Raw genomic sequence first — 144,179 nt, 5'->3', positions numbered from 1 at the left:
GCGTTGTTTTGCAGTACTGCTGAGGTTATTGAAAATTAAACACAGAATAAATGCAAGACGTCGCCTATTGGTTTCCTTTCCAGCTTCATTTATTTATGAATTTCAGAATTTGTAATACTCTCCCCCCACCCCTCGCTCTCGCTGTCTGATAAATAATTTTGATTCTGATGACATACAGAAGACCTTGTCACATCTTTTGTACCCAAAGATGTTGACCCTCTCTCGAGTGACACAATTTTCATTTGTTCATAACATATCATGTATTATAATATTAGATTATATTATATTATATTAGGTCCTCTATGTCTAAAAGTAAAACTGAACAAAAAATTAAAAATAAAATAAGAAAGCATAGCTCTACTATTTCCATTTTACTTCTTTCCGTCAAAATTGATCCTGTTTCAATTAGGTCCTTTTCAAGTCTAAAACTCAACAATTAAGTGCACAATGTAGAAAAAAAAAAAAAAAAAAAAAAAAAAAGGAAGTTGGAGGGGGAGACTAATTATGGCTATTTTACTTCGGTGTAACCATAATAGCACAAACCCATGGAAGACTACTCAAGAAAGATGTAGACGGCGGAACCGTAAGCGCACCCTCAGGACTAGCCGAGTCATAGCTTAACCGCCCGCCCCACCAGGGCATCAATGTGACTCAAGGGGGATAATACAAATAGGAATGAGGATTCCCATATTCGGGAGTCAAACCCATGCCCTTGCATTATCCAAATCCAGTGGGAATGCCCGTGAGACTATTGAACCACCACCTCTGGCAGGGTGGGCAACATGTTTTTTCATGATATTATATTATTAATCTCGTCGTGGGTTTGGTCCTGGTAGGTAGGTCAATTTTTATTTTAATGACCTTAATTTAAAAATAAAAAATAAAAAATAAAAAATTGAAATTAAGGATAAATTTAAAATTTTATAAAAGTTTGAAGGGTATAAAGGTCATTTCATCATTTTTTATCATTTGTTTTAATGTCAAACCCTAATGGAGGGAGGATATTGCATCAAATTATAAGTTCGAGAGTTGCAATTGAGAGTTTTAAACTTCAGGGAGTCATGTTAAAACGCATGAAAGTTCAAGGAATTTTGTGAAGCTTTCCCTAAACTTTAATTAAAATAATGTCTTGACCAAGTCCCGACCTAGTACCAGTGGTGTCCCAATGGTAGCTCGGCCGGGTCCCAAACGTATTCCAGCAGGTCTTGGACATCCTGGGTGGGTCTATTAATTTTAGGATGAAAAGCTCAAACTCATAAAATGATTTATAGTTTTTAAAAATTTGAAATTATTTTACGAAAATTAAAAAAGAATTTTTGGTCAAATCGAAAATATGTTTCATTGACTATTATTTTCGGTTGCACCTAAGCACCAAAAAATACAGAAAATGCTTTCTAAAAATTATTTTACACCGAAACAAACAGAGCTTAAGTTATTTGATCAAAATACTATATATAAAATATGATATTTTTTAACTAAAAAAATATAAACCGCCGTTGATTGAATTCCAATAAAAGAAATATATATATAATGTGTATTAAAAAAATCCTTGAATCATTTCAGTCAACAAAGTAAAATTTAAGATACTAAATAAAAATTAAAGAAGAAGAATGAAAACCTCCACTCTTATTGTAAATTATTTCCAAATGAAGCAAAACAAAACAAAACAAAAAAAGGTATAACTTATATATATACATTTACAATTTGATGGCACAAATTTAAATAAACGTAATTCTGAAATCATATTTATTAGACAGTGATATCACATGCTATATATCCATAAGGACAGAACTCAATTTCTGTTCATTGGCCATGTCTCCAAATTTGATCTGGGCAAGGTCCCGAGATATATTATTTGAATACATGAATTTGCACTTCTTTTTTAAATGGAGATGAACAAAAATGTTTGTTGAAATAATGAAGATCCGAAAGTAATAACGGAAGCAATATAGAAAATAAACATAGGGTAGTTTGGTGTTAGACACCTACGTCTACCACTCGGAATACCTCTAAGAGCCATATTATGCTCAGTAACTTTTTTTTTCCTACAATACAAAGGTTCATATTTATATAGCAATGTCTAAATACAAGTATAATAATCAAATCCCCTTGATATGATTACAATCCCAATATTCAATTACAACCAACCTATAAATAAAAAATATTTAATATCAGCATTATTATGAAATATACGAAAAATATATTCTAACAATGTTTCCATATATCCTAACAATGTTCAGCCTAAACAAAGCAAATAGAGAGAAGAGAAACAATTGAGTTTATGAATAGGTAAAAGGTGATGGGATGATGGCCTGAAATTTCTATACGACATGGAAAAAATAAATAAATAAGTAAATAAAAAGAAGTACTAGTTTTTATTTTTCACAAAAGTAACTGATGGGATTGAAAAATGTGGTTGTCAAATCCTATGCAATAGAGAGAAGTGGCCTAGATTATAAATAAAAATAAAAAATAAAATAAAAAATTGTATGTTAAATTTATAAATAAATTTTACAAAAAAAAATATTTACAAATTGATGTGATACAACATGATTGAAAATTAAATAAATTTAAAATTTAAGAAATTCAATCATATTGTGCAACATCAATTTGTAAAAATTTATTTATAAGCCTAACATTTTTTTATTAAAAAGCAATCTTGGCAATTTCGGGGGACCTTGATCCTTGTATACATAACACCAAACATTGGTGAGTCAGAGATCCTCGCTCCTACTTTGAACGACCATGCCCGGTACGCGTAGATAGAGGAACTTGATGAGTCAGAGATCCTCGCTCCTACTTTGGCCATATACCATCATGCCCATTACGCGTAGATAGAGGAACTTGATGAGTACACCCTGAGGAAGTAATTGGCCATATACCATCATGCCCATTACGCGTAGATAGAGGAACATGATTAGTACACCCTGAGGAAGTAATTGGCCATATACATGCCCATTACGCGTAGATAGAGGAACTTGATGAGTACACCCTCAGGAAGTAATTTGACATATACCATCCTCAAATTAATATTTAATTGACAATGTTTCTCTAAAATTTTAATTGCGACAATATTTTTCATAAATTACAAAATAATTGACAATAATTGGCCATATATCATAAATTTTTCAATAAGACGAAAATACTCAATAAATTTAAAAACAAAAAAAGTTAATTAATTTTCAATTAAAAAAATAATAATAAATTCTTCTTGTTCTTGCTTTTGTTTTTTGTTTTACTAAGGGTATTTTCGTTATTAGAAAAATATTATCAATTTTTTATAGTTTGAAAAGACATTGTGACAATTAAAAATTTAAAAAAGACATTGTCAAAGGTAGCTTGAGAGGATTTTATGGATTTTACCCTAATTTCAAACATTCCCGATTTGGAGCAACGAAATATCTTGTACGGATATATTACATCACACTTTATTTTATTTTTATGTTGTTAGGTTTATGCTACAGGTAGATTCAGGTGGAACGTTAAAAACTGGCCCACGTTCACTGTTCACCCATATGCATGAGTTACGAATGAATTTTCAAAGAGTCGTCTACCCACCCAACAAGCAATGGATTGAGTTGGGCTTTATAAAGTTGTTGCGCGAACTTTTAGCCCATAATCTTGGACGTACAGATACTATATCCGCTATTCGTACATATGCAAGTGGATAGTAAAATCTGGGTAGGTAGAGAAAAGTAATTAATACATTTTGTGATTAGGTGAATATCCGCCTCCATCTACCAATATGTATATATAAAAAAGAAAAAATAGTTGTCTTATAAAACAACGTTGTTTTGAGATTTGTACTAATTTGTGCATTTTGTGGTGTTACTTGTGATTATGTAGACCGTAATATTTGATGAATTTCTCATATTGTGAATTTGTAATGTTTTGTAAACTCTAAACAATGTAATAGGTAATGGATTATAGGGTGTGTTGCATTCATTTTGAGCACGGAATATTAGGACTTTTATTTCTATTTGCTTCATGCATTTAGTATTGGTTAATTTAGCTTGGTGGCTTGAAATGTTACTAAAAATGCTAAATTGACATTGTGCGTCCACTATCCAGCTATTAACATTATTTTGAGGTAATTAAAGACAATTAATTTCTATTATTTTTAATAAAATATAATTTAATTCAATTATATTTTGTAATTTTTCTTCAATTTATTTGTATTGGCTAAAGTTTTTATAAATATATGTATTTTTTCATATTAGAATTCAGTTCACAACTACTAGTATTGCCCAATGATTACCATTCAACTTTGTTAGTGCCAAAAAGAGTGGCCAAATAACATTGGCCTCAAGCCTAATCACCAAAAAGGCCCTACACAGTATATAGGAAGCCATCTTCGGTGAGCCCGCTATGATGCCCTAATTAGTGAATTGTAAGGGAGAGGATGAAGGGTAATTGCCTGGGAGCTACAGTGGTCGTATCTCGGGCCTTGGAGTCGGGCCAGTTGTCTTGAGGAGGGAGAGGCCAATTAAAGTGACCATATCCCAAGCCTTCGGGTTGGGCTGATTATCTTGAGGAGGGAGAGGCCAGCTATAGTGATTGTAATACCCCGATAAAACAATCATCTTTACTAGAAGGTTTTCCACAAAGAGCGATTAAAAGATTTTATATAGAACAAGGTTTTATAACAACAAGACCTAAGCCTATACACATAACCAAGATTGCTAGAAGTTTTGAGGCAAAACCCAAGCTCACCTCTTTCTGACCGTACGTACACCCTGTAGTACAGTACATACGCTCTTGTCTCTAGTACTGAACGTACGTCAGGAACCACTGTATGTACGCCTCTAACTTATAATGAGGACGTATGATGGGGGACCACCGAACGTACGCTACTTTTGGGTTGACCACTAGTTAATGGCTGTATGTACGATGCACCATTTGGACCGTTGAATAAATAGTACCGAACGTACGCCTCAATAGTACCGGATGTCCGCTACCTTTTAGAATAGTTGGTAGTGCCCTCAACTTTTCTGGCCTATAAATACTAATCCCTCCACCGTCTCTTGAACCTATTCTTCCACCCCCAGCCCCTCTGTAACCACCAAAGTGAGTGCTCTTTGAGAGTTTTGTGATTTAAGAAGAAAGCTTGTGTTCTTGCTATTTCCTAAGGTAACCTCATGCCTCTTTTTATACTTTGGATGTTGTTCTTGTTACTTCTCTACTATTATAAGCTTTAAAGGCACTGTTGGGTCATGGATTAGTTCTAAAAGGCCCAACGAGCTTTCTGCTTTAAGCTCAATATAATACTGGGTTGTTGAGCTCTCGGTCGACTTAGCCTAAGGAGGTCTCAGGCTCCTAGCTTGAGGCATTACTCATGGGCCAAGATAGTCAAAGACCGAAGAGTGCATTGGTGATTCCATCATAGAGACATGACTGGTCCTCCACTATTCAGGTTATCCATGTCGATCAAGATACGTCAATTAGCTCCCAAGCTAATGTAGATGACTGAGTCCAACTTGAACATTCTGACTTAGTATCGCGCAAAGGCTATAATACTTATCCCCTGATCTTAGGCTACTAAGCTCACGGAACAGCTAACAAACACTATCCCACTTTTCAAATGTTTGCACAGCAGATATTAAGGGATAAGATCCCTAAACATATGGGAAATCAAACTCCTCTCATGCCTATAAATACAAGTCATTTATCAATACTAAGGTAATCACAACTTTTGCTATCTAAGCTCTGTGTTGTTTACATTTTTCTTCTCTAATTACTGATTTAGGCATCGGAGTATCTCCTTCGGGAAACCATCGGGGACTCTAATCCTATTGTTTGCACTTGTTTATCAGACTGACCCGTCCTCAAACACCGCAGTGCAACGACAGACCTGTCCTCGGACACCGCTGTGCAGCCCAGAAATTGTACCACGTCATCCATCGAAAAACTGTGTTCTAACAGTTTGGCGCTGTCTGTTGGAACGCCGATAGATTTTCATCAGTTCCTGACAACAATCCGAAATGGTAACTACTCGTGCGTCACAACAGCAGCAGGAAGGCCGAGCCGGGGTGCCCGGCATGACTACTACTCCTCCAGACCTCGCCGAGTTCATGAAGCAGATGACTACTTCCATGGACGCTCTGCAGAAGCAAAACGAGGAGCTTGCTACCAAACTCATCGTTGTTGAGGGCCGCAATGGCCGAAGAGAGCGTGAACGAGAAGAAAGGCGAGAAAAGGAGTGTGAAGATAGGCGGGAGAAGGAGCAACGAGCACTAATCCGCCAAGGCAAGCAGATTGAAAGGAGTGCAAGTTCGATTCATGGCAGCCGTCATACTATGGTCCAGAACGAAAGTAATCATGAAAAGTCCAATGCTGAGGACGAAAACAGTCACGAGGAGTCTAGTACTGATAGGTCCGAAAGACCTCACCGTAGCAGATCCCATCGGGAGAGACGCCACGAAAGATCCCATGAAGACCGATCTCATCGCGAGAGATCTCGTCGTGATAGATCTCATCACGAGAGATCTCATCGTAGTCGTTCCCATCGCGAGAGGCCTTATACTCGCCACAATGAAACCAATGTAAGTGCAGAATTGGGAGACTTGAAGAGGAAGTATGCCGAGATAGCTGATAAGATAGCAAACGGGGAGAACGGGGAGATGGCAGAGGAACTCATGAATAACACCAACCTACCCTTCACAGATAGGGTAATGAGCTTTCCCCTGCCCAACAAGTTCAAAATGCCTCATATAGATAAGTATGACGGCAACGGAGACCCTGGTGAGCACATGGAAGGCCTCCGAGCACACTTCATTCTTCATGGCCCCCCAAATAAGATCATATGCCGGGCGTTTCCGCTAACTCTAACAGGAGCAGCTCTGGAATGGTTCGCAAGGCTTCTAGCTAAATCTGTAGATAACTTCAAATCCCTGGCCTGCCTCTTCCTTAGTCAGTTCCTGGCTACTCAGAAAAGGAAGAAAAGCTCATTTTACCTCCTCACTTTCGTTCAAAGGAAGGATGAATCCCTGAAAGACTTCATGCTCAGATTCAATAAAGAGAAGTTGACAGTAGAGAATCCGAATGAGCAGACGGTACTCGATGCACTGATGCATGGGGTAAGAGCCGAAGGGCCATTGATGGCCGAATTATCAAAGAAAGCAACAATGATAACTCTTCGTCACTTTATAAATAAAGCCAAGGAGTATATCAATCAAGAAGAAGCTATGGCGGCTCTGATGAAGTCCTAAGAGAAGGCTACTCGACAAGAGGAGACCAAGTGAAAAGAGACTCATCGAGAGAAGAATGACGCAAGAGTGCCACCAGTAAAGTCCGGGAAGAAGTAGGAGAAAGCATCAAAGTGGCCGGATAGCTTAGCTCCCAAGCCAAGGAATGACTCACAGCGGAAGCTTAGCAAATTTACTCCATTGAACGCCAGTATGACTGAGGTGTTAATGGAGATTAGAAGGGACCCCGACTTCAAATGGCCAACAAGAATGAAGGGTCCCACTTCGAAGTGAGACCGTACTAAGTTTTGCCAGTACCACAATGAAGTTGGACACTTGAAGGAAGAGTGTGTATCTCTTCGCCAAGAGATAGAGTCCTTCATAAAGAATGGCAGATTGGTGAGGTTCCTGGCAGACGAGAGAGATCGAGGAAGAGACTACCAGTAACCCCTACCATTTGAGGGGAATCGAGAAGTTGCCGAAGGCCGAGACTAGAGGCCAAGGTATGATGTTGGTATGAGGAATGAGCGGTATATCGAACCGGCACACAATCGGCAAGCGGAGCCGAGGAATGATAGGGATGCTCGACCCCCACCTCGGAATCATGAGGTGGTTGGAGAAATCTTAACCATTTCGGAAGGAATAGCTGGTGTAGGGGAGTCTAACTCAACAAGAAGAACCCATGCCCGAAAGGTGCAGACCGAGCAGGTTCTCTTCCCTGAAAGGCCGGCCAAGACCTTGAAACGAGAACCCATGGTCTTATCATTCACCGACGAGGATGCAAATGGGGTAATGATGCCTCATGATGATGCATTGGTGGTAACAGTGACCGTGGCCAACCATTTGCTCCACCGAATTTTGGTAGATAATGGAAGCTCGGCTGACATCCTTTATTGGCCAGTTTTCAAACAGATGGGCATTGACCATAGCAGGATTGACCCGTTTAGCTCTCCATTGGTTGGATTTTCGAGAGAGCAAGTCCAACCTATTGGAATTATTTTACTTCTTGTGACAGCAGGAACAGCTCCCAGGTAATCAACTGTTATGGTGGATTTCTTAGTAGTCTACCAAGCGTCAGCCTACAACGCAATAATTGGTCGGCCAACCTTGAATAAGTTCAAAGCGGTAAATTCAACCTACTATTTGAAGATGAAGTTCCCAACAGAGGAAGGAGTCGGAGAAGTTAAGGGAGACCAAATTGCAGCAAGGAAGTGTTATATCACTTCCCTGAAGAAACCGTTGGAAGTTACACCTTTGATGGTGAGTACCGTGAGAAGTGGAAAGGAAGGTGAATCAAAGGGCGAACCTGCAGAGGCATTAGAAGATGTGGTTGTAGCAAACAACAAAGTGGTGAAGATCGGTTCTCAACTCTCCTCGGAGGTCCGAGAAAGCCTCGTCACTTTTCTGAAAACAAATTTGGAGGTGTTTGCATGGACGCAAGAAGACATGCCTGGTATCAACTCCGAAGAAATACTCCACCAGCTCAACGTGGATCCCAGCATAAAACTAGTAAAGCAAAAAAGAAGGAAGTTTGCTCATAAGCAAAACATGGCGATATCCGAGGAGGTGGAGAAGTTGCATAGAGCTTGGTTTATAGAAGAAGTACACTATCCCGATTGGTTAGCCAATGTAGTATTGGTTAAAAAGTCCAACGAAAGTGGAGAATGTGTGTAGACTTCACCGACCTCAACAATGCTTGTCCAAAAGATAGCTTCCCTCTTCCCCGCATTGATGCCCTGATTGATTGAACATCTGGGTACGGCTTACTTAGGTTTATGGATGCTTTTTCTAGTTACAACCAGATCTACATGCACACTGAAGATAGGGAGAAGACTGCATTCATTACCGACCGAGGCTTGTATTGCTATAAGGTCATGGCCTTCGATCTCAAGAATGCAGAGGCGACATACCAGAGATTGGTAAACAAGATGTTCCGAGAGCATATCGGGCGGAACATGGAAGTGTACGTAGATGACATGTTGGTTAAAAGCACGTTGCCACAACACCATACAGCTGACCTACATGAAACGTTCGAAACGTTGAAAAGGTATGAGATGAAGCTGAATCCTGCAAAGTGTGCGTTCAGAGTGTCCTCAGGAAAATTCCTCGGCTATATGGTGTCAAACCGAGGAATTGAAGCTAACCTGGAGAAGATCCAAGCAGTTTTGGATATGCAGTCTCTGAAGAATACAAAATAGCTTCAACAATTGACGGGCAGAATAGCAGCACTGAACCAGTTCATCTCTCAATCCACCGATAAGTGTCTACCATTCTTTAAAATCCTAAGGAAAGCCTTTGAGTGGTCCGATGAGTGCGAGGAAGCTTTTGGGGCACTGAAGAAGTATTTAGTTAGCTCACCTTTGCTTAGCCAAACAGTCCCATGAGAAGTATTGTATTTGTACTTGGCTGTCTCTTCAACAGCAATCAGTGCAACCCTTATACGAGAGGAAGAGGGAGTACAGAAACTTGTATACTTTATCAGCCGAGCTTTGAAAGGGGCCGAGGAGAGATATCCTCAGATGGAGAAGCTGGCTTTCGCTCTAACCATTGCATCGAGGAAACTTCGGTCATATTTTCAAGCTCACACAATAAGGGTTCTTACTGAATACCCTTTCAAGACGGTACTTCGCAAACTGGATTTGTCCGAAAGACTGGCTAACTGGGCAATAGAACTTGGAGAGTTTGATATAGAATTCTTTCCTCGAAACTCAATCAAGGGTCAAGCATTAGCAGACTTTCTGGCAGAATTTACAAACTTACCAGACGCTACACAATGGCCGAGGGATGAAACCTGGGTAGATTATGTGGATGGATCATCCATAAGAAGACACAGCAGAGCTAGGTTAGTACTAATCACCCCAAAAGGAGAAGAGCTGCATTGTTCCATAAGATTGGAATTCAAAACTACCAACAATGAAGCCGAATACAAGGCCGTGATAGCGGGACTAGGCCTAGCTCGAGAAATGGGAGCTGAATTCATTGAGGTACGAAGCGACTCTCAAGTAATTGTTGGGCACATACAAGGGGAATTTGAAGCAAAGGGAGTTAAAATGAAGCTGTACCTGTCAAAGGTACAAGACATTCAAAGCTCTTTCAAAAAGTTCTGCATTGTGAAAATCCCAAAGGAAGAAAATGAGAAAGCAGACCATCTTGCTCGGATTGCATTAGCCGAGGAGTATGCAGGGGAATCCGAAGAAGTAATCTGCTGATTGTATAGAAAGACAAGAAAAATGAACAATTGTCTACATCAAAAATATATACAAGCAGTTGGAAATTACAAGCTAAACCCCCTTTGGGTTGGTTGGCTTAGGGATCTCAACAGCAGCAGGTGCATCAACAGGGACATGGGGCTCCACGGCTTGATCCTAGTTTGAAGGCTGGCTTTCCTCAAGAGTGAAGCCGAATTCGAAAATCCCCTTTGCATCAGGCATTTGCTCCTATCCGAGAGAGATAATCCCTTCCAAGTCTTCATCAGTGAATGGTAGATCATCAGCCTCCACTTTGTTAAGGTCCACGGAGCAAGAAGGATGCTGGGCCCAAGCTCGGAAGGTTTCAAACCCGAAATTAATCCCATTCAGCCAAGCATTGTCGCGAGTCCAGGCGGCGAACTACAATTGCTTCTCAAATTTTTGGGCTCAATCATTGGCTTCCCTCAGCTGGGACTCAAATTTCTTGAACTTATCCTTGAAGAAATTTCTTCTCTCCTCGGCCACAGTCTGAGCCGAGCGAGCCTCCATGGCCAAATTCCTTTGAATATCTCTCTTGGCCTGAGCTTCCCTGACATGCCTCAGAACCTCAACAATTCTCTTCTCGAGCTGATCCTGATCCACCTTCATTTTGGAATTTTCTTCAAAAAGGCGACCATTATCTGCCCGGAGAGCTTCTACCTCGGCAGTTAAAATCGAGAATTTTTTACCTATAGCGGCCCGAGCAATCTCGGCCTCGGCAGCTTCTGTCTAAATCAAAGATTGCTACTGACCGGCAGCCAATAATTCCGCATTCTGTTGAGAGATGACTCCCCTCAACCTTATATTCTCAGCCTCAGACTCCGACAGCTTTTGTTCCATCTCCACGACTTTAGCTTTCAAATTGTCGGATTCCTCGACCGAATTTCGCACAGCTTTCATGAAATCGCAATAGAGTAACATCGACCTCATGAGGCTCTGAAACAAAAAGGGATTAGTATATAGATGAAACACTACAAAACAAAAACAAAAATATGAGGTACTTATTACAAACTGATAGTAGAGGCATGCCTCTACCATCCCTCGAGTTGAGTGATCACGCTGCCCAGAAAATCGGTCGTGGGGTACCAAAGCCACCAGTGCAGAGAAAGGGTTCCACAAGAGATCAGCCCCGAGATTGGTAAGGGGTGGCCTACCGACCAGTCGACGCCGGAGGGTTGTACCCTAGAACAATCCGTGGTAGAATCACCTTTAGCCGCAAACTCCTGAGCACCAGGAGCGGTTACAGCTCTAGAGGTGCTCGGACAAGGTGCCTGCGAGCTGGCATCAGCTTGTACCTCATTTGCCTCAGTAATTGACGGTCTCACCAGCTCGGCCACGGGAATTACAGGATTGGATCTTTCGTTCTCATTCCCAACCGAGGAATCCGAGTACACGTCCATCACAACCTCCTGTAGGATACAATTAATGTTGGGACCAAAATGAACTGGAGTAATCGAATCGACAGGAATTACGGGAGTCGGAGCGTCGTCAGGCCCGGCTAGAGGAGTCACCGAAGGAGGAACAGAGGAAATAGGCCAGCAGTATACGCTGGCTGGACGGATGACCGGTTTAAAACCTTCCTTCCTTCGGGCTACCAAGAGTTGGACAACCTTCTGCTTGCCTGTATCAACAGCATTGGGTGACCTTATCGGCTTGGTCACTTTGACTTTTTTGAGAAACAGCTGCTCCGCCTCAAGATCTTTATGCGCCAAAGCAGGAGTCTTTGAAGGATCATCTCTCGGATGCTTCTTCTGCACAGGCGTCCTCTTCACATGCTTCTTCATCGGCCTTGCGACCAACTCTTCCCCAACAGGACGAGGTCTCGTTGCAACCTCGGGCATCGCACCCTCTATCGCAGGAGTCTGTCTCACAACTCCAGGTGCTCGACCCCCTGAGACAGTTTGTTTCTGTGCAACCTCGAGCATCACTTCCCTCGATTTCTTGGGTTTGTCGAGGATAGACTAGGGAGCATACAGATGATATCTCAACTTGGCCGTAGTTACCAAGTTCTTCAACAAGGTGGCCTCCTCATGTCCAGAGCCTAAGAGATAACTGTGTTCACCCGAACATGCTCCTCCGAAGATAGCTCCGGTTCAAGACTCGCATCATTCGCTGGAAAAGTTGTTTCCCGAGGAACCCTCGGACCTTCCACTTTCTCCAAAGGGGCAAATTCCCACTGTCCCCGAGCAAAGAAAAATTTATTCTTCCATGCTCGGTTACTAGTAAGAGTTTTTTCAAATAATACCAATTTGCCCGTCGGGCCTGAAAGTTATAAAGTACCTCCGTCTTTGGGTTTCTGGTGAACCTATATGCTAACAAAAATTTCCTAATAGTCAGGGAATGCCCGTCCCCTAGGGCCGTTGGCCACAAAATTACGCAGCCAAAAAACATCCTCCAAGCGTTGGGGACGATTTGGTGAGAAGCTACATTCAAATAGCTCAGTAGTTCCCGAACGATTCTCGGGAATGGTAATCTAAGGCCTGTTGTCGTGCCAAATACTACCTAAATTAATAGATAATATTTAGTACGTTTTAACTCGCAAGTGCACAAGATCCAAACAATAGTATAGTGCAGCAAGTACGAGGTCGATCCCACAAGGATTGTGATTTTGTTTCGAATTAATTAAAATGTCAAATTGTCACAGATTTGATCTTGAGAAAAAGAAATAAAAGATATAAAGATAAAGTAAAGGTAAAGGCAAAGGTAAAGGTAGGGCTTTAATATCCACCACTAATCATGCTTAGATAATATAAAAATATGTCAATGATCCAATCATATTATGAATACTTAATGTTTGTCAACCTAAGGACATGAGTGTCTACTCCTTAATCTATTGATTTCCCTAAGCAACGAATTAGGCATGGGTGTCTACTCTAATTTTTTTCTTTCTTAAAGGATTTAGCATGGGTGTCTACTAAGTTATTTTTTAAGAAAGCATAAATCTGTAAAAATCGACAAACACATGAAGCCTAGGGCATAGGTGTCTACTCCCGGTTCCCCATGTTGATTAACCTAAGAATCCAGTGTGAATTACTTTTGTTACTTATGTTAAACCCAGGACTCGGTCATCCAAATTGATTTAACTAACTAGTCCATACCACATGCATATGTTGGCCAAACAGACATATATGAGGAATTCATGAAAACAGGTATTAATCAAGTTAAATAACACAATATGATTATCACAAAGGCGCCAATATTGAAATATTAAATAAACATAATTAGGGCTTCAATCTAGCCCTCCTTAAGAGTTAGTTACACATAATTAAAATAAAAAGAAAAGAGAAGGGAAAGAAAGAACCAAAAACCGCTCCTAGAAGTAGCCGCCAATCCCTCTCCCCAAGTTGTGCCTCTTCCAAGGATCTTTCGATGCTCTAAATTGTGAGGCTTAGGGGTCTATTTATAGAGCTTAGGAGAGTCCTAGAAGCCCTAGTAATCCTAAGAAATTCGGAGTTTTAAGTACAAGTCTAATTAGGATAAAGAAAACCCAAGTCCAAATCGGAGTAGGATTCGCCCAGAATTGTGGTCTTAATTTGTGGCGCGATTTTGGCCTTGCGACGCTCTGAATTAGGGAAATGCTACTTCACAATTAATTGTATCATTTTGAGTTAGATTTCCATTGCCACTTGAATCACCTCAATCGGATATTTGAGCTGAAAATTATGGTCAAAATACCGAGACATGTTCAGAATCCAATTTTACATCCAATCCGATTTGACTTCAATGTGAGAAATTCCGAATTTATCCTTTCCTCTATTTGATTAAGCTTTAACCATGATTGGCTAAGCTCAATCATATCTTCTAGGTTTTCCCAATTTGCCCTTTAAGCTTGTAATTCTTTCAGAAATGCTTTCTTTTCTTCTAAAAGCCTAAAAAACAAAGAAAATACAAAAATGAAGTAAAATTGCCTAATTAACTAAAACCAAAGGATTAAAACATGCAAATTAAGGGCTGAAAATATGAATATTTTAGCACTTATCACCTGCACGGAACATCTTCTCGTACAGGCAGACATCGTGCTCCTTGGCACTCACTATGGCGCCTTGTTGGTCATCGTCAAACCGAAGCGATACCGACTTCGGTATGTAGCAATCCAGTCTAATCCGCCTTTCATCTTTCGATGATAAGGCAACCTTCCACATAGTAGGGTAAGAACCCCCACCATCCAAGCCAGAACCTTCTCCGTCACCCATAAGGAAAAGAAACTCTGGGTATAAAGATCGAGGAATGCAAGGATAAGAGTGGTGTATCAGTAATTAAGTCACCGACAGTCAGAGATGGTCAACTGCAGGTTCAATGAATGGTAATAATAGATCTAAATACCTGACAACTGGACTGTCAGGATGAACAAATGGTTCGCAGGATGGAAGAAAAAGGGTTCGATTGACCGAAACCCTGAAAAACACAACCTGAAGAAAGAAGTATTGAGAAGAAAAATCAGGATGAAAGCAAACCAAATGGGAGGATAAAAAAATTGCAGAACTTCGTATGTGATAATGGTGCTTTGAAAGGCCAGAAGATGAAACATAGAATCAACGCATAGCAACTCTTTTTATAATAAGTCTGAGGCGACGAAGAGTCTGAGGAAATGAAAGGTTCGAGAAACTAAGAATCTGAGAAGACGTAGAGACGTCGGTGCATCGAAACCCTAGAAGACGCCTTGGGATTGCGCGCATTAAAAGTCGCAACAGGCGCGTCTTATCATAACGTGTGGTGACTCGGGAGGTAGCCAATCCAAGGCCGACATGTGGACTTATGATCGCTCATCTGGATCGACAGGTAAGGGAACCAACGAATCTTCAGATAATTCGAGCATCTCAGCAAAAAATAAATAAATAAGCGGGAAAAGTCCTGCCAAAATCCAAAGCCAAAATTAAGGTTCTTTCTCGGAATCTCAGGCATACGATCACCAAGTACCGAACATCAGGGAACCGATCCATCTTTGGAGAACACAAAAATTTCCAGTCATCTAGATCAGGAAATTTGGGGGTAACTGTTGGGTCATTGATCAGTACGAGAAGGCCCAACGAACTTTCTGCCTAAAGCTCTATATAATACTGGGTGATTGAGCTCTCGGTCGACTTAGCCTAAGGAGGTCTTAGGCTCCTAGCTTGAGGCATTACTCATGGGCCAAGATAGTCAAAGACCAAAGGGTGCATTGGTGATTCCATCATAGAGACATGATTGGTCCTCCGCTATTCAGGTTATCTATGTCGATCAAGATACGTCAGTTAGCTTCCAAGCTAATGTAGATGACCGAGTCCAACTCGAACATTCTGACTTAACATCGCACAAAGGCTATAATATTTATCCCCTGATCTTAGGCTACTAAGATCACGGAATAGCTGACAAACACTATCCCACTTTTCAAAAGTTTGCACAGCAGATATTGAGGGATAAGATCCCTAAACATATGGAAAATCAAACTTCACTCATGCCTATAAATACAAGTCATTTATCAATACTAAGGTAATTGCAACTTTTGCTATCTAAGCTCTGTGTTGTTTACATCTTGCTTCTCTGATTACTGACTTAGGCATTGGAGTATCCTCGCCGGGAAACCATTGGGGACTCTAACCCTATTGTTTGCTCTTGTTTATCAGACCGACCCATCCTCAGACACCGTAGTGCAACGACCGACCTGTCCTTAGACACCGTTGTGCAGCCCAGAAATTGTGCCACATCATCCATCGAAAAACTGTGTTCTAACAGGCACCATGTTAAAGTTCTTCAACCTTTTTCTTACAAAATCAAGAAATGCTTCCAAAAGAGTTTTAAAAGTTTCTTTGATTCCTTGTATTGCGTGATGTTGAGTTTTTTTACGATGCATGTGTTTGTTTAATAGCCTAGGAGGAGATATGATAGCCTATATGTTTTATAGAAACCATAAAACATAGTTTGGAGCTTTTACCGAATTGCCTTACTCATTGACCAGACGTACGCTCTTGAGCCCGGACGTACGGTCAAGAAGCCAGGCATTTGTCCTTAAGCATCACTCTCGTGTGTTTTCGAGTCTTGCAATCCTTTTGATAGATAAGGTTTAGTATCTTGCACGTAAGGATCCTCTAAAACTGCGCATAATGACATGTCGTATTTCGTTATAGCAGGATTTAGCAATGTCGGAGGATTCAAGCGAGCGTATGAGGTAAGTAAACCCTTACGAACTCTTTCCTTAAAAACATGAGATATGTCAGTTGACTGACCACGAGTATGATTTGAGCATGTCTACATTTTGTAACTACTTGGTAACTGCTTTATTAATTGGATGTTAAGATGCATTGTATGACATGGTACACCAGTACGTGCGGTATAATGGCCATTGACTTACTATATAGACTTCATTTTATGGTCAATTGCGTGTGTTATTATATGTGCTTTAGATCCAATGGTTGTTTCGTGATTCGGCAACCATCCCCTAATGGTTGATTATTATATGACGTACATCATTAGTGGTGCGGGCCACCCGAAGTCGGACTTGGTCGTGCCACTAATGGGATGGACGGTAGCGTACAATATCCGAGGCACCGATGTTGTATTACAGGTCATTTGGGACAACGCCAACCCTGCTAAGAATGGGTAATATCTCGGGTAGACCATATATGAGAGTTATGACCTATAAAGCATTAGTTTTTCCTGTATCAAAATTCTTAGGCAATTGCCGCTTGTAATACACCACTCTTTTATTAACCAAACAATACTTTTATGGTGTATTAACGAAGAAAACACCCATTTTTAATGTTTACTAAAACTGCACGTTTATTTCTGCTTAAATGGGCTTATGTCACACCTAATTGTAAAGTTTACTTATTAAGTCGTTAGGCTTACGCTATTATTACCTTTCTAGGAAATCTATTGCTAGAACCCAAGGGTCGCACAGCTGCCACTAAAGACTTTGCTTTAAAGGTTACCGGGTTTGTTTAGTATTACTGTTAGTTGCTCCATGTCTTAATTTCGAGAAATATACTTGTCCATTTCATGATTTAATAGTTTTCTCAGATTTATATCATCTTCATATGCATTAACTCTGATAATGCTTAGAGGGGAGATTCCTCATTTAGCCACAAGTTGGTTTAAATGGGCTAATTGCCAGTAACCCAGACAGGTTAGCCAAAGCTAATTTTCGGGGCGTTACAGTGATCATATCCTAGATCTTGGAGCTGGGCCGGTTGTCTTGAGGAGGGAGGGCCAACTACAGTGATCGTGTCCTGGGTCTTGGGGCTGGGCCAACTATCCTGGGAAGGATGGACTAGCTATAGTGGCCGTACCCCGGGCCTTGTGCTTGGGCCGGTGATCCTGGTCCCTCAAAACTTGTATTTTCATATTACAATTTATATGTGTATTTAGTCAAAAAAAAATTTGATTAAGCCCATTTTAAAAAGCTCATGAAAAGCTTTTAAAAAATATCAAGCCCATAAAAATGATTTTTTATTTTTTTAACAAAAAAACAAAAGAAGCCCATATAAATGAAGTATTTCCAAAGCACCATCTCAGCTGTGAGTCTACCTTCATCTCCACCGTTCAACCCACTAATTGAAAGATAATAGAAACCAAGACATTCTAAAACCTTCTACAGCCTTGTGTCGTCTTCCCAATGAAATATCTTCAGCTGTCGTGCCCACACTTCTCAATACCATGGAATTAATGTCGTCGAAGAAGAATGTAGATCATTGAATTAATATGTTGTCGAAGAAGCTTGTAAAGTCAACCCATTCCCTAATGAGTGCTAAATGAAGCTTTAAAGTAGTGCATGTATGTATACATACCATGTAAGCAACTAAAGCAGTTTCAAATATAAAATCTGCAGGAAAACTGCTTCGATTGAAAGGTATGGAATAATTACTCGGTTCTACACTTATAATACACAAGGAGGCCAAGGCCAAGGCTAGGAGGCAAAATAGGTAATTAAGGACCTTGATGAACTTCCATATCTATGTTTGTTGTTGGGAAAATTACACTTTATCCCCTTAAAGTTGGCAGCATTTTTCAATTCGATCTCCAAAATTTCAATTTTTGCAATCCATCCCCCCAAAGTTTCATTTTTGCAATTCGGCAATTCCGGCAGTCAAAGCTGTTTTGATTGACGGAATAGTGATCACATGCGACGCATGTGATCACTGTTGGACTTTTTTTTCCCAAAATGCCCCCATCCCTATTGCTTCTCCCTTTGCCTTCCCTCTTCACCGAGATTCTTCACAAATTGGTACCTGGCATTTTGTTTCCATCAGATCCTTCTAGAACCTCAAGATAATGAACAAAAGAAGGAACCACTATATCAAGCTTGCCATCACAGCAAAATCAAAACACAAACATTGCAGTCATCTCAACCATGGGATTGCAGTAGACAAAAAGTGGTTCTTTTTTTTTTTTTTTTATTCTTTTATTCTTTTTGGGAATTTTCTATTTTATCTGAACTCGTTGAGAGTGATTTTCACGTTTTCAGCAAGGTGATTGGTGGCTCAATTCAAAGGCTTCAGCAAAAGGGTGTTTTTTTTTATCTTCAAACCCATCTATTGCATGGGTTGATTCATTATAATGGGTTTGGTCATCTACTCTATATTAATGGAATTGAAGGAGAGTCTAGTATCTCTGCGGCAGAGAAATCATGGATCTTTGCGATCAAATCTGCATAAATCTCTGGACTAGCAACGAAAATCCCTAAATGATCAAATAGAGAGAGAACATGGATAAATCGAACGAAGAGAGAGAGAGAGAGAGAATAGGGATGGGGGCATTTTGGGAAAAAAAAAAAAAAGGTTCAACAGTAATCACGTGCGTCGTACGTGATCACTGTTTTGCCAATCAAAACGGCTTTGACTGACGGAATGGTCAAATTGCCAAAAATTGAAACTTTGGGGGGCCGGGGGGGAGGGTGGATTGCAAAAATTGAAACTTTATGGATCGAATTGAAAAACGCTGTCAACTTTCGGGGGTAAAGTGTAATTTTCCCTTTGGTGTTTAATGCTTGATAGCTTCAAGCTCTCTTATATAAATAGTTTTGAATGGGTGTTCAATATCCGCTTATTTTAAATTCAATGTTTGGTTGCTGTTTTGAAAACAAGTTTCACACATACGTGACGTGTGAAAGGTATTAAAAAGTTTTAGGAAACATTTGAGGTATTAAAAAGTTTTCACTTGCAATGATTTTTGAATATGTTATAGGCTTTGAGTAAAGAAAATTTTAAGTCAAATTTCATGTCATTTGGAATTAAATTGAAAAAGTTATTATTTTTCTAAGCTTGAAAGGTTAAGTTGTCAAAGAGTATTCAAAATGTCTGGAAAGAGTTATTATTTGCGTGTTCATATGTTTTTCTTTTTTTCAATTTATATTTTCTATGTATGTTTTTCTTTAATAAGAATATAGTGTGTTTTTGTTTGAATTTTATGTTTTGTATTGTTAATATGAATTAACAATACTCATACTTTCTGTCTAAAAATTGTTTAATGTTTTGTGCTACATTGACAAAAAATTGTAATTAGGGTGACCATAGTGGCGAATTTGTCTAGGCATGATAGTTATAGCTACCCATTGGGAAAGGATGAGCCTAAAAGGTGAGTACTGATTAAGCCATAGTTTGACCTAGCCTTATTAAGGCATCGGTGAAACCGAATGTGATTTATACTAATCAAGAGATTTATACTGAAAATGAAATGGAGAAAATCCTGATACTAATACTGAAGGGACAGAGAGTTTATGTGTGTGTTTACATTAGTGATATTGGATTTCATATCAGTCCAAAAAGTGACGTTGACACCGTTTGCTGAGGGAACGGTTTCTGCGTAACCTGCGAAATAATAGTGTACACCAAGAAAATCACTGAACTCTTTTAGCAACTTGGATTGAGCTTCTATGATTTTGGCGGTTGATTCCCCAATATAGATTTTATTCTCTCAGGATAATCACCATATATAACTGGACGAACATACAAATATTGTGAATAATTAGCCGGAAAGATAAAGTAGTTAATATCATTTTTTTAATTATTGAGAAAGTTTTTTTTTTTTTTTTTTCAACAATGAATCTTACAGCCCTCACCATCCAAATAAAAAGTCCATACTTCGAGAGGCAGCCTCACGGCTAGAAGAAGTTTCGCAATTTGGCTCAATCCAAGGGCCAACTATTAAAACCCCAGTTTCCCCCTTTTGATATGACTGCACACGTTCATAATAAATTAATTACAAGAGATCCAATATCTCATACTCATATTTATTCTAATATTCAGCCCCTAAGACTACTATCAATGACGAACCTAGGAGCGCTGGTAGAGGCTGTGACTCTTTCATTTTACGAAAAAAGAAAAAGAAAAAAAAAAAAAGTTGTCACATGGTATCAGAGCCAAAATCGCGGTGGATGTTGGTATCTAACACCGAACTACCAAAAATGTTCTCTTATTTTTCTCCTATTACTTCTCCTATTTATCTATTTATATTTTATTTTTTAAAATTGTCACATCGTATCAGAGTCAAGATCCAGAGTTTAAAACTTGTCTCAATCATTCACCCTCATTTGAATTAAATATTTCATGTGTTAGTCTGCTAAACTTTACTTCTTAAGGGAGAGTTTGAGCCCTCATGTGAGAAAAAATGTTAAGATATCAATTAAATGATTAAATTTATTAATTACTATCTTCTTAAAATTTTGTGGAACGAAATAATTATGAACGAGTACTATCATCATCCTTTTAGTCTGCTTTCTTTTTTAATCTTTTTCTCTACAAACTTAGTAGTTGTCCTTGTATAATTTCACGGCGGTTCTATTAATGAGTGCCAAATATTGCATATTTAAGCCCTTTAATTTACATTTGTAAATCCTTTAACTATGTTATAATCTGATATTTTATGTTAGTTCTTTGTTTTTAGTGCTTTGTAGGTTACTAAGGAAAAATTGTACATTTAAAGTGAAAAATACAAAGTTAGGAAGAAAGCTAGAAAAAGTGTCATCAAAGTAGGATCGAGCGCACCATCCTGCACTCAATCTCGACTGGGTTGTGCTCAAGCGCACCCCACACCCACCAGCAAGCTGCAAGTGCCCAAGTGCTGCGCCGCAGAAGAAGTTACATGCTCGAGTGTGATCGAGCACACTGGCCATGCGCTTGAGCGCACTCGTCTACCAGATATGCCCTAGCCTAGCGCTGTTTCTAGATTTTTAAACCCTAGAAACCCCTATAAAAAGATGACTAAGCCTCAAGAAAATGAGGTTGGGGAGACCAAGTTCGAATTTCTACAATTTTTCTTCATTTTAGTTTTAGTTTTCCTTAGGTTTAGGTTTTATTTATCATAATCAGGTGAAGATAAATTCTCAACTAAGGTTGGGGATGAAGTCTCACCGATGAAGAACAACAACACTCTTTTGTAAGTCAATATTATTATGACTTTATGGGTTTTTAAGGTTTCAATTATTTTACTTTAATTTAGGAGAGTTTCATTCCATTGTTTTGCATGGATCTTTATTTATCAACATAAAATTTGATATTTTTTGTGATTTGTCTTACGGATACAATTGATGATTTGGTTTCTCCGGATATCTTTTGTGATTTGTGTACTAGATGGATATATTAGATGATTTAATTAATTTTTAAAGCATAGTAAGACATACATAAGATTTCATGAGAACTTCAGATAATATTGATGAACATGGAATGTGTTGTTTTGATTTAGTGGGTGTGGATTCCACAACCTTAGTACATTCTTAGTTGATTATTTGTTTATTTTTTGTTGTTTATGTTTTCTTTTATTCAAAATCAAAAATCTTTTGAAACTAGGTTAGGATTTAATTAATTTAGATATATTTAGTTTTTAAAAACACAATTCCCTATGGATTCAACTTCGCACTTGCAAAAGCTATATTGCAAACGACTTGTGCACTTGCGAGTAATATTAAAACTTACAACATCCATGAGCAAGAAGCAAGTTACGGACGACAAAGTAAAGTTCAGTAGCGGAGTTGAGTTACCGGCGACGGTGAAATTCGGGATGTAACTTGAACATCTTCCGGTGGGAAAATTAAAAGTGTTGTACCTAGGGCTGTTAAGTGAGCGAAGCGTCTCGCGAGCAAGCTCGGGCTCGGCTCGCATAAGCTCGGCTCGTGCTCGACTCGAATATTAAATGAAGCACTTCATGAACACAAATCCTGGCTCGAATATTAAACGAAGCAAGCTCGGCTCGACTCGGCTAAGCTCGTGAACAGCTCGTATAAGCTCAAGTGTATATATATATATATATATATATATATATATATATATATATATATATAAACTAAGTAATAAATAATTAATTATAAATCTCATTATTATTAAAACCTTAAAATTGCATTTATATTTAAGTGTTAGAGAATGAAAAATTCTAAACCCTTTGTGATGAAAGAGAGAGAGAGCAATCATTAAAAAGACCTCGATTCAATTAGAGCAGATCCAAACGAAAGGAAGAAGAATAAAGTATAAACTATTGAGGGAGATTGCGAAAGGCATAAACTATTGATGAATCAAACAGACTCAAACACTATCACTACATGTCTGGTGAGTAAGAGTGAGAGAGTGAGAAATGAGAGTTCAGGTGGAAGATCCGTTGTGACTGGTGAGGGGGATTGAGAGAGAGACGTTAAAAAAATATTTTTTTGTAGGGGGCGTTGTCCCAATGCAATCTGAATACAACCTGTTAACTTGTCCCACATTGTTAAGAAAACATCAATCTCCAAGTTTGCTTATCTATAAAAGGATGCATATCCTCTCTCTTTGAAACCAAATGCCTTGCTGTATTGACTCAGGCTCCATACTTGACTAGTCAGGCTAAGCAAATACTCATATGCAAAGTAACTTCTTAAGCTGTTTAAGAATACTTGAAGTTAAAATTTTTTTTTAAAACAAAAACATTAAATATAAGAGCCAGCTCGCGAGCTGGCTCGGCTCGACTTATTATTAGCTCGAGCTCGATTTTTTTGGCTCGCCCTTAAGCTCGACTCGAGCTCGAGCTTGAGTAAAATTTAAACGAGCCAAGCTTGAACAAGGGAAGCTCGCTCAAGCTCGGCTCGTTTACACCCCTAGTTGTACCTACTGACGCTTAATGCAATTGGTTAGTTCATTGTAACCCATAACTTGACTCGATCACCAAAAGTTTTGAAGCCAAAATCCGCATAATCTTGAAAATCATTCCAATATATTCATAAAATAGAACAATCACATTTATTGATATGGTAAAATTATTTTTTTGAATATTGTAGTTTATGTTTTTTTGTTGAAATGTTCCCTTACACAAAGTTGGCACTTAAGGGTCCATCATATTCATCTTCAAGTACTTGAGGAGTATCATAGTGCATGATAAACGTTAACGGCTTGATACCTACCCACAATATGAAATTTCCTAAGGACATGCATAGATGACAAAACTTACTTGACGTGTGAAAGGTATTAAAAAGTTTCAAGAGAAGGTATTAAAAAGTTTTCGGTTGGTATTATTTTTTAATATGTTGTAGGCCTTTGAGTGAAGAAAATTTTAAGTCAAATTTCGTGTCATTTGGAGTTAAATTAAAAGATTTATGATTTTTCTAATCTTGAAATGTTAAGTTGTCAAACAGTTGAAAGGATTCAAAATGCATGGAAAGAGTTATTTTTTGGATGTTCATATGTTTTTTTTTTTTTTTTTTTTTTTTTTGAATTTTATGTCTTATATTGTTTTGTGAATTAGCAATACTGATACTCCATGCCCTAATGAGTGCTAAATGAAGCTTGAAAGTAGTACATGTATCTATACATACCATGTAAAATATAAAATCAGTAGGAAAACTACTACAATTGAAAGGTATCGAATAATTACTCAGTTCTGCACTTACAATACACAAGCAGGCCAAGGGGCTATGAGGCAAAATAGGAAATTAAAGACCATGATGAACTGCCATGTGATTTCAAGGGATGCATTTGTGCCAGTGCGACGTCCACCTCTTCCTCCCCAAAAGGCCGTACCAATTGTGTGTCCATTGCCTCTAACACCCGTCCCTCCAACCCTTCCAAGCATTCCTCCACTCCACTTGTATCTCCTGCCGTGGATAGTTTTTCGTATCTTCCAAGCTCTCCGCTTATCATCCCATATTTCTTTGATATGATTGATCTTTTTTCTATGGCTCTCCCAAGCATGGAAGAAATGTGTATTATGATCCTTATATTGATACCAGTTTTGCTTCGCCCTTTGCTTCCACCTTATATCCTACTGTTCCAGCAATTAATCAATCTCATCTTGAAGCTTACTGATCTTTTCTTGGCTGCATGGATCTTCTCGTAGCTGGAGTGCTTCAAGCTGCTTAGTTTTTTTTCCTAACCTCTTCTTCGGTATTTCAAAATTTCCTCCTGCACTAGCCTTGTAGATTCGTTTGGCATTGCTCTAATTTCTGCCTGACCACGTTCATAGCACCAGCCTCCTATTCAGTTTCCTCCCATGCCTCCATCACCACATTTTGGCATTCTTCATCCAACAAACAACTGGCCTCAAACTTGAAACAATTTCTCTGGTGGTACCGTTCCTCCCCTTGATCCGTTTGCATAGGATATGAGTAATGGATTGCAGTCCAACGTCCGAGTTGCCTGGACATGCACACACACATTGGGGAATAAATCACACCAACGACTCTGTCAAGCCTCTCCTTCATAAAGCCCCAATCTTGACGCTTATTTGACCATGCGAAGCGAGACCCCATATAGCCCAAGTCATTGAGGTGACGATTCTCCAAGGCCTCCCTAAACAACTCCATTTGCCGATCTCTCCATGGCACTGCACCCTCTTTCTTGGACTGAGCAATAACATTGAAATCACCCATGCACATCCATGGGAGTGGAGGGAATTACTTTATGTGATTGAGCAGCTCCCATGACTCCTTTCCTTTCGCACTATCCGGGTGACCATAAAAACCGGTTAATTTCCATGATGAATGTTTAGCATGGCCTTTCACTACAACATCAATATGCCTTCGCGAATAATTTTGAATTTCTACTGAATTAATATGCCTTCGTCATGCAATAAATTATATATGGTTGAAATGCTCAATTTTTATTTTTTACTTTTTATTTTTTATTTATTTTTTTTATTTATTTATGAATACTTTATTGTTTATCATGAAAAAAGTTAAAAGAAATTAAGAATAGCTAAATAATATAGAATAAAGAAAAAATACCATTAAAAACACTACCTCAATAAATAAAAACTATAAAAACACAAAAAAAGCATGGATTCAATTTTCAGCTTCTCTTCCTTTTGGCTATTGTGCTACAGAAAAGTTTAAAAAGAAAACCCTGGCACAACTACACATAAAAGAAAGAAAAAACCGCACAACTCTCATGAAATCTAAAAGTAAAAACAGAAGGGTAGAATTTTTTGCTTCTATTCTTACTGCCCGAGTCCAAAGCATGCATGGGAGGGCCGTAGATCAACAAAATCAAAACTTTCCTTACGAAGTAAACAATTTTAAGCAAGATTGTAGGGGCCACGGCACATGCTCGCCCACTCTTCATATAGAAGATGGCTTGAAGTTCTGGATCCACTGAGGCGGAAGGTGAACATGTCATTATATTAATGGGAATTAATGTAAATTGGTTCTTCAGAGGTACAATAGTTTTGTATGCAAAAAAAAAAAATTAGTAAGGATGTCTTTAAAGTTGGCCGGCTCCTGTTGTAATTTTACTTTTTGAAAAGTTGTTCAAAAAGGTTTTCAATTCATTACAAAAATCTTTGTGTTGATCGATTTTACACTTTCTTGAATTTTGATATTATATAATTGAAAATTGATAATTTGAAGTTTCTTGAATTTTGATACTGTGAGATAAAATTGAAATATTTTCCGAATTGTTAAACGTAAGGTCTAATTCATTAGTGTAAATGTAAATAACTATCAATTCACGGCCTTTTTTCAGGCATTAATATATTAACAACAAGAACAGTGATTTGTCTCTAAGGGATAGTTTAATCAGCTGAGAATTACGCTTTATAAAATGAAAGTTACTAGTTCGAATTTACCCTCTTCTTACGTGGACATGTAAAAAAAAAAAAAAAAAAAAAAAAAACCAATAATGATTCTTCATTAACTTAATTGTAGTCAACAAGTAACAACATTCTACTTTCACAGTCAATAGGAGGTTGATTAAAAGCTTTCACAATCTTCCTTTCAAAAAAATAATTGACTTTCCTGCTCTCTCTCTCTCTCTCTCTCTCTCTCTCTTTCGATATATATATATATATATATATATAATAAGACATTCTCAGAATATTATATTTGATCAAGCCATATACAATTATATGTGTCTTAATAAAATACCACAAAAAAGAAAAAAAGAAAAAATATACATGCATAAAGTCCCCATCAGAACAATTAAATGCAAGACCACGCGCGTGCGAGTGTAGGAGTTCTTTTCTCTGAATTAATTGCAAGACCACGTGGTGCAAGATAATAATTGTAAATTCCCTAATGCAGCCAAAAGACTTGAAACAAAGAGTCACGGAACTCACGTAAGCTAAACGAAATTAATAAACTTCTTAAACTCGAAATTATCGATTTGATGATACACAACAAAGAAGATGAAGGATTTGTTACAAAGTGACATACTTCCTGCAAACAACAATATTACCATTACATTATTATTATAAACCTTTTTTTATTCATTAAAAAAAAAGTACTAAAACAAGTGCATGCAATAATTAACTGAGAAAGAGTAAAACGGATATGTAGTTTCTAGGTGGCACATTTGAATCCTTCCAGCAGAGTCTTGCCACAATCAACGAGGACCTGAAGGAAAATCGGGATGATTATGTTGATATTCGGAAGCTTAGCCTTAATGGTGGTGGAAAGGCAGACTGCTGCGTCCAAGTCCACCAGTCCTTGCAGCACCGGACAACACGTGTAACGGTGTAGGTGGTGGTGGTGGTAGCATTGGTGGTGACGGCGGCGGTTTAGGCACCTTTGGTATTGGAGTATAACACCATGGACATAGTGTTGGTGGTAGTAGCTTTGGTGGCGACGGCGGTCGTTTAAGCACCACTGATACTGGTGTAGTACACCACCAACATGGTGAAGGTGTTGGTGTTGGTGGTGATTTAGGCACCACTAGTGGGTTGGGCACATGAGGTGGTGGGTATACAATGAGAGGCCTCACAATTGGTGGTTTGGGTGGAGAAACATGAGGCGGATGGGGCGGATTGACGGGCGGCCTCGGCGGCTGAACATGCAGTGGTGGGTGGGGTCGCTTGATGGGCGGCTTTGGCGGCGGTTCGGGCACCACTGGTGGAAGTGGCGGAGTAATAACCGGTGGGATGGGCACATAAGATGGTGGGACTAAAAATTCTGGTGGGTATTTAAAAGGTGGAGTATTAACAATTGGTGGGCTGGGCACATGATGTGGTGGGTGTACATCGGGAAGAGGCTTCACAATTGGTGGGTTGGGAACATAAGGCGGTGGGTATACAATCAGAGGTTTAACAATTGGTGGGTTGGGTGGAGAAACATGAGGCGGATGGGGTGGCTTGACAGGCGGTTTCTGTGGATTAACGTGGGGTGGCAAAGGATGAGGGGGAGGGTGTTTGGGTGGGTATTCTGGAGGAGGGCAGTAGGGTAAAGCAAGGGAGGTTGCGAGCAAAGTGACCAAGTTTAGTAGGAATAAGAGGCTCCCCATCTTTATGTTATTTCACCGAGTATGCAGTGAATGAAGTCTCCTATCAAGCTTTACGCTTCTTTTATAGACACAACAATCGGCAATTGCCCGGATGGATACTTTGTAGGTCCTGCATGTAACTATTCTATCTTCTTTTTTTAAAAAAAAAAACTTTATAGCCCCATGCATTTCTACCCATTCTGTGCTTAATTTGTTTGTTTTCTGCACATTTTGAGCTTGTGTTGGTGCAAAATTGTAGTTTGACCTTAAGCATCCATGTTAGTATTGTTTTGATCAGCTTGTGGTGGGAAATGATGTTACTGTGTTTTTCTCTGGTTTTTAATTTTTGTGAATATTGATCATTGTTGGCAGGACGGAGTCAGAAAATTTTATGCGACATGCCATTCAATTTTTTTTTTTTTTTTTTAAAAAAAAAGAATTCAATTCTTTAAAAAAAAAATTATTTTGGTTGTTTTTATGAAATAATTATCGAATAAAAATTAAAAAATATTGCAGTGTACAATTAAATAACTATAGTTATTAAATAATAACTAAATAACTATATTTTCTTATAAAATACCAATAAAAAAAGCAAAACCATGTGCAAACTTTTCAGATTCCCATTTGGCAACACATTTTTTTGCCCCTTTTTTCCTTTCTATCCAAAAAAAAGTCACTCATTTTTTTTCCCATTTACAAATAATTTTCTTAATTTTCTACTCATGAAAAATTCAAAACTCATTTTACTCACATCAACCCACTTTTATGGGCAAATAAATATTGCTAAACTATTTGATGGCACAATGTGATGTGCTGATAAGTGATAGGTGATCAAATGGTGGAAGTATAGTCATTAATCAAACTACTCAAATTTTAGAGTTAACAATAAAAGTAATGGTACATGTGATCCAACGAATCAATTAAAGATATTATTTTTATTAGAAGATAATCTGGTAGTTTTTTAATGGATATGAGGTTCACTTATACTTGGACCACTTGGTGTGCCCATTTCCAAACCTTTAATTACAAAATAAATACATAAATTCCCAAACCTTTCATTCTTTAGTTGTTTTGTCTTTAAACTTAAAAGGTTTGGGAAATGGGGACATATTCCTACCGTCTCTTGCCTTGGCCCGTGAGCTTAAAAGGTTTTTTTTTTTTTTTTTTTTTTTTTTTTTTTTTAGAGGAATTGGGGGAACCGGTCCCCCCTCCTCCGTCTCTGATTGTTGTGATGGGTTTTCTTTGAAGTTGTTCTTTTGGAGTTTATAGATTCGAGCCTCTTGGGTCGTAGTTAAGGAATGTTTTTACACAAAACATTGTCGTACTCATTCCAACTTGATTACCCAAATCCAAAAAAGAATCCGTCTTCGCCCTCTAAAGTCAACAAATAAAGACAAACACCTTAGACCTCCCCCTCCCCCCCAATTATGTTACTTGACGACCACAATTTATTTATTTTTTAAGAAAAAATGAGTACTCTATTTTAAATAATTGCTGAAACCCATTTATTTCTCCCTCTTAATTGAGCTATGAGTTTCATGGGTTTTTTTTTTTTTTTTTTTTGGAGCATTCACAATAGAGCAGTCAAATTTTTATGCAAAATAATTAAATTTACTTTATCTAATTTAACTAATAAATTTTTAAAGATATCTTACATCCAATTAGTTATATATTTATTTATATTATTTAAATATTATTATTTTTTTACTCTTTATTGATTTTATATTTATTTCTTTTCTAAAATGGTATTTAACTTTTTATCTCTTTCATTCCAAACACTAATTAACTACGACCCAAGAGGCTCGAATCTATAAACTCCAAAAGAACAACTTCAAAGAAAACCCATCACAACAATCAGAGACGGAGGAGGGGGGACCGGTTCCCCCAATTCCTCTAAAAAAAAAAAAAAAAAAAAAAAAAAACCTTTTAAGCTCACGGGCCAAGGCAAGAGACGGTAGGAATATGTCCCCATTTCCCAAACCTTTTAAGTTTAAAGACAAAACAACTAAAGAATGAAAGGTTTGGGAATTTATGTATTTATTTTGTAATTAAAGGTTTGGAAATGGGCACACCAAGTGGTCCAAGTATAAGTGAACCTCATATCCATTAAAAAACTACCAGATTATCTTCTAATAAAAATAATATCTTTAATTGATTCGTTGGATCACATGTACCATTACTTTTATTGTTAACTCTAAAATTTGAGTAGTTTGATTAATGACTATACTTCCACCATTTGATCACATATCACTTATCAGCACATCACATTGTGCCATCAAATAGTTTAGCAATATTTATTTGCCCATAAAAGTGGGTTGATGTGAGTAAAATGAGTTTTGAATTTTTTATGAGTAGAAAATTAAGAAAATTATTTGTAAATGGGAAAAAAAATGAGTGACTTTTTTTTGGATAGAAAGGAAAAAAGGGGCAAAAAAATGTGTTGCCAAATGGGAATCTGAAAAGTTTGCACATGGTTTTGCTTTTTTTATTGGTATTTTATAAGAAAATATAGTTATTTAGTTATTATTTAATAACTATAGTTATTTAATTGTACACTGCAATATTTTTTAATTTTTATTCGATAATTATTTCATAAAAACAACCAAAATAATTTTTTTTTAAAGAACTGAATTCTTTTTTTTTTTTTTAAAAAAAAAAAAAAAGAATTGAATGGCATGTCGCATAAAATTTTCTGACTCCGTCCTGCCAACAATGATCAATATTCACAAAAATTAAAAACCAGAGAAAAACACAGTAACATCATTTCCCACCACAAGCTGATCAAAACAATACTAACATGGATGCTTAAGGTCAAACTACAATTTTGCACCAACACAAGGAACGTTTTAACACGTAGCGACTGTAGAGCCCGTGGTTGGGGTCATCACAGGCCACATGTGACGCCCCCATTCATAAGAGGACAAAACTACCCTCACATTTCATCCATCGATTCCAACTTTTCGCTGCTGAGTTGGTCTACTCCCCTCCACGTCACAAGTCAAGATGTCAGCCACTTTTATGGCAACTATTTCATTTTAAACTAATTATGTAAATTTGTTACTAATCTTGTTCTTTTATATATATATATAGGAAAATTTTTACTTGGTGTCTAAATGTTTGTGGCCTCACGGTACGCGAAGGGCCCAGCCAATCAAATCTTCTCTAGCACAGTTTTAGACGTGTATGAGAGGACTATTGATCCTTGGTTACCTCACTACTGGTAGTTAGCCCTGGCACCTAAATGCCCAGTGGTTAGGCCTGGCACCTATATGTGGGCATCTAGGTTCTAGTGTTGAGGGAGGGGGCAGGAGGAGAATATTTGTCCTCGGTAATTATGTCAATTTAACTTATTGAACTTTTAATTTGATTCAATTGACTAATTTTTGTCATATTTTAAACATTAAAAGTAGGAGTGAAGACTCGATCTCGGTTATTGGCCAAAATCAGGAACTGGAACTAGGGTACCCGATTTTTTATTTTGGAAAACCGGAACTAGATACCCCGTTACCCGATTATAAAGTAACTGGCCGGTTCCGATTGGTATCCGGTTATCCGGACCGAGTAACTGGTTTTATTAAAAAAAAAAAAAATTTATTTTGGGCTTATTTTAAGAATTGAGCCTAATTTTTGGGCTTAATTTAACAAATTTTTTGCCCATTTTTTTTTAAAACAATTAGTATTTTTGTCCTAATAAGTTGGGCTCTGTTGTGATTGTTCAAAAAAAGAAAAAAAAACATAAAAATCCTAAAAAATCATTATTTTAGGCTGTTTTGTCCTTAAAATAAAAGAAAAAAAAATCCAATGTTTAAAAATCTCATAAAAATTCATTGTTTAAAAATGCCCTTAAAAACCAATGTTTAAAAATACCATAAAAATTCAATATTTAAAAATACCATATATATACCAAGTTACCCGGTTATAACCGAGTATTTAAAACCCCAAAATCGGCTGGGACCACGCCTAATGAAGCGGAGGTCACTAGTTTGAATCCCCCTCCCCCCTCTTGTGTGGACATGTTAAAAAAAAAAAAAAAAAACCCCCAAAACCGGTAACCAAAACCGGGCACCCCGGTTTCTCCCCCCTTTTTTTTTCTTTTACACTCCTAGTTAAAAGTGATAAAATGACATTTATACCCCTAAATTTTTTATAAAGTTCTAAACTTACCCTTAATTCAAATTAAAAAATAAAAAAAGAATAAAAAAAGAATAATAAAGTTATTAAAAACAAAAATGGAAGGGTAATTTGGTCTTTTTAGGCATTTCCATTAGATATTAACGGCTAAAACTAATGGAGTGGGGTAAATTGATTGAAATTGAAAGTTCAGAAGTGTAAATTGTTTGTTCATATATATTTTTATTGAGTTGGCATGTTTCATTCACAATTAAGAAAAAAAAAATGATGGATGGTAACGAGGATAAAAATCATTTGAGATTAATGAATATTAAATTACCCTAATTTTAGAGATTTAAAATTGATTTGATGATATTGAATCACCTTAAATTGAAATTGTCTCTAACTTTACGATTCTCACAAAATCACCCATTCCCAAACAAAAGCCACCACCCGAGCCTCAAGAAGTGAAGCACCTGGGCCATGAAGAAGCCGAAGGTCATCACCCTCTACGGCTTCATTCCTTTTTTTGCTCATCATGATCATTATTGGCATGACCCACCTCTCCCAGCTCCATAGCCCCAGCCCCCGCCTGCTCTACTTCTGCAATACCCGCATCATAATTCAGGCTATTCTTTCATGGGTCGGGTCCTGTTTATTGAATCTATGTTATTTGAGTTTGGGTTTTTCTCTTCTGTTAATGGGATTTGTGTATGTTTATCTAATGTTTTGAACGCCTAAAAAAAAAAAAAAAAAAAAAAAAAAGAATTGGTTGAAAAACAAATGCCCAAAGAGGCACATGTTTGGCCAATTTAAGGCCCATAGTTGGCCCATTCTAACCATAATAGCGGATGCTGGCCAAAAAGTCACCATGTCCAAGTCCCAATTATAATAATAGATGCTAGCATAATGGCATTGTCGAAGTCCAAATAGCAGCTGTTCTAATTAATTCAGGTCATAGTAGTCATTCTTCAGGTTATAGAGCCATTTGTATTGAAAACTGATAAATGAAAAATGTAGCTAAAAAAGGCTTTAGCATGTAGACCTCAGTCATAGGCCAAACTACTTTAATTTTCTCAATCTTTCATCTATTTCATTTTATCTCTTTCATTTATTACGAGCAACTCACTAGAGATGGATGCCAAAATGCAAAAAAGCATTTCTCATCTTATAATGCTGATTTAAAAAAAAAAAAAAAAAAAAAAAAAAAAAAAAAAAAAAACCAAGAGTAATACTAAAACTATATGTTTATTTCATAATTATTCTTCCTAATCAATACTTAGATTAGTCCTTGTTTAAATCAAATAAATAAATAAATAAAATCCAACGGTTGTTTGAAAGTGCCAAATCAACGTTGTAGGATATGCTTGGGATAAAAATGGGGTATAGGATATTTCTCTTTTAACAATGGCTGATCCTAGGAGTTCGTTGGGAGTGTCATGTCAGTATTGTGAGATAATTATGAAATAAAAATCGAATTTACTCATCATATATTTCTTCTCAGAATATATGGATTCACAACAATTAACTGCCAAATTTATTAGTGATTTGGCTAAAATTTGAACAATTAATTACTAGTAATTTGAACAACTAATTGTTAGAAATTCCTATACCTCACAAAAACCTAAAAATCAAAATCAAAGTGTTACCCAAAGTACAAGTTCCATAAATTGACTTATCAAAGTGTTGATGTATACCCTAATAATGATCAATGACTGGATTGAGAATGCCAAAGTAGAACAAAACAAAAGCTTATTTAGCAACCGGCTTTCTCAATATATTCAAGTTCAACGTATTGAGTAGGCTAACCCTTAAGTATTAGGCGGTCACAGTCTTATTTCTTAGTGTCTTTTTCTTGGCTTCATTAAATATCATAGTGATGGTGGGCTAACCCTTCTTCTACACAAATCCATTTCTTTCCAAGAGTTGAACTAATTAAAATTTTTTCAATAAAAAATCATGAGGTGGGCAAAATCCCTGACGATTGACTTCACTTGAAGAAATAGACAGATCTCAACCTAACAAGGTCAACTCAATTTACTGTTATCCATTTATACTTCTAAAAAGTAGAAGCGATTTTGCCATTATAATTTCAAAATTTAAAAATTTGTAAGGTTCATATTCCATGTTTTAGCTTCTTTTAATTTCACAATTTTTCTTTCTTTCCTTTTTTTTTTCTTTTTTTCTTTCTTTTTTTTTTTTTTTTGTTAAAATGCCCATGGTTTTTTTAATAAAAAAGAAATTAAAATAAATAAATAATTTTTTTTTTTTTAAAAAAAAAAAAAAGCCTTGGACTTACACATAGCCAACTGTGGATTTGGACTGAGGCAGTGATCACTAGAATTTTTATTTCTTTTTAAAAAAAAAAACAACAAAAAACAAAAGCTAGGAAAAATGGAAATAAAAGCCTGGGCAGCTGAACTACCCCTTAACGTGTTCAATTACCACCCCCTCAAAAGGTTAGGGTGTGTGACCAGCTCCATTGGTTATGAGTCTGCCAAGTATAAAAATGCTTTGATTAGGAGATATGATAAGGCCTAGCACCTTCTTCATTCTATTTTCTAGGACTTTCGCAATCAACTCATAATAACGTTGCCCAGGTTGATAGGGCGGTACTCCGTAATTTAAGTGGGGTTTCTGACTTTTTGTACGAGGACAATGTTTGTAGAATTAATGGACTCACCAAAAATAATATCATTAAGGAATTCAAGCACTGCACGACATACCTTGGTTCGCACTGTACCCCACGGTTTTTCGAAGAAGCATGTTGAAAATCCATCAGGACCAAGCGATTTCAAGGGGTGCATTTGTGCCAGTGCGACGCCCACCTCTTCCTCCCCAAGAGGTAGTAACAATTGTGTGTTCATTGCCTCTAACACCCGTCCCTCCAACCCCTCATAGCATTCCTCGACTCCACTTGTATCACCTGCCATGAATAGTTTTTCGTAGAACAAATCAAATGCTATCCCAATTTCTTTTGGATTCTTCCAAGCTCTCCCCTCATCATCCCGTATTTCTTTGATATGATTGACCTTTTTTCTATGGTTTGCCCAAGCATGGAAGAAATGTGTATTACGATCCCCATATTAATACCAGTTTTGCTTCGCCCCTCTGCTTCCACCTTAAATCATATTGTTCCAACAATTAATCAATTTCATCTTGAAGCTTACTAATCTCTTCTTGGCTGCCTGGATCTCACAGCTGGAGTGCTTCAAGCTGCTTAGTTTTTTTCCTAACCTCTTTTTCGGTATTTCGAAATTTCCTCCGCTCCAGCCTCGTAGATCCGTTTGGCATTGCTCTAATTTCTGCCTGACCACGTTCATAGCACCCGCCTCCTGTCCAGTCTCCTTCTATGCCTCAGTGATCACATTTTGGCATTCTTCATTCAACAACCAACTAGCCTCAAACTTGAAACCGTTTCTCCAGTGGTACCATTCATCCCCTCCTTTTGCATAGGATATGAGTAATGGTTTGTGGTCCGACGTCCGAGCTGCTTGGACATGCACACGCGCATTGGGGAATAAGTCACACCAACTCTAGTTTGCAACAGCTCTATTAAGCTTCTCCTTAGTAAAGCCGCCATCTTGACGCTTATTTGACCATGTGAAGTGAGGCCCCATATAGCCCAAGTCATTGAGGTGACAATTCTCCATGGCCTCTCAAAACAACTCCATTTGCCGATCTCTCTGTAGCACCGCACCCTCTTTCTCGGACTGGGCAGTAATTTTATTGAAATCACCCATGCATATCCATGGGGGTGGGGGGAATAACTTTAGGTGTTTGAGCAACTCCATGACTCCTTTCTTTTCGCACTATCCGGGTGACCATAAAAACCGGTTAATTTCCATGATGAATGTTTAGCAGGGCCTTCAATTCACTACAACATTAATATGCCTATGCAAATAACTCTGAATTTTTACTGAATTAATATGCCTTCATTATGCAATAAATTATATATGGTTGAAATGCTCAATTTTTTTCTTTATTTATGATTACTTTATTTATGAATACTTTATTGTTTATCATGAACAAACTTAAAAGAAATTAAGAATAGCTAAATAATATAGAATAAAGAAAAAATACCATAAAAAACACTACCTCAATCAATGAAAACTATAAAAACCCAAAAAAGGCATGGATTCAATTTTCAGCTTCTCTTCCATTTGGCTATTGTGCTAGAGAAAAGTTTAAAAAGAAAACCCTGACACAACTACACATAAAAGAAAGAAAAAACCGCACAACTCTCATGAAATCTAAAAGTAAAAACAAAATTGCTTCTATTCTTACGGCACGAGTCCAAAGCACGGGAGGGCCGTAGATCAACAAAATCAAAACTTTCCTTACGAAGTAAACAATTTTAAGCAAGATTGTAGGGGCCACGGCACATGCTCGCCCACTCTTCATATAGAAGATGCCTTGAAGTTCTGGATCCACAGAAGGCCAGAAGGCTAGAAGTGTATTTTCGAACATAAATTTCTGTTCTATGAAGAATTTCATATGGTGTTGCAGTAATGAAACATGGGTTGGATTTATATTGTTGAATGCCTGTTGATTCTGATTTGTTCAATTTTTTCCAATTTGAATGTAGGATATCCCTTGTTGAGGTCTGTTTTGCATTTTACCTTCATATGTAGGGAATTGAATCTCTATTGGTTAACTCAAATTGTTAGATAAATTAAGTCATCCTGCACTTTTTTTTAGTTTCCCCTTTATGTCAATTGAATAGTACAATTATATTTTATAGACTCTAAAGAATTTTTGTTTATCTGTTGGTTTTGTGGGTAGAACCATAAGTTTAGATTTGTTGTTGCTTTGAAACCACCATTTCAGCAAGATATATAAGAGGTTTATATCGATGATTTCATATCATTTCGTGATTTTAAACTTGAGGTGGTTTTCTTTGCAGGAATGGATTTCCATGAATTACTGGACATCACCCAGAGGGAGACCGCAGAAAGTACCATGATGATGTTACTGTTATGATTATATCACTTGAAGACTTGAAGGACGAATTTGGAAGTCATCTAGCAGTCTCAAATTTCAACTAGAGCTACAGCCTACATGCAAGCGGTCTAAGAAGACTCACAAATGGCCCATTTTAATTTATTGGGTCTCATTAATTTTAATCGTTGCACAGTATAAGAATTAATACAGCTAATAGAGGGAATCCTGGATGATAATGGCAAAAGGCTAATGTTAGATATTCATCAAGGTTTTAGGTAGGAGCCAAGAAAATTTGGTTTAAGGAGAAAAAAGGGTATCCGTAGATGGGATTGTAGGGAAATGATCTGTAGGGGAAAAGGGGATTCTTTTTTTTTTTTTTTTTTTCTACCTTTTAGAGAAATTTTGCATAGGTGGAGGCTTTTCCCATTAATTTGTGCTTTTCTTTTTTTCTTCCTTGCCAGAGCCAAGAAAATTGTGGTTGTAAATTGGTGGGTTACAAATTTACTTACAGAACTTGAGCACTCCCTTGTCAAAAATGAGCAGCTATAGTTCTGAGGTGGATTTTCAGCAAAGCAGGTTACTGAGTTGAAAATTTATTGAAATCCTTGGGTGGCTTATGCTTATGAAAACATTCGTACAATGAAGAATTCACTTTTGAGCACAATTATCACAAGTTGTTGGCTGGGGAGCTTGTCTCAGGGGTGAAATTGCTCCAGAAAACCCCAAAGTGTGCATTTACTTGAATGGCAATGTACATCGAGAAGAAGAATGTGTTTATGTGGATGAAAGTGAAAGGGGTTGTTATCATGAGACTCAAATTTAGCCATCCCTATCCCTTCTTTGCATATTTTGTTTTTTTAAATGAAATCTTTACCTTACAAAAAAAAAAAAAAAACAATTATTAAAGGGGAATTATTTTAGAGCAACTAAAGCCAATGAAACTATCCCGTCTGTTTTGAGATTAAGATACAATGTTCAATGTGTATGAACTCTTCAAATGTGTATGTAAGAACTTATTGTGGTAAAAAGATTATTGTATCTTATTCTCAAAGGTGTACATGATACTTATACACGAAGGAGAGGTTAAATGTCCGCAAGTAATGTGCTGTCAATTACATATTTTACAGACAAAATTCTGCGATGATTTCCTTCTTAGTATTGGATCTTTCTTTACAAGACTGATTTAATTTGGATGTGATTTGATCCTTGGGTGACAGCATCGAATCTTCCAGATCCTTGGATTGCAAATGATAATGCAAAATTATAATAAATTACACCTGAAAATTAATAAGCTCTCCTCATGAAAATTTCATCAAACGTATAGAATGCAAAAAGAATATTAGAATTTAAAAAAGTTGTCACTGGTTGCATCAAGTGACACCCTCAACCTTTTAAGCATCGAAGCTATAAGTTAGGCTAGGGCTGCATCAAGCCAGAATGTGAAGCCACAAGAAAAGGAGATGAAATTAATCAACAACCAATAAAAAATAAAAAAAATAAAAAACAAAACAAAACATAACAAAAAAAAGACATTGAACTCAGACTCGTATACACAGGCACTCTTGAGTATCATATCCAGTCAGTACACGAGGACATACATATCCAAACAATGACACACCCAAAGCATTCAATCCCATATCCAAAACGGCAAAACTCATTCAAACACCAAAAATTTCAAAAGGGCATTCGATATTGTTGATAATGGCTCAAATTGTCAACAAGTGTGAAGATAATTGCTGGAAAATATCAATATTCAAGTGGGTGGGCTCAAGTTCTATTTATCTATAAAAAGATAATGTTAGTTTTAAAATGAGTCCAAGAACAACTTGAAATTTGATTTTTTTGGAGAAAACGTGTGTGGATAAATATGTGGGCTGCAATGCTTATCTTCATCATGGAAAATACTTTGTATTCATGATGGTTTCGTTTTCCCAGCAGCAATTGAATTAAAATTGTTCTCCTATTTTTCGTGATTAAGCCTCTATAAAAGGATATGTAGTCCTTGGTTGAGATTATCCGAAAAATCCAAATTGGTGAGAGCACTTTGTGGCATTTACAATGTGTATAGAATTTTTCTTTACTGAGTATTTGAGAGGGACAGTTGAGTGGGGTGTACAAGGTGTTAAGGGCTTAGGTTTGAGATATTAAACTTGAGCGGTTCAGGCTTGTACCATTGTACTCAATATTTCTCAATAGTAAAAAAGGAGACCGGATCACGTCCCGTGGACGTAGACATATGGCCGAACCACATAAACTCTTTGTGTACGTGTGTGATTGGTGTGTGTTCTCGAGTGTTTTCTTTCCAAACTTGTCTTTCGCATAAAGGGTTGGTGAGAAATTAGTTGCCAATTAATTATCAATTTTTCCAAAAATTTATATCAGAGCTTGGTTGTGGATTTCTACTCGTTAAGAAGAAATGCAGTCCTTGAAGTTTGAGATTGAAAGGTTCGACAGGAGAATGAACTTTGGCTTGTGGCAAATACAAGTCAAGGACATCCTAATCCAATCTGGGCTACCCAAAACGTTGAGAGGTATACCCGCCTCTAGTTCCAGTGATGGTGCCGAAAAATCCAGTACTAGCAACGTACACTGGGAGGATTTGGATCTGAGGGCAGCGAGTTCCATTCAGTTGTGTCTAGCTAAGAAAGTTGTTGCTAATGTGCAAGGGACGTCAACGGCAAAGGAGCTTTGGGAGAAGCTCGAGGAGATGTATAAGACGAAGGGAATCTCTAACCGAGTGTACCTGAAGGAGCAGTTTCATACACTGCGAATGGTTGAGGGTGCGACTATTTCAGACCATTTGAATGTTCTCAATGGAATCGTCTCGAACTCGAAGCTCTGGGAGTTAAAATGGACGATGAAGATAAGGCCTTGGGGCTTATCTTGTCTCTTCCGTCATCCTATGAACATATGAAGCCAATTTTGATTCATGGGAAGGAGAAGATTTTCTTCTTAGAAGTTACTAGCAAACTTCTGTCAGAGGAAAGAAGGCTGAGTGGTGGACAGAATTCTACAACTGAGAACTCGGTGTTGGTAGTTGCAAACTGGAAGAAAAAGAACCCTATGAAGGGAAATCTTGTATGCTGGGGTTGCGGGAAATCTGGACACGTTAAAAGAAATTGCCCAAAAAGAGGAGTAAGTTTGGCAGAGTGCTCCAAAAACACTAATACTGTTTCTCTCGTTACAGAGAGAGATGATGATGTTCTTTGATAAGGGCATGTACATCCTCTAGCATGACCGCTAAAAATATTAGGATAATGGATGTGTTCTATTAGCGGGTCCACATTTGCATACAAGACGTTGGTTTGGTTTTTTGATGTCGGGTATGTGGTGGAAAAGGGTGTCGATAGCTAATGAACTTCTAAGGGAACCAAACATGGAAATTGCACCATATTTTTCAGCAAGATTTTTTCGACATATGCCGAAAATGAAAATTCTTGGAATGGTTTAATTCTAAGTGCATGTGCTATTTATGGTAGAGCATGATAATTCTTGTAGAATTATTACTGTTGGTGTAGACAGTGTTTTGTACGACATCCTAGGGCGTGGGGATGGGCATCGGTCAAGATGCGGACTTGAGGTCTGAGGTGGAGGTTGCCAAATTTTCGCCAAGGTGGAGATTGTTGATAATGGCTCAAATTGTCAAAAAGTGTGAAGATGATTGCTGAAAAATATCAATATTCAAGTTGGTGGGCTCAAGTCCTATTTATTTATAAGAAGATAATGTTAGTTCTAAAAGGAGTTCAAGAACAACTTGAAATTTGATTTTTTTTTTTTTCTTTTTTTTGAGAAAACGTATGTGGATAAACATGTGGGTTGCAATGCTTATCTTCATCATGGAAAAGACTTTGTATTCATGATGGTTTTGTTTTCCCAGCAATTGAATTAAAATTGTTTTCCTATTTTTCGTGATTATATATATAATATGTTAATTTATGAACTAACTAGTTAGTATGTCAACTAATACATACACATGGATATTAAATAATTCATATAACATATATTATTTAATTACTAATATATATAACTATTTTTTTGTAATATATCTTGTATATATACATATACAAGATATATGAACGAGCTAACGAGTCATGCTAACGAGCCGGTTCGAGTCTTAAACGAGTCGAGCTCACGAGTTCCCGTTGAGTTTGATCGAGCAAGTCAAGTATGTATCACAACTAATCGAGCGGGTTTTAACAGTAACAAGCGTGCTTGTACACAGTGGCGGAGCCAGAATTTTCGTCCAGAGGGGTCAAAATTAAAAAATAAAGTTAAGAAAATTGATTAAAAATATTAAAGAACATAAATAATGAAATAAATAAACAATTCAAGAAATTTTAATTATTATTTAAAGCATATAAATGTAACTTATATTTTATTTTTTCACACCTAGCGTTAATTTATTCAAGAGAACCATTATTGTTTTCCATGATCTCCAGAACTATAATTATATATTTCATACAATTAAAATATGTGACAGAAAATATATATTCATCAAGAATTAATTTTAAAAAGTAATCTAGATATAAAAATCTGCATATACGATTTTATTTTTAAATGGTACATTTGTAAATAAATCAGTATAAAAATTTAATTACATATCTCATAATTTTAAAGAAACACAAAAATTGTCAAAAAGATTGACAAAGTGAAAATTTGTTCTAGTTTAAACACTCTTTTCACTTAGTAAATAAAAAAGCTAGTTACTTGATTTGTCGATTGACTGAATTTTTAAGCAAATTTAAAGATATAATTACTGTTTGGCAATTTTCTAGGGTAAAAAATAGCATTGAAATTGACAATAGTTTCAAAATTGACACAGACTCATAGAGTCATAGTGATGCGATAAAAAAAAAGAAACAAAAAAAAAAAAAGCAACTGCACAAGCCTTTTAAAACGGTGCATTGACAGCTTGCGAGTCTCATGCTTAGGTAAAAACGGGAACTTAACAACCAAAATGAAACGGTGTGTTTAGTAAAGTAGTAAAATATATCTCACATCGTCTTCTCCCTCTTGTCTAACCAAAAACCTGAAACCCTGTAAGAATAAAAAAAATCAAGATGTCGCCGCCTCACACTTGAGTCATTTGCCCTAATATCTGATGACTGATGAGTGGCTCAGGGCAATTTATTCCCTGTTGAGTGTTGAGGGTGGGCAAAAAGGCATTCAGGAAGATTCACGGAAAGTGGGGGAAATTTTTGGGTGTGAGGGGGGGCATTTGACCCCTCTCGACCCCCCTTCCCTCCGCCCTACAGTGTCGAGCTCGAGTTCGGGTCAAAGCTTAACCGAACAGGTATTGAGCGAGCTATCGAGTTGTATTAGCTCGTTTACACCCCTACCTGCACTTTACCATTTACAAGCTTTCTACCCTCACCCGTGATGTACTCTGCAAACCACCCGTGACAATTTCTCTTTACACCGACACAGTCTGAGTCTGGTCCACTGATAGATGAGATTGAATTATTGGGCATCATGGTGTCACAATGCAAGGATTCAATTTTCCTTTTCTAGCTGAACAAGTAATGAGGAAAGGATGAGAGAGGAATGAGATTTCCTCCATTATTTTTCTCCATTACGCTCGTGGGCTTTTATTCGGTAAGGCCAGATGTTTATGCAATGGGTTCCATCTGTCATCGTGCACGTTCATTATCAATCGTAATCTACATATGTGATCATGACCATTAGATTCAATGTACAAAAGTGGGCTCAATGGTATTTAAAACACCATATAATTGTCACTTAAATTGGTGCAAGACAGCTATATTCTATTTACCACGATGGACGGCTGAGATTCACTTCATCAAAAATCCAACGGTTTAGATTAGTTACCAGATGCGTGTATAGAGAACCATGAAACGCTGGACTGTCAGGAAGGAAAATAATTTTAATGTGGGCGTATTTTGTTGAAATAAGGCAAACGTGTCATCCATTCTGTTTATTGTATATTATCACCATTTTGATTTAACCAGAGGTGTTTGATCATTTATATGAAAGCGAGTTTTCCTTTGATTGATGCACGGGAGCCTTACTGGATCGCATTTGTCCATGATGAACGACTCAGATTACTTAACAAAAATCCAACGGCTGAAATGAAAACTCAACGGCGCAATTTATGCCTCGGTAAGCGGGAAGGTCAGCAACTCAAATAATTTCAAACATATCTCCTTGGGCGATTTTGTGCTCTTTTGGATCAAACATGTCTCTCATTACAGCCGTTGGATCAATATTTATGTCAAATGCATTTAATTCAGAAGATAAGGAATAAACGGCTAGGATTACGCTAGAGAAATCGAACAGCCGAGAATCTACAGCCTTTTGAATTTTACAACTTCAAATTAATTAATATATTTTTTTTTTTTATCAAAGGATTAGATTTCAATCTAACCGTCTGATCTAACAAAAAAAAATGTAATTAAGATCTGACCGTCCATTCTAAAAAAAAAAAAAAAAAAAAATCAGATGATCAGATTGAAATCTTTAAAATAAATAAATTATATCTTAGGATCAAAATCTGACCGTTTGATCATTAAAAAAAAAAAAAATCAGATATGACCATCTGATCTTTAAAAAAATAGATGAGCTGATAGATTTCGTTTTTAAAAGAATAAATAAATTTGTCATGATCATATGTTTATGTTAGATCATATTCTTTAATTAAGGCATTCTAATCATAGTAAAAAAGTGGTGTTAGGGTCACTATATTTTCATTAGTAATACTTAAGAACACTTAAAAACGTCCTCAAGAGGTAGCTCAATCAGTTGGGACTACGCATAATAAAGTAGAGGTTACTAGTTCGAATCTCTCTCCCCCTCTTGTGTAGACATATCAAAAAAAAAAAAAAAAAACACTTAAAAACTTTTTCTTCTTACTAAAAAAAAAATAAAAAAAGAGAAAAATATAAAAGAGGCACCTCAAACTATCAGCCATTTGTGATTTAGCCCCCTCCCCCCCCCCCCCCAAAAAAAATTGTTCAAAGAGTGATAAAGTAGCCCCCAAACTACCAATAAGTTGTAATTTGGCCACTTCGTTAGTCAACACCATCAAATTGGATGAAAAATTAAATACGACGTCGTTTTGGCAAGGTTAAATTACTAAAGTACCCTTTTAGGATAAAAATTAATTTAAAAAATGCCTTTAAAACGACGTCATTTTGAGAAAAAAATTAATTAAAAAACTCTAGTTTAGGAGTGGCTCGTCGGCCACCCCTATGGGATCCACCAGGGACGTTAGACGGTCTTCTTCGGTGGATCCCAACAGTGACGACAACACTGTTGGACATTCTTCTCCAGCGACCCAATTCGCCGGAACGTGACAAATCAAGAAAAATCAATGCCAATTCGCTATGGTATGTTTCTCCTCCTCCTCTCTCTCAATTTCTATGGATTTATTTTTCTTGTTTGTTTAATGCTTTGTGGATTTTCTTCGAATTAGGGCATTTGATGCTCGAATTGGGTCTTTTGGACCATGCTTATTGTAAAGAAAGTGTTCGACGATTTGATTGCTCGGTCCGGCGACATGCTCCATTCATGCCTCCTCGGCTTCTTTGTCGCTGTGCTTTTGAAACACCTCTGTGGCGTCAATCCGGTTCATATTCCACCCATTTTTATTTCTCAGCCAGAGAATTTTCCCCAGTTGGCGGCATGCTAATTTGCATGTGTTTTCCTTCATCTGAGTTATTGCTTCATGGCGTAACCTTAAACGGCGATGTTTGTCTAGATATGGTTCGGTTCGGAGATATTGGTCGAATTCTAGAGCTAGGGGCACTAAACCACCGTTTTTTTAATTATTTTTTTCCCAAAACGACGTTGTTTTGGGAGGCATTTTTCTATTGATTTTTATCCCAAAATGGCATTTTAGTAACTTAACCTTACCAAAACAACGTCATATTAAATTTTTCATCCTATTTGACGGTAACCACTAACGGAGTAGCCAAATTGTAACTCGTTAGTAGTTTGAGGGGCTACTTTATTACTTTTTGAACATTAGGGGGTTAAATCGCAAACGGCTGGTAGTTTGGGCAGCTAAATTATATTTTTCCCAAAAAAAAAAAAAACTTTTTCTTCACAGGTAGAGACAAAAACCCTAGCCCCCTTCCATTGCCATCTAAAAGGGAGAAAAAATCGTTCTTCCCTTTCCATTTTTGTTTTAGATTTTGCTTAGACTCCAGCAGTAGCGCCCAGTCTTCTCCACTGCTTTGGCTGTCTACTCCACCTCACAGTTCATTTTCCTCCCCCATCTTTTTGCTTTCTTGGTTTTTGCAAGGGTTCTTAGATTGGCTTTTTGTGAAGCAGATTTACGTTTTCACTGCTGGGCCAAGTCCTATACGTGTCATTATGCCTTCTTTCCCGGCGCCAATAAGTCCCGTAGACAACAGACGTTTTCCCTTCGGTCGCGGTTGTGGTTTGAACGCGTCAAAGCGTGGATAGCGTGAATCTCACGCGCATGTGTGTGATTGTTGTTTGTAATTTTTTTGTTTACTTATGTTGTTCTGGCTTTTGAGTTGAGGACGGATAATTTTCGGTGTGATGGCTTATCTCTCTCAGCTAGAAAATAAAAACTTTTGTTGTAGGGAAATGATCTACCCATGTTTTATAACTAGTCTAGCAGGAGCAAATCTATGTCATAAATGAAATTTGTACATGGGTTTGATCGGAGGTCATGGATACGATTTGATTGTTAGATTTTTTGATGTATCAACGATTTTGTAATAACATAGCTTTTGCCTATGTTTTTAAGAGTTTCAAGTTATGTGATCTAAGAGCTTTATGCTCTGAATCTTTGATGGAAAGAAAAGAGATTTACCTATTAAAAAAAAAATCATGGTAAAAAAGTAATTCAAAGTTTTTAAGAGTTTCATGTTATGTGATGTAAGAGCTTTATGCTCTAAATCTTTGATGGAAAGAAAAGTGATTTACCTATTAAAAAAAAATCATGGTAAAAAAGTAATTCAAAAACAACGATTCCTAATATGGCCCCAAATAATGAATCCTAATAAAACAATGGGCTTAGCTGACGGAGTGGCTCAAGAAAGGTGAGAAGTTGGCGAGCCGAGTCAAGTGCTTGATAAGACATTCAGCTCGCCTAGAAGACGAGCTCGAGCTCGATCTCGCACAAGATTTTCCTCTTGGCGAGTCGAGCCGAGTCCACCATTTATGGCTCGTCACGAGCTCGAGCTGAGCTCCAGCTTGTGAACAGTACATACGAGCCAATCTTGAACACCTCCAACTCGCCCAAGCTCGGCTCGTTTACAAACTGCAGGCTTGTTCCAAAATCTGCACCAGCTTCTTCACGCATAGACCAATGTTATCCCCTTTGGCCTACAACCCAAAAATACACAGCTCTGCTCTCTCTCCCCCACCCCCACGCCTTCGGATTATGGCGACGCCACGCCCACCCAAATCGGAGCCGCCACCCTATGACGACGACCAACAGTGCCACCACCCACCATCCGGTGCTTCTCTTTTCAAACGCTCCTATCTCTCCTCCCACTCTATCCCCTTTCATCCTCTAGAACCCACACCTTCCACCTCCACCACCTCCGAAACTGAAATCACCGGCTACGCCCACCCGCCACGACACCAACACCATCGACGCCCAACCCACGCTTTGTTTTGTTTCATTTCGAAAATTGGTAAGAATTTTCGGCTTTGAAGTTGCGAGTTTAAAACGGAATTTCTGGGTATGTGATAGGTTACCGAATGTTGGCATGCAATTTCTGGGTGTCTTTTTATCGATTTGCATTGGTTGAGTTTTTGTAGATTTTGGGCATTCAGTTGATGCCCAATTTTATGAAGATTTTGGGAATTTTCGGCAGTTGGAATTTGGGTCATTTGGTTTCCACCTTTCTTTCTTCTTTTTTTCTTCTTATTTTTCTCTATTTCTCTTCTTATGCTCTGTTATGGCAAAATAAAAATAAAATAGAGACTGCTATACATCTTATTTGCTTATATACAATTGTCTCTTTCTCATCTATTTCTCTTCTTCTTCTCTGTTTTGTCATCTATACGATAGATATATGCATTTCGTATGTTGCTTATATATTTGTAAGATTCTCAGAGTTGCAAGGTTTCACATTTTGGAGTGCATATATTTGCATGTCGTTTATATTAGTCATTGCCTTCTAGATTCATCACTGATAGTAGTCGTATGGGTTGAATATTAGAATAAATATAAATATGATGAGTAATCAACAAAAGCGATTAGTTTCAATATAGTTTGGTAAGATAATTCGAGAAATTCTAGGCCAATCCTAATTCGAGAAATTCACAATAAATAGAAAATATAATTCTAATAGAGACAAATCCCATATTTCTTACTAGAGATTGCTTTATGAGGAATTCTCCGTATTTTCCTAATAAGACTAATAATACATCATTATCTTATTTAATAATAATTCTAATATGTAAATAATAATAATATTAAAAAATTATAATATATTCACACGTCCTTTTAGAGCTCATTTTAGGAGGAAATTCTTGAACCAATATCAAGAATCTTTGAAGCGTCTTCTCAAATTACCCTTAAAATCAACAAAAGTTAAGCCATTAGAAATGAGGTAACCAGAGTCCCATTCAAAGCTGTCAAGAAATGACCATGAACAGTGTGCTTTCACGTTTGCGTCCTCCTTGCACAAACTTCAATCGTTAATATCTACAATTAAAATTGAGATAGAAAAATACTCTTATGATTTATTCACGATTGAACCTTTGTCGAATCGCTTTTTAAGGTTTAAAAATTATCAATTTATTTTATAAGGATAAAATCATAATTAAATAGATTTTTTTTTATTCTACCTTCTGTTGATACCAAATCATATTCAATAAAAAGATGACATGCGTCTTGTTTAGTAAAAATATAAAGAAACATAATTTTATAAATTTATTAGGTATAAAAATAAAAACTAAAAAACACTATAAATATTGGTTATTTATTTATTAATTTATTTTGTTGCTTTATATTTATAATTTTTTATATTTTTTTAAGCATGATAGTGTCATCTTATTCTTACTTTCTTTTTTGCAATTTTAGAAAATAATATCTACCTATAACCAGGAGGGATCAGGCTTAGGTGTGGTAGTTCAAAACTACCGCACGTATGCTGTTAAATCTCTCAATGGTTGAGATTAAATAGAAAAAAAAAAAACAAAGGTTGAGATTTAACACACTTAACGCCATCGGCCTTGCAAAACCCATTTCGTTCTAAACCCATTTCCTTCTATTGCCTTTCAATCACAGAGAGCGAGAGAGAGAAGAAGACGAAGGTGAAGAGGAGAAAGAAGGTAAAAGAATTTTTTTTCTTTTGTCATTTTGTTTTCTCTCGATCTGTTGTGATGGGTGTTGATTTGGTGATGATTTGAGACTGGATTTTGAAGCGTGAGAGAATGAGTTTAGAGAGAGAAAGGAAGAGATTTAAGAGATAAAAGATGGGTTGAGAGTTGGAGAAGATTGAGGGAGGAGAGAGTGGCCGGCGACTCCGGCCACTGTCTGCACCGCCTAGAGCAACGGTGGGTGCCGGTTAGGAGGTAAAAATTCTTTTACCTTCTTTCTCCTCTTCACCTTCGTCTTCTTCTCTCTCTCGCTCTCTGTGATTGAAAGGCAATAGAAGAAAATGGGTTTAGAACGAAATGGGTTTTGCAAGGCAGACGGCGTTAAGTGTGTTAAATCTCAACCTTTGTTTTTTTTTCTATTTAATCTCAACCATTAAGAGATTTAACACCATACGTGCGGTAATTTTGAACTACCACACCTAAGCCTGATCCCTCCTGGTTATAGGTAGATATTATTTTCTAAAATTACAAAAAAGAAAGTAAGAATAAGATGACACTATCATGCTTAAAAAAATATAAAAAATTATAAATATAAAGCAACAAAATTAATTAATAAATAAATAACCAATATTTATAGTGTTTTTTAGTTTTTATTTTTATACCTAATAAATTTATAAAATTATGTTTCTTTATATTTTTACTAAACAAGACGCATGTCATCTTTTTATTGAATATGATTTGGTATCAACAGAAGGTAGAATAAAAAAAAATCTATTTAATTATGATTTTATCCTTATAAAATAAATTGATAATTTTTAAACCTTAAAAAGCGATTCGACAAAGGTTCAATCGTGAATAAATCATAAGAGTATTTTTCTATCTCAATTTTAATTGTAGATATTAACGATTGAATTTTGTGCAGGGAGGGCGCAAACGTGAAGGCACACTGTTCATGGTCATTTCTTGACAGCTTTGAATGGGACTCTGGTTACCTCATTTCTAATGGCTTAACTTTTGTTGATTTTAAGGGTAATTTGAGAAGACGCTTCAAAGATTCTTGATATTGGTTCAAGAATTTCCTCCTAAAATGAGCTCTAAAAGGACGTGTGAATATATTATAATTTTTTTAATATTATTATTATTTACATATTAGAATTATTATTAAATAAGATAATGATGTATTATTAGTCTTATTAGGAAAATACGGAGAATTCCTCATAAAGCAATCTCTAGTAAGAAATATGGGATTTGTCTCTATTAGAATTATATTTTCTATTTATTGTGAATTTCTCGAATTAGGATTGGCCCAGAATTTCTCGAATTATCTTACCAAACTATATTGAAACTTATCGCTTTTGTTGATTACTCATCATATTTATATTTATTCTAATATTCAACCCATACGACTACTATCAGTGACGAACCTAGAAGGCAATGACTAATATTAACGACATACAAATATATGCTCTCCAAAATGTGAAACCTTGCAACTCTGAGAATCTTACAAATATATAAGCAGCATATGAAATGCATATATCTATCGTATAGATGACAAAACAGAGCAAAAGAAGAGAAATAGATGAGAAAGAGAAAATTGTATATAAGCAAATAAGATGTATAGCAGTCTCTATTTTATTTTTATTTTGCCATAACAGAGCATAAGAAGAGAAATAGAGAAAAATAAGAAGAAAAGAAAAGAAAAAAAAAAAAAAAAAAAAAAAAAAAAAAAAAAAGGAAAGGAAAGGTGGAAACCAAATGACCAAAATTACAACTACCCCAAATTCCCAAAATCTTCATAAAATTGGGCATCAACTGAATGCCCAAAATCTACAAAAACTCAACCAATGCAAATCGATAAAAAGACACTCATAAATTGCATGCCAACATTTGGTAACCTATCACATACCCAGAAATTCCGTTTTAAACTCGTAACTTCAAAGCCTAAAGTTCTTACCCATTTTCGAAATGAAACAAAACAAAGCGTGGGTTGGGCGTCGCTGGTGCTGGTGTCGTGGCGGGTGGGCGTAGCCGCTGATTTCAGTTCCGGAGGTGGTGGAGGTGGAAGGTGTGGGTTCTAGAGGACGAAGGGGGATAGAGTGGGAGGAGAGATAGGAGCGTTTGAGGAGAGAAATACCGGATGGTGGGCGGCGGCACTGTTGGTCGTCGTCAAGGGTGGCGGCTCCGATCTGGGTGGGCGTGGCGTTGCCAGAATCCGAAGGCGTGGGAGTGGGGCAGAGAGAGCAGAGCTGTATATTTTTTGGTAGAGAAATTTTTTCCTTTGTAGGCCCAAGGGGATAACGTTGGTCTATGCGTGAAGAAGCTGGTGCAGATTTTGGAACATGCCTGCAATCTGTAAACGAGCCGAGCTCGGGTGAGTTGGAGGTGTTCAAGATTGGCTCGTATGTACTGTTCACATGCTGGAGCTCGGCTCGAGCTCGTGACAAGCCATAAATGGTGGACTCGGCTCGACTCGCCAAGAGGAAAATCTAGTGCGAGATCGGGCTCGAGCTCTTCTTCTAGGCGAGCTGAGTGTCTTATCGAGCACTCAGCTCGGTTCCCCAACTTCTCACCTTTCTTGAGCCACTCCGTTAGCTAAGCCCAAAAATCGCCACCATCTTAGCCGCACACAGTGTTTCTCGCTCTTTGCCTCTCTCTCTCTCTGATGTAAAGCAATATGCAAGGGAGCAGAGACAACGGCGTGGGAGAAAGAAGGGGAAGAAGAAAAGAAAAAGGGAAGAAAAGAAAGGGCTACGTGTTTTACCAAAAGCAAGGGCTTGGTCCCTTTTTTTTGTTTTCTTTTGCTAAGGCTAAGGGGATAAGATATCCCCATATAGCCAATCAAAGCCACACACGTGGTAGTATGTAGATTTTCTTTTTAATTCAAACCTCACTTTTCTAAACTACACTACTGCCCCCACCTTATTTTATTTCCATCATTTGTTAATTAATATTTAACCCCTTAGTTAATTTAACTACAATTTACTATTACAAATAATTATTTATGACACTAGTAATTATTATTACTATTTTATTATTCTATTCAAGATTAATTCCTGAATATCCCTTTAATTTAATTAATTTAAATTACTTTGGCGATATTCAACGTGAAAATCAAGTGAGAGCTTTAGAAGAAACAAGTGCAAGAATAATATTACAATGCGTCAATTACAAGCAGTAACATAATCTTCCAATCCGTTTAATGCTATAAATTATAGTGATAATACACTAATACTTAAATATTATGAAACTTACACCATAAATCTTTAACTATGCTTACTAAGTTATTTAACTAGTAATTATATGTTCATATGGCAAAATATTAGACCATATGATAATTAATGTGACTAAATTCGAATGATAATTCATATGATACATCTAAATTATAATGATAATACTTAATTTGTGATTGTAACAAACTTTTTTTTTTTTTTTTTTTTGATAAACATTGTAATCTTCATTCATCAAAAAATAGATATTTAGAGCATAACACTCCAAACATAACAAGAGCATATAACTCTAAACAAACACATTGTTGATTATAATATTAATCACTTAATTTGTGATATATATGATCATATGATCTAACAATTCACATAATCTTTTTTTTTCTTCAAATTACAATTCGCATAATCTTTAGATCATGTGATCTAACACTAACTATATTTAATATTTAGTATTTAGTATGTTAATACTTGCTTTTATATTAACTATTCAGTATAGTTATATATTTAATTAGTTAAGAACTTAACCATATGTCATAATATTTTATATTAGTTACTATTTATGAAACTTGTTTTGATTAACTTATTTTGTTTTTGTTTTTTGAAAATAGTTAACTTACTTAGTAATACTAAGTTAATATATATTAACTAACAAGTATGTATATTATATATTCATATATAGAATACACATACAAATATTAACATATAATTTTTTTTTGTCAAAATAACCTATAGTTAAGTATACTAAGTTAGTAATTTAATATATATTAACTTAGTTAATATGTTAGTTTATTAACTAACTAGTTATTAAGTCTCGGGGTACTTAATTGTTGTATTAGTATGAGTTTTTATACTTATGACTTATGTCATATTATATATGTATATTTTATTGTTATATAATCATATGATTTAATCATCAATTAATCATTTAATATAATCATATAAATTATAATGGTAGACCATATGAAAATGTGACTAAATTCGGATGATAATTCATATGACATAACTTCTAAATTATAATGATATCTAGAGCATAATACTCTAAACATAACAAGAGCATATATCTCTTAAAAAACACATTGTTGATTCTAATATTAATCACTTAATTTATGATATATATGATCATATCATATAATAATTCATATAATCTTTTTTTTTTCTAATTCAAATTCACATCATCTTTAGATCTTCTGATCTAACACTTAATAGTAATTCTAAGTTAATATATATTAACTAACAAGTATGTATATTATATATTCATATATATAATACTCATACAAATATTAAGTAACATATACTTTTTTTGTTTGTCAAAATAACCTATAGTTAATTATACTAAGTTAGTAATTTAATATATATTAACCTAGTTAATATGTTAGTTTATTAATTAGCTAGTTACTAGTTAGTATGTTAATACTAATATATAACACACATGTATAATAAAATAAGTAATATACATAGAAGTATTGAGTAACATGTACTTAATTATATTTACTTAATATATATATATATATATATATATATATATATATATATATATATATTAACTAGATAATATGTTAATTTATGAACTAACTAGTTAGTATGTCAACTAATACATACACATGAATATTAAATAATTCATATAACATATATTATTTAATTACTAATATATATATACAAGATATATGAACAAGCTAACGAGTCATGCTAACGAGCCAGTTCAAATCTTAAACGAGTCGAGCTCACAAGTCTCCATTAAGTTTAATCGAACAAGTCGAATATCTATCACAATCAATTGAGCGTGTTTTAACAGTAACAAGCAAGCTTGTATAGTGTCGAGCTTGAATTCGGGTCAAACTTAACCGAGCAGGTATTGAGCAAGCTATCGAGTTGTATTAGCTGGCTTACACCCCCGGTGGCTTACAAGAGTTTTTGCATAGTAAACCAATAGGGTGTTGCCAAATGTCGTGGGAGGGAGTTTGTAGTATCCCTAAAGTGGTACTCTCAACTCCGTATAGATATATTAGAAAAAAAAAAAAAAAAAACTCCGTATAGATATGACGCTGACACGGGCCCTCCTCCTAGATTCCATCAAATACTGTAGATCACGCGCTTTGCCGCGTGTTGTAGCTAGCACTTCTTGGTCACCGTTGACCAATGAGTGACCTTTTTTTCAAGGTTGGTAGTTGACACCAACTAGGGTAACGATCGACCGCCAAGGCAACAGCTCTTCGGAATTTTTTTTTTTTTTAATTTTTCAAGTTAAAATTCAAAGAAGAAAAATCTTATTGACTATGTGACCTGGCTACATTTCCATTCCGTAAACTAAAGTATTTAGTCAATTCTAATCCTTTTTTAAACTACAAATTCAATGAAGAATTTTCTGATGCGTTCTTTTCTATTTTCTAATATCCCTATCCCCCACTCCCAAGAAAAGAATGTACGTATATCGACTAATTAAGACCACATGCATCATGTTCACGACCTCAAGAATCTATGTGATCTACACCTATAGTACAATGCATCCACATGCTTTCACCTGACATGTACAACCAAAACGAACATATAGTGTGTGAAAGAACGTATAGTGTTACCTTCTTTAGTCCGGCAAGCTTGTTGACATCGATCTCCTTATCTTTAACAACTTCTCTAATCTCATCTCTCAACTAATGTTGCCAATCTTGATGGACAGCCAGCAGCAGCAAGGTCCACGTGATTGCCAATGCTGTCGTCTCATGGCCTCCAAAGAAGAAAGTCATGCACTCATCATGGATGCCATAACCTAAAAAAATTAACAAGAAATACCCTTTAGTGGGAAATTTAACAAGAAGGAAAATAAATATGTCGAGATCAAATTTAAAATTAATGACTGATTTTTACTACTACATTAATTATATCAGTTATATATATAACATTTCTCAATTGAAAATATTCTAACAAAAGATAATAGATCAAAGAAGACGTTGGCAAACTGTTGTTTCTCTATGATTATACCATAATGAATTTTAAAATTAGATTTTTAGAAAATCGACTAGATCTTTCTCCTTATTGGGTTAATGCGATGTAACACCTTTTCGTACGGCAATTGTATTCAAAATTGTTGTACTTTTTTCCTTTTCTATATTTTCCGACCAATTTACCGTCCATATTGATGCATGACAGATCTTTCTATCTTGTCCGACCAATTTACCGTCCATATTGATGCATGAGAGATCTAGAGAGAGAGAGAGAGAGGGACCTTCAAGTTGGTGGGGTGGAATGCCGGAGTGACGGCTTGGCGGTGGCGAACCCAGTCATCGCCTTCAGTCATAATCAGACCATTGCCAAACATGGCGTCTCTATCATTTTTGAAGACAGTGGGTTTCCCCCAGCTCCTTGCCATCACCTTCCCAGACATTTTCTTAAGGAACTCAGGATCCGCTACATATAAAAATGGCTCCGTGCCTAGCCAGTAGATGAATACTTTTCCTGCACCACAAAACACTTGGCATGTTAAATTTATCATCTTTTCACATCCTCCCTCTGCATGCTCTTTGCCTACCCCTATACACAAAATCTAATGCATACTATATACTACCATGCATATCGTCATAATAAATCCCATATGAAATAAAAATAAATATATAATATTTTAATTAGCATAAGAGCTCACCATGTGACTTTTGCCTTGTGCAAAGTAGGGGAAAACCATTGAGTGAATATCATGGGGGGACTTGGAAGATCCCAAAGAAGAATATTCTCCTTTCTTCTTAGTCATCTCTATAGTATTACCCAGCGGAAAACTTGGAGTTGGGCCTTTAAACCCATTTCTCCGAAGCTTCTGATATCTCTGAGTTGGTGAAATCCAACAAGAATACAATATTCTCCATGACAGGAAGAGAAGCAGGACCACCATGGCTATGTTAAAAGATTCAGAATAAAGCTCAAGAAACTGATCCATACTCTGTCTCTCTAGATCTCTAGATCTCTCTCTCTCTCTCTCTCTCTGGGAAAGCACAAAAACTTGTTTATGTTGGTGGGTATAAAAAAATATTAGGGAGTAGATCAGGTATTTATAGGCGAGAAAGATTCAGGTAATTCAAGAATGTCGGAACTTTGACCCGTTGTTTAAAGATTTTTTAAGACCATCTTTTCGGTTCTTTTTTTTTTTTTTTTTTTAATAGAAAAAAAAGTAGCTTTTTTCTTTTCTTTTTTTTTTTGGTTTTTTCAACCGTTGTTTTTGGTTCCTACGATCCAAGTCCATCACTCCAAAGATGAGTTTCGCATTCTGTGTGGAAGCCGTCCTACCTTCCCATGGGCATCGGCGAATGAGTCTTGTCCACCTCATTTGTTTTGACTGTCTTACTTTTTGTTGAGTTGGCATATTTTATTCATAATTAAGAAAAAAAAATATATGGATGGTGATGAGCTTAAAAGTTTTTTTTTTTTTTTTTTTTGGTATTTGCTAAATTTTTTTTTCCTTGAGGAATTGGGGTGGGGCGGTCCCCCTCCTCCGTGATGGGTTTTCTTTGAAGTTGTTCTTTTGGATTTTATAGATTCGAGCCTCTTGGGTCGTAGTTAGTGTTTGGAATGAAGAGATGTAGGAAGTGAAATACGAATTTAAAAAGAAAATAAAGATAAATTCAATAAAGAGTAAAAAAAAAATATTTAAATAATATAGATAAATATATAACTAATCAAATGTATGAGGCTTTTAAAAATTTATTAACTAAACTAGATAAAATAAGTTTTAATAAATCATTTTGTATAAAAATTTGACTACTTCATTATAAATGCTATCAAACCTAAAACAAAACATGAAACTCATAGCTAAATTAAGAGTGAGATAAATGTGTTTCAGCAATTATTTAAAATGGAGTACTCATAAATAAATTGTGGTCGTAAAAATAACATAATGGAGGGTCTAAGGTCTTTTCCCATAAGCAAAAGAAGACAACAAAATTATGTAGAGCTCACGTGAAGGCCAAGCCTGGGCGCTTCACTGCAAATTTGCAGCAGCTGCAGGCACGCTGCCTGCTTCCTGCTGCTGGCCCGTGCAAAGAGATAATGGGGGGGATGGGTCTAAGGTCTTTGTCTTTATTTGTTGACTTTAGAGGGCTAAGACCGATTCTTTTTTGGATTTGGTTAATCAAGTTGGAATGCGTACGACAATGTTTTGTGTAAAAACATTCCTTTAGTGTGAAAAGGTTTTGTCGTTTTAACACGTTGGATAACATTGAATGGCCAGAATTTGAGAAAAAGCTGATAAACATTTTATGGATTTAAAGTAAAATTTTTCCTAAATTTTTTATAAAATATCTATAAAAGAATAAGATTAGTAACAACATACATAATCAGTTTAAAATGAAATAGTTGCCATAAAAGTGGCTGACATCTTGACTTGTGACGTGGAGGGGAGTAGACCTACTCTGCGCAAAGTTGGAATCGCTAGATGAAATGTGAGGGTACGTAGTTTTGTCCTCTTATGAGTGAGGGGCCGAGGGCGTCACATGTGGCCTGTGATGACCCCAACCACGGGCTCTACAGTCGCTACGTGTTAAAACCATGAAACGCTGGACTGTCAGGGAGGAAAATAATTTTAATGTGGGCGTATTTTGCTGAGATCAGGCAAAGGTGTCATCCTGTCGTTTATTGTATATCATCACCATTTTGATTTAACGTGAGGTGTTTGATCATTTCTATAAAAGCGAGGTTTCCTTTGTTTGATGCACCGTATAATTAATGGTTGTGTGGGTGCCTTACAGCTGGATCGCATTTGTCCATGATGAACGGCTCAGAAGGCTTAACAAAAAACCAACAGCTTAAATGAAAACTCAATGGGCATCATGGTCTCACAATGCAACGATTCAATTTTCCTTTTCTCACAAGGATGGTGATGGTGACTGGGCGAGGATATGGGATCTAGGCGTAATGAACCGAGAAGTTAATATTATGATTTCCTAACCATTATGGTTAATAAGAAACTGTTCTTGCAATTGACCTCATTTCGAGAATGGTGCGCAGCGGTTAACGTGGCTCGCGTGATCTAAAGAATAATACCTAACCGTCAATGGTATTTAAGCTGGGTCGTAACTGACCCGATAATTAAGCCATATTCAAGTTGTTAGCATGATTGGTGCATATCTTATCCATAACTATCATATCCGTGCATTGTGTATATCGTTGATTCAATAAATGATGCAAGTCGGGTGAGCATGGTCTCTCAAGAGTGCGACCTTGGCGAAGCAACGTCGTATCCATGCATTCGAGACTAGCCTTCTTCTTAGTAAGCCCATATGAATGTGCTAGGCTTCTACCCGGATCAATGGGCTATGGGCTTGATTGTTAGATACCAGGCCCAATGACCCTAGCATAGATTTAGGTGTAACACAGAATAACATACCACAGACAAGACGCACACAAATGGTAGTATTTGTGCAAAGGCCCAAAGGGACAGACATAAGAGGATAGCATCAAGCTGCTTGGTTAACATCCTGACTCAACAGAAAGAGAAACATGATGATTTATACTGTTCAACTTTCCCTAAATGAGTTATCAAAACCACCTCTCATTACCCTTGGAAACTTTCTCTTGTTAAAAAATTGTAGTCAAAGATCAACTTATTGAGATGACTCATAAATTGAGAATTGTGGTAAGTACTGTGAAGAACAAATACCATTTACTAAGTTCAAAATCACAGCCGCACTTGTATTTAGTGCCGGCTGTAAGAGAGGACCAATCATCATTGCTGGGTTAATTGCAACCATGTCAATACCCTTCTCTTTGGCAAGCTTCCAGGCAGTGTCTTCAGCCGATGTCTTTGAAAGCACATACCATTTAGCATTAGCACCCAGAAACATATATGTTGTGCTGAATATATGATAGTCATTGGTTGCATGGTTCCCAGTTTTATAAGTGATCAGAGAAGGGCATTGACTTTTAACAAAGCACTGATGCCAGAGCATGACAGAGACTGACTGGTGCAGCATGCTCCCTCCCTAAATAATCTACGCTTCCATGAAGAGAAGAACTTTTGTTCCCATCAAAGTTGACATCTTAGCTTAAAACAAAAAACCAAAATAAGAACAAAACACTAAATTATTTCCTCACAATCATTTGAGCCACCGCCTTTGCCTACCGCCGCCCACCAACTACTTCTGTGTCCCTCTCCGCCAGCTCGCAAGCCACCTCAGCCATCCCCTGCCCATGGGAGTGGCGCGCGAAGCCACCCAAGGCCTAGGGGTGGCCCGCAAGCCACCCCCAGTGGTGGTCTCGCAAGCCACCGCTGGCATAGGGGGTGGCCGCGTGAGCCACCCCCTGGCCATCTAGGTGGCCATGTGAGCCACCGCCATTGGAGAGAGAGGGAGAGGGAGATAGATCTGGCGGCGGGTGGGCGGCAGCAGATGGAGGTTGGCGGTGGTTCCATGACTTGTGAAAGGATTAATCCTGTGTTTTGCTATCTTGATTTTTTTTTTTTTTTTTCTTGAATTGATGAGGTGTCTCACTCTGAGTGATGGGCACAAAAGCAACCTTTTGTGCAACATCCACACAGAAGACACTCTCAATTAACCAGATGTTTTTAGTTAAAGCTGCATCATGATGACAAATGCAAGATCTCATAAATTACGATCGGAATCCCCGGCAATGGATAAAAATTGCCCATCATAAACCCTTCAATGTCATCCAAGAATCTACAAGTCACCATGTGTCATACTAATAATAAAATAATAAAATATTATTTAAATTTTAAAAAATATATATAAAAAAATGGGGTGACCGACCACCCTAGCTAAGACATGGTCCACCCCCAACTGGTCCTTGGGAGTGGCCGAAGCGGCTTACCCCATAGGGCCAAACCGGCCCCAAGCTGATCGATTTGCTGTTCTCCAGCTTCGTTCTCTCCCTCGTTCAGGACCCAAAGAAAGAATCTTTAAGGTTTTATGATTCAGAGATTTATCTTTATTGATCTAATGCCAAGAAAAGAATTCCGAAGCCCATTTGAAAACCCACCCAATTCTGCCATTGGACCAAACAACCAAGATCCCACCCCATTTTTTCCTTCCAAATTCTTGAACCCATTTTCTAATTTTCCGTTATGACCCCTTGAGCATTCCTAATAAGGGAGTTTGTTTCTAAGTTTAGGGAATATGTTCAAAAAATTACAAAAAAAACTCACAGTAGATTCTCTAAATGAACTCTAAGCATTATGATTGCTACAGTGGAACTAGGCCTGGGTATCGGTCAAAACGGTCTAGTTTTGGCTCTTATTGGTTATTAACCGATAATTTTTTGTTAAACGGTTTATTAACCGATACCGAACCAATAAGAATTTTAACCGAAATTATCGGTTGTAACGGTACACGGTTAAACGATTCGGTTAAACCGGTTAACCGATTTAACCGTGGGCTTTATATTGATTTATTTTGTTGGGCCAAAAATGAGTTTTTTGACTTTTGAGAGCCCAAATACTTTTTGTTGGGCTAAAATAATTTATTAAAAATGAGTTATTTTAGGACCCAAATACTTTTTGCTGGGACCCAAACCGATAAGCATACCGGTATAAAAAATTTAACCGATAAGGATATCGGTATATCGGTTACGGTTAATATCGATTCGGTCAAAATCGGTATACGGCCGGTAATCGGTAACCGGTTAATCTGCCCACCTCTAAGTGGAACCCAATGTTTTGGGTTCCACTATTACAATTCTTATGATTATTAAAATAAAATAAAAAATGTTTCTCTCTCATCTCTCCTCTCTCCTCTCACAATTCTCTCTCATCTCTCCTTTCATATATATAATATAATTAAAAATATATATATTTTAAGGATATAGGGAATGATTAATGGAAGCTATTGGGGTGTATTTTGACATAGGGAAGCAAAAAGTAGTTTGGATCCTTAAATGTAGGAAAAATGACGAGTAAACTGCTAGGAATGCTCTACACCAACCAAACCAAATCATGTCTAGCCAAACTATTGATGGGCGACGACAACCGCTCCTGACGAACCAAGCCATGTGCTGCTGCTGCCCCAGGGAGCTCATGAATTTGTTGTACCTGGAGAAGGAGATGCGGTAGAGGAGTTAAATTTTTGGGATTTGGCCCTAGGGGTTGCCAAACCACCCCCAAGGGCCAGTTGGGGGTTGCCGAAGCCACCCCATGTCTCCGCTAGGGTGGCTAGCCACCCCATATGGCAAAAATGGGGTGTCCCACCACCCCATTTTTTTATGATTTTATTATTTTGTTTTATATATTTTTTAAAATTTAAATAATATTTTGTCATTTTATTATTAGTGGGACACGCGACGTCTTGTAGATCCTTGGATGACATTGAAGAGTTAGGATTGATAAAATTTATGATGGGCAATTTTTCTCCATTACTGGGAGAATAGGATCATCTTCAGTCCATAATGGACTAAAGAATATTTAGTTCATAGCTGAAATTTCTTCTTAGAAATCGTACAGCCACAAATAAGACATATGTCCCACTAAAAAAACAAAAATAATAAAAAAATAACATTTCAGATTAAAAAATATAATAAAAAAATTAATAAAAAAATAAGGGGTGGCCCAAAGGCCATAAGGGGTGGTCAAAGGCCATGGGGTGGCTTCGGCCACACCAGGCCAGCCCGTCTAGGGTGACCCAAGCCACCCCAGGGCCCTTTGGTGGTCCGGCCACCCCTAAGGGCCAAACCCTTTTTTCTTTTAGCCAGCCATCCCTTAATTTTTAATAATTTTTTATTTTAAATATATAATATTTTATTATTTTTTTTATTAATGGAACATATGTCTTATTTATGGCATCAGGATCTCTTTAAAGAAATCCTGACCATTAACTGGATATTCTCCAGTCCAAAATGAACTAAAAAAGATCCTGTTCCATTGTTGGGATCCCGATCCCATAAATTACACAGCACTGGTCATAATCACTCAGAAAGAACACGAAAATCTTAAGTATGATTTGCAGTAAACAAGGGGCCAAGTTATCAAAGTACTTATTGTTAAAGTAATGGTTACGTGATTAAATTTACCTATTCTTATCAATTTAAGCTTTTGGGACAATTGGTAATTTAATATGGTATCAGAGCCAAAGGTCCTGAGATCGAACTTTGACTCTGTTAAATCACCCAAATTTAAATTAAATATTTCACGTGTTGGGCATCACCTATTAAAAGAGAGTTTAAACCCACTCATGAGGGAAAGTATTAAAGTAATGATTAAGTGATTAAATTTAGTAATAGCCCTACATACCTTTCCTTGCTTACAAAGTTCCGGATCAGAAAACCAAGTCTCATCAACAACCACATATATCAGGAGTTCGAGGTCTTCCATTAATTGTATCAACTACAACCATAGAAGATGTCAAAACTACCCGCTTCACAGATGGAGATTTTGCACACTGTTACGTGAATACGTAACGGGGATAGATTATAGGTTCTGAGGGAACCTAGACCTTAGATTTAAAGGGAACCTAGACCTTTTAGATTTTGAGGAAACCTAAAAAAACCCTTTTCAAACTCAAGGTTTGGGATTAATTTTCTGATTCTTTTCATTAATGGGCTTGATGTCTTTAAATAGACAATTACAGTGCATAGTAAAATAAAAGACTAATTAAAATAAACTACTGATAATACTTATCTCTAATATTTAAATTATACTAACTACTCTAATGATAATACTTATTTCTAATATTTAAATGTTAATCTCTAATCTAATGTTATCTATAAAGATAACATATTATCCTAATGTATTTTAATCATAAAATACCTCTATTATTAAACCCCTAACATTTCATTCCCCTTAAGCAGACCTTTTCCTCAAGGTCTAGAAATTCTTTTCTTCCTTCGTTACTCGTTTTAGGCGTTCCCTTGGTGGCCGTTCAAGAGGTGGGATCAATTCTTTATCATAAAGCGTCCAAATTTGCACAAGCCCACTCACTTGCCACTGCCAATGAACATTGGACTGCCTGTTGTTCTGTGATACAGGATGGCGATGAGGCGCTTGTAATGGAGCATAGGGTGGACATGGTTGCCTTGTTTTGGCTATGTACAATGATGAACATTCCTTCATTTCATCATGTTTTACAATTGACTGTGCAATGTAATGACATTGCGATGCATCTTGCGATTTGACAACGTTGTGGATGGTTTTCGTTGGTTGGGCCTGTATAGGTACGACAGAACAAGGTGGAGAGACTTCAACGAGGTGAAATGAATCTTGCGGATTGAAAAGGTTGTTGATGTCTTCGGGCACCATTTGTGATTGTTCTGAAAAATGGAACTCATCATTGTTATCAGCAGAACAATTGTCGCATTTGGCAGTCAATGCATACAATTTGGCACTATTTGCTTTCATCGTCTCAATATTTTCTTCCATTTTCTTCATCCAGCCTTCGCACATAGTTACCAGGTTATCAAGCTGTTGCTCAAGCCGGTCCAAGCTTGGATTTGCCATTGAGCAAGATCGCGGCTCTGATACCAAATGTTACGTGAATACGTAACGGGGATAGATTATAGGTTCTGAGGGAACCTAGACTTTAGATTCAAAGGGAACCTAGACCTTTTAGATTTTGAGGAAACCTAAAAAAACCATTTTCAAACTCAAGGTTTGGGATTAATTTTCTGATTCTTTTTATTAATGGGCTTGATGTCTTTAAATAGACAATTACAATGCATAGTAAAATAAAAGACTAATTAAAATATACTACTGATAATACTTATCTCTAATATTTAAATTATACTAACTACTCCAATGATAATACTTATTTCTAATAGTTAAATGTTAATCTCTAATCTAATGTTATCTATAAAGATAACATATTATCCTAATGTATTTTAATCATAAAATACCTCTATTATTTAACCCCTAACACACACGAATTAAGAACATTAACATCATTGTTCTTTAGTGGGGCCGGGATCCGCATTCTTAACTAGGAAACACAATTCCAGGCAGCATTTTGATAGAAAGACATTCTCCACTATCATGGCATCTTTAACAAATTCATTGTTCAAATCACCTCTTTCAGAAGAAAGGTTTACAGAGAATTTCTTCTGAGCCTTTGCCAATTTGATCAATAAATGCTAAAGGAATAATCAAAGAAGAGTAAAATGGAATATACCTGTGGGTCCTTAACATCGTTAAAGAAGGGATATGCAGTATGAAAAACACATTCACAGCCCTCAATAGCAGAATCGAAGGCACCTTCTTCCAGTAGATTTGCTTTGAAGTCACGCTAATAGCCATGGTAAGGAAAAAGGGCACTACTTTCCAATGAGTCAATGACTCACGCAGAAAATCAGAAAGAAAAGGAAGTGTCTGCTAACAATGAAAAAAAGAAGAAGCCAATAAACAGGACTGAATAACATTGTTATTCCTCAAATCTAACATACTATTTAAATTAATATCCTTCTTACTCGTGATTATATTGACAAACACATTTGTTAAAGTTTTCAAAAATAAAAACACACTTTTCTGAATGCAAACATTTAATAGATGGTTCACTTTTCAAAACGCAAAACTGTTAAAAAAAAATAAAAAATAAAAAAACTTAGTACATGATTTAGAAAAACTTTTCACATTTATTATAGGAATATTTTGACAAAATGGGTCCTTATTTTTGTAGGAGTAGAAGCCGACTTATTACTTCAAAAAATGAAAAATAAAAAATAGAGTGGCTACATGGCCACTCCAACCGGTCATAAGTAGGGTGCAAATCTGGTTCTGATTCCTGGTTATTGGCCAAAATCGGAACCAGAGTACTTTGTTTTTTATTTTGAAAAATCGGAACCGGTTACCTAGTTATTGTATAACCAGCCGGTTACCGGTTGGTACTCGGTTATCCACATCGGGTAACAGGTTTTCACAATTTTTTTATATTTTGGGCTTATTTTAGGTATTGTGCATAATTCTTTTGGCTTAATTTAATCATTTTGGCCTTAAAAAAATAACAGTAAAATTAAAAAATTAAAAAAAAAAAATTAGCATTTTTGTGTCAATAAGTAGGGTTTTGTTGTGATGGTTAAAAATAAAAAACCTAAAATAGCCCAAAAATATTATTATATAACCCGGTTATCCTATTATAACAAGGTGGCCAAACACCGGTAACCGGATTGAGGTACCCAATTACCCCTTTTTTTCAACCGGTTTTTCGGTTGGTACCCGGGTTTTGTTTACACCCCTAAATTCATAAGTGGTCGTGTGCCAACCCATTCTTCTCCTTTAGGCAGCTGTGCGGCCACTTTTATAATAAAAGGTTAGATTTCACACCTAAAATAATAATTTGTCAAAATGGCATTTTTTCTTATTTTTTAAAAGTTTATCAATAAAATTTTTTTAGTACCTGGGTTTGAATTTTTATTTTTATTTCTTTTTGGGCCAAGATTTCAAAAACAGTTACAGGGGATACTTGACTTATGGGAAATGACAAACTTAATGCCTCCGTTAAAGAAAATTAACAGTATGCCACGTGTCACTGCTTTAAACAAGTCAGCATAACCAATTAAATTCTACCGTTACGTATACATGATTACGTATTAGGTTAAGGAGTTTGTCTCCAAGTTTAATTCTTGGATAAAGTCTTCTTAACACCCTCAAATTACCACCATAATGATAATTTTTCCTCAAATTATCAATTATGACAATTTACCCCCCAAACTATTAAAACAATGACAATGTATTCCTTAATGCTAGTAAAATGGCAAAATTATCCTTACTAAAATAAAAACAAAAATACTAAAATTTATATAAAAAAAAATAATAATAAATAAATAAATAAAGACTAAAAATTTAATATTTTTAAAACAAGGGGTGCCGGACCACCCCTAGGTAAGTCGAGCCACCCCCAAACCCTCTCGATTGGAACCCACCTCTCGTAGTCTCCCATGCATTCCATTCTGACCCAATTCATCCACAAGGAACTCGGTTCCATCATCCAAATTCTTGATTGTAAAAACAAAATTATCCTTTGAAGCACCAGTTTCTACCGATTCCAACACTTTATCTGATATGGAGCACCTGGTAGACTGACTTAATGAAAACCCTTCATCAAAACCCGAAGCAGAGGTGGTCGTGGCATGCAGACCCAGCCGTGGGTAGCCGCGACCCACTCTAGGTCACGACTAGACCGAGCTGTGGGTTAGGCCGTGACCCACGGCTGGGTCACGTCCAAACCCAGGCGTGGGTCTGGCTGTGACCCACGCTTGGGTAGTTCTCCGACGACCCAGTTGGCCATTTCGGATTTTCCAAATACCCTTTTGGCCATTCCAACATCCACTGCTCCGATCGTTCACTCTCAGGCACTCCACCATTTGCATGGCGCTCAGGCTTATTCAAGAAACTTCTTTGACTATTCCAATCAATTGGCTGATTTTCAGAGACATCCCATGAGCCTGTATGATCAGATGTTTTTCTCATAATCCTCAATGGCTTCTCATTTTCAGTTTCTCCTTCATCAATATCGTCTTCTTCGCTTGCTTCATCTGTTTCTTCATCTTCTAATTCTTCGCCACCCCCTCCACTACCTCTGTTGCTCAGCCGCCTTCACCTTGGGCCGGGTCAAGGTCCGGTCACCATCCAAGAGTGGTCCGACACCCCTGTTTTAAAAATATTAAATTTTTAGTTTATTTATTTATTTTTATAAATTTTAATATTTTTGTTTTTATTTTAATAAGGATAATTTTGTTATTTTACTAGCATTAGAAGGTAATTGTCATTGTTTTGATAGTTTGTAAGGTAAATTATCGCAATTGAAAGTTTGAGAAGAGATTGTTATTAGAGTTTTAATTTAAGGAGAATTAAGAAGGACATTAACCCTTAATTCTTTTAATCGTTTTTTATTTTAAGTCGAGGCTAAGAAATAATTAAAAGGAATACAAATAATTAATCACAAATTTTGTCTGTGAAAAAGGTACAGGTTCTGTCCTAAAATTTATCAAAATAGATAAGAAAAAAAAGTTTGATCAAGCTTCTTTTTCAGTCGAAATGTGTTTTACAATATCTGTTTCGTATTCACCTAAAAGGTTTAAGGCTGAGGAATTGTTGGGTCTGTGCTTGAATGCCTTGATGCGCAAAGATTGAAAAGCACCCCACAACTCACATTTCAATCTACTATCCATTTTAAATTCATGTAAAGAGAACTCCTACAATCCATTTTACAGCTTCCAATTAAAATGTGACATCTCACTTAAACCCACCAAAATACAATAAAACTAAAACACATGATTACATCTCCTTCTAACCCACCAATCCCTAAACTACTTCACCTGTCCGGCCAAAGGCAATCCCCGAATCCATGGAGTCACCGTCGGAGAGAGAGAGAGAGGTAGATGCCGCGACCCAGAAATTTAATGGTTGATTTATTAAATTTGTAAAATAATATGAGAAAAATATTAACCAAATCATTTCTCTTTCCAAAATCTAGGTATTAATTCTTTTTTTTTTTTCCCTTCTTTCAATTGGTAGTTATTTTTATCATAATTGGGGACTTAATTATATAAAGAAGATTTACTAACTTTTTAAACATATAATTTGCAGCCTTAATTAGAGAATAGTTACTAACCGTTTACCATGTTTACAATCTTAAACATCATTTATTATATTTAATTATTATTTGCATGTTGGCTTAGGCAATTGCCTAATTCATAGCCAGCCCTAGCTATTAATTAAATCCACTGCCTAATAACGTGTACGTGAGCTTGCACCCGGCCGGCAGCGCGGCTCTGTCTCTCCCTTCTCTTCCAACTAGTTCCACGGTCGACCTCTCTCTCTAATCCTGCGTCCACAGAAAGTTTGAGCGAAATATTTACAATTTGCTTACAGTTTTGTGCTCGTCATATATATTCCCCAGCTACATTTTTGGTCAGGTAAACTAGTGTTCTAATTTCTCCATGTTGATTTATATCTCCAATACTGAATTTCTTTGACATTTTCTTTTCGAAATTCAGATCAAATATTAAAGCATTCATAGTACCCCAAATGGCACGTTTTATGTTGTTTTCTTTATGTTTCTAACACTAACAAAAAAAGGGTTTGATCGCGTAGCGATACGAAGAAGGTGAGAGAGTACTCAACGACGGAGATCGCATGTATTACGATTGTACTACTTTTCATTGCATTCCAGCTGTTTGATTTAAAGATTCTGCCAAGAACAAGTGTGACTCACTAATCTACTAAGACTCAAGGTATGCACAACCCTTTGTTTTAATTTCTATGTTATATTTTTTCTTTTAAAAAAATCTTTATATTCTCGCATTTTGAAATGCAATATTAATAATTAAGTTTTTATATTCAAGTTTTTCTAACATAATCGATGATATAACTCTTTCCAAGAGAAATAGAGAAAAACAAAAATGAAAATTTATAAATAGGATCCTTAGTGTCTTAATTGAATAAGATCAAAAAGTAAACAATTCTATTTAGAGTCTATATCCTGGGCATTATGATTATTATTTTTTTTTTTAGAGAGTCTATATCGTGGGCATTAATTTTTCTCTTTTAATCATAATTGGGAGGCTTAATTAGAGAATATTTACTTTAACTTTTTACCATATTTAGGGTTTGTTTGGAATTATGGTTTCAATAAGTGCGATTTTAAAAAATTTATTTTTGAAATTGCTACTTTTTTAAATCGAAAAGGCGTTTGGTAAAACATGTTAAAAAGTAATTTTTTATCAAATATTTGTTGTGTGAAATTGTGATTTAGGTTTAAATTCGCACTTATTTTAAATTAAGTGTTTTCTAAGTCATAATGCCAAATGCCTTACATTTTGCCATATCTTTTAAAAATGTAAATTATTCTTACAAAATCGCAATCTCCCTAACTTGCTTCTAGAAATGACAATTTTTTTTTTCTATTTTAAATTAAGTGATTTTTAAATTGTAATACCAAACTCCGACTTTCATTTTGCGATGTCTTTTAAAAACACATATTATTCTTACGAAATCGTAATCCCAAATACATACTTAGGTCTTCGACCTTTTTTTTTTTTTTTTTTTTTTAATTAAAGAACCTTTTATTATATAATTATTATTTGGTTCTCACGTTACTATGCATGGTAACGTGGGAGATTTTGCCACGTTACCATGTGTTGTAACGTGGCAGGTATCTGCCACGTTACCACACATGGTAACATGGCAGATTTTATAGCACGTTACCATTTGGTAACGTATTAGAATATACACAGTACAAAATTTATTGTAACGTGTTAGTTTATAACACGTTACCAAATTGTAACGTGTCAGAATCTGACACGTTACTAAATTTAATATAGTCACGACCACTTTCACAACACGTCAAACACGTTACTATTAACATGTTACTATGTTTTAGTAACGTATTAACACTGTTAACACGTTACTAATGGATCGTAACTAAAAAATTAAATTGTTGTAGTGATAGGTGCTTTCGGGTTGGTAATTTGTTCCCTTGTCGCTTGCCTTGCTGAAATGAAAGCTTCCAGTTGATCCTTCGCTCTTCTGTTTATGGTCAATGGGGACGTAAGCTCACCACCAAAGACAAACTCATTCCATCAACCATATCAACCTGGCTATGATCGCGATAAGTTGTACGTCCTCTTTTCCCAGTTTGTCGTGCGGCTTGAGCAAAATATTCATAAAGGTGTCATCAACGCAAGCACACTTTTGAATTCTCGATGGGCATTCAAGCCATACGTCTTGGGCCGATGGGCAACTCCACAAGGAGTGCTCCACCGTCTCAGATTCCAGTCCACATATGGGGCATAATGGGTCTTGGGTGATACCCCATTTATGAAGGTTGCTCTTCGTAGCTAATATGTTGTTATAGCCCTTCCAAAGAAAGGTTTTCACCACCCTAGGCCCCTTATTTTCCAGATCTTCCTCCACACCATTGATTAATCGTGTTCCAGATTTTTTTGTTTGTCTTTCGGGCATTGTCAATCATTATTGAAATCAAAGTATTCAATAGGTTAAATGTGAAATATGGTATTTAAACACAAAGGGTACTTATTTTCTCTTCTTTTTTCCATTTTTTTTCCTTTACTTTTTTTGCGGTACCAACAAATACTTTTCACTTCTTGTAGAACCTTTGGAACATGACTTCGTTACGCAAGCCAAACATTCTTAAAATAATATCAGCATTATTTTTCACGCCAAGAGTATCTCTGCATCAATTATATTTGTTCAATAATTTAGAAAATTCAATAAATATTTGTTCAATAATTTAGATATTATAATATTAACAATAATATTGATCCATAAGATAGAGAACTAAGCACATGCCATCCCCACTAGTACTATATAAAATTACAATGACTATTGTTAAATTGTTACTTAATAAGTAATATACTATTACCATATAAGTTATTTTACTAAGGAGAAACTATACTTATCTTCCTAAATTTATGCGCATTTTGCAAACACCCTAAAATGTTCAAAGTCTCTAACTTTGGTGTATTGGACTTTTATTTCGTTTCAGTTACCCCCTTCCGTTAGAATTTTCTATTAAATCCTAACGGGGGTGTGAAATACCTAAAATGCCCTTATTTTTTATTAAAAAACTCTTGACCTGTGGATTCACCGGTAGATCTAACCCACCGGTATTGTGATTCATGGGTCATATTATTATTATTATTATTATAAAAAATAAAATAAACAAATAAAAAAAAGAAAGAAAGAAGAAGAAGACGGGTGACCCACGGTGGGTCACAGCAGGTCACAAGTTGACCCTACATGGGTCACCTAGTGGCCCACAGTCCACGGAGGGTCACCTGGTGGCCCACGATGGGTCACCTTGAGACCCATGGAGGGTTAGTACTTGTGACCCACGATGGGTCACCAAGGTGACTCGCCGGTGGGTCACCTTTTTTAAAAAAAAATAATAATAATAATTTTTTATTTATATATAAGGGTAAATTTGAAATTTTAAAAATTTTAGAGGTATAAAGGCCTTTCATTCATTATACCGTTTGATTTAACTATAATATCTAACGGCAAGGCGTATTTGGAACTAAAAGAAAGTTAGATACACCAAAGTTGAAAACTTTGAACATTGGGAGGTTGTTTGCAAAAGGTGCCTAAGTTTATGGGGTAAGTGAAGTTTTCCCTTTTATTAATTAGTATATATACCTATATTTATTAATTAATATGTATATATGTAAATATATACAAGCCGAACCTTATACGAGTATGTTTGTGAACTTAAAACCAGCGAGCGGAGTTTTATACGAATATGTATCGTTTAATAATCGAGTTTAATTTCGTATCCACGAGCAGCTCATTTAATAATTGAGTCATGCACGGCACATCATATCTTTTTTTTCGAAGATAGGCTAGAATCTAATAAAATTTTCACATTTTGCCTATCAAAATCCTATGTGGCAAAGTGTCATTTGCCATCAACTTAGCAAATGATACTTTGTCCCCTAGGATTTTGATGAGCAAAATGTGAGAGTTTTATTAGACTCTTAACATTTCTCTTTTTTCCCGTATGAATGGGATAAATTGTATATAATCACAACACAATCTACCCAGTATTATCTTATTGATTTAGGGTTAGGTTTGTTGGAAAACTTACTGTTGAGGACTTTGTAAAGGGAAAACTATTTTGTGCCGAGTAATTTGGACAAAAATTTCCTCTAAACTAGTTTGGCGGAAATATCAATCATCCAACTCATTTAAAATAGTGCTAAGTGTCTATAAACATTTAAAATGCACATTAAATTCTTAAAGTAATTAATAGCAGTTCACTAACGTAGACTAACGTTTTAAATGTTTTTTGACACTTATTACTATTTTAAATAGGTTGAAGGATATTTTCTCCAGACTAAATAACAAGATTCTCTCCAGTCCATTTTAGACCGAAGAATATCCAATCCATTGCTAGTTAGAGCCACAAATAAGACACTTGTTGTGACCGATTGCCTGGAAGAGTCACGGTTTAAAATAAAAAATAAAAAATAAAATGAAATATATAATATATTTCCTATCTGTTGTGACCGATTGCCACGAAGAATAATTTTTATTTGTTCATCTACATATTAAATGAAGAGAAATTCATCTTTCTTTCTTTTGTTTTTCTCTTTTTTTTTTTTAATTTTTGTTTGAACATTCACGACTTATATAAAATACGCATGCAGATGCATGGATAATGTTTGTCTAGGCTCCAAACTTAGGGACTTTAGCGGTAGAGATTTGAGCAAGGAAGTGCTCCGCTACAAAACGCCATTGGATCTTCCCAGTAGCTGTCTCCGGGAGAGAATCAGTTATAAATACTTTTTTCGAGACTTTGAAGCCCGCAAGACTCTTCTTGCAAAATCTCAGTTCCTCTGCCTCGTCAATCTTTGATCCTTCTCTCCATATGATTGCACAATTTATCTGTTAATTACCAAACCAGACAATCAAAACAAATTATATATATATATATATATATATCTTAATTTGCTTTAAGATAAATTATTAATGCTTCAAAATCCAACATTTCTTCACTGACTTGACGTGGAAGGCACTGATGATGACTCGTCTACTTTTTTCCACGAGGCAGATTTGTATTCTTCATCCTCTACTCAAACAAAGAGGGTACTTTAGGGTAGTGATGATTTTTTAATTCTTAATTTCTAAATTATTTTATTATTATTGTTTTGTCCTTTATGCGTATTTTATAACGGTGGAATCACAAACATACAAACAATTATTTTGCTATAGATCATGCTGCTTTCTGGCGTACGTTCAAACTTTCCATCACACCATGGGTGATGGGGCCAAATCAACAAACAAACAGTGACATGTACGTGCATGCCACTGTCAACGGCTTCACGTAAATTCTCTTTTGGATTGATGAACACAACATCATCAATAAATTAAATAAAATAAACAACAACAAAAATAAAAAATAAAAAAAAGGCACTGTACGTACTACTTGTTACTCTTATTACCTCTTCGCCGTATTTGTCATCAGTAACCCCGAAGGACTCCTTGAGCAATTTCAGGATGAGACAAAAGTACTGCGTCCACCTCAATCGGTGATAAATTTCAGGATGAGACAAAAGTACTGTGTCCACCTCAATCGGTGATATTTTCTCCCCTGCAAAATTATAATTAATAACCATGATATTGGAGTGATATTACAGAGCTAGAAATCTTGAAAAATTTACCTCCATGATTAATGAGTTCTTTGATCCGACCAACAAGATGCAAATACCCGTTTGAATTAAAGTACCCGAGATCGCCCGTATGCACTACAAAAATTATGGTCATTAGTGGCGACCCAAAGTCACCGCTAATGAGCAAAAAGTTGCCGCTATTTGTACGTGGCCGCTATTTACAAATAGCGGCAACACGCGGCCACTATTTGGTGGTTGGTAGTAAATCGATGGTGAAGCTAAATATTGGCGACTTTTAAGGTTGCCACTAATGAATTAAAAAAATAAAAACTAAATAGCAACGACTATAGAGTCGCCACTATTGATTAAAAATAATTTTTTAAAAAAATTGAAAAAAAAAAAAGCATATATATATATAGATATATATATATATATATATATATATAGTTGGGATGACACATGCAATGCACATGCTTCATTCCCTATATTATGTATCACTATAATTGTTACCATTATAATTTTAATAATATACATATATTATCCTATAAATAGATTTAATGTCTAGATTATTAAACAAGTATACATAAAATTTTCTGAAAAGTAAGACTATAAAAATCATAATTTCATATTCTCAGCAATCAAACAGATCGTAGAACCCAAAAATTCACAAAAAAAAAAAAATTTGATAAGTAGAACCCAAAAATTCACAAAATTACAAGACAATCATTAAAGTTCGTAATTTCTTAGCAACCAAAAAGCCGTCGGATCCAGTCTTTTCGTTTGAAAACAAGACAAAGAACTATACCTGCACAAACAGCACTACAAGAGCATCAGATATTTGCTGCACGAATGGTTTTTAAGGAATATTATTGCCAAGCAAAAACACAACTGGAGCCTAACAAGGGAATTTCGGATCTAGACAACATTTAGAGAAAAATTAGTAGTATGGCAAGCAAAAATGGGAGGCAGCATAAAAATACAAAAGAGGAAAAAGATGTCCATAGATAATGGGAATGAGAAATATGAAGCTGAGTTAGGATTTAAAAACAAATACAAAAAACCTAGAGGGAAGTGCAAAGATACTTTTGGAAAAAAATTTAAAGATTTTTTTTCTGGTAAGTAATCAACGAATAAGTGACAAAAGAGTACACGACCTAAGTACAGAGGAATTATAAGAAAGAAAAAGAAATAAACAGAAAGAAAGACAACATATGCAAAATGGATAAAAAAAATAAAATAAAAAATAAAAAACACATATTATCCAAAATTAAATTGAGAAATAAGGGGGGCAAAAAACCATAAAACTATATTGGCTGCAAAGAGGGAAAGGAGAAAGAAGAGAAAAACGGCCAAGCAAAGGGAAGGGAAGAGAGGGGGGAGGAGAAGTGTTTCTCCTTTGCGTTGTGGTTATAGCGAAGAAAGTAGAAGAGAAAAGGAAAGGAAATTATTTTCCTTTGTTTGGTTCCTAGACACAGGTAAAAAAAAGAAAAGGAGAATCACTACTCCATAACAAGCTGCGCGTAATGTAATATTAGCAAGATGAGAAGATTTCAAGAACTTACAACAGAAAAATAATGTAAATAGACTGAAATATATGACCTCCCTTACCTAAACAACTTGCAAAAGCCAAATACTGCAGCCTTTGAGCATGAACTAAGTAGAAGCGACTCCAAGCAAAACAAGCCAAAGCCAACTAAGTAGAATATCTGCAGTAAAACCAACCGACACATTAGGTAAAACCCCAACACCAAATCCAATAACTTGCATGAATATAAAACATTAATATGTTGCATTTGTTATTCCCCAAACTATGAATTTTGGCCTTCACTGTTCAAGGCCATAAGACAGTAAATTTGCTTTTAAAAGTAAGAGGTGTTAGAAAGCTAGCATTATGAGAAAAAAGGCAAATAACCCTTACCATATTTATTATGACATCTTCTAGGTACATAGGTCTGTTTTCCCACTAAGCACTCTACGCATTCATTTTTTGTAATGTTGAATCATTTACATCAATGAGATTTAAAAAAGAAAAATAAAAGCACTCTTTTCCTTTTGCAGCACATTCTACACCATTACATATCTCCTATTAGACAGCTTTATACTATGAAGAACATAAGAAGTAGAATAAATCAACCTAAAATTCATTGATAACTACCCCCACCAACTGCACAAACATCCCATGACTCTGCAGTTTCATATCAAAATAGGCAGTAATAAGAGCCATTAACGGAACAACGTACCCCAATCAATACATGGTCATTGAAGACATCGATTGCTGCAAGGATTCCCCTGAATTAGAAAAAGAAGAAAAATTTATATGAATTAACCATAAACGTATGAAATTTAAATAAATAAATAATTTATAACAGTTGCAAGCCACACTGCTTTTCAACAAGCCTGAATATGCTATGGAAAAGTTACAAGAAAGTTGTCCACTGTACTCTATACATAACAATTTCTTAATCATTGAAAATAGGTTCACTGTAGCACCAAGCTGTCTCATTTACTTTATGCAAATCAACAATCGGATAATAGCAATTTTCCAAAAAAATATAATCCAATTCCTTTACTATCTACAGCAAGGTTTTATAGAAAAAAAGGTTCTGTGGTGTGGGGGTAGCAGAATCAGCTATAGAATACAAAAAGAAAAATGACAAAGAGACCCTGAAAATTCCTTAAGACAATCCAACTCCTTTACCATGTACTTTACTATATGTTCATTCTTAAGGATCTTATTCCCACCAAGAACAAGTTCACTGTAGACATAATTATAAAATTTAGTATTCGACTACAACTTTCATATACCCGTCACTACACGTCACAAACAACCAAAATCCCTGAGCATTATTTTCGTCAAATGTTCTTCCACAACAAACAACTTGTCTATACTATATTAATATGGTAATCAACCCTGTTTGAAACTTAAGTTCATACAGCTCAGAAATAGCAAGGACAAGTTTATTGTAGACATAATTAAAACATTATATTGTTTGACTACAATTTGTATGCTACCACCGCTAAACATGTGAAAAACAACTAAAGTGCTCGAGCATTATTTTCGTCAAATCTACTTCCACAACAGGCTTCATTACAAATATAATTATATGCTATATTAATATGGAAATCAAACCCGTTTGAAACTTCAGTCCACACAGCTCAGAAATCAATTAACTTACGTCAATGACTTCCCATGAAAGACAACTGGCGGCGCAATAGCAGCGAAAATACAAAACCCAATGTGAATCTGCATTATGCCAAATTGATTAATAGAAAGAAAAGTATACCACCTATTCATGAGGAGCATTGCTAGGATAAGATGATATAACATATGGCACCTACCAAGTAGAACAGGAAAAACCAACCGAACCTCAAGGCACTATCCGTCCTGCATTGCAAACAAAGCCACTTGTAAGAACCATCAGCACTCCTAATGCCACACTTTTATGGTATGACCACAGACATTCTTTGATACCAAATAATTAAATATGTAGTTCCTCTAGCTAGGTTGATATCAGTTACATCAGATACAAGTGTTCCTCTCTCCAGTTGAATGACAAATATGTGCTTCTCTCGCCAGTTGAATAACAAAAGTGAGATCCTTGCCACACAAACAATCATAAAAGCCACAAAATATACAACATGCTACAAAGACAATGTAAACAATATTGTCAATGGTCTCCTAGACTAAAAGGCATACCACCACCACCCCCCCCCCCCTCCCCCCAAAAAAAAAAAAAAAGAAGCTAAAGTCACAGACCCTAGCATAGTATCTTACAGGAAGAAATTTTACATTCTACAATGTTACGTGGCAAATTCCAACAAAAAATAAGATCTATGAACCATTATAAGAAGAAACAATCATGTTAAGGCTCTGATTGACTCAACACCAACAAAAAAAAAGAGAGAGAGCGAAGCATATAATGTTACCACAATAAGGCAATTAAGTAAAGTCACTGATTGACTCAACAACAGAAAATGAGCTCACACACACAAAAGAGCATATAATGGCACCACAATGAGACAATGAAATAACATGCCCATCCCAACATTACCCATTACAAGCAATTGCCACTTGTATATCAGCTCGAGTGGGACAAATTGACACAGTGATTATATGTTGATTCTTCTACAATAAAGGTAAAAGACTGCAGCCTTTTTATTTTGATAAATAAAAATAATGGAAAAGACTGAAGCTTTATCACATTTTGATTCCCTTTCTTAACAGATTAGTTTCCACAAATACTTTTGTCTTATTTCTTTGCTTAAATTTATGCGGCAAATTAGTTTCAACACCATCAAACCACTATTACCTCCACATACTAACACGCCCATCAATTTCAAGACTTGGACAACATATGCATCCCCAGTTGATAGCAAACGTCCATAGATAATAAGTAATAAGATTAGAGTGTTCAAGTAAGAGAGACAACCATATCAACAGGGAAGGTCAAAAACACACCAAAACTTGGAAAGTATACATAAATATGAAAGTTCGTAGCCACAGAATTGTTCATTTGCCTATTCTGACAAATAAACCCAAAAATTCACACTATTACCAAACAGTCATTAGAGTTCGAAATTTCTTAGCAACAAAAAAGCCACTGGATCCAGCCTTTTCGTTTTTCCTCCGATTTCTTAGAAACCAAACAAACACAAGACGCAAACTTTTTCACACTCTTACCTCTCTATCTTTACGAACTCCACTCACAAAGCTCACTCGAAAACCAGAGATCCAAACGCAGCGTTTTCAGGCTTGAAAGCCATCGGATCCATCATGGGAGGGAGGGAGAGCAGCGGGAACGAAAGTTGGGAGAGCAGCGGGAGAGAGATCGAGAGTGAGAGTGATGAGGGAGGTGAGTGAGAGGGGTGTTAGGGATTTTGGTGTTTTGAAGGTTTGGGGGAAAAAAGACGCGGTTTATGAATCAGAAAATTTCAGAAGCCCCGCCACTGGATGGCGCTTTATTTTTCGCACTGCCTCAGATAGCGGCGACCCTACTGAGGGTAATTTTTTTAAAAAAAAAAATTATACTTACAATTTTTTAATTTTTATTTATTTTTGTTTTTCTTTATTTTCGCTTGTAATATGTTTTTTTATTATTATAATATTAACTAATAATTTCCATTTAATAAATTTTTATGATAAAGATCATTAAGTTGATATTTTTCTTATAATTAATTATAAGATCAATACAAAATCCAAAGATAATATAAGATTAATATAACTAATGCACTAAGATAATATAAAAAGCTTATAGTTCAATTGAATGTTCGATTTAACCTTCAATTGTATTCAATTTGATCAATCAATTGATCTTATCATGATCAATATAATTAATTCTCTAGGATCAATCGAATGTTTGATCGATCAATTGATTCTATTATGATCAATCGAACTAATTCACTAGGATCGATTGGATTTTCGATCAAATGTTTGATCTTATCACGATCAATTGAATTAACTCACTAGGATCAATTGGATGTTTGATCGATCGGATTTTCAATCAAACATTTGATTGATCATTTGATCCTATCACGATCAATCGAACTAATTCATTAGGATCGATTGGATATTTGATTGATCATTTGATCCTATCACGATCAATCGAACTAATTCATTAAGATCGATCTCAATCGAAGTAATTCATTAGGATCGGTCGAATGTTTGATCGATCACTTGATCCTATCACGACCAATCAAATTAATTCAGTAGGATCGATCGGATGTTTGATCGATCATTTGATCCTATCACGATCAATCGAATTAATTCAATAGGATCCATCGGATGTTCGATCGATCATTTGATCCTATCTCCGATCAATCGAACTAATTCACTAAGATCGATCGGATGTTTAATCTATCATGATCAATCAAACTAATTCATTAGGATCGATCGGATGTTTAATCGATCATTTGATCCTATCACGATCAATCGAACTAATTCATTAAGATCGATCTGAATCAAACTAATTCATTATGATCGATCGAATGTTTGATCGATCACTTAATTCTATCACGATCAATCAAATTAATTCAGTAGGATCGATCGGATGTTTGATTGATCATTTGATCATATCACGATCAATCGAATTAATTCAGTAGGATTCATCGAATGTTCGATCGATCATTTGATCATATCTTGATCAATCAAACTAATTCACTATGATTAATTGGATGTTTAATCTATTATGATCAATCAAACTAATTCATTATGATCGATCGGATGTTTGATCTTATCACGTTCAATCAAACTAATTCATTAGGATTGATCGGATGTTTGATCGAACATTTAATCATATCACAATCAATCAAACAAATTCACTAGGATCGATCGGATTTTTGATCGAACATTTCTCAAGTCAATAGCGACAACTATATGTTGCCGCTAATAAGGCCTATTTTTTTTTTTTTTTTTGGTAAAGTCCACATACCCCCCTCAAACCACCACCCAATTAACAATGTCCCCCCCCAAAAAAAAAAAAACTTTCAATTGTGACAATGTCTCCTCAAAACTACCAAAACATTGTCAATGTCACCCCAAGACTAGCAATAAGACAAAAATGCCCCTATAGATTTCTCAATAAGACAAAAATACTCCTATAAATTCAAAAAAAAAAAAGTTTAAAAAACGAAAAATTTTAATTTAAAAATAATATTAAAAAAAAAAAAAACAATTTTGTTTTAAACAAAAAATTTTATTTTATTTTTTTAAAACGGAAATTTTTATTTAAAAAAAAAACTATTTTTTTTTATATAGTTTTAAGAAACAAAAAATTTTCATTTTATTAAATGAAAATTTTATTTTTTTTGAAACGCAAATTTTTATTTAAATAAAATTATAAAAGAAAAAAAAAACAAAAAAAAATTGAAAATTTTTAAATTTTTTTCTTGTAAAATTGATTTAAAAAAAAAATAAAATTGGCCAACATTTGGATTTTTTTTTTTTTTTTTTTTGTTAGTTTTAGGTTTTTTCTAGAAGTTTTAGTTTTAGTTTTTTAGTTTTTTTTTTTTAGTTTTACTAAGGGTAATTTCGTCATTGGGGGGAACATTGACAATTTTTGATAGTTTGAGGGGCACATTATCACAATTGAAAGTTTGGGAGGAACATTGTCAATTGAGTGGTAGTTTAAGGAGGTTAAGTGGACTTTCTCCTATATTTTTTTTTGCTCAGGTTCATTAGCGGCAACTTTTGAAGTTGCCGCTATCCAGTGCCTAACAGCGGCAACTATATGTTGCCACTAATAAGGCCTATTTTTTTTTTTTTTTTTGTCAGGACCATTAACAGCAACTTCAAAAGTTGCCGCTGTTGACCCCTAAATAGCGGCAACTTTTGGAACTCGCCGCTACTAGGGGGTCAATAGCGGCAACTATACGTTGCCGCTAGTAAGGCCTATTTTATTTTTATTTTTTTGCTCAAGTCCATTAGCGGCAACTTTAAAATTTGCCGTTATTAAATGCCTAACAGTGGCAACTTTTTAAAGTTGCCGCTATTGAAGGGTCAATAGCGGCAACTACATGTTGCTGCTAATATGGCCTTTTTTTTTTTTTTTTTGTCAGGACCATTAGTGGCAACTATCCTATTGACCCCTAAATAAAGTTGCCGCTATTAAGGGGTCAATAGCGGCAACTATATGTTGCTGCTAATAAGGCCTATTTTTTTTTTTTTTTTTTGGGTCAGGACCATTAGCGGCAACTATATGTTGCCACTAATAAGGCCTATTTTTTTTTTTTGTCAGGACCATTAGCGGCAACTTCGAAAGTTGCCACTATTGACCCCTAAATAGCGGCAACTTTTGGAACTCGCCGCTATTAGGGGGTCAATAGCGGCAACTAGACGTTGCCGCTAATAAGGCCTTTTTTTTTTTTTGTTTTTGCTCAGGTCCATTAGCGGCAACTTTTAGCTATTGAGTGCCTAACAGCGGCAACTTTTTAAAGTTGCCGCTATTGAGGGTTTAATAGCGGCAACTATATGTTGCCGCTAATAAGGCCTATTTTCTCTTTTTTTTTTTTTTTTTTGCTCAGGATCATTAGCGACAACTTCGAAAGTTGCCACTATTGACCCCTAAATAGCGGCAACTTTTGGAAGTCACCGCTATTAAGCTCCTAATAGCGGCAATTGGTTGATGCCACTGATTGTGTTTAAATAGCGGCAACGTTTGTCGCCGCTGCTGAGTAGTAAACAGCGACAACAATGGTTGCCGCTATTGATGTTGTTGCTGAATATCAAATATTTTGGTATTTAGCGTCCGCTAGTAGCGGTGACTTAAATGTCGCCGCTAATGAGAGGCTATTAGCGGCAACTTTTGGGTCGCTGCTAATAATTTGGTTGCTAGTGACCAAATTTCTTGTACTGATGAAACCACCCGAACCGAAAAGCGGTCTTGTTAGCCTCTGGGTTATTTTTGTAACCCATGGCCACATTTGGTCCCCTTATACACACTCCCCGCTCATCTCAACCTCTTGAGCCACTCCATTTTCATCTAACTCCGTCATTTCTTGACCAACTGGAATTCCCACCCACCCAGCCTTATGCGGGCCGTTATCACCTCTAAAAGCATTAGGCCATTGGCAATAATTTTTCTTTTTTTTTTTAACAAATAAAATTATGTTTTATTTTTCTATCTTATTGTTCTTATCTTTACATATACTATTAAAATATTATTTATTTATAAAATATAAATTTTTTGTCATTTTTATATATTTTTTTACAAAATTTCAACACAATCTAAAAAAAAAAGAAAAAAAAAAAAAGAATTTTTATGTTAAAATATAAGTAAAAAAGCTATAGAAAAACTAAAGTAGTTTCCACTTTCCATTATATAACAGGTACGGAAGCATAATCCTTCTTAGGTCAGTTGCCTAATTAAGGTGACGGATTAGGAAAAAAAAAAAAAAAAAAAAGCCTATGGTGACGCACGGAATAATAAAAGTGGTGATTCGGAAAAAAAAAAAAAAAATTGGCTAATTTCTGTAGGAGACTAGCCATGTACCATTAGATATACCATTAAATTAATATTCTACATTTCATTAGAAATAGAAAGGATTCTATTTTGCTCATACAGGCGTTTCGAGCAAGTCTATTCATGATATTATAACTAGACGCATAACTGTGATCAACATCAATACAAAGAATTAAGATTCTCTCCAGTTCATTTAAATTTAATAATATCTAGTTGGTTATATTAAATGGGTATTTTTGTCCCCTCAAAAAATGGAAAGACAAAAATACCTCTAATATTATCCAATTTCTCAACTCTTAACTACTCAAATAATGATTTATTTATTCTGTGTTGACAATATATAAATTAAATGGGACATAGACGAAAAAAACTAATTTGAGCACAAACCGAATATGAAACATTGTAGAATTCAACAAGTTCTAATTAACCTGCTCATTTTGGTTTTCCCAAAACTTTTTCTCCCATAATTCCACTTGTTTTATTGAATCTTCCTTTGTCTGCAGAATTGTATGAAGAGATGGAGGATCATATGGCGGAGGCATAGTGCATGGGCTGGTGTACACGGGACCTTTTACCATGGATTCCATAAGAAATTTCTTCTCCAACATTAATCTTTGTGATAGGCAAGCCATTGACTCCGAACAGAGCTCAACAGCATTTGTAGGTATAACTGGCTTAAATGTTAAGAGCTTAGCATACTGATTTAGAAGATGAAACATGTAATCATAGATATATTCCATCTTCAACTCCTCTCGAATGAATTCGCTTGCCGCTTTCCCAATTTCTTGTGCCTCTTTCTTGTGGGCATTGCCCCAATCTACAGCAAACTTAATGGATCTGCACTTGTCATCATCCCTTATAGGCCAGTAGTGGTGCAGTGGCTTCAAACTTCTCGTGAAGAAATCATAGTACTGGGGCTTTACCATTAAGGAAACAGAATCACAAGCAAGAATGTATTTTTCACTCACAGACCAGGCAGTGCCTTCAATATATATCTTATACCTATGATCGCATTGGCTACCCAAGTCTGACTGCTTGTACCCTTCCACTTTTTCCCGCTTCCAATCCTGCAAATGGATTTATAATTATCATAACATTTGCTAAACGACACAACATATTTGCAAAACTCCATGTTTAATGTTTAGTGGGATGAATCATGGGATTAATTTGTCTTTAATCTCATTGTAATATAAGCAAAGACATACACGACAGTACTTATCATAACATGCAGATCATTGAGAGGAAGAAAGAATGAAATTCATAATATTACCTGAACATATAAACGAGCATTCCAATCCATATTTTCTGAGACATTACATTTGAGGAGGTCTTCCCTTGTTACAGCAACCGTCGGATTGCCCTTCCAGTAAGCATAAGGTTCCCTATCCGCCCATCTCATCCTCTTGTTTCCTTCTTTTAGGTCTGTCATCAAAGATTCCCATGGCTTTATATTCGTCTCAGGCCTACACAAGAGTACATGCCATGCATGTTAAGACTTGGGAGCTAAGAAGATGATATAGTCGTACAAAAGTCTATTAAATAATGTTTAAAATCCTTAATTAAGAATTATAGGGTATTCTACTAAATAGATTTTTCTAAATCTCAACCATTATTTTCATTATTTATCACCACTTATTATAGTAAATAAAGATGTGATAAATACGATAACTAATAAAATGATAAAATATTAATAATTTAATTTGAAAATAGTAGTTGAAAATTAAATAAATCTACTCCATAAAAATATTTAGGATCGACTAGGTTGGATTAATATACTTATTATAGTAAATAAAGATGTGATAAATACAATAACTAATAAAATGATAAAATATTAATAATTTAATTTGAAGATAGTAGTTGAAATTTAAATAAATCTACTCCATAAAAATATCTAGGATCGACTAGGTTGGATTAATATACTTTTAAAATTCCTAGGTATTCTTTCAAGTATATTTCTTCAGTCCCTAAGGGGTAGCTCAATTAGTTGGAAATCAAGCAGAGGTCGCTAATTCTAATCCACATCCCCCTCTTATGTGGGCATATATATATATATATATATATATATATTTCCTCAAGTCTAAACTATTATTTTGAAATTAAATAATTCCATTTTTTTTTTGTATGCATTTATGATCATATTTGCTTTTAACAATTCAATACTTATCATGATCTTATTTTTTAAATATTGATATGGTAAATCGGAAGCAATAAATTTTATAATAATAATTAAAATTTGAAAAAAAAAATCTAAAACCTACTTAAAAAAATCAATAATGATCAGACAAATGTTGAGATGACACTGAAAATCACAATTAAATTTTGAATGAATTACTATTAAATTTTGGATTTAATAATAATTCACTCTCAAGTGCTCAAGAAAGTGTCAGAAAGTTGTGTGTAGCATTTCTTTAATGAGATAATTAAGAGATAAAATTATGGAATTAGCATTTTTCAATAAAAATAATAATAATAATAATTATAATTAATTTTTTTTTTAAAAAAAAAAAAAAGTCTTACCATCCCCAGAAGGACCAATCAGGAAAAATAATATTCAGTGTGTCATCATCACCACAGTACCGAAACAGCGGTGGTGGGTTCGAGGCATTGGGTCGTTGATAGTCACTTGTCTTGATGGCTGGAATATCCAAGCAATCAAACATCAGCTCCAAGTCAGGCACTTGACCCGGGTACCTCCGTAGTAACTGTAGGATTCCCCACAGCGTAAAAACGTCTCTAGTCTGAAACGATCTATGATATTTCTCCAAGTAAGCCTTGCCGTTGACTATGACTAATCTAAAATTGTACTTTCCTCTGAGGCCCTCCACCATGTCCCTCGTGATCCCTGTGTGGGCCCAGGGACGAAGATCTTCGTAGATCCAACGGAAGTACTCTGGACAAGTGGAGGGTGATGGACGGTCAGGATCTTCTTCTGGATGGAAGGAGGTTGGGTAGTTTGAAGGGCAGGTCCGTGCGAGGTTGTAGGCTGTACAGTCGAGTGGAATCTCAATTGGGTGTGAGGGCGTTTTCGAGAATTGTGGATTTCTGTGAGGGTATATGTGGGATGTTCTAGTAGTTAGTATCGGTTGGGGTGCTAACTTGCCAGCTGAACCCTGTGACTGTGGCACGGAGCACAATGAGAAAAAGTCAATAATGGGCAATTCTTGTAGTCAAATAGTGAGCATATATAATTTAAATTAAATAATGGTTTTTTTAACTCTTACTTTCCGAGATAACCATAACCTTTTGGAAAGAAAGAAATCAAATATGGTCATAGAAAACAAACGAAGAAAAATTCTAAAGAAAGAAATATCATATATGCTAAATGTTATTTTTATTTTTATCTTTTTGTCTTTCAAAATTGATATTAGAAGACAATAATAACTTATAACAAATTTAATAGTAATTTTAAAATCACATCAATTTTTTTTTAAAAAAAACAACATAAAAAAGACTTCTAACATTACTATGTAGAATTCTAAGACATTAATATTATTATTATTATTATATTTATAATTTGAATTCTGAGACTTATTATGCATTAACTAACAAGAACAATCGGGCCTAAAAGAGGTCCCACGTGCTCGTGTAAGTCACAGTGAAAGACTCGTGGCCCTCAATGACTTGAAGCGAGGCCATCCGACACTCATGCCGCATGTTACATTCTTCTCGCTTTGTGGTATTTTTTTAAAAGTGAAATCTCATTCATTCGTTTATAATAAATCAAATATTACAGCTATTAGTGATTATATTGTCATGAAGAAATTCAAGGTAATCGCCCATCCAAATTTTCTCTATAAATGTTTGGACCACCGCCTTTGTCAAAGTATGTTCCGCCATATTTGCTTTCCTTCTTGTATAAACCACAACCCAAGCTTAGTAATTGTGAAGTCTCTCTCATTGTCTTGAGGAGAATATAAATTTATCTTATTCCTCAAATTTGCAATGTTTTTACTATAATGTTTAGTAAGAAGTTATATTAAAGTCAAACAATTAAAAATGTGACATTAAAAATCAACCCTTATTCACCACATCTTATCTCTATCTCACTAAGTTGCTATGAAAGTGTCCTTAAATTTTTAGTTTTAGCTAAGGCCGATTCAAAAGCAGATGAGTACAAGTAGATAGAGGTGGGATGATAATATAGCATGTAATATTACTCTTCTCAAAAGAATAATATTATATACCACATGACACCATTATCCTATCCTAACCTAATATTGTCAATACATTCTTAATTTAAAAAAAGAAGAAAAAAAAAAAAAAAAAAAAAACTTAAACATAGAATAATTGTAGTATTGAACTTCTAAAAAGGAATAAATGCCATATTTTTTCTTAAATTATCCTATATGTAGTGGTGTGAAATAAATTTTCTTTTGAGAATGTTACACATTCATTTTTTATTTATTTTTTGCTATTTATTTATTATTATTTTTTTTTTTCAAGTCTACCATTAAATCTCAAAACTTACATGTTTGTGGATTTGCCGATATATTATATGGGAATGGACAAAAAATGAGTATAAAATAGAAAACAAATATATCACGAACAATGATATTGTGCAATATTCGAACTCAAAAGTGTGAAGATAATTGATGGCGTAAACTCTCTTAATATTTCAGAGGGATTGAAGTGTTAAATAACGGTTTATAGAATTACTCTCCCAAATGATAATGTCGTTAATTATAGGGATTGCAAAATTTTAAAAAATAAATAAATAAATAAGGTCCACATTTTTATTGAGCTAAAACTCAAGAATAAATTTATATACACTCGTGAAACAAAGTTAAATACTTACACTTGTGTCGAGCAGGTGCGTGGAGACAAACGCACCGACAAGGAGGAGGAGGCAACAGAGGAAGATGCCGGAGGATCTTGCAGGTGACTGCATCGATGGCCGCCACATCATGTGGTTGTAGTGATAATAAAGCCCCAAGCCGTCGGAGAAATACTTCTTCAACCTCTGCAGATTGTACTGATCTCTCATGCTCTTCTCTTATTTTAACTAGTTTCCCACAACAAGGGCCGGCTGAATGTCTATGTGAATTAAGCAATCGTGTAAATTGATCAATGGAATAAGACCCCAAATCTAGACGGTATAATTAACTTTCCTTTTATAAAAACAAATTAGTCAATACTCTCTAATTAAGGGCTCTTTAATTAAGGTAAAAATTAAATATAAAGAATTGAATTCCAAGATATTAAGACTTTAATGAAAAAGAATTTTACTTAGCTCCACACAAAATATGACATTGATGGATTTTGCAAGTCATTTGAAAAAAAATATATCTATTAAGAGAAAAAAGTGAGAAGATTTATTTAAAATTCTATATTTTTCTATATATATAGTTTCCTTGTGTACTGTACGTACGTTACAATGCTCGTCTCTATAATTAATGCACATGCAAAGTGTAAGCGTGCGAAGGAAATCAATAAAATAAATTACCCTGGCCACCCTAATATATATGTTGTACCCACATTGTCGCAGCGAAGCTCAACAAATCCAGCCTTATCTTTGCGGCTAATTCTCTGCGTGCTCCTATAGTCCTATGCTTTCTGTCTGAAGATATACTCCCCAAGCCATCTGTTGCAAAACATCACATGACTTGTGTTCAGGGCTAATCTTTTGCTCTCAGTCCATAAGGCATGATTTTGCATGCGCAGAAGGTAGGGGTGTTAAGCGAGCAAGCCACTCGCTCGCTCATTTAGGATAAGCTCGTATAAACTCGGGACTCGATTATTAAGTGAAGCATTTCATGAACAGAAATCTTGACTCAAATGTTAAACGAAGCAAGCTTGGCTTGACTCGGTTACGCTCGTAAGCAAGCTCGTATAAGGCTCGACTCGCTTATTAGACTTGACTCGTATATTTCTTAATTAAGTAACAAATAATAATATATAGTCAAATATAACAAATATATATAGTCAATAGTAAGAAATATACAATATAATCATTATATCATATGATACAATCATAGGGTATAAGTTATTGTGCCACACTGCCATTTAATCACTGTATTATCTTTATTTTATTTTTTTTTGAAAGAAATCAACGTATTATCATTAGATACTTAGAAATCACTTAACAAAAAAAAAAAAAAACTTAAGAATCATTATGATGATTATTTACTGTTTGATCATATCATCATACTTAGAAATTATAATAATTATGAGTCAATGACTCATAAATCATGATGATCGTATTTATTATAATCTCGTAGTCATAAGTCATATGAGATTATATAAAGAACAAATATAAATTATAGTCAGTATACAAATCCAGACTAATACAATGAGTGCTACACATTCCAAATTTTTCTCTCAAAAGTTGGTTTCCAAATAATGTGTCGTGATCTCATTATATTTATTATTTTGGGAAATGTGTCACCAACTCATAGGATGATGACAAATCATTTGAAAACCAACTTTTAGAATAAAAATTTGGAATGTTTAGCATTTCTCTAAGTATAATTTAATATTATTATTATCTAAACATTCTTAATGATACTTAGATACAATAACATTTGTATCATTGGATGACATTCATATACTTAATCATAATATCAATATGATATGATCATATCATACGATCTAAGTATTATCATATGAATCTATGATCATATAATCTAACATTCTGTATGATCTTAGATCTTAGACCTTGGATCACATGATCTAATGATTTATACATATCTAATGATAATACTTAGATGTAATGATTATATTCATATCATATAGTGATGATATAAATCATATAACACAGTGTTGTATTATTATATGAACATATGGTTCTATGAGATTTATATGATCATACTTAGGAATTAGGATAATTATGCATCATAGTGATCATACTTATTATAGATAATTTCATAAGTCATATGATATGATATTAAGAGACATTAAAATTTTGCAAAATTATATTAATTTCTTTCAAAAAAGTCGCATTAATTAATGACATTGACATCAAAGGTTGTTCATTTGTTTATGTAGGGAGCTCTAAACAACCTACTCCCCACAAAGGTCAATTTATTTAAGAAGGGTGTTTGTTAGGAAAAACAGTGCCTAGTATGTTATCGGGAGGAGGAGACCTTGGAACATCTATTGTGGAGCTGTCCCTCGGCTAATGACATATCACTACAAAAATTATGTGGGTTAGTAACAGTGGTTTAGTAACGTGTCACTAGGGTTAACACGTTACTAAATTTTAGTAACATGTATATAGTAACGTGTCTGGCGTGTTAGGAATTTGATTGTTGCTAAATCCCGTTTAGTAACGTGTTAAGACTGACATGTTACTACTTAGTAACGTGTCAAAAACTGACACGTTACTACTTAGTAACGTGTCAAAAACCTAAGTATAGTAACGTGTCATAAACTGACACGTTACTAAGTAGTAACGTGTCAGTTTTTGACACGTTACGATTTTGTGCATAAAAAAAAAAAAAAAAAAAATTAAATTAATTTCTCCAAATTTTGTTTATTTGTACACACCTGATTATACATCATAAATTGCTCTCACCATACATCATCAATTGCTATCAACATACATCCATTTCTCAAGTCCTATCCCAACATTCCCCACAACATATATCCATTTCATGTCCACAAAAATTGATATATATATACAACAACATTGTTGTATATTACGTCATTGTCCACAAATAAATTATAACTATATACATATACATTAACAAAACCTTAAACATACAAGTTAAGTGATTCTCGAGTACATTACGTATAAACACCCCAACAAAAAATCTGGTGAACACCATCATAACGGGTCGACTTCTCCGCACTCACTGCAAATGATTACACAACAATTAGTCAGCAAACAAACACTCGAACAATCAATCAGGAATCATCAAGTCCTAAGCGACTAACTTCGTCAAACTATACAAACGTCATACTCAACAATATTTAACAGTAGTGAAGTGAATAAACAGACGATAAATAACTTCAACGCTATAGCTACACTGCCAACACACACCTTAGAGTACAACGCTATAGTTTCAATGATAATCCAAACTGTGAAAATGATCTAAAATTACAAAGCATATATATGATCTACGCGTATCCAGCATTTCCACAACCACAACACATATTAATTTGTATTCCTAATTCCAAGTATTTTGAGTTAAGTATATACGCTATTTATAAATATTCGATAATAACTGGCGCGAAATAAGTCATATGTATACATACGGGCTTGCTGAACCAGTGGTACAATGTCTTGATAAACGAGACTTTTGTCCACTCGGGGTCCGTTGTGGGTGTTCGTTTTGATTGTCATCCTCAGCTTCTAGCCTTACGTCATCTACACATATTACGATATAAATGTGTTATACACATGCATGTATTCCAAAAACATATGAATAAAGTGTGATTACCAAACAAATTTATTAACTATTAAATTGATAGCCATTTCAGAAGTTACTCGTATTACTTTAAGAGAAACAAAAACTAATATAGTTTTACCTGGTCCGCTAGCTACTGAGGACCTCGCAATCGTACGGACTGGGGATTCTAAGTCTGGCGGAGCTCTAACATTGGTCACCTCTGGATCGGAGACATGTCTCGAGCTCTCAAGCACACGAAGTCGAGCCTCATACGCCGCCATCTGTGCAGCCATAAGTGCGTTAAACTCTGCAGTAATCTCAGACCTCTGCTGTGCCAACTGTGCAGCCATATCTATCTTGTGATGCTCCCTTTCAGCTCCAAGTTACCAAATCACTACGTTAATTGTTATGTGATGGGTTTGTAGTTATGCATGGGAACAGTGTAAGTGGTTTTTACTAGTGTGGAACACTAATGGGTCCAAAAGGTTTATAAAGCCGGCTGGTTGCCACCGCAGCAAAAATGTTTGAGAGGAGAAGAAAATACGAGAGCCCATAAGTCATACACACTAACACACACAAGGAAACTAACTTTTGGAACAAGGATATTGCATGCCAATGCAAAATCTCAAACCACAAACTTATTTCACATAAAAATGTGCAAATGGGCCTATGGAAAAGTTTTTAATAGTTCATTTGGGCTGCATCTATAAAATAGATTCAATGAAATTTTAACTATAAAATAGATTCAATGAAATGATCAGGAGAATCCTATTCTTGGAATTTGATGGCTCAGACGAGGGCAGCTTACCTAAAATTCCAAATTAAGAGACCTAAATTAAAAAATAGGATTGGCTAACAGGCTTGGGCCGTATGTCTCAAAAAGAGTAAAATAAACTGGTCCGGCCCTTGTAGTCCACATGATCTCAAACTTCCATTAATCACAGAGCCTTAGGAGGAAGATAGCTCATTTTGCCCATTTTGCCCCATCAGTTTCTATACAACCCATTTTGCCCCATCAGATTTTTGTAGCATCTTAATTGTAGGGAGACAATATGTTTTGGGTGGCACCCAATTGAATTATCAACCACATTAGACAATATGTTTTTATTATGTTTTGGGTGGCACCCAATTAAATTTTAGTTTTACATTCTTTTTGGGTTTGCACTTTGCAGCCTATATATGCTTTTAGTTGGGTACAACTCTTTTCAATTAACATAAACAAAAACAAACAAAAAAGTTCTAAAAGGTTTATGAATTTACGGATCATTCTAAATTTGGAGGGTACTTGAGAGTTTATTATTTTCTTTTCACTGATTTAACTACATTAGTGATTTGGTAAAAATAGGGAGCTGAAATTAATTAACTAATCAATGAATATAAAGCAACCAAAGTCCCAACTAAAAAAATATATAAGCTTCGTATGTATGACATTTCATACAACTATTAATGGGTTTATTGCTCATACACCTCACAAAAAATCACAGTAAGACCACTTAAGACAAAACTATTAAAAAAACACTCTTGAGTTCTAAGCGGAAAAGGTTTATAAAAAACTGAAAAAAGTAAATTAATGGAACTAACTTAAGTAATAACTTGTCACAAACAGAAATGTTCTGCTTAAGAGGAAAGCAGGCCAAAAAGTAAACAATTAATTTCGCTCTTTATTTCTAGAGAAAATGTTTGTTATCAAACAAATGGTTCTAAAAAAACAAATTAAGAGCTCTGTTTTGTTCTGTTTTGGTCTTCTGTTAAGACTTGTTTTGGGGTTTTGTTGTTTCCTGCAGTAAGCTGGGTTGCAGGTTTCTAGCTGTTTTATCATAAAACCTTTTCAAATAAAAATAAAAAATAAAAAAACCTAGAAGATTAAAAACAAATAAAAATAAAAATACCTATCAACAAATCACACGGCTAAATCCATCCCTCCCCCGCTAAAACACCTAGAAGATTAAAAACAAGGACCAATTCAAAGGCATTAACATCTCAATACGCAGGTTCTTTCCCCCATTACCCATTTCACCACCAAAGCTATTCAATCTCACCTCCACAAATCCAACAAGAAAAATAAAAATAAAATAAGAAGAACACAGCACCATGGCCATTCGCCCTGCTACTCCCCCTTCTAGGAGAGAGGATGTTTCCACTTTGTAAGAAAAATAAGATATAAAAGAACAGACCCACAAATCCAATGCCTAAAATTTCACACACACAACCTCATATCAGGAAATCAAACAATATATCAGGAAAACAATAATCAAACCCTCATCCTTAACTAAATATTACCTCTTATTAAATTTGAACAACAATAATATCAGGAAATCAAACAAAAGCCTAAAAATTAACGAATAATATGTCATTCAAACAATAATAACAGGAAATCAAACAATGCCGGCCAAAGAGAGAAAACGAGCGAGGGAGAGAGGAGGGCGTACGTGCACGTGCGTGGGACGAGCTAGAAGCAGAAAGAGAGAACGCCGGAGAGTGAGAAACGCCGAAGGAGGAAGAGAGAAAAATCACTGTATGGGAGGGGTAATAGTACTGGCGCTGGAGGGAAAGAAGAGGAAGAAAAACGAGAGGGCAAATAAAGGGAAAATTGGAAAACATGAGCAGTTGGGAAAATTGGAAAACGTGAGATTGAAGGCCATGGTCAAAACAAATTAGTAACGTGCCACGTGTGGCACGTTACTAAGTGGTAACGTGCCACACGAGGCACGTTACTAATTGGTAGTGGCACGTTACCAATATTTATATTGTAATTTTTTTTTTAAAATAACTATATATATATATATATATATATATATATATATATATATATATATATATATATATATATATATAGTGTCCGAAAATATTTATTGTGTTAGAAATATAGTGTCGGAAAAACACTAATTTAACATATTCTGTTAGTGTAACACTGACTAAAATAAGACAAGTATCACAATTTTATTAATTCTAATGTTTTATGCTATCAGATTCTATTAAATCAGTCAACGAAATTTAACAGTAGGAACTAAATTATTATTTTTTGGATATCTTAAGGACTTATAAATTAATTTTGATACCACATAGAGTTAATAATTGCAAATCAAGTAAACCAAAGCAACTGATTTTGCAATTTTTTTTATTTATTTTTTAAAAAATTAGAAATTTTGTGGGACTTAAACTATATCATTGGATTGGATCCCACAAAAATCAGCTGTGAGCTTGGCGTCATCTTAATTATGGTAGGTTCAGTTTTGAACAAACAAAAAAAAATCACCTGAACTGTATTGGACCCAATAAAGAATTGCTATTTAATTTATTGAGCGTAATGACTTGATGTCTTGACAAGTTGACATGATGCTATGCAGAGTGCGAAGCTCCACAAAAAACTAGTTTCAAGTCTCAAATAAGGTCTAGAGTTTGGTCAGAAGCAAACGGGAATAAACTAATTGGATGGGCCGGGGGTATTTCCAGTTTTCTATGTTGCAAGAGGGGGAAAAATGTGAAAGAAAAATTATGGGAGGACAAATATAGCATTTTGGAAGGACAATTTTATAAAAAACGACATATTCTAAGAAGAATTTTAAAACTTTTGAGGCCCCCCAATGGTATATGTGAGTCAAACCCTGGTCATATAATTATGCTAACCCATTATTCACTGAAATAGGTTACCAATTTTTTAATAATGTTTTTCTTGATTTTATGTATTTTTCCCTAAATCTTTTATAGGGGTATTTTTATCATTTTAGTCCAAAGAGAGTTACCATCCAAACTTTTCTTGTAGTTTGAGTAAATATTAATGTAATCTTTAATTCGAGAGATATTAAAAAGTGAGTGTTAGCTAGTTTCAAGCTGTGTTTTGTTTTCTTTCAAATTTTTAAATAAATTGACAACATATACTAAAATGTTTAAATAAATTGACAACATGCATATACTAAAATGATTTATTTAGTTTTCATAATAATTTTGTTATATTTTATAATAACATATACTAAAGTAGCTACGAAGTATATATATATATAAAGCTTTCCATTTGATATATTTATCATATTGTAATGATAATTAAACTATTCAATTTTATTTTTTAATAACATTGTGATTTTTAGAAATAATATTCTAGACTATATACGGAGTTGCTAGTATTTTCCTAATATGAAGTATATATATATTTTTAAAATAAACTAAATAATATTAATGGGATTAATTAATTGGAAAAAAAAAAATTTGTAACGTGTCTAACTGGCACGTTACAAATTTGTAACGTGCCTAACTGGCACGTTACAAATTTGTAACGTGCCTAACTGACACGTTACAAATTTGTAACGTGTCTAACTAACACGTTACTAATTTGTAACGTGTCTCATTTCACACGTTACTAAAATAATTAGTAACGTGTCTTATATTGACACGTTACTAATTTGTAACGTGCTAAAAAATAGTGAATAGTTAACACGTTACTAATTGACATGTTTTTTGTAGTGTATGGGGTTGTGGTGTGGCCAAATTCCAGAAGAAGAAATATGAGGGAAAGAATTTTTTCCAACTCTTTGAGGATATGTTTGAATGTTGTGATAGAACAGAACTTGAGCAGTTTGCGGTAATAGCCAGGAGGTTATGGTTGAGGAGAAAAAACCTTATTCATGAGGGGGTTTTCCTTCACCCAAACCAGCTTTTACGGGAGGCTACGAATTCTCTGGAAGACTTCCGCAGAGCAAATGCTAGGGACGGAGGCATAGATGAACCAGACAGAATAGTGGCTCAACTGAACTAAAAACCACCCCCTCTTAGAGAATTCAAGATAAACTGGGACGTAGCCTTGGATAATGGCCGGAACAAAATTGGGTTGGGTATGATTTCAAGAGATTGGCTAGGGAATTTTGTGGCCGCTCGAAGCATACCCATGGACTGCAAGCTTGACTCGGTCTTGGCTGAAGCACAAGCGGCCCTCCATGCAACGATCTTTGCCAAAGAGCTTAGTTTAACGGATATTACTTTTGAAGGAGATGCTCAGCAGACTATCACAGCGATTAATTCGAAGCAGCCCTGTACACGCGTCTATGGGCATTTAGTGGATGGAGTTGTGTTGGGGTTAGGAGCTTTGGGTAATTCACGGTTTGTACATGCAAAGAGGGAGGCTAACAGTGTAGCCCACGAGCTGGCAAAGTTGGCCCTCAATCTTGTTACTGAGACTACCTGGGTGGATTCCCTTCCATCTGAATTTCGTGGTATTGTAAGGAAGGAAGCTTCCATTACTCTTTTATGACCATTTGGGTCTTTCAGATATTGAATAAGAATCTCAATTTGTTCAAAAAAAAAAAAAAAAAAAGACATCAAACTCGATTCTTGAATTGCATTAAACACATTCCCTTGAAAGTTGCATTAACCAATATATATATATATATATATATATATATATATATATATATATATATTAGGAAATTCTTTCATCTTCATTCCATAGTAAGAGATCCGGATCATAAAGCTCTTACAGAGAAACATAGCCAAAATTATGAAAAGTACAAAATCATAGATACACTAAAAATCTAACAATAAAAAACGTATCTACCTCCTCCGATCCAACACATGTGCACATGTCATTTAAGGGATAGATCTGATTTAGGCAAACTAGATCTGAATACATGGGTATGTCTTACCCCTAAAGAAAGACTCTTTATTGACCCGGCCATGAGACAAACTCCTCATATCGAAACTATTCATCCTCAGACAAAGTTTTATTCTAAACTGAGTTGGAGGAATTTCGTTTAACATAGTTTATAAAAGTGACATGTGTCCATTTTTTAATAACATGTGAGATGCATATGAATTTTCAATAAAATTTATTCCAATTTTGTCCTTACAATTAAAAAAACATGTGTATCTCACATGTTCATGGGTTACATGTCACTTTTATATATTAGGTTGAAGAAAATTTCTCCAACCCAATTTGGAGGAAAACTTTGTCCTTCCTCCTTAGCTCAAAAGCCAGGATAACACAACAAAACAAGAACAAAACAAAGAAAACTAGCATCAATGGCGAGATCCAACAAGAAAATGGCCGAGAAAACTAGCGCGTGAGGCTCACACACAAAGCCCGTGAGATCCACATGATCCACACTCCGGCTTGAACAAACCACATCAGGCGCGTGCCAAAAAGAAAAGAGAAAAAGTTTGGTATTTACAGGGCACAATGGCACGAGAGAGAAGCGTGTAGTGGTGCATATGAGCTTGGGCCAGCAACAAAAGAATAGATTGGCAACACAAGGAGCCGATCTAAGTTTCTCAGTAAAATATTGACGAAACTCAAGCTCGAGGAGAAGCCAAAAGACGAGGTGGAAGGAACGACTGCTGTTGTTGCTGAATCTGGCCGCTGTTGTTGGGTTTCAAAATCAAACCATAGAAAAGAAAATGAAAGAAAGAACAGAGAAGGGGGAGGGGAAGGGATGGATTTCAAAGATTAATGTCCCTCTTAGGGTCTCTAGTCCCTCTCAGAGTCTCATCGGAGAGGGACTAGAGAGAGGCTAGGGTTTTGCCTTGTGTTTTTTTTAAACAATTCTCTTTAATCACAAATGAATAAATAAATAATAATTTAATGTATTATTGATTTTAAATATTATTTGATATTAAATTTGAATCTTAAAATTATAAAGGATCTTGACAAATGTAAATATGGGAATGCAAATAAACAAAAACTTCCTTCTTTTAAATAAAATTTGAATTCTAGTAGAAGATTTTATTACCAAAGTTTCATTGATTATCCTTAAATGTTCATAATAATTGTTCAACGTTTAAATAACCTAAAAATTTTCGTTAACCAAAATAAAAACAAATTTAATGTATTATTAAAGGATTTTCACAAATACAAAATATGGGAATGCTAATAAATAAAATGATAAAATTCACATACTTCCCTCAAACTACTCTCTAATTGACAATGTTCTCCCCAAATTTTTAATTACAACAATGTCTCCTTCAAGCTATCAAAACATTGTCAATGAGTATAGCAAAAAGATAAATATGCCCTATGTATTTCTCAATAAGACAAAAATACCCTTATAAATTTTTTTAAAAATGATAATTTTAATTTAAAAAAAAAACGAAAAATTTTAATTAAAAAAACGATTTTTTTATTTCTTTTTTAAACGAATTTTTTTAAAATGGAAAATTTAATGTACTTTTTTTAATTTTGTTTGAAAAACGAAAATTTTATTTTTTTAAACGAAATTTTTTTAATTTTTTTAAAACGTAAATTTTTATTTAAAAAAATTATAAAACAAAAATTTTAAGAAAAGAAACGAAAATTTTGTATTTTATTAAAAAAATCTAAATTTTTTAAATTTTTTTCTCATAAAAATGAATTTTTTAAAAAAAATTTAATTTGGCCAACCCTTTATTTTATTTTATTTTATTTAGTTTTAGGTTTTTTTTAGAAGTTTTAGTATTTTTTTGTTTTTACCAAGGCTAGTTTCATCATTGGGGAGACATTAACAATTATGTGATAGTTTGAGAGGGGTATGTGGACTTTTCCCAAAATAAAATTTCCCTATTTCAAATAAAGTTTGAATATCTAATTGAATATTAAAGGCAATTAGGTCTTATATATTTTTGTTCGTAAATTGTTTTATTAGGATTCATTATTTGGGGCCATGTTAGGAATCGATTTGTTGAATTACTTTTTTACCATGATTTTTTTTTAACAGGTAAATCTCTTTTCTTTCCATCAAAGATTTAGAGCATAAAGCTCTTATATTACATAACATGAAACTCTTAAAAACATAGGCAAAAGCTATGTTATTACAAAGTCGTAGATATATCGAAAAATCTAACAATTAAATTATATCCATGACCTTCGATTAAACCCATATACAAACTTCATTTATGATATAGATTTGGTCCTGGTAGACTAGTTATAAAACATGGGTAGATTATTTCCCTACAACAAAAGTTTTTATTTAACTGGCTGCGATAGATAAGTTCTCACACCAAAAATTATCCGTCTTCAACTCAAAAGCCAGAACAACATAAGTAAACAAAAAAAATTACAAACAACAGTGACAGGCTCACACACAAGCGTGTGAGATTCACGCTAACCACGCTTCGACGCGTTCAAACCACAACTGTCACGTGCCGACTGGAAGGAAAACGTCTGTTGTCTACAGGATTCATTGGCGCCGAGAAAGAAGGCGTAATGACACGTATAAGACTTGGACTAGCGGTGAAAATGTAAATTTGCTTCAAAAAAAGCTGATCTAAGAACCTTTGCAAAAACCAACAAAGCAAAAAGATTGGGAAGGAAAATGAACTGTGAGGTGGAGTAGACGGCCAAAGCAATGGAGGAGATTGGGCGCTACTGCTGGAATCTAAGCAAAATCTAAAACAAAAACAGGGAAAAATGGGAAGGGAAGAATGATTCTTCCTCCCTTTTAGATCGCAATGAAAGGGGGCTAGGGTTTTTATCTCTACCTGTGAAGAAAAAGTTGTTTTTTTTTTTTTGTTTTGTTTTTTAGTAAGAAGAAAAAGTTTTTAAGTGTTCTTAAGTATTACAAATGAAAATACAGTGACCCTAACACCACTTTTTTACTATGATTAGAATTCCTTAATTAAAGAATATGATCTAACATAAACATATGATCATGGCAAATTTATTTTTTCTTTAAATCTATCAGCTCATCTATTTTTTTAAAGATCAGATGGTCATATCTGATTTTTTTTTTTTTTTTAATGATCAAACGGTCAAATTTTGATCGTAAGATATAATTTATTTATTTTAAAGATTTCAATCTGACCTTCTGATTTTTTTTTTTAGAACGGATGGTCAGATCTTAAATACAGTTTTTTTGTTAGATCTGACGATTAGATTGAAATCTGATCGTTTGATAAAAAAAAAAAAATTATTAATTAATTTGAAGTTGTAAAATTCAAACGGCTGTAGACTCTCGGCTGTTCGATTTCTCTAGCGTAATCCTAGCCGTTTATTCCTTATCTTCTGAATTAAATGCATTTGACATAAATATTGATCCAACGGTTGTAATGAGAGACATGTTTGATCCAACGGACCACAAAATCGCACAAGGAGATATGTTCGAAATTATTTGAGTTGTTGACTTTCCCGCTTACCGAGGCATAAATTGCGCCGTTGAGTTTTCATTTCAGCCGTTGGATTTTTGTTAAGTAATCTGAGCCGTTCATCATGGACAAATGCCATCCAGTAAGGCACCCATGCATCAATCAAAGGAAAACTCGCTTTCATATAAATGATCAAACACCTCTGGTTAGTGGTTAAATCAAAATGGTGATAATGTACAATAAACAGACAGGATGACACGTTTGCCTGTATTGAAATTATTTTCCTCCCTGACAGTCTAGCGTTTCATGGTTCTCTATACACGCATTGGGAAACTAATCTGAACCGTTGGGGTTTTGATGAAGTGAATCTCAGCCGTCCATCGTGGTAAATAGAATATAGCTGTATTGCACCAATTTAAGTGACAATTTTATGGTGTTTTAAATACCATTGAGCCCACTTTTGTATATTAAATCTAATGGTCACGATCGCATATGTAGATTACGATTGATAATATACGTGCACGACGACAGATGGAACCCATTGCATATACATTCGGCCTTACTGAATAAAAGCCCACGTGCGTAGTGGAGAAAAATAATGGAGAAAAATAATGAAGGAAATCTCATTCCTCGATTCGAGAACAAAAATTACCAAAAAAAATTGAAAGCTCTCATCCTTTCCTCATCACTTGTTCAGCCAGAGAAGGAAAATTGAATCCTTGCGTTGTGAGACCATGATGCCCAATAATTCAATCTCATCTATCAGTGGACCAGACTCAGACTATGTCGGTGCAAGAGAAATTGTCACGGGTGGTTTGCAGAGTACATCACGGGTGAGGGGAAGAAAGCTTGTAAATGGTAAAGTGCAGGCTTGTTACAAAACTTCTTCACGCATCCCCTTCGGCCTACAGAGGAAAAAATTTCTCTCCCCAAAACCTTACACAGCTCTGCTCTCTCTCCCCCACCCCCACGCCTTCGGATTCCGGCGACGCCACGCCCACCCAGATCGGAGACGCCACCCTAGGACGACGACTAACAGTGTCGCCACCCACTATCTGGTGCTTCTCTCCTCAAAGAATGTGAAACACCGTGTTCTTTGTTTTAGGACCCAAAAGATTCTTATGAGGATTAAGTGCGAGCCTTGTTTTCAACTTTAGTTTAGTACCAATCATATGGAATTTTTTCGAAAGTAGGATGTATTGTCAACATTTAACTTCATTGTTTTCAACCAATGATGCTTTCAACTTCATATCTAGTTGAAATGCAAACATTTAACTAATTAAGATTTTTTTCTGAAGCTTTTCAAGATAAAATTGTTAGGCTCTATAGATCTTGTTTATAAAGAAAATTTTGTCTGAAGCTTTTTGATCTAGAGAAAGAAAATTTCAGATCTGCGATTGTGTTTTACTCTCGTATCGATCAGTTGGGACGGATTGGGTTTTGGGTCTATGGTGTGGATTTTGGACAACGAGAACTTCTGGAGTTGTTTTGGTGTTTAATTTTTGGGGTTTTTGATTGGTAGCTGTTGTTTTTCTTGCTTTTTGCCTTGAATTTCTCTGACTGGCTGCGAAGAGAATATGGGATGATATTATGTGTGTTGATCCTAATGGCTGTGAGATTGTTTTGGTATTTTGGCAATGATTTTTCTGAAGAATAAATGCCTTAGCTCTGTTTATGGTTGAATTTGTATTGGTTAGATACTAATCACGGCTCTCATTTTAAACTAGAAGTCAATACAAGCTATTAGAAAACTACCAATTAACCCCATGTTGAAGATTTGTTTCGAAGGCAGGGGAGGGGGGAATTGATGTCGCACGGCTCTCTGGTTTTAATTTAATGTCTCAGATGTCATATAAAGAAAGATTGATGTGCAACATAATCATGGAAGAGGTTGTATCATGCTTGTTATCATTTTAAAACAGCTTTTAGATGAGACATGCTTATATTTATTTGGCAGACAATTTGTATTACCACTAGTAGATTTCTTCAAGGTTTTCGCATGGATAAATCTTTAAAAAATTTCATATTTGCCCTGTTCTTGAACGTTAGCCAAGTTTGGCCCTGCCTGGGCTCGACTCTTTTTTAACAAATGAGCTAAGAAAATACAATTTGAGCTAAGGGTGATTTACCAAATCAGAAGCTTGAACAAGTTTGTTATAAAGAAAGGTCTTAACTGTTCAGCACCAAAGGTTGTGTGCGGCTCTAAGATTGAGGTTGTCTTGATTTGATTTTTTAATATTTTGTGTGGGACGATGACTATTATGATTGTTATAATGCAGATTGATAGATGCATATTAAACAAATAAAATTTGGACAAAATCTTAGAGGTGATAACTGTATTTTAATAGAAGATTTATGCCGCCATTAGTCATTATGAACCTTGCAGGGGATGTATATAGCTTTGTCCTCCAGGAGCAAAAATGTATGACACCACACTTTATACCAATTACTGGACCCCGATTCAATAGTGCAAAAATCTCTTGCTTACATTATATGCCAACTTGATTAGCCTCATATGTGTAACCTTAATGGCTTGTTTTGTATCAATCGGAAATGACACACTTAGATATTCAAAAAATCTATGGAGATAATTTTACTTTTCTGTTTGTCTTATTCTTTGACAAATATTCAGTTTTGGTTGGACAACTTTTTCAAAAACTATGGAAATTAGAATTATACTTGCTAGCTTGAAGGCCATAGTTGAAGTTTTAGCTTGTGAAATACTGTTATATGGATATAAGTATAACCATAATTAAGCATGTTTGCAGATTTTGGTGTTTTTTCTTGTTACTTAGTGTCTGGTTGGAAGAATCTAAACTATAACTATAATTGTTTTTGCAACAGAAGAAGATTTATATCTTGTGTGACAGATCTCTAGGAGGAACGGATTGTGTTAAAGGTATCCCTGAAAATCAGCACATGACCACCGGAATAGATCCGTCTTATTCACTTATATGAAATTAGATTTTTTTTCTTATTCATTAGCTAAACTATTATGAAGTTCAAGCTTTCATTTTTTTTTCTTTTTCAATATATTGCAGATAATCATTAACAGCCGTTGTTCTAGGAGTCAGCTTGGGTCTTGGAAGGGCGAAGCTTTGGTGTGTGGTCTTTGTGATTGTATTACTTTTAATACTGTTTCCACGTTAGGTATTTTTGGTTATTATGTTTGTCTGGCCTAGTATGGGTTTTAACTTGAGCGTTGCTTTGAATAAATATTATGAGTTTGAACTTGAGTATTGAGTTGAGTTGAATTCATAAATATGTTGAGTTGTGACAATTAGCAAAATGAAATGCTTGCAAAGTTCCCTGATTGAGGAACATATTTATGAAATGTTGTGGGTTGTCCCTAATTGTGCGGCAGATCAGTTTTCCACTTGTAAAGATAATTCGCAGGGTCTCAAAATCCTGTTTTTGTTTGCAAGTTTTGCTATACCCTTCTAGATCTGGCAACACTGTGTTCTTTGTTTTAGGACCCAAAAGATTCTTATGAGGATTAAGTGCGAGCCTTGTTTTCAACTTTATTTTAGTACCATTCATATGGAATTTTTTCGAAAGCAGGATGTATTGTCTACATATAACTTCATTGTTTTCAACCAATGATGCTTTCGACTTTATATCTAGTTGAAATGCAAACATTTAACTAATTAAGATTTTTTCTGAAGCTTTTCAATATAAAATTGTTAGGCTCTATAGATCTTGTTTATAAAGAAAATTTTGTCTGAAGCTTTTTGATCTAGAGAAAGAAAATTTCAGATCTGCGATTGTGTTTTGCTCTCGTATCGATCAGTTGGGACGGATTGGGTTTTGGGTCTATGGTGTGGATTTTGGAAAACGAAAACTTCTGGAGTTGTTTTGGTGTTTAATTTTTGGGGTTTTTGATTGGTAGCTGTTGTTTTTCTTGCTTTTTGCCTTGAATTTCTCTGACTGGCTGCGAAGAGAATATGGGATGATATTATGTGTGTTGATCCTAATGGCTGTGAGATTGTTTTGGTATTTTGGCAATGATTTTTCTGAAGAATAAATGCCTTAGCTCTGTTTATGGTTGAATTTGTATTGGTTAGATACTAATCACGGCTCTCATTTTAAACTAGAAGTCAATACAAGCAATTAGAAAACTACCAATTAACCCCATGTTGAAGATTTGTTTGGAAGGCAGGGGAGGGGGGAATTGATGTCGCATGGCTCTCTGGTTTTAATTTAATGTCTCAGATGTCATATAAAGAAAGATTGATGTGCAACATAATCATGGAAGAGGTTGTATCAAGGTTTTCGCATGGATAAATCTTTAAAAAAATTCATATTTGCCCTGTTCTTGAACGTTAGCCAAGTTTGGCCCTGCCTTGGCTCGACTCTTTTTTAATAAATGAGCTAAGAAAATACAATTTGAGCTAAGGGTGATTTACCAAATCAGAAACTTGAACAAGTTTGTTATAAAGAAAGGTCTTAACTGTTCAGCACCCAAGGTTGTGTGCGGCTCTAAGATTGAGGTTGTCTTGATTTGATTTTTTAATATTTTGTGTGGGACGATGACTATTATGATTGTTATAATGCAGATTGATAGATGCATATTAAACAAATAAAATTTGGACAAAATCTTAGAGGTGATAACTGTATTTTAATAGAAGATTTATGCCGCCATTAGTCATATGAACCTTGCAGGGGATGTATATAGCTTTGTCCTCCAGGAGCAAAAATGTATGACACCACACTTTATACCAATTACTGGACCCCGATTCAATAGTGCAAAAATCTCTTGCTTACATTATATGCCAACTTGATTAGCCTCATATGTGTAACCTTAATGGCTTGTTTTGTATCAATCGGAAATGACAAACTTAGATATTCAAAAAATCTATGGAGATAATTTTACTTTTCTGTTTGTCTTATTCTTTGACAAATATTCAGTTTTGGTTGGACAACTTTTTCAAAAACTATGGAAATTAGAATTATACTTGCTAGCTTGAAGGCCATAGTTGAAGTTTTAGCTTGTGAAATACTGTTATATGGATATAAGTATAACCATAATTAAGCATGTTTGCAGATTTTGGTGTTTTTTCTTGTTACTTAGTGTCTGGTTGGAAGAATCTAAACTATAACTATAATTGTTTTTGCAACAGAAGAAGATTTATATCTTGTGTGACAGATCTCTAGGAGGAACGGATTGTGTTAAAGGTATCCCTGAAAATCAGCACATGACCACCGGAATAGATCCGTCTTATTCACTTATATGAAATTAGATTTTTTTTCTTATTCATTAGCTAAACTATTATGAAGTTCAAGCTTTCATTTTTTTTTCTTTTTCAATATATTGCAGATAATCATTAACAGCCGTTGTTCTAGGAGTCAGCTTGGGTCTTGGAAGGGCGAAGCTTTGGTGTGTGGTCTTTGTGATTGTATTACTTTTAATACTGTTTCCACGTTAGGTATTTTTGGTTATTATGTTTGTCTGGCCTACTATGGGTTTTAACTTGAGCGTTGCTTTGAATAAATATTATGAGTTTGAACTTGAGTATTGAGTTGAGTTGAATTCATAAATATGTTGAGTTGTGACAATTAGCAAAATGAAATGCTTGCAAAGTTCCCTGATTGAGGAACATATTTATGAAATGTTGTGGGTTGTCCCTAATTGTGCGGCAGATCAGTTTTCCACTTGTAAAGATAATTCGCAGGGTCTCAAAATCCTGTTTTTGTTTGCAAGTTTTGCTATATACCCTTCTAGATCTGGCAACACTGTGTTCTTTGTTTTAGGACCCAAAAGATTCTTATGAGGATTAAGTGCGAGCCTTGTTTTCAACTTTATTTTAGTACCATTCATATGGAATTTTTTCGAAAGCAGGATGTATTGTCTACATATAACTTCATTGTTTTCAACCAATGATGCTTTCGACTTTATATCTAGTTGAAATGCAAACATTTAACTAATTAAGATTTTTTCTGAAGCTTTTCAATATAAAATTGTTAGGCTCTATAGATCTTGTTTATAAAGAAAATTTTGTCTGAAGCTTTTTGATCTAGAGAAAGAAAATTTCAGATCTGCGATTGTGTTTTGCTCTCGTATCGATCAGTTGGGACGGATTGGGTTTTGGGTCTATGGTGTGGATTTTGGAAAACGAAAACTTCTGGAGTTGTTTTGGTGTTTAATTTTTGGGGTTTTTGATTGGTAGCTGTTGTTTTTCTTGCTTTTTGCCTTGAATTTCTCTGACTGGCTGCGAAGAGAATATGGGATGATATTATGTGTGTTGATCCTAATGGCTGTGAGATTGTTTTGGTATTTTGGCAATGATTTTTCTGAAGAATAAATGCCTTAGCTCTGTTTATGGTTGAATTTGTATTGGTTAGATACTAATCACGGCTTTCATTTTAAACTAGAAGTCAATACAAGCTATTAGAAAACTACCAATTAACCCCATGTTGAAGATTTGTTTGGAAGGCAGGGGAGGGGGGAATTGATGTCGCGCGGCTCTCTGGTTTTAATTTAATGTCTCAGATGTCATATAAAGAAAGATTGATGTGCAACATAATCATGGAAGAGGTTGTATCATGCTTGTTATCATTTTAAAGCAGCTTTTAGATGAGACATGCGTATATTTATTTGGCAGACAATTTGTATTACCACTAGTAGATTTCTTCAAGGTTTTCGCATGGATAAATCTTTAAAAAATTTCATATTTGCCCTGTTCTTGAACGTTAGCCAAGTTTGGCCCTGCCTGGGCTCGACTCTTTTTTAATAAATGAGCTAAGAAAATACAATTTGAGCTAAGGGTGATTTACCAAATCAGAAGCTTGAACAAGTTTGTTATAAAGAAAGGTCTTAACTGTTCAGCACCCAAGGTTGTGTGCGGCTCTAAGATTGAGGTTGTCTTGATTTGATTTTTTAATATTTTGTGTGGGACGATGACTATTATGATTGTTATATTGCAGATTGATAGATGCATATTAAACAAATAAAATTTGGACAAAATCTTAGAGGTGTATAACTGTATTTTAATAGAAGATTTATGCCGCCATTAGTCATTATGAACCTTGCAGGGGATGTATATAGCTTTGTCCTCCAGGAGCAAAAATGTATGACACCACACTTTATACCAATTACTGGACCCCGATTCAATAGTGCAAAAATCTCTTGCTTACATTATATGCCAACTTGATTAGCCTCATATGTGTAACCTTAATGGCTTGTTTTGTATCAATCGGAAATGACAGACTTAGATATTCAAAAAGTCTATGGAGATAATTTTACTTTTCTGTTTGTCTTATTCTTTGACAAATATTCAGTTTTGGTTGGACAACTTTTTCAAAAACTATGGAAATTAGAATTATACTTGCTAGCTTGAAGGCCATAGTTGAAGTTTTAGCTTGTGAAATACTGTTATATGGATATAAGTATAACCATAATTAAGCATGTTTGCAGATTTTGGTGTTTTTTCTTGTTACTTAGTGTCTGGTTGGAAGAAACTAAACTATAACTATAATTGTTTTTGCAACAGAAGAAGATTTATATCTTGTGTGACAGATCTCTAGGAGGAACGGATTGTGTTAAAGGTATCCCTGAAAATCAGCACATGACCACCGGAATAGATCCGTCTTATTCACTTATATGAAATTAGATTTTTTTTCTTATTCATTAGCTAAACTATTATGAAGTTCAAGCTTTCATTTTTTTTTCTTTTTCAATATATTGCAGATAATCATTAACAGCCGTTGTTCTAGGAGTCAGCTTGGGTCTTGGAAGGGCGAAGCTTTGGTGTGTGGTCTTTGTGATTGTATTACTTTTAATACTGTTTCCACGTTAGGTATTTTTGGTTATTATGTTTGTCTGGCCTATTATGGGTTTTAACTTGAGCGTTGCTTTGAATAAATATTATGAGTTTGAACTTGAGTATTGAGTTGAGTTGAATTCATAAATATGTTGAGTTGTGACAATTAGCAAAATGAAATGCTTGCAAAGTTCCCTGATTGAGGAACATATTTATGAAATGTTGTGGGTTGTCCCTAATTGTGCGGCAGATAAGTTTTCCACTTGTAAAGATAATTCGCAGGGTCTCAAAATCCTGTTTTTGTTTGCAAGTTTTGCTATACCCTTCTAGATCTGGCAACATTGTGTTCTTTGTTTTAGGACCCAAAAGATTCTTATGAGGATTAAGTGCGAGCCTTGTTTTCAACTTTATTTTAGTACCATTCATATGGAATTTTTTCGAAAGTAGGATGTATTGTCTACATATAACTTCATTGTTTTCAACCAATGATGCTTTGAACTTTATATCTAGTTGAAATGCAAACATTTAACTAATTAAGATTTTTTCTGAAGCTTTTCAATATAAAATTGTTAGGCTCTATAGATCTTGTTTATAAAGAAAATTTTGTCTGAAGCTTTTTGATCTAGAGAAAGAAAATTTCAGATCTGTGATTGTGTTTTGCTCTCGTATCGATCAGTTGGGACGGATTGGATTTTGGGTCTATGGTGTGGATTTTGGAAAGTGAGAACTTCTGGAGTTGTTTTGGTGTTTAATTTTTGGGGTTTTTGATTGGGAGTTGTTGTTTTTCTTGCTTTTTGCCTTGAATTTCTCTGACTGGCTGCGAAGAGAATATGGGATGATATTATGTGTGTTGATCCTAATGGCTGTGAGATTGTTTTGGTATTTTGGCAATGATTTTTCTGAAGAATAAATGCCTTAGCTCTGTTTATGGTTGAATTTGTATTGGTTAGATACTAATCACGGCTCTCATTTTAAACTAGAAGTCAATACAAGCTATTAGAAAACTACCAATTAACCCCATGTTGAAGATTTGTTTGGAAGGCAGGGGAGGGGGGAATTGATGTCGCACGGCTCTCTGGTTTTAATTTAATGTCTCAGATGTCATATAAAGAAAGATTGATGTGCAACATAATCATGGAAGAGGTTGTATCATGCTTGTTATCATTTTAAAGCAGCTTTTAGATGAGACATGCGTATATTGATTTGGCAGACAATTTGTATTACCACTAGTAGATTTCTTCAAGGTTTTCGCATGGATAAACCTTTAAGAAATTTCATATTTGCCCTGTTCTTGAACGTTAGCCAAGTTTGGCCCTGCCTGGGCTCGACTCTTTTTTAATAAATGAGCTAAGAAAATACAATTTGAGCTAAGGGTGATTTACCAAATCAGAAGCTTGAACAAGTTTGTTATAAAGAAAGGTCTTAACTGTTCAGCACCCAAGGTTGTGTGCGGCTCTAAGATTGAGGTTGTCTTGATTTGATTTTTTAATATTTTGTGTGGGACGATGACTATTATGATTGTTATAATGGAGATTGATAGTTGCATATTAAACAAATAAAATTTGGACAAAATCTTAGAGGTGTATAACTGTATTTTAATAGAAGATTTATGCCGCCATTAGTCATTATGAACCTTGCAGGGGATGTATATAGCTTTGTCCTCCAGGAGCAAAAATGTATGACACCACACTTTATACCAATTACTGGACCCCGATTCAATAGTGCAAAATCTCTTGCTTACATTATATGCCAACTTGATTAGCCTCATATGTGTAACCTTAATGGCTTGTTTTGTATCAATCGGAAATGACAAACTTAGATATTCAAAAAATCTATGGAGATAATTTTACTTTTCTGTTTGTCTTATTCTTTGACAAATATTCGGTTTTGGTTGGACAACTTTTTCAAAAACTATGGAAATTAGAATTATACTTGCTAGCTTGAAGGCCATAGTTGAAGTTTTAGCTTGTGAAATACTGTTATATGGATATAAGTACAACCATAATTAAGCATGTTTGCAGATTTTGGTGTTTTTTCTTGTTACTTAGTGTCTGGTTGGAAGAATCTAAACTATAACTATAATTGTTTTTGCAACAGAAGAAGATTTATATCTTGTGTGACAGATCTCTAGGAGGAACGGATTGTGTTAAAGGTATGCCTAAAAATCAGCACATGACCACTAGTGTCTCTGTCTCTGTCTCTAACTTACCTCGTCTCTGTCTCTGTTTCAGGTTTTGCTTTCTCGCTGCAATCCATAACTGAGGTTGTAAGAAAATCTCTCCGGCAGCACTCTCTCTCTCTCTCTCTCCTGCCACCCATTGCACACAGCCTCTTCAATTCTGGTAAGATTTGCGTTCTGCTCTGTAGTAAATCACTGTTTCTTAAAAATTGATCCTCTTTCATTTCATTTCACTTAAAAATATTGCTTAATGCTAAAACAAGTTGTATTAGATGTTTAGCGACAGTGGGGGTTGGATGATTAACAGGATTTGTCCAAATCAGTGAACATAAGTTTATTTTGGATGGGATTCTCTTTTAGAAACACAATCTTATATTTCCAGGATATTCAATGAATATATAAAAAATTTAATTTAGACTGTCAAATTGATTTTCTATTTGATTTGAAAATGGGTTCTTAATCCATTACAGTAAATTTTAGGGGAAAACAGGAGAGAAAGGCTAGGGGGAATCGAGGATTCCCCAGAGAGATGGGATCCTTCTGTGGGCTTTGTTTTGGAAGGATTTGTATATAAAAAATTCAGTGTGAAATTTGAATGAGGCTTACCATTATGATTTTTTTTTTTTTTTTTAAAATTTTATTTATCTCTACTTGTTTTAACCCTCGTGCATGAGTCTTACATTTGTGAAATATCCCTTGATATTGAGATTATAGGATTAAACATAATGGGTTATAGATGATAATAGATCCATATGCCTATCAATCAAATAACATCTGCCGCATCTGTTTATGTAATTTTTGACAATTTATTCATTTCTCCAATTCATATTTCTTTTCTTTGAGGGGTTTGTATATGGGTGTGCTCTGGAGATGAAACTTGTTGGAGAGGTTAACAGACTTGATTGAATTTACTCAAGGCAATGTTTGTGAAATCCATCAATTTAGTTCATCAAGGTATAAGAGTTATTTTTTTAGAAGTCCATAAAGTATGGTTGATGTCATATAATGCAAACCAGAGAACTTGGTACATGTCCTGTGCGGCAGATTGGTGGTTGCCTTTTCTTTTATATGAGAATCAGCAATGTCTACATTGTGATTGTTGTCAACAGCAATGCAAATGTAGCTTGTGCTTTCAAGCTTGTGTTTACAATAAAAAAAGAAAAGAATCTGCTGGCATTCTATAGGTGTGTTTGTATTTAAATCATAGTCCAAATAAACGAGCTTTAAGCGAGCCAAGCTACCCACTTAAGGCTCGACAAGCTTTGTAATTGAGCTCGAGCTCAGAGCCAACTTCTGAATATTGTTGGTTCTAGCTTGAGCCGAGCCGAACCCGTTAGGCTTGCCAAAGTGTATTTGGTGAGCTCGAGCTCAAGCTAGAGTTTGTCTCTGCCAAGCCGAGTTTAGACAGAGGGTTCGAAGCTCGGCTTGTTTAGAAGACCCTTTAAATGAGCCGAGTTCGGTATGCCCAAGCCCGGCTTGGCTTGGCTCGATTACATCCCTATCTCTCACGCACAGCCCCCTTTCTTCTTTCTCCCTTCATCTTTCTCATTTCTCTTTACACGCACACACTCACTTGAGAGAGAGAGGAGAAGGAGAGAGGAACAAAGTGTGAAGCTAAATTCCTAAATTAACTTGGGGATTTTATGTGTAGTTGATTGCCATGCATTATACAAGTTTCAGGTTATTGAATTAATGGGTTGAAACTCTAATTTTACCTATTGGTAAAGTATGAACATAAATCCTAATTTTATAGTTTGAATTAAATTTATGACTTTTGATATGTGAACATTAGGAATGCTATTTAAATGGGTTAATTACATTGAAAGTTTTAATTAGTACTATTAATTTAGTACTCGATTTTGTTTTTCTTTCATTTAGTACTATTTTTTTTTTTTTTTTTTTCCGATTTTACTAATTTGCAATTTATATTTTCTTTTTCTTCCATTTAGTACTTGAGCTCGAGACATGGCAGTTCATCAAGGTCCTTACCTATTTTGCCTCTTAGCCTTGGTCTTGGCCTCCTTGACTATTGTACATGCAGAACATAGTAGTCATACGATTGAACCTTTTAATCGGAGCAGTTTTCCTACTGATTTTATATTTGGAACTGCTACTGCGGCATACATGGTATGTATACATACGTAGCTTTATATATAATCATTAGATAACGGATTTTACTTATATATAATCATGGTATGTATACCTATCTTACACACATATGAAGCTTTATATATAAGCACATATAATTTGAACCTTATATCTTTTTTGGCCAGATTGAAGGAGCAACAAATATTGATGGCAGGGGGCCGTGCACCTGGGATATTTTTGTGAAGAGACATCCAGGTCTCTCTCTCTCTAAAAAAAAAAGAAAGAAATAAAGCTTTGATGTATGGCTTTGCTAGAAATAGTGATGAAAATTTGACTCATTTCAATTGAATATTTCAAACTCGTGCTTAAATGGAGTATTGTCATTTTTTACACTCATTTCATATTAGTTGGGATATATATATGTGTCCTTTTTTAAACAACTTTTCATTTCAAATGGCATCGAGTGACTTTCTCACAGTTGTAATATCACAAAACTTTTTCAAGTCAAAAGCTCGAGATAATGTAATTATAATGATAGTTTGGATGTCTTATGGTATGAGTTAGGAATTCTTAACATTTCTTAATTATTATTCTTTTTTTTTTTTTTTTTGACACATTTACTTGGTGGCTTGGCAGAAAAAATTCGAGATGGTAAAAATGCAGATGTAGCCTGTGACTTTTATCATCGGTATAAGGTAGAATGCTTGTTCCTCTCTCTCTCTCTATACATATATATAATTGATTTCTTATGATAATCGAAATATTTAACAGGAGGATATACAATTGTTGAAAACGATTGGATTGGATTCATTTAAATTTTCAATCTCATGGACCAGAGTATTACCAAGTAAGATCATGGCTTAGTATATGATTAATCATGTAAGATGTGTGCCATTTATATAACACTTATATGTAATTCTCTAATGGATTCATTTATGTTATAGAGGGCAAAATAAGCGGGGGAGTGAACCCACAAGGTGTCAAATTCTACAATGACCTTATCAACGAGCTTTTGTCCAATGGTCAAATTCTTTCTCTTTTTTTTTTCTTCAGCAATATATTTTTTATTTCTATTTCTATAAATGTCAGTTTCTTCGAAAAATGTTATTTCTCTAATAATAATTAAGGTAATCAAATCCATATTCCCACTTAATTGCATATCTGTTCCTATTAAAAATGGAAAATATACCATACATAAGTCAGGAACCTAGGATATATTTGATAATGGTTTTGAAAATTTCTTTGTGTTTTCTAATTTAAATTGTTTGTCAATGATAATTTTTTTATTTTTTTTAAAAAATGTTTTGGGTTTTGCAATATAGAAGTATTTTTAAAAGCTTCGCTTTGAACAAACTAGAACAAGCATAAAAGTGTTTTGTAATTTATTCATGCATGTCCTTATGAAATTTCATATTGTGTGTAGGTATCAAGCCCTTAGTATTTCTCATGCACTTTGATCCTCCTCAAGCACTTGAAGATGAATATGATGGACCCTTAAGTCCCAAGTTTGTGTAAGTGAACACTTCAACCAAAAAACAAACACTCCAATGTTCAAAAAATTAATTTTACCATATCAATAAATGTGATTGTCCCGTTTTATGAATATATAGGAATGATTTTCAAGATTATGCGGACTTTTGCTTCAAGACTTTTGGGGATCGAGTTAAACTATGGGCGACAATGAATGAGCCCATTGCTATGAGCATCGGTGGGTACAGCACTTCTAATTTTCCACCCGGAAGATGTTCGAGTTATGTTCCCAATTGCACCGCCGCTGGTAACTCTGCCACTGAGCTTTATATTGTTGGACACAATTTGCTTCTTGCTCATGGAGCCGTTGTGAAATTATACAAGGACAACTACCAGGTAATAAAATATAAAAAATTTTAAGAAATAAAATATAAATAGAGAAATAGGAGAAGTAATAGGGAAAAAGGATGAGAACATTTTTGGTAGTTTAGTGTTAGACACCAACATCTACAGCGATCTTGGCTGTGATACCATGTAATAGTTTTATTTTTTTTTGTAAAATGGCAGAGTCATGGCCTCTACCAGCCCTCTTCGGTTAGTCATTTCCTTCTAGGTTCGTCACTGATAGTAGTTGTAGGGGCTGAATATTAGAATAAATATGAATATGAGATATTGGACCTCTTATGATTAATTTAATATGAATGTGTGCAGCCACATCAAAAGGGGCAAATTGGGCTGGCTATGTATAGCACTTGGGTTGAGCCAAAAGACAACACATCTTCTAGCCATGAGGCCGCCTCTCGATATATGGACTTTGTGTTTGGATGGTGAGTGCTGTAAGATACATTCTTGACAGAATATATATATATATTACTTTATTCTTGTGGCTAATCATTCACAATTTTGGTAGGTTTGTTGAACCAGTTATATATGGTGATTATCCTGAGAGATTGAAGTTTGCATTGGGGAGTCGACTGCCCAAATTCACCGAAGCTCAATCCAAATTGGTAAAAGGGTCGATTGATTTTCTTGGTTTAAGCTATTATTCTGCAGGTTACGCAAAAACCGTTTCCCCAGCAAACGGTGTCAACGTTACTTTTTGGACCGATGTGCAAGCCAATATCACCAGTGTAAATGCACACAAACTCTCCCTCCCTTCAGTATCAGACTATTAGTATCATGATTCTCTCAATTTCATGTTTAGATTACATTTTTCACGGTTATATTAAACAAAATAAAATATTATCTATAAACTTAATTATTTCAATTTCACTAGAAATTGAGAGGATTCTATTCCCTCCCTCGGTGGGCATTTCTATATTTTTGTATTGTGTTGCATATATATCTGCCATTTTACTAACCAATATGGTGTAAATGTTTTTGCAGACGGGATACATCCAACCAGAGGGATTGCGAAAGCTCCTTTTATACATAAAAGGAAAATACGACAATCCAGCTATATACATCACAGAGAACGGTATCACAATTTCTGTCTCTTGATATTTATTTACCTATTTTATTTTTGAAATTTGAATTTTGAACCTGACACAACTCTTATGTGGCTTCTTTGTGTCACGTAAGTAAAAGTTTGGTTTAAAATGATCTCTTTATTTTTTTAGGGAAAACTTAACTCATGCAATCTATTAATCAATTTGTTATGTTTCTCCAATGTATCAATTTAGTTCATGTGCCCTACCAAATTGTTATATCATTATTCTCAAAATGTTGAATTGACGTTGTAAATTGGGTGGTAGATCTAAAATTGGGGAGCGTAAGTGTAAATTTTTTTTTCTTATTTTTATGTGCATTAATATTGCTAATACTATTTTTGTTTTTTTGAGAAAAGTATTGGTAAATGTAATTATTGTACTCTTTTTTGTAGGAATTGGTGGTAGAGATCTTCAAGATGTTGCGAGGATCAAATACTATCACCTACATTTATTATCGCTTTCAAAAGCTATCAAGTGAGTGTTTGTCATTAAGTATTGAATAGAAAAAAAGTTGGTGTTTGTAATCAAGTATCATCTGCGGGCTAAAAAATTTGGACATAAATTTTATACAAACGAGATAGTAAGAGTTTCTACAACCCGGCTTCTAAAAAGTGACGTGTCTTTTAAACATGTGAGAAGCACATGCTTTATTATTAGTGCTACTAAAAAAAACTTGTTAGAAGTACATACTATATAAAATACATGTACCTCTCACATATTAAAAGATGGGAAATGCTAAGTGTTCTCTTGATCATTGGTAGATATTATTTTCTAAAATTGCAAGAAAGAAAAAATAAGATGACACGATCATGCTTAAAAAAAATATAAAAAATTAGAAATATAAAGCAGCAATAAATAAATAAAGAACCAATATTTCTATAGTTTTTTATTGTTTTTTATTTTTATACCTAAATTTATAAAATTATGTGTTTTATATTTTTATTAAACATGACACATGTCATCTTTTTATTGAATAAGACTTGGTATCAATAGAAAGGTAGAATAAAAAAATCTATTTAATTACGGTTTTATCGTTATAAAATAAATTGATAATTTTTAAATCTTAAAATGCGATTTGACAAAAGTTCAATTTTGAATGCATTAGTAGAGCATTTTTTATCTTAATTTTGATTGTAGATATTGAAATTTTGTGCAGGGAGGGCGCAAATGTAAAGGCACACTATTCGTGGTCATTTCTTGACGGCTTTGAATGGGACAATGGTTACCTCATTCCGAATGGCTTAATTTTTGTGGATTTTAAGGATAATTTGAAAAGACACCTCAAGGATTCTTGTTATTGGTTCAAGAAGTTCCTCTTAAAATGAGCTATAAAAGAACATGTGAATATATTATAATTATTTACATATTAGAATTATTATTTGGAAAATACAGAGAATTGCTCATTAAGCAATCTCTAGCAGGAAATTTGAGATTTGCCTCCATTGGAATTATATTTTCTATTTACTGTGTATTTCTCAAATTAGGATTTGCTCAGCATTTCCTGAATTATCTTGCCAAACTTTATCAAAGCCTATCGCTTTCGTTGATTATTCATCACTTGTTACGGAGGCCCGTAACTTCATATCAAAGGCTAGTGAATGATGACATATCAAATTAATTATGTTTGATAGTATTTTCGAAGAATGTTTAACATAATTTCACAACTTTCCCAAGGAGTGGAAGGAAGAAATTGCAGTTGGTTGTGAGCAGCAGTGAATCTCACTCGTCTTCGCCAAACACCCCCAAAGACCAACCACTCCAACTCTTTAGCACAATCATTTTCCAAAATCTCACCCACAATCCAAAGAAAAAGAACTTCTCGACCAAAGCCCACCACACAAACCCATACCACATCGCATCATCTCTCTCACGGCTTGTGCTGCCATCAACTCCCACAACCCACAACACCTCAGACTACAAAGCACCACACCAAGCCGCCGCCTAGCTAGCCCCATATTGCAGCACCGCAATCCCAGCCACCTACCTATAAATTGCCGCACCAAATCCTCCAGCGCCATTGCATCAGTAGCTTCCTAGTTGGCATCCACGTTTGAGTCTCAACCTTGGAAGACTATTACTTGCTCTGCATTTCAAAAGTGTCTATTTTTGAGGTTGAGGTACACACAGAGGAGATGAAGATTTGTCTTTTTTCATGTGGCCTAGAAAGAGGAAAAAAAAATAAATAAATAAAGCCAAGTGATGCTCCTTATGTCTAATGTTTTCTTTGGGCTTTGCTTGAAAATCTTGACAAATCTCCACCTTTTATCACCAAAAAAAAAAAAAAGGAGTTGTTGATGCCTTTGGTGTGACACTTATTAAAGAAACCTATTAGAGTAAAGCCTTCATCACTTTGGAAGAGGATTTCAAGAGATTTTTTGGATTCAAATATTTTTTTGTGTCCAAGTATTTGTGCATGGTCATGGTCATTGTGCTCCACGAGCTTTGATCAATTCTAAATAGCTGCTATTAAGGGGAAAGGAGTGTTACAGATCCATAACACGATGAATATATATTATAATTATTTTCATATTAGAATTATTATGAAATAAGGTTTTTAAATTTTCTTTTGATTTCAAATAGGTTTTTCTGTCAATTTATTGTCCAATTAATTAATAGTATACCATGCTAAACTAATCGATTTCTTAATGATGAAATGAGTTTTTTAATTATTTTTTCTTCATTATTAAGCGAGTACTTATGGCTAATTGTTACTACATGCATGAGATTCGGACCCAATAAATTTGAATCGGTAAAATCCAAAAGAAAAAAAGTTTAAAGCAAGAAAACGATGGGATAGTAATCTTCTGATCTCTGCATGCTATGCTCATTGCTCACAAATCCGAAAGCGGAAAGCCCAACTCTCAAGATCTACCTCCCATTTTCTTGATTATTTTGCCAATAACATATATCTTTTTCTGCTGGTTTTCTATTGCACCTAACCTTAGAAATGGCTGAATATTAATTGATGTTTTTGTCCAAAGGCTGGGTAGATGATTACGAAAAGAAAGAATTTTTTATTTTTATTTGTATGGATGAACGTGTTTATCTACAAGAGAGTAACGATAAGAAATGGATATTACTTTTATTTCGTGAAATTTCATATTATAATTGAAACCCTTTATATATATTATTTTCTGAAAGTTCATGTTATAATTGAAACCCTTTATATGTATAGAGAAGTGCTATGGAGTCAAATAAATGAACACATTTTTTTTTTTTTTTAAACTGACGTAGTAAGGATTTTTAAATTAAAAAAATGCAATTCCCTCTCCTTTGTCTGCCACTCACGGTCTGCCATGTCAATTTAAAAATTTTTCTTGGTTCATTTGTTTGATTCTCTAGCACTTTTCATATGTGTATATGTCAAGGGAGATAGATTTTATGAGTAGTAAAGAGCTGATTAAACGTAATAACAAACAAAGATTTAAATGGGGTGCATCTAAATAAAGATTTCTTGTGAGAATCCACTTGCTAATGGATTATTTAAGCTTTCAAACATTTCTTCAACTATGAACCAAGCTCATGAGTTGTCTGTTGCACGAGGGAAAAAAAATTTGAAGTTTTGGCTTAGAAGGCAAGAATGTTCCAACAGCTCTATCATGACTACACATTATGTCGCTTAGGACAATGAATGGGTCACAAGAAATTTTAATAAAGAGGTGGTATACAATGCTATACAACAAGTTGAATGACTATACCTCAATTCTTAGCTTATAGTGTTTGGTTAACTAAATTGATGTGGCAAGCTATTATTGGAGGGTACAAAATAGCCATTTTATGTGTGGACCTCTCCTATTTTAACAATTGGTGGCTGTAAATTTTGTCATTTTTATTGATGACTTTTCTCGTTTTTCTTGGTTGTTTCTTGTATGTCAGAAATCTAAAGTGCTTTCATGTTTCATTAAATTTAAAAGTTTAGTTGAGAACTTCTTTTCTTGCAAAATCAAATAAATTCAAACAAATAATAGAGGAGAATGTCTCCGCTGCCTTTCAAAATTTCATCAACACATGAAATTTTGCATAGACTAACATCCTTACGCCAGAAATTTTGCATAGACTAAATGGTGGGATGGAACCGAGCTTGTGGGCCAAGTTTCGGCCTTTCCATGTGAGTTTTGTACGTTGTGCGGGCCCGTCAACACAATTCCCAATAGTTAGAATTCTTCATTCTTTTATGGCTAGGAGTGGGAAGATTGGCTAATTTGGCTTATCTTGTTATTAAATATAAGATAAGCTTAGTTATCAACGTTATATTAGGATTAATATTTTATTATCATTGTTATCTCATTACCGTCATGCATGTTTATTTAAATAGAATTAATAAAAGCTTCGATGAAATTTGGCTCAACAACTCGTTGTTAAGGGGAGGAAATTTGGCTCACAATCACAAACTTGTAATAGAGATGAACATGAAAAGGCCCAGTTCACCCAAGGTAATGCCTTTTTTTTTTTTTTTAGGCGTTTAAAATTTATTAGTGATTCTAGACTGCCATACTTTTCTAATTTCCTATCTTGAATCAAATTGTTTAAGAGAGATATATATATATTAAAAAAAAGGAAGAAAGAAAGAAAGAAGAGTTGATTGGGCCACCAAAAGCCCAGAAGCCATCTGGGCTTTTGGCACCAAGGGTTGAGTCCAAAAGTCACAATGGGCCACTACATTTCTTTGTTTTTTTATTGTATCCTGCCCATAACAGAAAAAATGGCTACACCGCCCAATTGGGCTCATCCGAATGTTACACAGCTTTTTCCTTTTCTTTTCTATTGTCCCGCATCCAAAAAAAATAAAAAATTATTGTTGATAGGGAAGCTCTGAAATAGAGCTTTGATATGATGTTGAGACGTCACTTGAATTCAAAAAAAAATACTCATTTTTGTGTATACCATCTTATGAGGTTTAATCACATGCATTAACACCGTAAAGGTGACCAGTAATTAACTGGCTTGTTCCGCTATCCGGGTGTTCAGCCATGTTACGAGCAGTTAGGCTTTCCTCTTATCCGTCCATGATGAGCGGACAACGGGGGCCTAAATAATCAAAATGGAGTACCAAATCAACACTGTTTCATCTAATATATTAGAAGTGGACCAAAAAAAAAAAAAAAAAAATCTCCGTTCACATCAAGAATCATTTTATCATCTAAAAAGGAAAAAAAAAAAAAAAAAGCCAATGGGTAAAGAATTAGGGGTGTCAAAAATTACTGGAAAATCGGAACCGGAATCGGAAAACTGGGAACCCGGTTCTGGTTCCGGTTTGAAAAATTCAAAAACCGGGTACCCTGGCTCCGGTCCCGGTTTTTGGTACCCGGTTTTTACCGGGAATACCGGAATCGGGTTTATATTTTATTTAATATATATTATTTTTTTACACTTAGGATAATCTCTATGAATATTTTTTAATGTTTTTAATATATATATATATATTATATTAAAAACATTGATTTTTTAGGATTTTTGGGTTTTTTTAGGTTTATTTTTTAATTATTTGGAACAATCATAACAAAACCTTTTTAATCTAGACAAAAAGACTAATAATTTTTTTTAAAAAAAATGAGCCAATTTATGAAAAAAAAAAAAGGCTTATTTTAGGCCCAACACCTAAAATAAGCCCAAAAACCAATTTTATTCAAAAACCGGTTATCGGACCGGGTAAAACCGGAACCGGCCGGTAACCGGGACCCCTGTTAACTGGGGTTTCGATTCCAGTTCCGGTTTCAATTTTAGCCAAAAATCGAAAAACCAGACCGAATTGGCATCCCTAAGTAAAAGTTTTGTCATGGAATAAATTTATAACGAGAATATCTCCACCCTCTAAATGAAGTATATATAGCTCAAGTATGTAACACGTAGCCAAGTGTAGGTTCCAGCAAAAAGAAAAAAGAAGAAAGAACAAAAAGTTTTGTTACGTACAATCAGTGTACTTAATAATAAACTATATTATGTAATTATATATAAAATATAAATATATAGGTGAAGCATGTTCAATCCTAAGTTCATCACTAACCAGTCTCAACTTTTTACCTTTTTTTTTTTTTTTTTTTTTTCCCGAATTTTCATTTGGTTGCTGGGCACTAACACACAAGATTATCATATTATTAGTTTTTAATGAAAAGGTTATCCACCAATGAGAGATGTGAGAGAGTTGTGTAACCTACTTAATGATGTGCATTAAAATTATTGACCCAATAATTATTCTAATTAATAATTAAAAAAATAATAATTAGAAGCCCACCCACTCAGAAGATAGCATTAAAGATCTTTAGGTTAATAGACCAAAATAACCTTGTTTGATTTAACTATAAAGAACAAGAAGCAAAGAATTCAAGAAGGTCAAAATATTCATTTTACTATCAAACAAAATTTCACTCCACACTCGTTTATTGGTTTCAAGTTTAAGATGTCTTTATCGTACTGCATTTCTCTCAGGCAGAATCTCTCTCTCTCAGGCGAAAGCTCTCTCTCTCTCACGCCTCTGATCTCACTCTTTCGCTCAGCTCCTTCTCTCTCTCTCTCTCCCTCTCCGACCTCTTCCCCCTACGGATTCTCACAGACGTCTCGTCCAGTACTTGGCTCGATCTCGCTCCACCGGACTCCTCCCCCTCTTCGGCTACACCGGCCGTCCTCGCTCCACCGGACTCCTCCCCCTCTTCAGCTACTCCAGCCGACCTCCTCCCACTAGTATGTACATTTAATTTGTTGCTTTGATTTGTTTTTTCAATTTTTTTTTTCCTGCTAGGGTTTGGGTAATCTAATCAAAATACTAATAGGCCTTTTGAAGATTAATAAGGCTAGCGTTGAAATGATGAACTAAACCTTGAAAATTTATAGAGAGAGAGAGAGAGAGAGAGAGGGGGAGGGAGGGACGGACGGACGGACGGAGGGAAGGGAGGGACGGACGGAGGGACGGACGGACGGAGGGAGAGGGACGGAGGGAGGGACGGACGGACGGAGGGAGGGAGGGAGGGACGAAGGGAGGAAGGGAGGGACGGAGGGAGGGAGGGAGGGAGGGAGAGGGACGGACGGACGGAGGGACGGACGGAGGGAGGGAGGGACTGACAGAGGGAGGGACGGAGGGAGAGGGAGGAGGGACGGAGGGACGGAGGGAGGGACGGACGGACGGACGGACGGAGGGAGGGACGGAGGGAGGGAGGGAAGGGAGGGACTGACAGAGGGAGGGAGGGAGGGACGGAGGGAGAGGGACGGAGGGACGGAGGGACGGAGGGAGGGAGAGGGACGGAGGGACGGAGGGAGGGACGGACGGACGGGCGAAGGGAGGGAGGGAGAGGGACGGAGGGACGGAGGGATGGACGGAGGGAGGGAGGGAGGGAGAGGGATGGAAGGACGGACGGAGGGACGGAGGGAGGGAGAGGGACGGACGGAGGGACGGACGGAGGGAAGGGAGGGACGGAGGGAGGAAGGGACGGAGGGACGGAGGGAGCGAGAGAGGGCGGAGGGAGGGAGGGAGGGAGGGAGAGAGAAAGGGCGGCGTCTGTCCTCTTTGCTAGGGGCTTTTTAGAAGCTAAACATCGATGCAATGGGCTTTTCCTGCTGCCCTCAACAAAACATCGATGCACCCTAGGCTGCCACGTAGTGTGGCTGTCTCAATTATCATGGACTAAGTAGTGGGGTTCTATAATTATTTATTTCACAAAACCTTAATCCTGTTGAGGATGAATGAATGCTAGCTATTTTGTTTTGGGAAAAGTGGTGAAAAATATCTCACATTTCAAATCCCCACTTGTGGGGCACTTCTTGTTGTTGATGCAAATTATGTTTGAAAAGTGGGGACTCTGCACTTTTTCCTTTTATATTTTGAATATATTCTCCTATGGCCTATTGTTTATGTGGTGCAAAATCTACTCTTCCAGCATTCTGTGTTTTATTTTTGTTTAGCCGACATTTTGGTTTCTTTGAGAAGAAAAAGATTGTAAAGAAGTTAACTCGATTCTCTGTTCGGTAGATGATTTTTTCACTACTTTTACAGTAGGATAGTTTGTGCCTAGTAGTGCAAGTAGTGACATGGCTTTCTTTTGGTTGTTGAAGAGATGTTCAAGCAAGCAGTATACTGCTTAATGATAAATTTGAAGTGCGGCTAGGGAGCCTGAGCGAGGTCTGTGCTCAAGAAGGGGATGCTCATCAAAGCAGAATTACCAAATTGCTGCGGTTGCCACAGTAAGTATTCCATTAATAGTTCAATATCTTGATACCACAGTAAGTATTCCATTAATAGTTCAATATCTTGATAGTTGATTCATTTTCAAAACTTGAATACACCTAGATGAACATTATAATAGATGTGCTCAAATCTGCACCTCCTCCTGCTGTATGAATAAAGTGGAGGGTGTGGTCATGGTCTAAATCCCACTAGGTATCTGTGTAGGTTATATCTGAAAAGAAAAGAAAAAACTATATATCGAATTTAATATGAGTTTGAATTCACTCACTTGTTAAGTTTCTCATTATGTTTGACTTTTCACATTCTGTTGGCCTCTAATAGGGAATCAGCCTGTAGTTAGTCTTTCCATCTGGCCGGATGGGGGTGGCCGAGCCACCCCCTTGGTGCCCAAGGGGTGGCCGAAATGACTCCCAATGGTGAGCAACCCCCATAGAGCCAAGGGGTGGCTAAAACCACCCCCAAACCACCATTAGGGTTGGTTTTGGCCACCCCCAGTACCCACTGGGAGTGGTTTCGGCCACCCCAGTTAGGGGTGTCAAGGCGGTTAGTATATTTCACTAACTGCAACCGCTAATCGCTGGGTGGTTAGCGGTTAACCGCCAGTTAGCCGTTAGTGAAATAGATAACCGCCCGCTAATCGTTTTTTCAAAATTGGGCTCTTTTTTTTTTTGGCTTTTTGAGCTTTCTTTAGGGCTTTCAGATCGTTTTTGGAATTCTTTTTTTACCCTTTTTTTTTTTTTTTTTTTTTTTTTAAGTGTCTTCTTGGGTCTAATTATTATAAAAAGAGCCCATATTGAAAAATCAAAAATATTTGATCAAAAATTTACATTTACTTGTACTTTAAAAAAATTTCCTTAAATATTAAATCATAACCGGTTAACTTTTTTTTTTTTTTTTTTTTAATTTATTTTTAAAAAAACAACATATATATATATATAATCAACATAACATATAAAAAAAAGTTCAGAATTCAAACAACTGTCCCAGCATATATAAAAAAAAAAAAAGTTCAGCACAAAACATATAAAATAAGTTCAAATAAAACATTAAATGATACAAATAAAACATTAAAACTTCATCAATCCTTTCATTTGGTCCTCTAGCAAATCCCGTGGACATCAAAAGAAGAAAAGTTATAAACTTAAACATAATAATATTAAGGCACAAGCATGTACACATATCAAAACATGCTTAATATAATTGTATTGTAATTAAAATGTTATGACAATTCAAAAAATGATAACATTCGTTACTAGGGGTGCAAAGGCGGTTACGGTTAGCGGTTAGTGGCAATAACCGCTAACCGTAACCGCCCTAGCGGTTAGTAAATTTCACTAACCGCAACCGCTAACCGCTAGCCGGTTAGCGGTTAGCGGTTAGTGGCCGGTTAGCGGTTAGTGAAATAGATAACCGCCCGCTAACCGCTTTTTAAAATTGGGCTTTTTTTTTGGGCTTTTTGGGCTTATTTTTTTGGGCTTTTTTTTACCCTTATTTTTTTTCTTGTATTTTTAATATCTTCTTGGGCCCAATTGCTATAAATATTTGAATTATCATTAGATCATATGATTAAGTGTTGATCTTATAAACTTACAAACAAACAAAAAAACTTCAATTGTAGTTATAAGTAACACATTGTTTAATCCAATGTCAATTACTTAATTTGATATTATATGAATCACATTGTCATTGTCATTGTACATGAATAATTGATTAAGTATTGGAATTGTAATTGGATCATATAGTTAAATATTTATCTTATACATTTATATTATTCAATATGCATATAATATAACTATAAGCAATTATATATATATATATAAATTCAAAATTGTTCAAAATTGTTAATTTTCTTTTTTTTTTTCTTTCAAAAAATGGTTAAATTTCTTTTTCTAAAAAATGTTCAAAAAATACATTAATACTTCAATTGTGATTATAAGTAACACATTGTTGAATCTAATGTCAATTACTTAATTTGATATTATATAATCATATAGTCTCATTAAATTATATCATATGATTCATATGATTAATTATTTAAATTCTTATCATATTTACTTATAATCTTTTTTCTTTGAATTGAACTTAATATCTAATGGTAAATGGCAATGTTCAAACTCCTAAATCCTAAATTCCTAAAGTATCTAATAATACTTTAATTAAATTGTAGACTTGTAGTTATAAGTAACATATTGTTTAATTCAATTGAATCAATTGTGATTATCATTGTACATGAATCATATGATTAACTTGTAGACTTATGACTTATGAGTTATGTCATATTATATATGTATTATTTATTATTATATAATCATATGATTTAATGATCAAGTCATCATGTGATATAATCATATCAATTATAGTGATAATATATAAATTACTAAAATTATAATGATAATACATTAGTACTTAAATTATGTTTATAAGTAACACATTGGTCATTGTTTAATCCAATGTCAATTACTTAATTTGATATTATACGAATCATATCATCATTGTACATTAATAATATGATTCACTTGAAGTCTTGAATAAAGTATTTGAATTGTCATTGAATCATATGATTAACTATTGATATTATACATTTATATTATTCATATACATATGTAGACTTATATAGACTTATAGGTTTATAACATACATTGGAAATAAGTCTCTAGATATTTAATTGTTGTATTAGTATGAATTAGTATACTTATGAGTTATGTCATATTATATATGTATAATTTGTTATTATATAATCAAATGATTTAATAATCAATCTCATGTGATATAATCATATAAATTATAGTGATAATATATTAATACTCAAATTGTGATTTAATTATTTTTTAAAAAAAATTGTGATTTAATGATCAAGTGATTATATGATATAATCATATAAATTATAGTGATAATATATTAATACTCAAATTGTGATTTAATTATTTTTTTAAAAAATTGTGATTTAATGATCAAGTGATTATGTTATATGTATAAATATTTTTATAATTATAATTATAAAAATATATTATATAAAAAGGCGGTTAGCGGTTACGGTTAGTAGACCCAATAACCGCTAACCGCTAACCGCTAGGCGGTTATGGCGGTTAGGCGGTTAGCGGTTAATGCGGTTAGACGGTTAGGCGGTTAGGCGGTTGGCGGTTATAGCGGTTAGCGGTTAGCGGGCGGTTAAAAACCGCCCGCCTTTGCACCCCTATTCGTTACTAACAAATCTCTAGGCAAAAGATGAAGCAGCACTTGAACTTGAAGGTTGAGTCACATCTATGAATAAATAATTAGAATAAATTAATAAATAATGAAAACTAAATGAAGTTGCAAATAACTAATTTATAAACATTTAATGATCAAGTGATTATATGATATAATCATATAAATTATAGTGATCATATATTAATACTCAAATTGTGATTTAATTACTTTTTAAAAAAATTGTGATTTAATGATCACGTGATTATGTTATATGTATAAATATTTTTATAATTATAATTATAAAAATATATTATATAAAAAGGCGGTTAACGGTTACGGTTAGTAAATCCAATAACCGCTAACCGCTAACTGCTAGGCGGTTATAGCGGTTAGGCGGTTAGCGGTTAATACGGTTAAGCGGTTAAGCGGTTAGCGAACGGTTTTTAACCGCCCACATTGACATCCCTACCCCAAGTGTGTACTAGGGGTGGCTTGGCCACCCCCATCCCCGGCTAGATGGGGGTGGACAGGCCACCCCCATAGCCAAAGAGCCACCCCCAAATTGCCAATTTTTTGTTTGAAAAAATATTTTTTAAATAAAAAAAATTAATTAGGTGTGATGACGTGGCCACTTATGCCAAGTGTCAAATTTTAATTGGTCTACGTGTTAGTGACGTGGGCTTCCGTTAAGTCAACTAACAATTAATGGATGGAAGGACTAATTTGATCTTTATCAAAACCACAGATATCTCTTGTGATACAAATCAAAGCCTAGGAGGGAAAAAATAAAGTGTACAAACCCTTTGGAGGTTTTTAATATTTAACCCTTAAATAAAATTCTTCGGAAACTTTCCATCTTCGATAATTTATTTATTATTTTTTCTCATTTGATTAGAATTCATTAATTGAGGGCTTATTAAATTGGAGCCCATTTTATATTACTAATTTACTATGATTTGAGCTTTAATCGAGGATTCTGAACGCTAGCTTGAATTTTGGATTGAACATTGTAAGGCTTGAATTTAAATAAGGCTCGCAAATAACAAAATTTTGAAAAAAAGAAAAAAAAAACAAAAAACAAAACAGAAGGCAAAAAACAAAAGAGAGAAGAATTCAAATTTAAATAAGGCTCGAATAGAACTTTTCATCAATATTTGACTATTTTTCTATTCAAATGCCGGAAATTGTATTCCGCTGAAAACATTTTCCTAAAAAATAACTTCCCTTAAAATATTTTAAGTCGAAACAAACGGAACTTAAGATTTGGATTTGTATTATTTCTAACTGGAGGCCACGCCTTATGAAGCGAAAGTCACTAATATGAATCCCCTTCCCCTCTCGTGTGGACATCGAAAAAAAAAAAAACAAAAAAGGATTTCTATTTCTATATAAAAGTATTTCTGGTAGTGTATTCTAGAGTCGGGAGAACAAAAGAAATTCATTTGGAGAATTAAGTGGAACAATAAAAAAAATTCATTTGGAGAATTAAGTGGAACATTAATACAGAATTCAAGAACAAGATTTGATATTAGAGTAATTAGGCAATCACTTCATTTTTCAAGCAAGGCCTGTATTTGACTTGTGTAACACTGGTTCTATCCGCATATTCAATGTCACAACAATCTCTTCCTCCGGCCTGTTCAACAAAACAAACAAATTGCCGTTGTCAATAAACAAAACAACCTTAAAAAACCCTTGAAGAGTGTTTAATGAAATGATAGCATGCACTCACCTCCAGGCGTGTTGTTGCTGGTGAAAGCACCTGAATTTTGGTGATTGCATCCGCTGAATGATTACCAGTGGATGAACAATTTGGTAAACCCCGAGGCGATTTTCTAATATATGTAGTAACAACTTGTTCATCACCTTGTGTAAGCTCTATAGAATCAAAGAAAAACACATGGGGAGCTTGACAAGGATCGCTAGAGAGTGGTCGGGTGTAGAACACGTAGAAGTGTAGCTTTACCTCTCTCCTCCATTTTGTAAATGTCTGAAGGGGTCTGCATAAAATGCTCCGAGGGATTATGTTTTCATAGATATAAGCAGAGTAGCCCCAAGAGACAGAGAAAGACCAGTTGGTTGGCCTGTGGTAGCATATGGTTTGTTGAAGAAGACGGGATTGGTCGGCTTTCGCTGCCTTCATGAGGTGGTTTATGGCTTCCGAACGGTTCATGGAAGGGAAGATTGGGTCAATGGCGTCAATGTGGTGGAAGGAGAGGAAAGGGGTGTGAGGCTGAGCTGATAGAAAACCTGTTGTGTCATTGCGCATATCGATCTGCATCAAATACAACATAGTAAATCATATATAGGGATCAGAAAATATATCTATTAATTATATCAAATCATGAGCCAAATACCAGCCAATTAATTACCTGGTGAAACCCTTTCTCGAGAGTTAAATAAACTCCTAAATCAGCCAAACATGAGTGCAAAATATAATCACTGAAATGCTCCTGCGAATCTCTCTCAATACAAGAGTCTAACTTGGCTGCCAATGCCTCCACAACAGGGTAACTAAGAGCATATCCAGCCCCACCAAAAGCCATATCAAACGAGAAATCAATGTTGGACATAACAGACTCAGAATTTGACCCAATATAGTAGTACTTTGAATGGTTGTATTTTGCAAGAACCCCAATTAGATTATCAAGAAAAAAGATTGTATCGTCATCTCCCATCACATACCACCTCACGTTTTTATCTCCCTCCCTAAACGCTTCAATTATTGCTCGCACAATTCGAGCCGGAATTGGGTTCACCGTTTTCGTTAATGTTGGGATCTTCCTGACATCCTCGCTGACACGAAGAGGAGGAAGATTTGAAGGCCATGGTTGGAATTCCGGCCCCGGTGGTCTGTCGAGGAAAAGATATCCCCGAGTTATGTTTGGTCGCCACCATGATTCAACGTATGGTTTTCTGGAGTTCCATGTATTCAGGGCGCCGACAATTCCAAAAACAATGTGGCTGATGTTGGTCGGAGAGTTGGGAGTAGTAGTAGTAGTGGGACATGAGGAGGTTGATAAGAGACGACTGAAAGGTTGGTAATTGTTGGGAGGGTTTAAGAAGAAGATGCAGAACAAAAAGATGAGCAGCCCTGAAATAGATACCAACTTGTATGGGGTTCCATGAGATGAAGGGCTGTGATTTTTTTGAATTTTGCTCCATTTTGAAGAAATTGAAGAAGCCATTGTCAATGGTGAAAAGTTGTTGAACCTAGAAAGATGGGAGATGAATCATCTCTATTTTATTTGAGATGGAGGGGAGTCATTTGGGCAAATTAGGTTATTATGATTCTTCCTTAAGCTTGCTAATATTCTGACAAATATTTGGGTGAAAAAGGAAAGAAATAACGCAATAAACTATTTAGGGTTTAGGACACCATTAGGTAACTAGCAACCTAACGCCCCCAATTTAATAACCTATTCAATTAATGAATATTCATAATGATTTTTTTTTTTCACAAAAATAATATTTAAATGCCTAATTATATATAGTCAATATTTTTTTATTTAAGGCTCCTAATTATGGTAATTAAGTAATTAAAAAGAAAAGAGAATTAAATCTCCAGCTTTAATAAGGCTTAATAAATTGATAGCAGTAGATAGGAAAATTCAAATAATATTAATGACATTCTCAATAAACGTTCTATTGTTGGGAAAAACAATTAAATGCTAAGAAGAATAAAAGTTTCCAAAATATTCTTCAATTTTACAAACTTCTCTCTTTATAAGTTTCCATTTTTTTTTTCTTTTTTTCTCTATTTAGATCTTATTCAAAATAGAAAGGTTAATTTACCAAAAACTCAATCAATCATTAATTTTTTTTTATTTGATTTCATGAAATTTTTTATACTATTTTTTTTTTTTTTTTTTTTTTTTGCTAAAATGAAATTTTTTATACTATTAAGAACAACAAATATATATATTTGGGTGAAAAAGGAAAGAAATAACGCAATAAACTATATAGGGTTTAGGACACCATTAGGTAACTAGCAGCCTAACGCCCCCAATTTAATAACCTATTCAATTAATGAATATTCATAACGATTTTTTTCACAAAAATAATATTTAAATGCCTAATTATATATAGTCAATATTTTTTTATTTAAGGCTCCTAATTATGGTAATTAAGTAATTAAAAAGAAAAGAGAATTAAATCTCCAGCTTTAATAAGGCTTAATAAATTGATAGCAGTAGATAGGAAAATTCAAATAATATTAACGACATTCTTAATAAACGTTCTATTGTTGGGAAAAATAATTAAATGCTAAGAAGAATTAAAGTTTCCAAAATATTCTTCAATTTTACAAACTTCTCTCTTTATAAGTTTCCATTTTTTTTTTTCTTTTTTTCTCTATTTAGATCTTATTCAAAATAGAAAGGTTAATTTACCAAAAACTCAATCAATCATTAATTTTTTTTATTTGATTACATGAAATATTTTTACTATTAAGAACAACAAATATATATATATATATATATATCCCATTTTATTTTGAACCTTGGACAATTGTGTAGCATAATATCGGATCAATCTGGTTTTTTTTTTTTTTTTTTTTTTTTTTCCTGATAAAATCATGCTTTCTCATTAAGCAACTCAAAGGGATGGAGCAATTTGCTCCATCAATAAAATCTCGTTGATACATGCAGGGGCAGGGGGCTGATCAAGCTATTTTTTATCTATCGCACGCAACGTAGCAATTCTAGATAATGCATGTGCAGTTCGATTCCCTAATTCCCTGCGAACATACATCATTTGCCATCTAGGAAAGGCTCGCAGCTCGCCCTTGAAGGTTGGGTTGATAATGGCCACAATGGCTGAATCATCGATGAGGGCAACCAATTCTCATTCTAATTTGTAGAACTAGCAACTAGCAAGAGATCATAGATTAGCAATATTAATAACACCAGTTAACATTAATTAAGGAGATTAAAGACAAATCACACTTCTATTAATCATTCACACCAAAATGAGTAATTTCGAAACCTATCAAAAGAAAATTGAAAAGCATTCTGTTTTTTTACCAGAAAATGAATATTTCCTCTTATTGGAGACTCCCACAATCAAAACACCTCAGTAGCATTTGTATATTGCCTGGATATTTAAGTGCTTGCCAAACTTAAAAATTGACAAAGCCCTTTTCTAGGGGTTAAAAAGCTGGCACCTTTGTTGGAATCTTTTAAATATACCATATCACCTTTTTTTTTTTGGTTTTGTTTTTCTACGCTCTCGTTAGACCTTTCATATTCTTGTTTTTTTTCTATTGACAATTTTAGTATATATAAAGAGCTTTATTATTATTATTATTTTTTAAGTATTTATAAAGTAGGAGGCCTTTGGGTTTAGCCGAGGGCCGCACTACCATTGAGCCGGCCGCACCTAGAGGAAAAAAGTTGCAAGGAATACTCGGTTTTATTCTCAATGTTTTCAATTATGCAGTAGAGCTCAAAAAAAGAAAAGAAAAGAAATAGAGTGCTCCAGTCAACAACTCTTGTAACTTGCATATCCGTTTAATAAAACACGAGGAATGGCAAGACTTTCAATCGACCTAATAATTGCTTATAGGAGTGATAATATATGTTTGTGTGTCGAGTTCGGGTTATATTGAGACATATTTAAAATTATATAGGTTAAATAATTTAACTCGAACACTTTAATTAAACGAGACAAACCCTTCAACCTTAATCTTCTAATTAATTTTGTATTGAGTTTGTGTTGGATTTATAAGTCATGCATGTTAAAAATTGTTTACCACTATGTCGTGTGTCAGGTTCAAGTCGTGTCAACACGAATATAAGATTATATAGGTCAACTTTAACCCAACACATTTAATTAAACGAGTCAAACTTTTCAACCGTAATCCTTTAAATTCGTAGTGAGTACGTGTCGAGTTATTGTAACCATAATTTTTGACTTGATCAGTGGAACTCTAATCTTGGAAATTGTCATACCTGTGAAAGTGTCAGATATATGTTAACCCAATTCACCTCAAAATATCAATTCTGACAATATCAGAGAAATTTGAGAGTTTTTTATTTCCAGAGTTACGTCAGTGCCGGACCGCCGGTCATTGTTTTTTGTTTTTGAATATAAAATAGTTAAGAGTAAAATAAAGATTCAACTTGTCATCTCCCTCTTGACAGAAAGAAATGAAAAACTGTCATCTAATTAACATAAACAAGTAATCTTAATTGTCATCTACATCTTCGCATTCGAGTAATTTATATTAAACTGCATTGCATGTACTCATGATTTAATTTAGTTATTTATTCTTATGAAGAAATAATATTATGAACTCCCATCACTATCAAAAAAGCGAGCATATAAACTTTTGTGCCACCTTTGAATATATATTTTGTTAACAGAACTATCCAATCTCTAAAATAGAAAGGTGACGTTTTTACCACAACCCCCCCACCAAAAGTGATGTAGGGACGTTTGCATAGCAACATTTTCAAAATGACCTGAAACATTGTGATTGGATTCAAAATTGGAGACGTGAGAACAGTGAAAATGTCAAGCGACATTTAAGCCCAAATGTCACTTTTTGAAAGGCGACATGTGAATAGTGCCAACATCACCTTTCACTAGGCAACATTTAAGCTCAAATGTCACTTTTTGGAAGGCGGTGTGTGAATAGTGCACATTACCTTCTAAAAGGTGACATTGGCACTATTCACATGTCGCCTTTTAGAAGGCAACGTGTGAACATGGGCATCACCTTTTTGAAAGGTAACACTTTGCATTGTTCAAATGTCGCTACTCTTAATATGTATATATATAACCAAAAATCAAATTATTTTTCTTTAAAAAAAATCAAATTAAAAAAAAAAAAAAAAAAAGATAGTGGTGCCAATAGCCACCCTTGATCTGCCCAAGGGTGTCTCGAAAGCCCACCCCCAGGGACATCTAGGGTGGCTCGCGGGCCACCCTCTCCCCCAAGGGTAGCTGTCGATTTGGCAACAAATCGGTGGCAACCCAGCTTTTACATATATATAGTTTTATGTGTGTGGATGAAAGAAGGAGAAATTTTGAAGTTTTTGGGTGTGAGTGGTAGCCGTAAACGCAAACTTTGAGCGTTAATATTTTCAAAATTTGAGACGTTTGAATAGTAACATAACGGTCACGATTCGCTATTCACGCACAAAAGGTGACGCATGAATAGTGTTACCATTTTAGTGGCGTTTTCCAAAAACATCACCTTTTTTTTTTTTTTTTTTGAAACGTTGAACCCAATTTTACAACCATGCATCTAACTGTTTCACTTCTGAGTTTACATCTCAATTCCCACCAAATCTCTCCTTTGTTAAAAAGGACAAAAAACCAAGTATGTGTTGTTAGATCTTAACTAATTGGAATTAAGTTACATTCCTTGATGGGATGAATAAATTGCAATTGCATGCATGCGGGGGGGTGGACCTAAGCCTAAGGTGGAGGGACGAATGTCCTCCAAAATGTTTACAAATTTGCTTTAAGTATACAAATTTTATAGATTTGTCCCCTCAAAATAATATTTTTGTCCTATTTTAATTCTTTTTTATTTTTAGTTTTACCTCCCAAAATAATATTTGATTCCTCTTTTAATTATTATTATTATTTTATTTTTTTTAAGTTTTGCCTCCTCTTTCAACATTAAAATACCTAAAATACCCAATTTATTTAATTTCACTCCATATTCTAGTTCGCTTCTAACCAAAAACTCAATTTGGTTTGGGACTCTAATTGAATATGTGAAAGGAAAAGCTAAATAGTTGGGTTCTTTAGGTGGCTTTTAACCAACAATCAGTTACCAATATTTGACATTATTATTATTTGAGGCATAGAGAATTGTTAAGAAAAATGGTCTACACTCAAAAGTATATTTTTTCTTGAACCCTATAGATCGTGTTTAGTTAGTTGTTTATACTATTGCGTGTTTGTTATGTCGAGAGATTAAATGTAAGACTTCTATACTTTTATTTTATATAAACACACAGAAACACATATATATATATATATATATATAAAGAGATTATATGTATTTATGTGCTTTTGTACTTATATAAGTCTGTTAATCTCTCCAACCAAAAAAAAAAAATATCAACCTCCCAACGCCACACCTAATTCTTAATATCTAAATTATTTTATTATCATTGTTTTGTCGTTTATGCATATTTTATAACGGTGGAATCACAAACATATAAACAACCTTTTTTTAATTTTTTTTTATCACAAACCTACAAACAATTATTTTGTTATGCGAAATGCTACAGTAAAATAAAAAAAATTATTTTTGGACCATAAAAATTTTAGGTAATAATAGATTATAGGCCTCATCAATGGATAGAGCCATAAAAGCCTATGGTGGCAATAGGCCACAAGTTCCTTCAATAGATAAAATTACAACAACTATGAATAAAACTTACAGCCTCTTACCACTTAAAATTTTTATGGGCCAAAATATCTCTTTTTGTCTTAGATGCTGTTTCTGGCGTACGTTTCCAACATTCCATTACACCATGGCCATGGGTGATGGGGCCATATCAATTATCAACAAACAAACAGTGACATGTACGTGCATGCCACTGTCAACGGCTTCACGTAAATTCTCTTTTGGGTTGATGAACACAACAACAACATCAATAAAATAAAAGAAACAAAAAAAAAAAGGACTGTACTACTTGTTAATCTTATTACCTCTTCGCCGTATTTGTCATCATGGACCCCGAAGGCAACTCCTTGAGCAATTTCAGGATGAGACAAAAGTACTGCATCCACCTCAATCGGTGATATTTTCTCCCCTGCAATTATAATAATAATAATCATCATGATATTGGAGTAATATTATAGAGAAATCTCGAAAAATTTACCCCCACGATTAATGAGCTCCTTGATCTGGCCAACAAGATGCAAATACCCGTTTGAATCAAAGTACCCGAGATCGCCCGTGTGAAACCACCCAAACCGAAAAGCGGTCTTGTTAGCCTCCGGGTTATTTTTGTAACCCATGGCCACATTTGGTCCCCTTGTACACATCTCCCCGCTTATCTCAACCTCTTGAGTCACCCCATTCTCATCCAACACCGTCATTTCTTGACCAACCGGAATTCCCACCGACCCGGGCATATGCGGGCCGTCCTCAGGTAGCAGGTTCGACGCCATCAGATGGGCTGCCTCTGTCATCGCGTACGCCTCCACTACTGGAGCCCCGAACGCCTCCTCCAGCCTGCTCAGTATGGCTGGCGCCAGAGACGCGCTACAGCTCCGGATGAACTTGAGCTTCGGGTATTCAGATTCCGGGTTACCCAAGTGCCGATCCAATATGATTTGATGGATTGTTGGCACTGCGGTATACCACGTGGCCTTATATTTGTGCATGTCTGACCAAAACGTTGAAGCCGAGAATCGGCCCGAGGCGGGGAGAACCACGGCGGCTCCGGCTCCGAGTGAGCTCAGCAACCCGGCTATGAGCCCATGGACGTGGAAGAGTGGGAGGACTAACACGGTCGAGTCCGACTCGGTGAGTTTGTAGACTGACCTGATGTTTAGCACCGACGAGGCCAAGTTGAGCTGCGTCAGGGGGACACCCTTGGGGCGGCTCGTGGTGCCTGACGTGTGGAGGAAGAGGGACACGTCGGCCGGGTGGTTGGTGAGTTTGGTGAGCGAGTTGGCGTCCGAATCAGACTGAGTTAGCGACAGAGCGAGCTCGGTGTCAGCTTCGGAGAGCGCGGCTGTGGCGTGTGAGATTTTAAGCTTTGAAGCCGCGGCATGAGCTGGGTCGTTTCCTTCTTTTGAGGTTAATAAGAACTTGGACTCTGAATCAGCTAGGTAGAACTCGAACTCCTCTGATGTGTAGGCTGGGTTGAGCGGCGCAACCGTGGCTCTCGCTCGGATTACCGCCAAAAACATTATAACAAACTGCAATCGCAAATACCAAATAAATAAACAAATCATTTCCGGTTGAAACAAATTAGAGGAAAATGAAATGATGACTAAAACGAATTTCTATATAAATAAAAAAATTTAAAAGAACCTCAGAATTTTAGGCTTCTTTGGAAACTCAGTCAACCAATGAACAAGCCCCAAATTTTATGCTCGTTTTTTTTTTTTTTTTTTTTCGACGTTTCTCAACCTCCAAAGACATAATTATAAAAGCAAAGAAAAAAAAAAAAAAAAAGAAGAAGAAGAAGACGAGAGAATTCATCAGAATGAACAAAACCTCGACGGTGTTGGGGAAAACGAGCGCCACGACATCTCCGACGCTTACACCAGCTGCGACAAGCCGAGTGGCGGCACTTTCAATGAGTTCTTGGAGGCGAGCGTACGTCAAATCCAACTTGCCTGAGACCGAGAGGGCTCGCCGTGATGCGAACTCTCTGGCGGCACTTGTCAACAATCCGGTGAGTGTTTGATTCTCCATTATTATTATTTTTTTTAAGTGGGAGATAAGCTTAATGGATTGCTTTAGAGATTGAGATGAGAAGAAGAGGTACACGCAGAAACGGTGAATATATATATATATAGGACCAACTTGAATCGACACGGAAAAGGATTCTTTCCATTCAAAATGAATTGAATAATATACAATTAGTTATAGTGGAGAGATATTTTTGTCTTTTCATTTTTTGAGTGAACAAAAACACTTTTCCATTATAACTAACTAGATATTATCCAGTTCATTTGAAATAGAGAGGATCCTAATTCATCAACACAGGCAATACTTTAGGGAGGTTAGCAACGTCATAAGATTTTAGAGGTTGGATTAATGAGATGAGATCTTATACTCCGCAACGCTCTTATAGTCAAACTCTCGGCGATTGACATTTGATTTGGTTAGCAACTGATCAACCGATAGTTTGACTTGTAAGTTAAGAGCATTCCCAACAGCTTCCTCGTTATTTTCTCTAAGTTTAGGGAATCAAACTACTTTTTGCCTTTCTATTCAAATACACTCCACAATAACTTCCCTTTATATTTCCTATAACATTAAAATATTATTTGTTTTACTTTTGTTTTGTTTTGAGAAACCAGAACCGGAACTGGAACCCCGGTTACCGGCCGGTTCCGGTTTTACCCGGTCCAGTATAACTGGTTTTTTAAGAATTTTATTTTTTTATTTTGGCTTATTTCAGGTATTGAGCCTAAAATAAGCCCATTTTATTTTATTTTTTTCATAAGTTGACTCCTTTTTTTTAAAAAAAAAAATTTATTAGTCTTTTTGTCTAAATTAAAGGAGCTTTGTTGTGATTGTTCCAAATAATTATTACAACAATAAATATAAACTACCAACAATAAATACTTTATATATATATATATATATATATATATATATATATATATATATTCAAACAGTCTATTTCATTGTGAGCCTAAGAAATTGTAAGAACCAAAATTTATGCAAAGAAAGGCATCAAATAAGTGACCCAATTGACCAAATTTCCAGATGCTTAAGACCCCAACATCAGAAAATGAACAACTACTACAATCAACCCAATAAACCCAACATCAGAATTCCATCAAATCTTGTTTAGATGTTAATATTATACACTAAAGTAACAATATATATAAATAATACAACAATAAATATATATGTATATAAATATTAAAACAATATATTTCTTTGTTTTCCATTTTTCCTACTCTCCAAACTGACTGTCTGAAAATTTCAATGTAGCATAATATATATATATATATATATATATATATATATATATATATATATATATATATAAATGAAAACCTGGTTCCCGGTTTCCCGGTAAAAACCGAGTACCAAAAACCGGGTACTGGAACCAGGGTACCCGGTTTTTGAATTTTTCAAACCGAAACCGGAACCGGGTCCCCGATTTCCCGGTAATTTTTGACACCCCTAGCAAATATGATCAGTGGACCCTTAATTCATACACCAAAAACTTGTGGGATCACCACTAAACATGTTTTAACTAGAAAGGAAAAATACACACCTTAGCACTTGGAAGTCGGATACTTAATTAGGACAATTTTGCCTTCAGTGCCCTGCTTCACCACAATGCAAAATATTTCCCTTTGGTGCATTAAAATAATAAGTGCCTTGTCCAAGAATTATGCCTAAACTATTTTCAAAACGTTTTAATATCCTATTAAAGCATAATAACAAAGGCAACACTTATCCACTTTATTCAAAAAAAAAAACACGATGATTTCTAAGGAACTTGATTCCCTTGATTATTTCCTATTAACTAAGCTCACTGCATGGACTAAATTCCATTGGTGACTTACTACATTATGGATTTACACAGTTACGTACTTTTCTACATGTAAAACATCTCGAGTGTTTTACAGCTTAGCAGGTTTATTTGGGGAGGTTAGATTAGAGTTGTTCGAAAGGTTGGAGATACTGAGCGAAGGGCTTGTAGAGGCAGCTTTAACATATCATTTGGTATTTGAGATGGTATTATATATTTGTAATTGTCTCACTCATACATGGAGGCTATGGTTTGTATTGATGGCATATATATAGTCCTGGATGGTCTTTGCTCTACATCTGTTTGAAATTTTTGTAAATGCCTTGGAAATAGTTTTTTTTTTCTCATTCCTCAACCCAATTATTGTTATTTTCATTAATTGGTTTCAGGCCTTCTGATTTTGGGCTAATATTCGCATTCTTTTGTTAATTTAATTTAATTTTTTTTTTTTTTTGATGGGAATCTTTTATTTTCATTCATTGAAAAAATATCAAGAGTATAAAGTCCTTAATTACATCAAAGAACATAAAGCTATGATAAATCATAACCAAAGCTATGAGGTTACAACGTTATAGAGACAAACATAAAATCTTACAATCAAGTTCAATCTATGATTTCAACATCCGCTAACCTATGTCCAAACTTCAGTTATAGAACAAATTTGCTTCATGCAAACTCTATCTAATACATAGGTAACTCATATTCTCAACTTTTATTTTTCCGGCCAAAAGAGCAAAACTCTCACACCAAAACTAATCCTTATTGACCCAAAGGCACCCAAGACAAAAAATTTCACCGCGAAAATCCCTCATGAAAGCAGATATAAAGAGAAGTCAAAACCTTATTCAAAAAAACAAAAAACAAAAATACAATAAAAAAAACCAGCAAACAGCTACAGCAACCGAGGCGAAGGAAGCGAAAAAGCCCAACCAATTCCGGGGAGGTGAAGAGAGGCGTAGCACGGTGGAGAGCGGACGTAAATAGCGCATCATAAGCAAATGGATGACTAGTGAAAAACTTTGTAAAAGGTATATTCAAAGTTGATAACTTTTACAATTACATTGGTGTAATATATATACAACTTGACATAAGACACAGCTAACCCTAAAATCAGAATCTGCAATAAATCAATTTACTACAAGGAAAAGGAGATCTTCTCATTGGCTAGCTTGGTCTTCAAGTCTTTCAATTCTTGAGCTTCTTTCCTTTTACAAACGATTTGATTACAGCCAGTTGATACTCCCAAACCTACTTTACATGCTGTCATAGGAGGTTGAGGAATATAGAGAATCTTTTCGTATTGAGTTTCAGCTTTCCTACAGCTGTGAGATTGCTTTGAACGCCTATCTGCGATCAATCGCATCAGGCCTGCGATCGATCGCAGATTACCCTGATTCTCAACTAGAGCTTCTGGTACTGCGACCGATCCTGCGATCGATCGCAGATTACCCTGATTCTCAACTGAAGCTTCTAGTACTGCGATCGATCCTGCGATCGATCGCACTCGACCTGCGCTCGATCCCCTGAAAGCATTACATGCTTTAACACCCCCCCGCAAGTTGATGGGGGGAGAAACAACCAACAACTTGTTCTTAAGAATGAGGAAACGTGCTGAGGGCAAACCTTTAGTAAAAATATCAGCAATTTGATCATGTGTGGAGATGAACTTAATCAAGATATCACCATTGAGGACCTTCTCTCGAACAAAGTGATAATCTACCTTAATGTGTTTAGTTCGAGCATGGAACACAGGATTGAATGCCAAGGCTAATGCTCCAATATTATCACACCACAAGACTGGAGGTACTGTAAGACAAATTCTGAGTTCTTTGAACAACATTTGTATCCAAAACAATTCTGCAGCAGTGATGGAAAGTGAGCGGTATTCAGCTTTAGGGCTTGACCTTGAGACTACTGCTTGCTTCTTGGCACTCCAGGCTATTAGACATTCTCCCAAGAATACAGCAAACCCTGTGGTAGATCGGCGATCATCCGGACATCCTGCCCAATCAGAGTCACAAAAAGCATTGAGTTGAAGATTGCCCTTGGTGTAGTAAAGTCCATGATCAGGTGTGCCTTGGAGATATTGCAGTACTCGTTTGGCCGCAGTCCAGTGAGTGGATGATGGTGCATGCATATGTTGACACAATTGGTTGACTGAATAGGCTAGTTCTGGTCTGGTAAGTGTGTAGTACTGTAGTGCTCCAACGACTTGTCTATAAGGTGTAGGATCAAACAATGTTTCACCATCTAATCTGGAGAGTTTGGATCCAGTGGTGCAGGGAGATTTTGAGGGTTTGGCTCCACTCATTTGTGTTTTGTGCAGTAACTCTGTGATGTACTTGGTTTGACAGATGTGTAGACCAGATGCATCTCAAGTAACCTGTATACCAAGGAAGTAGCTCAAAGGACCAAGGTCTTTTAGTGGAAATTCAGATTGTAGTTTAACAATAATATCAGTGATCATATGAGGATGAGTGCCTGTGATGATAATATCATCCACATAAACCAACATGTAAATCTGAATCTGACCATGAAGATAGAGAAATAAAGATGTATCAACCAGAGAGCCGTGAAAGCCTAGCTCAAGCAAAAAGGTAGAAAGCCAAGTATACCAGGCTTTGGGTGCTTGCTTGAGGCCATAGATAGCCTTGTGTAGTTTGCATACCTGATCAGGATGTGACTTGTCTATAAACCCTGGGGGTTGTTCCATAAAAACATCTTCACTTAGATGACCCTGCAAGAAGGCATTTGAGACATCCAGTTGCCAAATGACCCAGTCAAAATGTACAGCAAGGGTAAGGACAACTCGAATGGTTGAAGGTTTGATCACTGGACTAAAAGTCTCTGTATAGTCTATGCCACTTTGCTGATCAAAGCCCTTAGCTACGAGCCTAGCTTTGAACCTTTCTACTGTGCCATCAGCCTTTCTCTTAATCTTGAACACCCATTTGTTTCGAATTACATTGTGGTGGAGAGGTCTTGGACAGAGAGTCCATGTTTCATTCTTGATCAAGGCATCATAGTCTTGCTGCATTGCTTCCATCCATCTAGAATCAGTGGCAGCTTGCTTATAGGTGCCTGGTTCACATTCAGAGACACTAGTATGGTAGAGCTGAAAGTCTGGGAAAGCTTTGGGTTGTAGGGAGCCTGTTCTAGACCTAGTTATCATGGAGTGGGTGGGTAGTAAAGGAGGTGATGCTGTAGGGAGGACATGTGGTGATCCTATACGTGGGGCAATGAGATTGTTAGCTGAATGGGGTGTGGAACTAGAAGTGGGGGTTGAACTAGGTAATGGACTTGGGGGTGAAACAGGCTCAGAAAGGAAGGTAGCTGCATTAGGATTAGTACAAATAGGTAATGCACTAGGTAATGAAAAAGGAATAGAGAGAGAGAAAGGAGCTTCACCTTGAGCATTTATCTTGGATGGAAGGTGTGTAGTAGCTTGATCCTTGGCAGGGAAAGAATCTTCATCAAATATGACATGTCTAGACAAATAAGCTTTGTTAGTAACAGGATCCAAACACTTATAGCCAGCATAGTTATATCCTAGGAAAATGCACGCTCTGGACCTATACTCTAACTTGTGCAAACCATAGGGTCGAAGAAGTGCATAGCAGAGACAACCAAAAACCCTAAGTCTTTCATAATTTGGTTCTCTATGATAAAGCTTTGAGTAGGGTGACTTGTGATCTAAAGTAGGAGTGGGTAACCTATTAATGATATAGACAGCAGTGAGAAAAGCATCAACCCAATATTTATTGGATAGGTGAGAGTGAGCTAGAAGTGTGAGTCCGGTTTCAAGTATGTGTCTCAGTTTGCGTTCTGCAAGTCCATTTTGTTGAGATGTATACGGGCAAGATTTTCTATGAACTATGCCATGATGGGTGAGGCATAGTTCATAGAAAATCCAAGTGAGGTGTATTCTCCTCCTCCATCGGATTGAATTTGTTTAATTTTAGAGGAGAATTGATTTTCTGCGAGAAGTTTAAACTTAACAAAATTCTCAAACACTTCAGATTTGTTATGTAAGGGGTAAATCCAGGTGAAACGTGAGTAATCATCAACAAAGATAACATGATAGTTATAGCCACTAATGGACTGCACTGGAGAGGTCCAAATATCAGTATGAATGAGCTCTAGAGGTTGAATAGATACATGAGTAGAAGTAGAAAAAGGCTGCTTTTTGCTTTTGCCTCATTGACAAGAAGCACAAGCAGAAGTTTTATTGAAATCAAACTTGGAAACAGGAAGGGATTTACCCTTAACAACACGGTTTACTACATCAAGTGATGGATGACCTAACCTAAAATGCCACACCAGAGTGGTGGTTCTTATTCCTATCAAAGCTGTAAAAGTCTTGATGCCTTTAAGAAGATTTCTTCCTAGTCGAAGTGGATATAGGCCATTTTCACTCCTCCCCTCCAAGAGTGTTGCATGGGTCAGCATGTCCTTGATATAATAATGAGAAGAGGTTAGGATAAAATAGCAAGAATTGTCACGGCAAAACTTTTGTATAGAAATCAGATTAGTAGAAGCTTGGGGACAATGCAGTATATTTTTGAGTTGAAATGAAGAAGTAGGAGAGTGCAAGAGAGTTAAACCAGTGTTCTCTATTTGTAGACCAGTCCCATTGCCTACTGCCACCTCCTCTGTTTGTTGGAAGGGCTACTGAATCTGTAGGTTCTCTAGCTGATTAGTAATGTGGGCATTGACTCCACTATCCACCAGCCATTGTTGCTCTTCATAGGCAGAATTGGTGTGGGCAACCATTGCTGCCAGTTGTGTTGGTGGATTTCTACCTTGAAAGGAATAGTCCATCCGATGGTAACAGTCAATGGCTAGATGGTTTAACCTACCACAAATCTGGCATGGGCCTCTTAAGCCATGAGAAAAGTTGCTACCTTGCTGCAGAGGATTTTGGGGTTGTTGTTGTTGTCTGTTGAAGGAGTTGATTGTGTGTAGTGGAGCCACGGTTGGTGAAGGGGCGATCGATCCCCTGAAAGCATTACATGCTTTAACAACTAGAACAACTAAACTGGTTGGAAAAAACAAAAAAAAAAAAAAACAAAAGGGAGGAGGAGGAAAGAAAGGGATTAAGTAAAGTAAGGGGGGTGGGTGAAAGGGAAAGGAGGGGGGAGCTCCCTCCTCCCCACATGTCTGATTTTTTTCTCTAGGCCTAGAGGTATTGTAAAGAGATGTGCCATCCACTGATTATTTGGGTTCTCGATTGGTTCTTTTGACAGGTACAGCATGGTTCACAACATGAAATAGACTTATTTGCCCCCTTTATTTCTTCCTCCTGTAATTATTTATGGTATTAATATTTACTAAGTTACAAATATCTGATAAGACAAAATGTAATCTTCTAAAGCCTGTCATGATCTGCTAGATTGTTGGTTTGTAGTTTTGAGCATCTGTTGTGGGTCGTCAATCTTGAAATGCACACAATGACGCTGATTGAGATAGCATTTTGGAGGCATTCCTTGCATACGTGGCGGCACTTTTTGGTTGTTACGACGAAAAGCGCCGAAACCAGAGGCTTCTTCACACGCATCGTGTTGTCGTTTTATTGTTTTTGTTTATTTATTGGAAAAAAAAAAAAAAGAAAAAGGAAAATATCGATAGAGTTTATACATGTATAATATAGTTTATTAATCTATATTAAGATATTTCAATAGATATTCCACTGATTTTTTTGAATCAGTGGCGGAGCCACATTAATTAAAAGAAAATTTTGAAAATGACCTCTACATATTTATCATTTAAAATTTTAAAAAATAAAAAATAACAAAATAACAAAATTAAGAGAGGCTCACTTGGTCTTTTGAAAATCAATAGACTTTTTTTTAATCACTTGAAGTTTTTTTATTGAATTATAGGTCTAATGAGTAAAGAAGGCAAAAACGATATATTATTTTGGTTGCATCACCCATTAAGCATTGTTTATTTCAATCATATATAGTCCTTCAAATGCAATTGAAACTTATGCTTAAATAGACTAATTAAAACACTAAACCATAACCCTAATGTGACTAACTTTTGGTTGCAAAAAATCGAGGGTTTTCTGCCAACCACTCAACAGAAAATTGTAAAAAAATCAAAATGAGAACAAAACACAACATTATTCCTCCCAAATTTGAGTAGCTGCCAGCCTCTACCAGACCCTGCCGTCCGGAATTGCTGCCAGCCTTCGTCTCTCTCTCTCCGTCGACCACGTGGGGTGGCGCGCGGCCACCCATTGGGTGACCGGCGAGCCACCCCACGGAGCCAACGGAGAGAGACAGAGGGGGAGTGGTCGTTGGCGGCGGTTTTGGACGGCAGAGGCTGACGGCTGCTCAAACTGGAGAGGAATAATGTGGTGTTTTGTTCTCATTTTATTTTTTATAATAAGCTAAGGTGTCAGCTGTTGAGTGGTTTAGAATTGAAGATATTATTATTTCTTTCATTTTGCATCAGTAACTATTAAGATATGATTAATCTAGACATAAAATAAGTATTACTAGAGAGATAAATAAAATAAAATAAAATAATTTTTTTTTAAAAAAAAGTTATATATATATATATATATATATATATATATATATATATAAGCTAGAAGGACGGGTGCAAATTATTTTTCCTAAAGTGGTAGTGCCACGTGACGAGAGTTGTAAAATGATTATAAGTCTAGCAATTTTC

General features: G+C 35.4%; 6 protein-coding genes, 2 long non-coding RNA genes and 1 pseudogene across 15 annotated transcripts; 2 read left to right on the top strand and 7 right to left on the bottom strand.

The window, feature by feature from the left end:
* The first annotated feature begins 8,228 nt into the window (after positions 1 to 8,228).
* LOC148585887 (uncharacterized) lies at positions 8,229 to 9,382 on the top strand. The gene is made up of 2 exons (XM_088516810.1): positions 8,229 to 8,803; positions 8,956 to 9,382. The coding sequence occupies exons 1-2, from the start codon at positions 8,229 to 8,231 to the stop codon at positions 9,380 to 9,382; spliced, it is 1,002 nt and encodes a 333-aa protein (XP_088372936.1).
* Positions 9,383 to 38,139: 28,757 nt separating this feature from the next.
* Positions 38,140 to 55,523, bottom strand: LOC132183362 (uncharacterized). The gene is made up of 4 exons (XR_009440402.2): positions 55,210 to 55,523; positions 54,796 to 55,025; positions 54,152 to 54,339; positions 38,140 to 38,363 (listed from the first exon to the last, which is right to left on the bottom strand). It is a non-coding gene; the product is annotated as an uncharacterized LOC132183362 (long non-coding RNA).
* Positions 55,524 to 58,156: 2,633 nt separating this feature from the next.
* LOC132181960 (tetraketide alpha-pyrone reductase 1-like) lies at positions 58,157 to 65,952 on the bottom strand (annotated as a pseudogene).
* A 5,641-nt stretch (positions 65,953 to 71,593) lies between these two features.
* On the bottom strand, positions 71,594 to 135,694 carry LOC132165243 (oxalate--CoA ligase). 3 transcript variants are annotated; one of them, XM_088516437.1, is made up of 4 exons: positions 135,494 to 135,694; positions 134,145 to 135,192; positions 133,972 to 134,075; positions 71,594 to 71,889 (listed from the first exon to the last, which is right to left on the bottom strand). In XM_088516437.1, exons 1-4 carry the CDS (start codon positions 135,692 to 135,694, stop codon positions 71,671 to 71,673), a joined length of 1,572 nt encoding a protein of 523 aa, XP_088372563.1. In that variant the 3' UTR covers positions 71,594 to 71,670. The 3 variants fall into 3 exon arrangements, 1 of the variants encoding a protein (XP_088372563.1); XR_015912099.1 differs by lacking the exons at positions 133,972 to 134,075; positions 134,145 to 135,192; positions 135,494 to 135,694 and adding exons at positions 72,447 to 72,595; positions 72,666 to 72,749; positions 74,223 to 74,312 and having other exon boundaries at positions 71,808 to 71,889; XR_015912100.1 differs by lacking the exons at positions 71,594 to 71,889; positions 133,972 to 134,075; positions 134,145 to 135,192; positions 135,494 to 135,694 and adding exons at positions 72,007 to 72,073; positions 72,447 to 72,595; positions 72,666 to 73,011.
* LOC148585886 (uncharacterized) lies at positions 75,816 to 77,575 on the bottom strand. Its single transcript, XR_015912222.1, has 3 exons — positions 77,296 to 77,575; positions 75,954 to 75,999; positions 75,816 to 75,858 (listed from the first exon to the last, which is right to left on the bottom strand). It is a non-coding gene; the product is annotated as an uncharacterized LOC148585886 (long non-coding RNA).
* Positions 81,991 to 86,555, bottom strand: LOC132183069 (uncharacterized). The gene is made up of 4 exons (XM_088516489.1): positions 86,367 to 86,555; positions 84,089 to 84,687; positions 82,842 to 83,034; positions 81,991 to 82,638 (listed from the first exon to the last, which is right to left on the bottom strand). The coding sequence occupies exons 1-4, from the start codon at positions 86,553 to 86,555 to the stop codon at positions 81,991 to 81,993; spliced, it is 1,629 nt and encodes a 542-aa protein (XP_088372615.1).
* LOC132182782 (uncharacterized) lies at positions 89,158 to 92,494 on the bottom strand. Of its 4 annotated transcripts, none has more exons than XM_059596121.2 (4): positions 92,331 to 92,494; positions 90,041 to 90,270; positions 89,768 to 89,879; positions 89,158 to 89,364 (listed from the first exon to the last, which is right to left on the bottom strand). In XM_059596121.2, the coding sequence occupies exons 2-4, from the start codon at positions 90,249 to 90,251 to the stop codon at positions 89,337 to 89,339; spliced, it is 351 nt and encodes a 116-aa protein (XP_059452104.2). In that variant the 5' UTR covers positions 90,252 to 90,270; positions 92,331 to 92,494; the 3' UTR covers positions 89,158 to 89,336. The 4 variants fall into 4 exon arrangements, 3 of the variants coding, with proteins under 3 accessions (XP_059452104.2, XP_059452106.2, XP_059452103.2); XM_059596123.2 differs by having other exon boundaries at positions 90,041 to 90,182; XR_009440329.2 differs by lacking the exon at positions 90,041 to 90,270.
* On the top strand, positions 99,586 to 115,480 carry LOC132180678 (beta-glucosidase 12). Of its 3 annotated transcripts, XM_059593580.2 has the most exons (21): positions 99,586 to 100,001; positions 101,788 to 101,842; positions 101,985 to 102,044; positions 104,064 to 104,118; positions 104,261 to 104,320; positions 106,434 to 106,488; positions 106,631 to 106,690; positions 108,801 to 108,855; positions 108,935 to 109,045; positions 110,832 to 111,009; positions 111,156 to 111,225; positions 111,607 to 111,665; positions 111,742 to 111,817; positions 111,915 to 111,992; positions 112,394 to 112,481; positions 112,581 to 112,836; positions 113,152 to 113,267; positions 113,351 to 113,570; positions 113,827 to 113,917; positions 114,323 to 114,404; positions 115,087 to 115,480. In XM_059593580.2, the coding sequence occupies exons 10-21, from the start codon at positions 110,848 to 110,850 to the stop codon at positions 115,253 to 115,255; spliced, it is 1,467 nt and encodes a 488-aa protein (XP_059449563.2). In that variant the 5' UTR covers positions 99,586 to 100,001; positions 101,788 to 101,842; positions 101,985 to 102,044; positions 104,064 to 104,118; positions 104,261 to 104,320; positions 106,434 to 106,488; positions 106,631 to 106,690; positions 108,801 to 108,855; positions 108,935 to 109,045; positions 110,832 to 110,847; the 3' UTR covers positions 115,256 to 115,480. The 3 variants fall into 3 exon arrangements, with proteins under 3 accessions (XP_059449563.2, XP_059449564.2, XP_059449565.2); XM_059593581.2 differs by lacking the exons at positions 99,586 to 100,001; positions 101,788 to 101,842; positions 101,985 to 102,044 and adding an exon at positions 102,070 to 102,093; XM_059593582.2 differs by lacking the exons at positions 99,586 to 100,001; positions 101,788 to 101,842; positions 101,985 to 102,044; positions 104,064 to 104,118; positions 104,261 to 104,320 and adding an exon at positions 104,347 to 104,369.
* On the bottom strand, positions 126,833 to 128,483 carry LOC132181956 (uncharacterized). The gene is made up of 3 exons (XM_059595172.2): positions 127,668 to 128,483; positions 127,028 to 127,570; positions 126,833 to 126,931 (listed from the first exon to the last, which is right to left on the bottom strand). Exons 1-3 carry the CDS (start codon positions 128,481 to 128,483, stop codon positions 126,833 to 126,835), a joined length of 1,458 nt encoding a protein of 485 aa, XP_059451155.2.
* Positions 135,695 to 144,179: the final 8,485 nt, after the last annotated feature.

Source organism: Corylus avellana, chromosome 5 (genome assembly GCF_965113065.1).
Source record: "Corylus avellana chromosome 5, dhCorAvel1.hap1.2, whole genome shotgun sequence".
Taxonomy (NCBI): Eukaryota; Viridiplantae; Streptophyta; class Magnoliopsida; order Fagales; family Betulaceae; genus Corylus; species Corylus avellana.
Note: the sequence above shows the minus strand (reverse complement) of the source record. Positions and strands in the feature narration are given on the sequence as shown.

Bases quoted from the DNA above. Each gene is read 5' to 3' on its own strand.
- LOC132181956 (XM_059595172.2), bottom strand. From the start codon at position 128,483: ATGGCTTCTTCAATTTCTTCAAAATGGAGCAAAATTCAAAAAAATCAC. The intron at 127,571-127,667 runs GTAATTAATTGG...TATTTGATGCAG, and splicing joins TCGAGAAAGGGTTTCACCAG to ATCGATATGCGCAATGACAC. The intron at 126,932-127,027 runs GTGAGTGCATGC...TTTGTTGAACAG, and splicing joins CAGCAACAACACGCCTGGAG to GCCGGAGGAAGAGATTGTTG.
- LOC132182782 (XM_059596121.2), bottom strand. From the start codon at position 90,251: ATGGCTGCACAGTTGGCACAGCAGAGGTCTGAGATTACTGCAGAGTTT. The intron at 89,880-90,040 runs GTAAAACTATAT...TAATATGTGTAG, and splicing joins CTCAGTAGCTAGCGGACCAG to ATGACGTAAGGCTAGAAGCT. The intron at 89,365-89,767 runs GTATGTATACAT...AATCATTTGCAG, and splicing joins ACCACTGGTTCAGCAAGCCC to TGAGTGCGGAGAAGTCGACC.
- LOC148585887 (XM_088516810.1), top strand. From the start codon at position 8,229: ATGGTGGATTTCTTAGTAGTCTACCAAGCGTCAGCCTACAACGCAATA. The intron at 8,804-8,955 runs GTTAGCCAATGT...CGGCTTACTTAG, and splicing joins GAAGTACACTATCCCGATTG to GTTTATGGATGCTTTTTCTA.
- LOC132183069 (XM_088516489.1), bottom strand. From the start codon at position 86,555: ATGAGAGATCAGTACAATCTGCAGAGGTTGAAGAAGTATTTCTCCGAC. The intron at 84,688-86,366 runs GTAAGTATTTAA...TCCGTGCCACAG, and splicing joins CGCACCTGCTCGACACAAGT to TCACAGGGTTCAGCTGGCAA. The intron at 83,035-84,088 runs GTAAGACTTTTT...ACTCTTGTGTAG, and splicing joins GATTGGTCCTTCTGGGGATG to GCCTGAGACGAATATAAAGC.
- LOC132180678 (XM_059593580.2), top strand. From the start codon at position 110,848: ATGGCAGTTCATCAAGGTCCTTACCTATTTTGCCTCTTAGCCTTGGTC. The intron at 111,818-111,914 runs GTAAGATCATGG...TTTATGTTATAG, and splicing joins ATGGACCAGAGTATTACCAA to AGGGCAAAATAAGCGGGGGA. The intron at 111,993-112,393 runs GTCAAATTCTTT...TATTGTGTGTAG, and splicing joins CAACGAGCTTTTGTCCAATG to GTATCAAGCCCTTAGTATTT.
- LOC132165243 (XM_088516437.1), bottom strand. From the start codon at position 135,694: ATGGAGAATCAAACACTCACCGGATTGTTGACAAGTGCCGCCAGAGAG. The intron at 135,193-135,493 runs GTTTTGTTCATT...TTGCGATTGCAG, and splicing joins TTTTCCCCAACACCGTCGAG to TTTGTTATAATGTTTTTGGC. The intron at 71,890-133,971 runs GTAATAAGATTA...GGTAATTAACAG, and splicing joins ATGACAAATACGGCGAAGAG to ATAAATTGTGCAATCATATG.